This window comes from Mustela lutreola, chromosome 1 (genome assembly GCF_030435805.1).
Source record: "Mustela lutreola isolate mMusLut2 chromosome 1, mMusLut2.pri, whole genome shotgun sequence".
NCBI classification, from domain to species: domain Eukaryota; kingdom Metazoa; phylum Chordata; class Mammalia; order Carnivora; family Mustelidae; genus Mustela; species Mustela lutreola.
The window spans coordinates 48,667,963-48,811,809 of NC_081290.1; the positions used below are offsets into that span (position 1 = coordinate 48,667,963).

Genomic DNA, 143,847 nt, shown 5'->3' on the forward strand with positions numbered 1-143,847 from the left:
ACTTCAAGAAAACAAAACAAAACAAAACACCAAGGCAGAAGAGCTAGAACACCGGGCTAATAAGAATGCTTCTTCACGTGAATCAGGCAGACAGACCAGTGAAGTGCATGGCACTGTAGCAGTCTGACCGAGGAAGTTTAGAAACGATCCAAATCATTTCTGTTGACATCGGTATCACCAAAGAGAAAGGGGGTGTGCCGCCCAGTCTGTCCCGCGGAGTGCAACTGCCCTTCCTGTCCTTTGCCTATCTTCCTTTCTGGACTTGTTTCAGATCCCAGACATGTTAGAGGATGATGGGAGAACAGCTCTCTTTTGTGAAGACCCTGAGACATTTGTCTGAGTTTGCAGGTGGGGCAGCCATACCGAAGTGCCACCAGCTTGGTGGCTGAAAACAGAAGCGATTTATTCTCGCAGTTTTGGAAGAGCACTCAAAATGGAAGGCAAGAGAGTGGCTAAGGCCTTGGGGCGGGACGGTGCATGGCCAGGTGATGGCCATTCAGAAAGTGAGAGAAATACAGGAGATCAATGCCAAGCCTTCTTCCATTGTTGATGCCATCCATCCCTTTGGCATTCCTAGGCATCCTTCCAAATCAACACAGGCCCACTTCACTGAGTCTGCCTCCTCTCTGGGTATCTACTCTGTCTACACATACTACCAGTCTTGCCTTCTTTTATGCCCGAACCTCCAATGCATGTATCTCCAGAAAAGTACCTAACGTGTTGCTTTGGCCACAGTAAGCACTGAGTGGTGTTTTCCTTTCTTAGCTCCTAAAAATCGTACCACAACTTTAGGGATTTTCACTGCAAATCAAATCGGAACTGAGTTTTATTTATTTATTTATTTTTAAGGTTTTATTTATTTATTTATTTGACAGACACAGCAAGAGAGGGAACACAAGCAGGGAGAGTGAGAGAGGGAGAAGCAGGCTTCCTGCTGAGCAGGGAGCCCAATCCCAGAACCCTGGGATCATGACCTGAACTGAAGACAGACACTTAATGACCAAACCACCTGGGCACCCCTGAACGGAGTTTTTAGAGAAGACCAGGTTTACGTGCAAAGACACAGAGATGCAACAGAATCCTTTCAGAGAGCTCTCTTACTAATGCTAAATCGTAGGGAATAATGCATTTCCTGACATTTTCAGATTCCCAGACGAAACTTATACTATGATCAAGGGGAGAACAGGGGTGAGCAGTTTTATAAAGGCTCTTTTGTCCAATCCTTCTTCCAGACTGTATCTTTATTCGTGGGGCAAAGGGAAGGAATTCACTTAGAGCTCTTGGATGACACAGGTGTGTGTGCCCTGACTTTTGTCCAAGCCAAGTTTTATGGAAAATATACCTATTCTGTAAAAGGAAATCTGAAGGACTCCAGGGGGATAAAGGAAAGTCTGTGTATGCTTGTGTGTGTGAATGTGTGTGTGTGGCATGAAAGAAAGCCAGCGTGTGCAAGCTTAAATTCATGTATGCTGGAGAGAGGAGGGAGTGGTGGATCAAGTTAACGTAAGGAAATTTAATCCGCATTTGACTGCTTAGCCAAATATAGAAGTAGTACCTACAGGATGACATCATTATAGGGGAAGGTGGTTGTTTCTAAGTGCAACACTCTGGGCTTAGAGAAGGTCTCAGCACCTGCTTTAATCAATCTTACAACTATTTCTATGAAGATTTACACTCATAGAAGTTTGAGTAGTTTTCTCGAGTTCCTTCTTTTGCTTATAGTTTGGAATTTTTCCATGTTTTTGGATGCAAATAAATGCAGCTGTTTGCTCTATAAGAGCAAGGGAAAACATATATTTATGCTGCATTTGTAATAGAGAAAATGTTCAATTGAGACTGGATTTGGCTTCTTGCCTTATGTTTCAACTTTTCTTTTTAATAACATAAGATCCTTTATTCATGCAAATGATGCTATTGACTCATCAGCATGGTTAAGCAAAAGAACAGGGTCTGGGCATAAAAACAATGGAGTTTCAGTTCTGCTTCATCAGTAATGACCTTGCTGGATGGGGCAGGTTATATTTTCCAAAGATGGTCCCCAAATCTCATATCACGACATTTTGACAATGTGACCTTGACCCTGTCCCTTTGGGAGGAGGAGTCTGTGTCTCCTCCTCAATGATCCAAATGGGCTTGTGACCTGCCTGGAACCAATGGAATGTGGCGGAAGTGACTCCCGGGCCCCACTTCTGTGGCTGGGTCATAAAAGACAACACAGCCTCCCCTGCCTTCTTCCCAGAATGTGAACATCAGGCGCTGAGCTGCCAGGTGAGATGTTTGCCTCTCCTGAGGCAGCTATTCTGTGAGGAAGCTAAGCAGTATGGAGCAACCACTGATGGGCACTTGAGTCAAAAGTCCTGGTCTTTGCTGGGTGATGTATGGAGTTGCTGAGTTACTACACAGTATCCCTGAAATTAACATAACACCGCATGTTATCTACACTGGAATTAAAATAAAAACTTCAAGAAGTCCCAGTCTTGGAGAAAGACAAATACCATATGATTTCGCTCATATGTGGAATCTAAAGAACAAAACAAATGAATTATCAAACAAGCAGAAAATAGATTCAGACCTATAAATAAAGAGGACAAGCTGATGGTTGCCTGAGGGGAGGGGAGTAGACGCAGCATAAGGAGTAGAGCCAAGGATATGGTGATGCTGTTGTATGGTGACAGCAGCTACACTTTTGAGTGTCATGTAATATATGGAGAAGCTGAATCCCTATGTGTATACCTGAAACTAATGCAACATGGTGTGTTAACTACAGTCAAATAAAACAAAATTTTAACGGGCTGGTCTTTGAGTTCTTGTAGCCCAGGGTCCAGACACATAGTTGAAGAAGTCTTCAGATGATCCACACTCTCGTCATGAAGTTCCTCAAGACCTTGGAGGGTTTCCAGCTGAGGAACCAGTCAGGCCAGAGACCAGCTATCCGTGCCTTGCCCTCTCTGCCCTGCTGGCCGCCATGTGAAGGAGAAATTCAATTCTTTCTCGTTCAAGTCCCTGTATATTTGGCTGTCAATTACTCAAGCTCAGCTTTGAGCTTAATATATCCATCAAAGGCTCTTGGTACTTGTATGATAAATTCCCACTTCCAGAATGAGGCTAAGGCTCATGTCTTCCCTTCAGTCTGACCTCCTGACACTCTTCCCCACTGTCTGTGCTTAGGTTCAACAAGTCTTCATAAAGTTTCTTTGCTCACACACAGTTCTCTCTACCAGGACAGCTGTCCTTCTCAGCCAACCCTATTGCCCAGCTAACTCCAGGTCTTATGCTAAATGACATTTCACATGGTTTCCCTATTATGTACTCTTATAGTATTTATCTTTTACAGTACTTATTACCTTGGTGATGGCATAATCATTTGCATGACAATTTGGCATCAGCTTCACCACTACACTGTAGACCTTATGAGGACAAGGTCCATGTCCCTCATGTTTCCTGATCTATTCCCAGTACCCAAATCCTGCCTGGCATGTAATAGTTTACTCAAAGACTATTTGTTGAATTTTATCAAATGAACTTGTAAGATAGCTGACCAAAGTTTGCAGGTTAGGCTTGTGGCTGAAGAAGTAAGCAAAAGATGAACCTGCCCATATTGGTATCAACCTATGACCTTGGCTTCATAGTTATTACTCTCACAAATCAGCTGAGCTCACCCCACCAGGCTGCAGGAATCCTGAGTTTGGTCCCCATAGGCTATCTTAAGTGTCATCAGGGACACTTCTGATAATAGAATCTCTCTCTTTAAAAAATTGGTTTATAGATGAAAAAGTCCCAAGTATATAGGATGCTGAGTTTAGCAGAATCTGTATGTAAATTGGTATTTTGCTGGTGATCAATCTTGTGCTAAAAATGGAAAATCAATAAAAAAAAGAAAATCTAAGGGGAAAAATAAGTTGTAGACATTTTTGGTCCAATGAGTTTCCAAGTCCGAGGACACTGCATCTGAGACCAAGGTTACCGTCTGTTTCGAAGGAGTGTGCAAGAAAACTGGACAACCATTTCATATACACAGAATATGGCTGAAGCTCTCAGTGAGAGAAAAGTTCCAAAGACAATGCTTCCTCTCACTTCCTGGGAAAGGCCTTTTCAGTAGCTCCTTGAGACTGAGAAGAGATTCATCACACATGACCAGCGGTCCCGGGATCTCTTGAGCAGCAGAGTTCACAGAACTATTGAAGGTACAAAAGCGGAAACAGCAGTGAGCTTAAGGACATTGAAGTAGCATGAGAAAGAAGGAAAGTCAGTAAAAAACACCTCATCTGAGATCCTTCAACTGAATATTGAAATGGGTTGGCACAATAGAAAGACATGGATGGCACTGGGCAAGAGCCAGTGTCACCAAGTAGTGCCAATTCAAACCACTTCTGACTGAAGTACGGGGGGAAGACTTGGGAATGGTGAGGCATTAACGAGGGAACTAGTAATCCTATATACCGTGAACGTTCTCCAGATAATTTATGTAGATACCTAATTAACTTTGTTAGACAGAGATGAGGGAAGTCTCATTAAGAAAAATAGCTGTTAGAGTTGAACTGTGTCTCATCCCCCAAATCATATGTTGGATTCCTACTCATCAGTACCTCCAAATGTGACCTTATTTAGAAATAGGGTCATTGCAGATGTAGCCAGTTAAAACGAAGTCATACTGGAGCAGGTGGGCCCCTAATCAACCCAGTATGACTGGTGTCCTATTGAAAGGAGAAATTTGGACACAGGGACAGACACATATAGAAGGAAGACAATGTGAAGAGACACAGAAGTTGGTCATCTACAAGCCACAAAGAGAAGCCTGGGACAGATTGTTCACAGCTGATTTTGATTTCATACTTCTAGCCCCCACAGCTACGTTTCTGTCATTAAAGCCACCCAGTGTGCGGTCCTTTGGGACAGCAGCCCTAGCTAACTAATACTGTTGCGTAGCATAATAGAGTGCACAGAGTGCAGAGAAAGTTTAGTCCTGATCCACCCTTACTAGCATGGTCAATCATTGAAAGACTCTTTAATATGCTCAGTTTCCTCTCCACTCACATGTAGAGAATCAGGAATGATACTCTAAATATTTAACAACCCCTAAGGCACACTGCAGAGGCTGCCAATCCTACAGGCGCCCATAGGAGGTGACTTCAGATGCATTCATTCTTGAAGCCGCCTTCTAGTCTTGGACAACGAGATGAACACCAAGCACATAACCTTTTGAGGTACGTAACAGCAGCCCCGTCCACCACCAGGGCTCCATCCACTCCTTCAGCATTTGGTCAGCTCAGGCCAGGGAAACACATGGGGATGGGAGCCATTGTGGGGAAACCATGAGGCGAGCTCCCTGCTGGTGCCCACATGCGTCTCTCCTGGGCTGAGGTATTTGGTGAGAGAGCTATAAGGGTACGGGATTCATTCCAGGGGCACAGAGCATCTGCCATCTACCAACCTGCACGGAAATATTTTCCACTTTTTTTTTTTTTTAAGATTTTATTTATTTGATAGACAGGGATCACAAGTAGGCAGAGAAGCAGGCAGAGAGAGAGGGAGAAGCAGGCTCCCTGCTGAGCAGAAAGCCCGATGCGGGGCTCAATCCCAGGACCCTGAGATCATGACCTGAGCCAAAGGCAGAAGCTTTAACCCACTGAGCCACCCAGGCGCCCCTATTTTCCTCTTTCAACAACCAACGGGGTCTTCCTGGCTTTTACCTGCTGAATATGAGGTCTGGGATAATTACAGATACTACATGGTTCTGTGAAAATTAGGTGAGGTGAAATGTTTCACGTGCTTAGCAAAGTGCTGGCATATGGATAATGCTCGAAAAACCCTAGTTTACATTGGTATATTTTTTAAGTTGCATTCATGTATTGGGGGAGGAGGGGCAGGGGGAGAGGGAGACAGAATCTCAAGCAGATTCCCTGCTGAGTATGGGGCCCAACGCAGGGCTCAATCTTGTGACCCTGAGATCATGACGGGAGCCAAAATCAAGAGTTGTACACTTAACCCATGAAGCCACCCCGGCACCCCATGTTTACATCATTATTGAGTAAGATGGTACTTAAATAGAGCTAATGGAACATTTATTAAGCACCTGCTATGGGCTGTGTACCCTCTGGGTACTAGGGATCTGAAGATGAATATGGCCCAATCCCTGTCCTCAAGGAATGTATTTTTATTCTTTTCTACTTCCCTGATCTTCCTAATGAAAGGAGATTGAGTCTTTCAATATTTCAGTGCCTGTCACTATGGGTTCCACCTTCCTTTCCACACAGCATGTACTAATACCTCATCATTTGGGTATTTCTTTAAGGACTCCTCTATGCCATGGTTTGACTTGAGTGATTCCTGAACTGATAGCATCTAAAACAAAATGAAACAAAACATTTGTATTGAGGCCAGAACTCCATTGATTTTGTGTGCATTAAAATAAAAAGAAAAGGGACGCCTGGGTGGCTCAGTTGGTTGAGCGGCTACCTTCGGCTCGGGTCATGATCCCAGCATCCTGGGATCGAGTCCCACATCGGGCTCCTTGCTCGGCAGGGAGTCTGCTTCTCCCTCTGCCTCTGCCTGCCATTCTGTCTGCCTGTGTTCACGCTCTCTCTCTGACAAATAAATTTAAAAAATAAATAAATAAATAAAAAGCCTTTTAAAAAAAAAATAAAATAAAAAAAAATAAAAAAAAAATAAAAAGAAAAAAGTCAAGCTTGGTTAATATGTGCCCCGTGTTGCTTTTTTCAAAGAGGGCATCAATGGATCATGATAAAAATCAGAACTGCTGCTGTGGTCGAGGTGTTTCCAAAGATGGAATTCTTGGAATCCATCTGTCCCTATGTGCACATGGATGGCCCCATCCCATCCTTACCCAGGGCTGGCATCAAGGACCCTACCCTCTTGAAACTGGGCTGACTTGTGACTACTTTGACCAAAAGCTTGTAGTGGAAGTGATTCCATGCCAGTTCCAGGGCTGACCTTTTACAGGACTGGCAGCTTCCACTTTGCTGTGGTCTGAATGTTTGTGTCTCCTCAATGTTCACAATTTTACTCCCAAGCTGATGGTATTAGCAGGTGGGGCCTTTGGGAGGCGATTAGACCACAAATGCTCTGCTCTAGTGACTGGGATTGACATTCTTGTAAGAGACCCCAAAGACCCAACTCACCCCTTCCACTGTCTTAGATCATAGTGAGAAGATGGCCATCAAGGAACTGGCCCTCACCTGACACTGAATCTGTCTGCACCATGATCTTGGACTTCCCAGCTTCCAGAACTATGAGAAATAAATGTCTGTGGTTTTTAAGCTATTCAGTTTATGGGATTTTGTTATAGCCTTCTGAATGAACTAAGACACACTTCCTCTTCCTTGAAACACTTGCTCTTAAGAAGCTCCTTCTGGGAGCCATGTAGTAAAAATCCTGACATGGAGCGACAGGAGTAGGTGTTCTAATCACCGGCTTTAGCTGAGTTCCCAGCCGGCAGGCAGCACTGACTGCCAGCCTCAACTGCCAGCCATGTTAATGCGTTCTCTTGGACATCCCATCCAGCTGAGCCTTCAGAGAACCACAGGCCCAGTCTCTGTCTGGCCTCTACAGGGGAGACTCCACATGAGAACAACCCAGCTGAACCCAACGAACCCACAAAACCCCAGAAGATAATAAGTCAATGTTGGAGCCACTAGGTTTGGAGGGAGTTTGTTGCATAGCAATGGGTGACCAGAATTCTGCTCTTTGGGAACTTCAAATACTCTCAACTTCAAAGCACAGGAAAGAGGCCAATGCATGGGAACCAGAAGCTGGGCTCTGGCCACAGCTCTGTCCCTAACAGGCTCTGTGACCTTGGGCATGGTGCTTCATCACTTTGGGCCTCTGTTTCTTCCCTAAGGAGTCCAGATCTCCAGGATTCCTCATACTTCTAATTCTTTATGGTGCTGTAATCTTTCTTGGATGGCGGTTAACAGCACCTGCACTAACCATTTGTATAGAGCTCCACCCAAATGTAAAATTCTACTCAATTTCATAGAGCTGCAGACCCTCAAGGTCATCTGGCTCCACCAGCTCATGAGGTATAGACGAGGAGACACCAAATCATGGGGTTGTGAAGGTGCACCAGCTCCCATACTCACTGCTCCCTTTCTCAAGCTTTGTCCAACTATTACTTCCTTCACCTTGGAAAGGAGTCATTGCTTCTTTTTTCAAATGATCTGGGGTGTGGTGAGTAAACTCGCCAACTTATGTTTTCTGTGTTTTTGTGGTCTTTAATTCTGCCCTCTCACAGCTTTCTAATTGCACCTGATTTTTCTTTTTTTGTGCGTTTTTAATTTTTTTCAAAAGTTTTTTGTTTTGTTTTTACTTATTTTTATTATGGTAGGATATAGAGAACATAAAATTTGCTGTATTAACCATTTTTAAGTGTACCAAATGGATCTAGTTCTCATGATTCATTTCCAGTTCCTGGGAAGGGTGACTATGTGACAATGATATAAAGCCATAGAGGCCGATTCTGGAATATTTCTCCATGTTTCTGCAGTGTTCAGCTGCTTGGGGGAACTTGGCCACTAGACTAAGAGCCTCGAGGACAGAAGACAGTGTCTTGACCTGGTTATCAGAAGACTCTCCTAAGAGATCTTATATTGTCTTAAGATTGTTTTTCTGGGCACCTGGGTGGCTTAGATGGTTAAGCATCTGCCTTCCACTCAGTCAGTTAAGCATCTGGGTCCTGGGATCCAGTCCTGCATCTGGCTCCCTGCTTAGCGAGGAGTCTGCTTCTCTCTCGGCCTCTCACCCTACTCTCGTGCTCTCTCTCTCTTGCTCACTTTCTCTCTCTCTCTCAAGAAAACAAATAAATAAAATCTTTTTAAAAAAAGATTGTTTTTTCTGCCTCACAGGAACAAACAGGGTTCATCAATGGCAGCTGGTGTGTCACAGGTAGGCAAATGAGAGGCTTTTCCCCCAAAGCTAAGCTACTCAGTAGAACAGCAGGGACATGGTACACTCATAAATACCCTTGTTGACAGTCTCTCTTTCGAAATCGTGTTTATTTGCCAAGTTGTGTTTCTGCTAGAGAACAAAGAGAAATCTGCCCTTTGGTGACTGAATGAGGTCAAAGCATTGTAATCGGTGTCACCAAGGCCTGACAGTTTCTGCCCCTCAGATGTAATGAAAGTGAGCAGATCACTGCCATTCTTTGAAACATTTGCTCAAGTACACCCACTGACTGTGGCCCCGGGCTGCAGGCAAATGCCTCTTCGTCTGCCCCCTGCCGGGGGAGTCACAGCACCTCGACCTTTTGGACACTGAAAGGAATCACAGCTTTGGTGGAAAAGCAGGAACCAGTGGTGGTACCATTCACCTCTGCTGGGAATGAGGGGCAGTAAAACCCTTTGGGTAGACCTTGCATCCTGGGGTCTTGAATCTCTGGTCTCACTATGGTTGCAATTTTAAGAGGAAGGCTGGGCTCAAAGAAGCTATTCTCAGAACACCGTGAAGGGTTCACTTTGCAGTCACGGTCATGGACAGGCTGCTCCCAACAGGGAGAGGCACATCATTAGATAAATGTCGTGACCCCGCAGGAAGGGGGAAGATAAAAATCAACATCCAGGGTTCTGAAGGACAGCCTAATGGACAATAAATATTTTACCAGCTTCAGCCATTTATATGGAATGCCACCTTTTCACCCTATCAAATTGTTTTCTTTGTGTTTTCTTCCCTCCCCCAAGACCCATTACTTTTTCATAGCGCAGAAGGGAAAAAACAACACTGTTGTCACTTTGCTAGTGAATTCTGTACATACAGTAGTTTCTAGATAATGTTAGTTCTCTTCTTTTGGTGTTCCTTTTCACTAAAATAAGCCTGCCTGTCTCTACTGGGTAAAAACTGTCCCCCCCCCCCCCCCAATGAGAAAATTAGACCAGAGGACAATGTAGGTGATCCTATTTTAGACAATCATAAGATTTTTTTTTTTTTTTTTTAAATAACCCTGGCAGAGCGGCAGGGTCAGTCCCTCTCTTGGCCTGCAGGAGAGGCCAGTGGCCCCCAAGTCAGCCATTTCTATTTTCGGATCCCCAAGTCCAGAGAGCTAACCTCCCCTGTGCTGAGGGCCACGCAGCCAACCCGCTGGCAGATCAGGCCTGCAGCTTCTCCGCATTTACATTTCCATAAATTTACATCAAATTTGTGCTGAATCATATCCCCCCCACCCCCGCAGGAGAAATGAAATACATTATCAATAAGTACAACAAATCTGAATAATCAGAGCGACTTTCCCTGTCTCTTTACCATTTAACTCCTTCCTTGGGGCCCGGCCTAACACCATTTCCCAGACCAGCCAGGGCTGTTTTTCTCCCGCTCCCAGCCCTGCGCCTGTGCTTCCCCCGCCCCCCTCCACTCTTCTCTCCCCCACCTTCTTGATTTTCTAGCCTCTTCTCAGGTACCCCACCGGGCCCTGCCTCTAGCCTTGTCCTCCCTTTCCTTCCTTGCCTCTTCCAGTTCTAGGCCCTTTGCCGCTGACTTCTCGGTCCCCCTTCCCAGAGCCCTTCCATCGCAGGAGCGGCCCCTCTGCCTCGGCAGGTTCCCGCCTCCTGCCCCCGCCCCCCGCCCCGCGACGACCCAGCCAATCACGTCCAGGCCTGCGCCCCTCCAGGATGGCAATTGCGGGTCCCGGCCTGCCAGGCCATCATCAGCCCCATTCAGTCATTTGAGCACCTCAGCGGCGGTTCAGCGGGGAGTGGAACTTCCTTCCACCCCCTGCTGCCGGGCTGATTGGCAGCCAGCGGGGCTGGGGTAAGGAGGGGCCGCAGAGAGCAACTGATTGTTTGCTGCTGGGTAAGGAGGGCTTAGTGGCGGCAGAGAGAGGGCCCAGGAGTTCGGGAGGCAAACAGACAGAGGATGCTCTGGAGTCAGGAACCCCGAGCAGAATCGAGATCTGTCTGATGTCTGGCTGCCAGCCCTGGTAGGGAAATGATGGATGAAGTGCTTTGCAGAGCATCCCCAGGTAGGCGAAGAGAGAAGCCTTATCTTTTACAGAACTGAGGCCAGTGGCCCAGGGGACCTCGGGTCTCAGGGCTCTGTAGCAAGCCTGATTGCCATAGATGCTAGGACCTACAGTCCTCTGCAGTCCTCCACCCGCCCCCCTCCTCATTAAAATCAAGAACAAAGGAATGCACTTAGCAACCAGGTGACATGGGGGAGGGCTCCCAGCAGGATCTGTCTAAATGTCCCCAAGAATTGGGGACCTTGGCTTATATGGAGTTAATTTTTTTTAAATTTTATACACACACACACACACACACACACACATATAGGGTGCGTGTGTGTGTGTGTGTGTGTACACATAACGTACATCACTATGAACCATAGCATTATAGATCATTTTCTTCCCAGGCTCATCAGACTGGATTTCCTAATTCAGACAGGAGAAAGGTGACTGGGGGGAAAGGAGTGGTCATGGATATTGCCCCAGTTATGTAGTTCAGAGAAAAGCTGAGCCAAAAATCTCAACTAGAGATTTGCTCGGTTCCCTTTGAGGAGAACATTGACATTTTTGCTTGGGCCGCCAGAATCCGAATTGAAAATACTGTCTGGAGAAGTTGTATCAAAAGCTTTAGGGCTTTCCTGGGTGTCTGGGGCCTGCTGGGACTCGGCCAAAGTTATCTCTCAAGTCAGTGGAGATGTGGTGATGGGAGGGTACGTTTCCAACAAGTTCAAGTTGCCCTTTGGTTCCCAGTCTCCCCAGAGGTTTTTGTTTGGTTGGTTGGTTTGGTTTGGTTTTCATCAGTATCTATCTGCTGCTTCAATGTCTTAGATTAAGCTATTCTAGAGTTGCCACATCTAAAACCTTCTCAAACTTTTGAAAGTCAGACACATCACTCAAAAGCATCTAAGCACTTTCTTCTAACACTATAGGTACATATAAATAAATAAATAAACCTGGATCTGGGGCTATGAATCAATATGGAAAAACTGGGACCCTGGAGATTTTTCAGAGTGCTAAGAGGGTATGAAAATAGAGGCAAAAGCCAACATTTCAATACTTAGTGTCTGGGTGGCAAATTTAAGAAAAAGACTTAAGACACTCCTGATTTTCCATTGGTCCTGTGCAAATGGACTGTGGGTTGGAACACTTAGTGTACTGCTTTTATCAGATATAAGGACAGTTGGTGAGAAGTTTCAGTTTTTTTCTTTGATGAAAGTTCACTACAATATAATTAGCTTTGTTTTCGTCAGCTTGGGCTGCTGTTGATGAGGTATCTAGAGGCCTTCTGGTATAGGTGCCTAAAAGCTTAAACTGCATTTAATTATTATTATTACTCAATGTCAGGCTACATAAATGAAAAGAGATAAAAAAGAATCACTTGCAGCTCCATTGCCTCGGTTCATGATTAAATCTCATCTCACAAGCTAAGCAGCTTCAAGCTGGCACTCGGGGCATGGAAACCTCTAAGGAAAACCCCAGGCAACTACAGAGGCCATGTCAATGGAGTTAAAAGTCTCCCCACATGCTGGGGTGGGTAGAAGCTCGCTGCTCTTTGATTTTCCTGCTCAATTTTATTTTTAAATACCTCAATAACTGGTTGACTAACTGCAGGGAAGGAAAACACATAGGGGAAACAGAGTCATACAGAGGGCTGTCTTAAAGGTATGTGGTCTCTCAGGTGACGATTCCTGGGCTTGCAACTTCTTCTGGATTGTCCTGCCGCCTGAAATCACCAGGGAAGGCTCCAGAGCAGCAGCTGACCTGAAAGCCTCAGCTGCACATGGTAACAGGAAAGGAAGAGCTGCTTTTCTACCTGAATGCCAGCTGAGACGAGGCACAGACCAGGAGGCAGTGGAAGGCAGATGGACTGGGTTATGCCTGCTCTTCCTGCAGTGTAGATCTTCGACAGGTCAGATGAAACCAGATGGTTTGCCAGAGGGCAATATATGGGCAGACAATCCCTTGCTTTGTAGCATGAGGCGTTGATCAGGCTGTTAGGAACAAGTGTTTGACACTGAGTTAACCCTAGACATTCAACTCAGAAAATGAACCTTCTTTCCACCTCCTCAGATTAAAAAGAGAATGGATTAGGTGGCCCAGCATGGTCAGGAAATCAGAAGCCTTAGGATGCATTCTAGCCTTTTCTTTCTTTTCTTTCCATTTGCTAGAACATTACTTTGCAAAACCTCAATGGTAAAGCTTGCAGACCCTCCAGGACAGGGGCCAGGGTCTGCAATATTATTGAACATGTCCAGGAAGTATACAGTATTTGTATACAACAGGCACTGAATAACTGTGCTGCCTGGTTGACTGGTGGGCTCTCAGAGCCCCTGGCCTGCCAGAATCTGTTGTAGAATATTCTTTAGATGAAGGCCTGGAAGGTCACGATGCCAGGGGCTGTTGCTTGTTAATGGCTGCTGGGGACAGTTCTGACCAACCAGGCTCTTTCTCAGTAGCTTCACCATGCCGGTTATCTACTGATACATAGCAAACTACCCCAAACCGTAGTGGCTTCAAACATAGCAGCCATCACATTTAACTATGTGATCTGGGGTCTGCAAATTGGGCCAGGCTCAGCTGGGTGGTTCTTCTGCCAGTTCCTACTGGGCTCATGCATGAACATGTCATCTGTGGCAGCTGGGAGTCATTGGCGTCATTCTTGTATCTGTGGCAGTTGGCTGGTTGTTGGTCTTGAGTCTATTATCCAGGAAGCTATCCTGGGCTTGTTTGTATGGTAGGGCACACAGGTTCCCAAGAGCATAAGCAAGGATTAGCCCTCCTGCACATTTGTTAACACTGCGTTAGCTAAAGCTAGTTATGCGGCGGAGCCTAGAGTAGAGTCAAAGCTACAGACACAGGCTGGGGCACGGGCAAGGAATTATTAACATTTTACAGACGGTCTGCAGGCCGACAAAACAAGGCCAACAATAAAATGTGGTATGTCCTTCTCCCAGGTGTGGTACATCATGCTCATCCAAGATGCTGAAGAGATCCTCTGGGGCCAGATGTCCTAGCCGGGTCTCTGTTTCTCCATTTTTCAGATCTCTGTCTCCATATTGGATACATGAAGAGAACACCCATGTCACAGGGCTGATCAGGATCCAAAAGGGGCTAAAAATTATAAGTAAAGGCTGGCGATGATGCTCCCAGAAATGGGTCCATAGCCTCTTAACCTACCTGCTTATCCCCTCAGGTAGGGCTTCTGCAAGACTGGAAAGTCCACACTGGTGGTGGTCCATGAGAGTTTAGAAGACCTGGGAAAACCATCTTGAATATTAATGACTTATTTGTGAAGATTCCCTGCCCTCTGCAATTCTCTTCAGCCCTTCCTCTCAGGAGACTGTCTCTGGTTGAAGCCAGCCTGTTCCCTACACCTCTCCACAACACCCCCCCCCCCCGCTCCCCCCCCCCCCCCGCAAGAGTGCAGCATCCCACTCAGAGCTTTGGGTCCTATTTAGAATTCAGTATTGTTTTATTTTCAATTTTTTTCATTTGCTTTCTATTTATGACAGCTGATAATTTGAGAAATAAATATAAGTAAACATTAGGAACTTAAAAAAAATGTTAAATATATAACACGTGGTCCCTTCATTCCCATGACCATCAAATAATTGTACAGCTCCTACTATGCGCCAGGCCCCGCACCTGATGTTCCCTGGAGAACAAAGCCACTGACCTGCCCCAGTGGGGCTTACTCAGTGGTTCAGGGGCTGGCTGAATTTGGGGGCTTGGTTCTTGCAGTGGACACGCAGGTGCCTGTGGAGCCCACTTCCTGGCAGGGGACAGCAGGAATCCCTGAGCCAGTAGCGACCAGCATGCCGAGGCCCCCTCAGGTTCCTTCCCTGCGAGGCTGGACACAGGGGCGGGATGGCAGGCGTGGGGCCAGGGCCCGGGCGCAGGAGTCAGAGCACCCGCGTGGGGATCGGGGGGTGTCAGGGGCTGGGTCCCGCGTGGCAGTCGCGGATCCGGGAGCCGGAGGCCGGGAACCTGAAGGTCGGGCGGCGCGGGGAGCCCCGGGGCCCGGCGGACTGTGGCTGCGGCCCGGGAGGCCGCGGCTCCTCCTCCCCTTCCCGCGGAGGCGGACGTTGAGTCAATAGCGCGGGCGGCCGCAGGCGGCGGCGCGGCGGCTCGGAGGCGCCCGGCCCTCTCGGGGCCGCGCGGGGCTCGGGTCGGGGCGACGGCGGCGGCGCGGCGGGGGGAGGCGGAGGCGGTGGAGGAGGAGGCGGAGGCGGTGGAGGAGGAGGTGGAGGCGGAGGCGGAGGAGGGCGGCGTCCATGAAGCCGGCCCGCGCCTGCAGGAGGAGGCCATGAACGGCGACGGGACCGAGAGCGACTGGCAGGGGCTGGTGAGCGAGGTGAGGCCGAGGCGCCGGCCGGGGGGACAGGGCCGGCTCGAGCGGCCGCCCCGGCCCACAGCCCGCGCCCCCCAGGGTGGCCGAGCGGCGCGAGGACGCGCGGGGGACGCGCCGGCCCCCGCCAGGTGCGCCGTTCCTCCCGCGCTTCCCGGGCGAGCCGGGCGCCGCTTTGCTCCGCGCCATCTGGTGCCAGCTTCTGGGGAGGGGCCTTCCCACTCTCCCCCCACCGCACCGCGGCAGGGTTTGGCCCCGGATTGGAGAGCGAAGCGCGGGCATCCGGGAGGAGAGGCGCCAAGCCCCACCTGCTTGCCTGGTCACCACTGTTCTGGAGCCTTGCGATTGGACAGCCCGTGCCGAAGCGGAAAGGGGGTGAAGGGAGGGGGGGAATCTGGGCCCTGGGGTTCCACTTGGGCCAGGTGGAATTACCTGCAGTGGAGGTTCGGGTGGGGGAGTTCGGCATCCTCCGTAGCCTTCATGCGGTCACTTAGTCATTTCTGTCAACACGTGTGTACGGTGGGCCTACCCCGTGTAAGGCGAGAGCCCTTATCAAAGGCTGTGAAAGACAGGTGCGGAAGTCATTCGGGTCTGTGGAAGCAGAAACACCAGGTCCCCCCGCCCCCCACCGGCCTCACCCCCGCCGTCACAAACTCCCCTGGGGTCCACTTGTAGTCTAAGCTGTTCCCACTTGAGCCCACCTGAGTTTTTTGGCGTGCGAGAGGCTGTCCACAGACTCCTCTGGGTGAGAGTAAGGACTGATGTGTTCCTGTCACAGGCAGGTGGCTCTTCCTGACTCACCACCATATGTGACGGCAGTTAGCCACGTTACCAAGCCATGTTGAGCATCCCTCTGAAATTTTCCATTCTCTCCCTCCTGAGAACCACCCCCCTGCCCCAAGGCCAACCTGGGGTTTCTTGGACTTGACTCCTGTGCACACAATGTGGAGTGTAGTGATTTGCTCTCTTCCTTCCCCTTGCGGGATGTTGGAGGGAAACCTGGTAATGTTCTTCTCCTTTAGTCATTTTCTGGGGCTCCAGGTCAGTCTGATAACGGTACTTAATGTCCAGTGTGTGGGAAGCGTATTTCTGAAGAGGAACAAGATGTCATAAGTTCTCCCTGGTTTAGTTTGTTTACTCTTGGTCTGGTAGTTGAAAGCTCCTACCCAACTAGACAGCATTCTGATAGGTTGTTCTACCCGGGTCTCTATCTATCAGGCTTTATGTCAAGGGACAGATCCTCTAGAGGACTTTTCTCTTGGCCCTTCAGGAATCATACCCAGTAGTCAAGGATGCCAGAGGTGGTTCTTCATAGCAGTCCCAGTCCTGGGCGCTGAAATGGCAGCGGAATGTTCACCACTCCAACGGGTATTTATCAAATGTCTATTCGCAGCCAGATACATGGTGCTTGGGATCTGGTACAGAGAAGACTGACAACCTCTTCAGCCTTCCAGGAATTTCTGGAGCATATGTTGCAGTTAGGGAGAGTCACACAATAGACACAAAGAGTGCTAAGGAATGGATTGTAAAGGATGGAAAACCAAAGGAAGGAAATGCTTAATTGCATTCGAATGTGCCTCTCCATGGTGGGCTTACCTCCGCCTTGCACTGACCACAGTGTATTGCAGACTGGTGGTTCCTACCCACCCCTCAACCCAACGTGGGTTTTCCTTGGCTTTGTTCCAAGTGCCTACACACTGAGCTCCATACACAGCAGGTGCCTCCAGAATGCTTATGGAATAAATGAAAATCCTGAAATGGGTCTTTCAGGAGTTGCCTCGCCTGTCCCAGCTGCATTTCTTCAGGGTAAGGCCTTCTTGCCTTCCGGAGTCATTCATTAAAGACTTTAGAATGTGGAAGGCACACAGCAAGGAGGTATACTTGCTGCTTTCATGATAGCGAATGTCTATTTCTTGAGTCCCTCAACAATGTTAAGCATTTATATAGCCTCAATCTCATCATGGTATAGAGTAGGAATTACTTTGTATTTTACAGATAAGGAAACTGTGGCTCAGACAGGCTAAGGAGCTAGAGAATTTGAACCCTGGTTTGTCCGACTTTCTTGGGATCATTAGACTATACTTTGCATTTTTTTTTTTTAGGATATTATTTATTTATTGGACAGGGGGAGACACAGCAAGAGAGGGAACACAAGCAGAGGGAGAGGGAGAGGGAGATGCAGGCCTTCCACCAAGCAGGGAGCCCAATGCAGGGCTCGATCCCAGGACCCTGGGACCATGCCTTGAGCCAAAGGCAGACGCCCGACGACTGAGCCACCTAGACTGTACTTTGTATTTTAATCCCTGGCTCATCTGTCTACATTTTCAGCTAGACAATAGGTTTTCCAAGGAAGGGGATCATATTTTATTCAGCTTTGAGCATTTTTTTTTTTTTTCAGCTTTGAATCATCAGAGACTAAGTCAGTGTTTGTTAGAGTATGATCTACACATCACCTGCACCAGTCATTTAGGGAGCAAAAAGTACAAAGAGTCACTCTGCATTATTGGGAAAAATGCAAGTTTCAGAGTCTCTCCCCAAATCTATTGTGTACCGACCTCCTCACCATGGCTGCATCAAAGTCCTAACCCCTTAGTAGCTGTGAATGGAAACTTATTGGAGATAGGGCCTTTGCAGATATAATTGAGTTAAAGACTATGAGATGAGATCATTCTGGATTTAGGGTGGGCCCTAAATCTAATGGTGTCCTTATAAAAGAAAGTAAAGCTAGATTTCAGACACAGAGATACAAGGAAAAAGGTCATGGGAAGACAGACACACACGGAGGCCATATCAAGATGGAAGTAGAGATCGGAGTTGTACAGTGCAAATCCGGGAATGTCAAGGTTTGCCAGCCGCCTCCAGAACCTGGAAGAGGCACAGAACAGATTCTCCCTCGGAGCCTCCAGAAGGAATCAGTTCTGCTGACACCTTGACTGTGGACATCTGGTCTCCACAGCTGTGAGAGAATAAATTTCTGTTTTAAGCCACCCAGTTTGTGATAACTGGTTATGGCAGCCACAAGAAACCAATACACCCATGGCATGAAAATGCCCAGGAGTGTAGCCTCAAATCTGCTTTTCTCAGAAACTGAGCTACCCGGGAGATTCCCCTGCCCACTCAAGTTGTGCTGGCTGGCTGTGGACTGAGTCTGGCATGGAGAAGATATCTGATACTCAGCCAAGCAGGATTCAAGGAAGAGAGTGGTCAGTGGCCAGTGGTGTTTCACAGTGGTTTTGGAGCCCAGCCAAAGGAACTGGAGAAGATGTCACCAGACATCTGACCTGAGCTGAGTGGGCTTTTCAACAGCTCCCATTGGTTTTCTGCAGAAGACCTGGCCCATCATTACCCCTCCTGCCCAGAGCCCTGTGCTCGCTTTCAATCAGTTTACTTCCTCAGCTTGCTTGACTCTAGGAAGCAGTTTTCATTTAAAATGATCTTACAGAGATGAGTTTTATTTTCATATTTCTAGTACAACAAGCTGAAATTACAGTCTCCTCTCAGGCCCCGAAGTCAACACGGCCATGCATGTGAAAAAAAGCATGGCTTGTGTGCTGTATTGGAAATTAAATGTCTAGGGAGGAGGAAATGATGTTCTTTATGCCACCTGAGGTGATCTTTCAAAATCAGGGAGAAATCTTGAAATACAGCCATGCAGACAATCAATACCTTTCTATATCCAAAATAAAAATGCTAGCCACCTCTTAGCCTGGTGCCCTGTGATAAACCATGCTGAGTTCAGTGTCGCTATTTTCACTATTTGAGTGTTGGTTAATTAATTAGATAGCAATCAGTCTCATATTCCTTGAGTGCATTGTATGACCCTGGGCCTCTGCCCAGGTCAGAGAGATTGAATAGACATATAGTCTATTCAATTCTGTCTATAGTTGTCCTATGGTTAATGGCACAGCTGTGGGTCTCAGGAGTCGACCAAGATTGGGGGGTGAACCTTGGCTACCTCTTTCTGGGTGCAAATGTTCAAAAACCCAACCCAAAGTGGTTAAGCTCAGGGAATTTACTGGCTGATGTTGGGGGTTGAATTGTGCTCCCCCAAAATATCTGTTCCAATCCTAACCCCCACCTTACAGCTGCAAACGTAACCTCACTTCAAAATAGAATCTTTGAAGACATAATTGAGTTAAGGTGGGTTCCTAGTCCAATGACTAGTGTCCCTATGAGGAGAGGAAAATTTGGACATTTGGACACAGGGATGCACAGAGGGAAGACCATGTGAAGTTACAGAAAAAAGAAGGCCACGTGATGAGCTATACAGCTAACAGGAGGGCCCCCGATTGCTGGCAACCACCAGAAGCTAGGAAAAGGCAAGCAACAGTCGTCCCCTAGAGTGTTATTAGGGAATGTGTCTCTGTTGACACCTGAATCTTGGATTTCTAACCCCCAGGAGTATCAGAGAGTTCATTTCTGTTGTTTCAAGCCCCGCGGTTTATGGCAATTTGTCACAGCAACTCTAGCAAAACAATGCAGCTGGTCTGCTACTAATTCCAAAGCAGGGGTGGTTTGGGGCACAGCTGGATCCCCGACTTGCAAGGACACTTGGCTCTCCTTGCTGTTTGTCTTCAATCTCAACCTCCCATACTTTCAAGTTCAGAGGAGAAAACAGAAGCTCTTAGGTAGTACATTCCATAAAACCGCAGGAATCACTCCCTGGGAACTCAGATCACCGGCCTGCCCTGGAATGAAACTGCTCTGGATTGGAGTCCTGCCTCTTCCTTTCCCAGAGCTTGTATTTGCATCCTAGGGGGCTTGAGCAGGACTCTGCCCTTGGCAGGGGTGATGCGGTGGGGGGCACGCTTCTGGTGCCGGGCCACAGTCTCCTCTTTTCAGGCTAGTATCTAGTCAGAGGTCACCGTTGTGTCCCTCCTTGTCCCCCTCTCTGCTACTCGTGTCGATGTAGTGCTTAGTCACTGCTCTGAGCCTAGGGAACTTTGCTGTCTGGCCCAGGCTAGGGGCAAGGGGTTCCTATTCTGCCTGCCCCTAAATCACTCCTGAGCAGAGGGGAACTTGTGGAAACTATTGTGCAGTTGTCTGGGTAGATGTACCACACGACACTTGGCTGGGTATAAGACCCTTGGGATTATGTCCTACTTACTCAGAAGGAAGGGTAGATTCGTTAGGGTGAAGTCTAAGCCACTGTAACCAAGATACCTATCCTCAAAATAGATCGTTTTAAAGTAGGTACATAGGTCTCATTCATGTTACAGTGTGGTGGTCCATCTGGGGAGGGCGGATTCAAGAATCCAGATTTTGGGGCACCTTCTTACTCCAGTGGGTCCTGGGGGTGGTCCCCAACTGTATGTGTAGAACTGGTTGGTGCCATGTTTTTGCCCCAGCCCATGAGGATGGAGAAAAAGAGGGTAGGGGGTGTCCAGGGCTAGGGGTTTTTGTTTAATGAGGGATGACTTCTGTTCCCATCTCCTTGGTCTGAGCATAGTCACATGGTCTCCCCTCGCTGTGGGAGGTGTTCTACCGAATATAATCTTTTAACAGTATGTGCTTAAATTTGGGAGGGTTCTTCTTATCGCTACCTGAGGGTTTTTTTGTTTTTGTTTTTGTTTTCACAATTTGGAAGATTCAAAAGTGAGAAGGATACATAGGACATGAAAAATACAAACCATAAAAGGAAAAAAGGATAAATTTGACTTTATCAAAATTTAAAACTTCAGCTCTTTGAAAAGCTACACTAAGAAAATGAAAAGATAAGCCACAGACTGGGAGAAAATTTGCACAGAGCACATACCTCATATCTGGAATATACAAAGAACTTGCACAACTCAATAATAAGAAAACAAGCAACCTAATTTTTAAAATGGCAGAAAAGTCCAGTAGACACTGCCCTCAAGAGATCTGTATGGAAAACAAGCCCATGAACAGATATCCGTTATTACTGTTGCTAGAGAAGTAGAAGTTAAAAACTATGGTAAGATGCCCTGACACACTTATTAGAATTGAAAAACAAAACAAAACAAGAAAACAAATGAACCAAGTGCTAACGAGGTTGGAGAGCAGCCGGAAGCCCCATGCGTCAGTGGAGGAATAGGACATGAAAATCCTTTTGCAATTTCTCATCAAGTCAAACATGCACTTAACTCAGCAACCCAGCAGTCCTACTCTTAGGAGTTTATCCCAGAGAAAGGAAGACCTATGTCGACACCAAAACCTGCATGTGAATGTTTATAGCAGTTTTAATTTATAATTGCTGAGAATGGAAATAGTCTCCATGTCCTTGAACTGATGAGTCGGTAAATGGCTGCACCTGCGTGTGACGGAATCGTGCTCACCATTAAGATGGAACAGATCACTGGTCCATGCAAAAACATGAATGAATCTTTAAGACATTTGGTACACCTGAAGCTAATGTAACACTATGTGCCAACTATACTAAAAAAAAAAAAAAAAAAAAATTGGCAAGTGAAAGAAACCAAAGGCTCAAGCCAAGCGTACCTACTATAAGATTCCATTTATATGAAATTTCTGGGGAGGCACAGCTAAACAGGCAGGAAATAGATCAGTGGTTGCCAGAGCCCAGGAGTGGGGTGAGCAGATTGACTGCAGAGGAACATGAGGGAACCTTCTGGAGTGACGGACATATTCTATGCCTCAATCGAGCTGATGACTACATGAGTTGTGTGTGCTAAAATTCATAGAGCTGTATACCCAAAAGAGAGGAATCTTTCTCTGTGTGAATTATATTTCCATAAAAATAATTATTTTTAAAGGGAAGACTTGGGTAGTCAAGATCGCCATTGCTCCAGAGAGCCTCACTACTTACCTGTCCAGGTCCCCACCTCATTGGGATTCCATCAAGACGAGCCATGCTCCCCAACTCTGTCCGCTGGTTTTCACTCTGCTCTCCCAACCCAGGCTGATTGGGCAGAACTCCATGTGCATTCTTAGAGACTCCCTGATAACCAAGCTCTCCTCCTTATACTCTTGATTCTGTCCTTTCCTTAACTTTGGAGATCTTTCTAGTCTTTCGGGAGGTTTTAGGAGAGGAAGCTCCTGGGGACACTCTTCTATGCCCTGATGTCTTAAGGACCAAACTTTCAGTACTGAAAAGCCAATCACTCTGTTGCCTGTGTTTTGCTTGGTGCTCCTTTTCTGGGAACATCAAGGCAGAATGACTGGCTTCTTTAAAAGGGAGAGGAATATGTAGTGAGAAATGGGATAGGGGTTATAGGAAGTGGAGGCAAGGTGGGTAGATAGAACCTCAGTTAATATTTCAAGGTATTATTCATGTTAATAATATTATTACTAAATGAAAAAGCAGTACCCAATAGTGAGCACATATATAGACAGTTGGTAAGGCTTGAGCAGTAGTAAAAAAGCTTCTCAGAGGCAGTGGAACTTGAGCTGGGTCCCTCCCCTTTGGTTGAAGAGGGCATAGGTGACCACAACAGGAAGCAGGCATGAACCCTGGGCTGGTGGTTGACTTTTGAGGATATGCTTCTGGTAAAGGCTGAAACCAGTGGCTTGGGGTATAGCAGACATTAACTAAGCCTGGAATAGCCAGGGTGGACCAGATGGTGAACAACTACAAAAGCAAGACAGGGGGTGTGCTCTAATGTAGCTGGTAATAGAGAGGCACTGGGTGCTTTTTTAGCTGGATTACAAGTTGATGAAAATATTTGGAATAGATTTCTTTCCACTGAACTCAATGATCACAGAGCCTCTTACATCTATGAGGCACTATGCCAGGCACTGGGGATATTCAGGCAAATTTGTTAACTTTGTCAGGAACCAGGGAAAGACAAGATGAGAGGCCAGTAACCCAGTCTTTTCTGTCATCACCTACATTCCCAATTATTCCTTTTGCACTGAAGTCATACCATTAATCATACGGTTTCTAAATAACCGATAACTTGTCTATCTTCCCACGGAATCCAAAAGATCTTGAACTCCTTGAGAGTAGGAACCATGTGTTATTAATTTGTGGCCTTAGCTCTTTGCTCCATTATTTTGCCCTTTGTAGGTGTTAACTGTAGAATATATGAATTTGGATGTTTTGAATAAATAAAGTGATAAGGAGACATACCATCTATAGGAATAGAGGAAAAAGAATGGCTGTGAGGAAGATTTTTTTAAAAAGACCCTGATGGGATTTCATAGTCAGCTGTTTGGGAAGGTGAAATCAAAGGAGTCCGAGATGACCTAGAGAGTTGGTGAAGCTGGGTGTTGGGTGTGACGGAGGGGTGGGGGTGGCCCAGTCTGGAGAGAAGAGCTGAGTTCCATTTAGAACTCTGCATTGTTCTGAGTTTCCTGGGAGTACTTGAGCTCTTGCAAGGAAAGCTTCGTGCTTACTGGGAACATTTTGGATGAGCAGCTATCTTCCTAGTGGCAGGCTAATTTCAGAGTAAGTTTATTAAAATTAGCATGTGGGGGAAAGTGAGCACAACTGCTATTTTTAACTAATAGGATTCATGTTCTCTCCTGTGCAGGGAAATTCACATATGTGCTTCTAAAATTGACAATTTCTACTCTTATTATGTTAAAAAATTAATTTAGTGGCTTTCACATTGAATAAAAGACATTGGCTGAAGATTCGAAGAGGACTTTGCTAGTCCCTGAATGAAAGTGACCAGAGTGAATGACATTTCTCACTCACTGCCCGGTTTCCCGCTAGTGAAACCACACTGAGGCTTTGGGTGCCTCACGGCAAAGGACTTGGCTGAGTGGAGAGCCTGCATTTCTCTCTGCCCATAGGGTAATGTGGTACCAGTGGGATACCTGGTTCCCAAGGAACACAAACCTTTGTTTTTGTTTTTTGTTATTTTGAAGTCTTCCCATTTTCATTTTCTATGCAAATTTGCACCAAGTAGGCAACTCTGTTTCCATTTCCTTATGCTGTTTTATTGTAACAAACATTTATGTGCAGGTTATCAGATCTTCAAGCCAATCTACCCTCTATCAACTAGCCTATGTGACCTTAAAAAGAAAAGCACTTTTCACTAAGTCTTCTTACTCAGACGCCTTCTAGGCTCCCCATTCCCTGGTATTCAAAGGTGCCCTCAAAGTAGTCTTGACCTTTCTAACTTTATGTCTCGCTGCCCCCCTCAGCAGTTGGCTGCTCCACACACATTGATCTGTGATCCATTCTTACCTTTGCCTTATTCTCACATTCTGATCTCATCTGGGTGGACCTTCTACTTCTTCCCAGACCACAGCTTTTGCTAGTCCTTCCAGGTGGAACAGAAGCCACATCCCTCATAAAATCACCATGACCACCCAGGCTTGAAGGGAGCTCTTCAAGCTGTTGCCTTATGTAGCTCAGGTTCCACCCCACTCATCCTGCAAGAAAATGCTCCCAGAGGAAGGAAGGGACCTTCTCTGTGTGTGGATCTTAACTCCTACACCAGTTATGAGCTCCTAAGAGAAGGGACCATGTCCGCCTGTGTTAGGTAGGAGATAGGAATGTGTTTCACTCTATGACTCAAGAGGAGCAGAAACTGAGAGGGGATACTGAATAACACCCCAGAACCAACGTAGTTCTAGCCCATAGAAAAGACCTCTACTTGGATTTCACATCCTAACTTTTGGAAATTAACTCCTCCATATGCCTGCCCACCTATAGCTTTATTAAATGGCTGACACACAGGTAGAGTATTAGTGACATTGGATGGATCCATTCCTGCATTAGTCGGGTTGGTTGGCATGATGGAGGAGTAAAGGACAGCCTTTAAAATGGGACAGGGTACAGCAGCGGGAGGCCTTCAACACAGCAGACACAGATTGAGAACTACTCTGTGCAGGGCCTTGGACACCAGACCGTCGCTCTTGAGGGGTTTAAAGTCCAGTGGTGGTAGAGAATGGGGATAAGGCCACTACCCTGAGACATACATTTTGGTAAGTGCTCTGCTGGTCAAGGGGAAGTTAATTTAGCTTGGGGGATCGAGGAAGGTTCTTGTGCCTAGAAGGTTGGGCAGGATTTGAGCAAGTAGAAGTATAAAGGAAGGGTGTTCTAGGCAGAAGGAACAGAAATAACAGAGGTGCAGAGGTGGCAAAATGTAAGGCTTGTTTAGGAATTACCAGAGTCTGCTTTCTGGTTGACAACACATAGTGGGGCTTGGTGTGGTGGTTGTTACACAGACCTGAAATGCCCTGTTAGCGATAGAGAGAGTGCTAGGGTCCCGAGTATGGCCTTGACTCTTGAGGGGACTGATGGCACGATCGTACGCTTTGAGCAGGGGAGAAATTACCTGAATGCGTTGGGAAGGAAGGTACGTAAGTGGTACAGATAAGGATTGAGCTGGACACAGGAGCCCAGCTGTTCCTCTTCCTCTGTCCCCTTGCTTTCCTCACTCTCAGCCCACTTGTGTCTACCTTCTACCCCTTCTTTACTCCTGCAAATGCTCTTGCCAAGGCCATCCAGAACAAGCCTCCTGCTTGCCATACGCTGTGGTCTGTCTTCAGGCTTCAGCCTTTGTGGTCCTGACCTTGCAGTCTATGACACTCCACTCTTTTTTTCCCTCCATGCTGGGCATTCCTCCACAGGACTGTTGGACATGTCTCTGGGCACCTCACACTCCCTGTGCCCTAACCTCAATTCATCCTCCCCCTGCTCTCCGCCGTTCCTGGGTCTCTTCCCTTCTTCCATCCCATCTCAATTAATGACATCACTACAGAGTCTGTAGTTCTTCCTCCCAGCGGAACCCAATCTAATTATTAATGAAGGCCCCTACTTTCTGCTCAGGGACAAGTCTTTAATCCAGGCTCTGGGTCACCACTCCCACTGTCTCACCATGGCCCAGGTTCTTACCCACTCTCCCCAGAATATCTGCCACACCCTGCAAGATCTTTCTTCTATGTCCGGCTGTCCAGCTGGATTTGTCATTAGAAGCATGGAAAGGATTTACCATTCCTTTGCCTCAACTGATGGCCTCCCAAGGCCTTAGGAGTGAAAAACCAGGCCCTCCAGGGGCCCTACTCCCTCGTTATCTCCAGCAACTCCCCTTCGGCTTCCACTTCCCCCACTCTCCACAGAACTCCTGACAGATACCAGATCATTCCATGCCTTCAGGCACCTCTGGGCCTTTGCTTGTGTCCACAGTGACCTCCTACATGTACTTTGAGGCCCACATCAAATATCACATCCTACACTTGAGTTTCTTACCTCCCCTAGGCCTGGTGTATTTTACCTGGGAAGTGGAGAGTATATTTGACTTGGGACGATGGTGTGGGGGATTGTTGGCAGCGCAACAAGGCAAGGATTCCAAAGGACCGGGACCTTCGGAGAGGTGGGTGGCCAACAATATCTAGTACAGTTCCAGGCAGATGAGGCTCAGTAGGGACTCCGGAAAGGAAGGAAAGAAAGGAAGAAGGGAGGGAACAAAGAGAAGGAAGGGGGAAGGAAGCACAGCTCATGCTACTATTTCTGATATTCTCTTTGAAGCCAGCCCTGCTCATCTGCAGCTGGGCCCCCCTTCCAGCCTCTCCCCTCTGCCTGATCATGGCCCTGAAGACGCTGAGAGAGAGCGTCACGTGGCCTCAGCCCATGGCCGGTGTCCTGCCAGCTGCTGGGCTCAGGCTGCAGTGGGTAACCTAAGTCATCAAGCCCCACCGAATCTCCTGACTTCTCCAAGACCTCAATTCCTCTGGACTTCCTACCGTGAGGATATTATCTGCCTATTATCTATCTTGTATCCCTCACCTAAGATGGGGATAAAGTGAGGTGTGAGATACGTGAAAGTGTGTTTGGAAGTCCTCAGCATCTCTGGTGGAGGTGGTGGTCCAGTCCTTGTGGGGCTTTGGGAAAACCTTTTGCAGGGCTTCGGAGATGCTACTGCCAGGAGAGGCCATGTGTCAGCTGCTGGTTGTTAGCACTATGCTGCTGAAGATTCGTGTCGATGGGGTACAGACCCCATAACCCGGGCGGTATTAGAGGTGGCAAGGAGGGAACTCCTTCTTTCTAGCCAGTTCCAGTTTGCTTTTTAATGTGCTGCAGTCTGATGAGTGCCATTGGGGCCAGTCTGTCACCTTTTCTCTGAGGGTCTCCAGCTTTGCCGGACCTCCTGGCGCACGTACAGGTTACTCAGTCCCTCCTGGACACCTTCCATTTCCCTGGCCTCTTCCGCACACTCCTCCCTCGCCCTCCGACCTTGCATCCGCCCTACTCTCCCCGAGTCCAGCCTCCTGCTCGCACGCCTCTCTGGTCTTCAGAGCCATCTGCTGCCCACACTCTCCTCCCCTCGTTTGATTGGGGCGGAAGAAGCCTGTTAGTGAGCGGACTTCAGTGCTCAGGCAGTGACTCACAAAGAAGGAGCAGTAGCCCCCTCCCTGGCGGAGGTGTGCCCTCGTCAGCCTTCCTGCCTCCTGCACCCCCTTCTGCCTTTTGACCCTCTCCCCTCTGCCTGGTCGAGCGCCTGGAAGCGACTGGGCTTCTGGCCTTTCTTGCTCGAAAGTCTCTGGAGCTCCTGCTGGCTCTCCCTTGGACTTCGACTCCCCTTACCTTCACAAAGCAGATGTTCCCGCCGTATCTTGTTTCTCCTTTTCACGTGTCCTGTGCTCCTGCTCCATGGAGCCACGCTGGGTCTCTGCCAGGAGCCTGTGTTTCCACACACCTGCTGTTTGTTCAGGCTGGGCCCTTGAGCAGGAGCTCTGGTTCTCTTGCTTCTTCCCACTCCTCTCCTGAGGCTCAGTGGTAACGACCTTCACCTCCAACCAGAAGGTCTTCAGCCGTCTGTGGCCCCCTCGTATCCAGGTGCCCCTCTGTGACCCTGGCCGCCCTAGGTGGGAATGATTTACGTATGTGCCTTGTCTCCGGCCTGGAGTTTCTCAGAGCAGGAATGGGTGGATGCAGATTTGAATCTGCCTTTATACCCGGCGCGATGTCCTGCTCGCAGCAGACAAATCTGAAAGAGATGCCAAGCCTCTCTGGCTCTCCGGGAATACCTGAATCGAAAAAATCCGGAATTTGAAACAAGGACATTCATTTTTGGTTTGTCAGAGCAACATTCCCACTTGTTTCTTCCCCCAAAGCCCCCTTTTACCTGTCTGATCTCACAGACCTTCTGACTTCCAAAATACAGATTGTGATCTTTTAAAGGGAGTAAGTCAAATCGCCTTTTAATAAGCTCCAAGGGATTTATGAATTCACTACAAGTAATTTCCTCCCTCCCCTCTCCCTCTCAGCCACCCCTTCTTTCTCTTCTTTTCTCCCAAACTGAAATTTTATTGTATCAGATATATTGCTTGAAAGAGTCAGGCGGAAGCTGCCGGTGGGAAATCATTTGGTTCTGAAGAGCTACTTTCCGTAATGGGCTCTGACCTGTATTTGAGCGCATCTGAACACTCACCAGTGTCCGTCTCTGCTCGGGCTAGATGTGAATATCGCTGCAAGGTTGTTGGCTCCCACAGGTGGCTTTCATGCAAAGAAGTTACACAACTTCCCTGGTCCCTGCAGTCATCTTCTCATCACGAGAAATAATTAGTAAAAAGAGTACCTTGGGGTGCCTGGGTGGCTCCGTGGGTTAAAGCCTCTGCCTTTGGCTCAGGTCATGATCCCGGGGTCCTGGGATTGAGCCCCACGTCAGGATCTCTGCTCAGCAGGGAGTCTGCTTCTCCCTCTCTCTCTGCCTGCCTCTCTGCCTACTTGTGATCTCTGTCTGTCAAATAAATAAATTAAATCTTTAAAAAAAAAAAAAAAAGAATACCTTACATCTCTCTGCCTTCCACTGATATTTAACAGGGTGAACACAGCCTCAGGCACTTTGCTAAAAGTTGGGGCTAGAAGGCAACCGGAGTTTTCACCTTCCTCTCCACTCCCTTATCCTCGTAATCACCTTCTCAGTTAGAATGAGCAGGGGGTAGTGTCCTTTTATAAATGAAGAAATGGAAATGCAGAGCCCTGGCTGATTGTCGCTCAGCAAGAAACGAGTGTGTGGAGACATGCCTGTTCACTTCAAGTCAGAGGTTTTTCCCACCCAAAGGCTTGGATTCACGGGGTCTGGGTCCAGATCCCTACCCAGACATCAGTAGAGGCCGGAAGTTGAGCCAAAGCAGTGTCAGGGATACCTGCAGACGTGACCAAAACTGAAGGACAGTCGGGATATCACCTCTGCTATGGAGGCTGAAGGCAGGTGCGCCAGGCAACCTAGTCTTGTCTGAGCAGAGGCTCAGGGCAGTGTGAGAATCTAATAGTGTCAAGGGGCCATTCTCCCCATCCCCCACCCTCGTCCTGTCTACCTGACCCATCACAGAGAGTTCCTCAGGCAGCTCTGGGGGCCTTACCCTCGCCGGCTGGAGTCTGGGAGTGAAGAAGGAAAGGCTGGTGGGGAAGAAAAGTGAGCGGCTGCAGGTGTCACGGAGAGATGATTAAACTTTGGGTCAGGATGGATTTAAGTGTCCGAGTCGGTTGACACACTCCCCAAATTTGGAAAATATAGGTGTGTTTAAAAGGAAATCACTATAATTCCAGTACCCAGAGCTGATTGCTGTTAACATTGTGGTGTATAATCTCTCAGGCATTTTTTCATGCCCGTCTTTCCTTCCTCCTTCCTTCCTTTCTCTCCTCCCTCCCTGCCTTCCTTCTTTCCTGAAAGAGTTTGCTTATTTTAGAGAGAGAGAGAGAGTATGTGTGTGAGCAGCAGGAGAGAGAGACTCTCAAGTGGACTCCACACTGAGCACCAAGTCCAACATGGGGCTCCATCTCAGGACACTGAGATCATGACCTGAGCCAAAACCAAGAGTCAGATGCTTCCCTGAACGAGCCATCCAGTTGCCCTCCATGTCTTTATTTCTAAAAATGAGTTTATATCATAGGCTGCTTTATTTTATTTTATTTTTTCATTTGTGTTGAGGCAACACCCATACAGTGAGTGCACACAGTGAATGCTCGATGTCTTTTGGCGTGTGCATGCACCTGTGTAACCACCACCCACGTCAAGATGTAGAACATTCCAGCTCCCCAGAAGGCTCTGTATGCCTTTCCCAGTCAACTCAATGTCCCCGCACCCCCATAACCATTATTTTGAGTTCTGTCACTGGATGCTATTTTTATAACTTGTTCTTTTTCCTACTCAGCAATAAGTAGTGCCTAGTGTCCATGTCCCTCACTCACAGCATCATCAACACAATCTCTATGGCGGTGTGGGGTTCCACTGTATTGACAAACCACATGCTTGCTGGATTTGAAGCTATGTTGTAGAATTTCTGGCTGCATTGTTTCCCATTATCAGAATGCTCAGATGTCTGACATCAGGGTTCTCTCAAGATCTTGAACAGGCTGCAGGGACAGTGACTTGGAGATTTGCCTATGGTTTTTTGCAAGGCCAGTTTGTGCTCACTTAGTTTCTTTGAATATGCATGAGTTATGCTGAATGTCCTAATAACCAACCCTGTGCATCGGCAAGGACATCTCACGTCCTACCATGTGGCGTGCAAACACCCGTACAGGAGAGCAATTTCAAGGGGTTCCTTCATCCCATCCCTCAACTTCTTAAAAATTAGTTTTAAGAGAGGGGAGGAATTCATTGGACAAAATTTAAGCACCTGGGTTTAGAGAGAGGCTCTTTTCCGATTACAAGATTGCTCGGTGAGTGAGGAAAACAGCTGTTTTGATTACTGGGAACAGGCATGAGGATTCATGAGAGAAATGCCATGCTTCCCCCAGAGACAGTCTCCTGCCCAGTGCCGGCCAGCTCCGTTCTGATCATGTAGGCATTCACAGTGCACATTTGGAGACATCCCTGGCTCTCACCCTTTCTTGGTTTGGCTTTCGATTATTTTACTATCACTGTTATTAGGAACACCACCATGATCCCTACTACTCCCTCAGTATCATTATTATGACCAACAGCAGTAAAGTTATTTGTACATGGTTTCCATTTATTAAGCCCTGGTCATGTGCCAGGCAGATAAGGTTTGGTCTAGGAACATGTTGGAAGGAAAAAGGACACAGGTATTCAGCACTATTTAATATATTATCACTTACTATGCTTCATTTATTCCCTCCAACCACCTTGAGAGGCTGCTAGAATTACCATTTCACTTGCTGTGGTCAGTATGGCTAAGAGTTGATGAGGGAGCCTAAGAGAATATGCTGGTAATGCCAGATCTGGGATCTGAACCCAGGTTCTTTTCACCCCAAAATCTGTGTTTTCCCTACTTGACCACAGCATCACCAAATGAGTGAATGAGAGAGTGACCAAACAGAGTTGCTACAGTGTGGTGCTGGTATAGTTTAAATTATCGAGCTGAAAGGGAAGTGTCCTTTAATTTAAACTCATTCAAACCTTGGTGTCATGCTTTTATGCTTTTGTGTCATAGATATCCAGTGACACTGGCCAGTGGTGACACAGGGCTCTATTGTGAACTCAGTTACGTATCTTCCATTAAAAGGTGCCACATTTCCTCGGTATCCATTGTTTGGCCATGTTGGCATATTTTTGGGGATTAATTTTAAGGTAATACCAGAAACAGTGGTGGTTTGGATAAAATAGAGTTATCTGTATTTTTCCCTCAAGGACAGTGAATTTAAAGGAAGACCATCTAGGGCTGATAAGGTGGCTTATAATTTGTCTGGGACCCAGGCACCTTCTGTTTCTCTCATCCACTATTCCAAGAGCAGAGCTTTCTATTCTGGGACCAGTATTTTGCAGGAAGAAGAAGACATGAAGAAGAGTGGGCTCCTTCCTTTAAGGAAACTTCCCAGCAGTCTCCCAGGACACTTCTGCTTCCCTCTCATTGACCAATACTTTTACATGGATGTAGGGGATCCTAGTAATACCTACCTCATAGGGCCTCACTGGGAATGTGCGTCAAGTGCCCAGCATGGACCTGGCATGCAATGAGGGGTGCAGGAGGGTCTGCCATCAGTGTGTCTGATGCACACATGGTCATATGTGAGATCGAGGCCCATCAGGCTTGCTAGGTCTTACTCAACAACTTGTTTTGACTACTCTGGTCTTTGCACACTCACACACAGTACAGACAGCAACAGTCCTCATGATAGCCATGAACATGATGCTTGTGGATCATGAGGATGGTGATGATAAAGATAACTTCTCACTAAGTGCCAGCTATATGCCAGTTACTGGACTAAATGCCTTGTTCATTCATTATCTCCTTTCACCCACAAACCCTATGAAGTAGAGACTCTCATGGTCCCCATCTACAAATAAGGCATCTTTGGCTCAGCAAGACATAGATTAACTTGCTTGAGGTCATTCAGCTAGAACTGGCAGGACAGAGACTGGAATTCAGGAAAGTCTGACCCCTCTTCCTCCAAGCTCAGGGTTTTACTTGGGATATCCACTGCCATCCATCATGTCGTTTTAGGTCTCTCTGCCTCTGAAATTTCATCTCCTTTTAGAATGGTCTCCTGGCCATATATTTAGTTGGTCCTTTTGATGCTACTGTCTGTAGCAATCCCGATTATCACTAAATTTCCTTACTGAAAGAGAAATGCCCAAACCTTGACACTACCTGCATCAGTGATGTCTTCTCCGAAGGAATTCCTTTTAACTGTCAGGTCTTGTGTCTGTACTTGCAGAAGACTGAACTGGAACAACCCATTTCATTGCCATTTAAATGGTTTTCTGATGACCCGTGATGGTGGTGGACAAATGGCCTGTCAAGGGAAATGAGAAAATCATCCCCAATATTGGCTCATGGCTTGTTGGTGATGTGGGGCCAATGAGGATTTTGCCCTCTCCCTGAAAGCCACAATAAATTCAGATCATCCATAGGAGCCCTTTGCTGGCATAATCGACCCATCGGCACCATTACCAGCCAGAGAAACAGACGTGGACAGAGCCCTCACCTTAAGCGTTTATAGTATAGTCTGTTCTCTGAAAGCTACTGTGATTTGAATCACTGGGATTGCACACCCTCCCATGTTCCAGAATGCCTCTCCACCCAGCTTTCTGCTGTGGGGTTGAGTTCTAAAACAATGGTTCTTGTTGAGGGAAATTTCCCACTCGTCAGTGCTGCCCAGAGGTGGTCACAACAAGTGCAGGAGCAAGGGAGCTGTGCTCAGAAGAAGGTGAGCTAGCGCAGAGAGAGGGCGGCACTGGCTCCCAGCCGCAGGCTTCAGCTGCGGACGCCTTCATCCTGTTGGCAGAAATGTGGGCCCAAGTGGCCCCTTGAACGATGACTCCATGGTTCTCACACAGAGAGAACCGCGGGGGGAGCCGTGATGATCACGACTGGTTGGCATCTTGGCAGATGGTGGTAAGAGCTCTATTTACTTAGATAATTAAAATGGTGATGGATTTGCATGTCTGATGTCAAGATCTCTAGTCTGCAGATGACTGCCTTTTGGGGCACACAGGGATGGAACCCCTCCTTGCTTTGGAGTATCTGCACCTGACTCAAGTGTCAGAGGGATGGGAGCCGGGGAATATTCCCACAAATGCTCCGTCTTGAGTTGAATCTCCATCTTGAGCACTCTGACCCTCTAATGGAGCTATTCATCCCAGCAGGGAGATGACATTTTTCAGAAAGGCAAGGTCTGCTGACAGACTTAGGAATAAAGGTTGTTTTCTTTCTTTGAATAGGACTGATGTAGTTCTTTGGATTATTGTGATTATGAGAAAGATTGGTCCCTTTAGAATTTATTGAGTGCTTTTTAATTTTTATTTTTTTTAATATTTTATTTATTTTGAGAGACAGAGCATGTGTGCATGCGTGCATGGGGGTTGGGGGGAGGGACAGGCGCAGAGGGAGAGGGAGAGAAGCAGGCTCCACATCCAGCACAGAGCCTGACGCAGGGCTCAATCTCATGACCCTGAGATCATGATCTGAGCCGAAATAAGTGTTGGATGCTTAACCGAATGAGCCACCCATGTCCCTCAAGTGCTTTTCCACATGCATTGTTTTATAGACTCTGTATGATTCTTCTCTGAGGGAGGCACGGGGCACTGTGGCAGGAAGGGCAGGAAGGGCGTGGGACAGCCTAGGTTTAAACCCCACCATTGCCACTTACAAGTTGTGTGACCTTTTTTTAATCTCCCAGAGCCTTGGCTTCTTCATCCGTAGAAGGGAATAATGTCTGCATTTTGGGGTTGTGATAAGGATGAATGATGTATATATGTGAAATGCTAAATCACCTTTGGGCACAGAGTAGACCCCAAGATGTTGATGGTCAGTCACACAGCATTTATAAAAGAGAAAACCGAAGCCCAGAGCAGGGTGAGTGGCTTCTCATGGCCATTCGTTGGTGATGGCCATGAGAGCCACATCATTTCACTCTAAATCCCAGATGCCATGTTGTTCTATTCATGGTCCCTTTGTCTTGGTGCCTTCCAAATTCCCTTTTGTTAAAGGATCGTCCTGGACTTGGTTGTAGTCCTCCTTGAGCCTCATCTATAAAGTGGAGGGCCTGCTAGAGGTCTCTTCTGCCTTCTGGTATTTGGGGGCAGATCTGAGAAGTTAGGAGCAGGTGGATATACAGCGGTCGGTGGGGCTCATCCATAGTAGGATTTTTAGGGTTTTGGGTTGTTTTTAATGATTTCTTTTTGAGCCCAGGGGAAGATGAACTGCAACAATGTTATAACTTTTAAAGACAGTTTGACCAAAATGTTGTCCATGGTTTGCTGGCTTCTTATTGCTACCCAGCCCACAAGAAAAGCTTTCTGCAGTTGAATTATTATCCTTTAGTGAAGTGACAAGTGGATCTAGCATCACATTCCACATGTGACCGTCATATGTTATAATGTGTTATTGCATATGTGAGCATTAGTGTATCCCGGGCCCCTGGCAACCTGGGTGGAAAAGGGAGAGCCTCAGATGCATGGGGAATTTCAGCCCCCCATCCCGAACACCAGATCTCTGAAATGAACCAGAATTGCACACCCTGTCGTCAGCATTGCGGCCGGAGGCAAGGTCACATCAGCCCAGCACTGCAGACAGCACAAACTCACTCTAGGCAAGCAATGATTTTTAAAAATGTATGCTGTCTTCAGCAAATGAGAGGGATTTCCTCCACCATTTATGGTCAACTAGGAGGAAAGCCAGTCGTTTTTCCTCGCATTTCCTCCTCATCTCTATAGGCCTGCAAAGAACAGGAGCACACGCAGACAGCATAGAGACTGAGAAGGTGGGGAGAGGGAGGAAGGGAGAAATAACAGGGTGAAGGATTGAAATAGATATCCAGGCAAACCTTCGTTATTCCTAACTTCAGTTAACCAAGACTGTCAGTGAATTTCACATACCCCCCAGCTACTATAGTTCACATTATAAACTCTTCCAATTACCTGAAATCTCACTTAACTTAAATTTCAGCACATCCCCTGGGGCACTCGAATAATCAAAGTTTGCCTGTCGAAAGTAATACCTAAGAGGGGAAACTGCCACGGTGACTCCGAGAAAGATAGATCATAAAAAAAAAAAAAAAAAAAAAAAAAAAAAAAAAAAAAAGTCATCTTAGAGAATGGCATTAGAATCATTAAATTACCAACCTGAAATTGCTGAAATGTTATCTAAAAATTACAAACAGAGATTTAGAACAGGGCTGTGGAAATGCTCGGGAGCTACATATTTGAGACTGGGGTACACGGTCACGTCCAGCGAAGGCGGCTCGCACTGGTGCTGGCGAGTCAGCGGGGCCCGGTCAGGGTGCCTGCAGGCTGCAGGACCCCAGTGACGTGGCCATCTGTGCGGGCTTGGCCTCACTTGGCCTCTTACCCCATAGATGCCCAAACTTGGCCTGGCAAGGTTCAGGGTATCTCCAAGCAATAGTCCTCAGTGCCTATCCAGAGAATGAAGGTGGCAAAGGAAGTTTATGCCCTTGTGATCTGGGGAAGTGCTCATTTTAAGTGATAAAAATGAGGTGACATGCAAATGCCATTTTGCTAATTCTATAGGAGCCATCTTGTGACCTCTCCATACATACCAAGTTTTTGCAAACAGACGACTTTTTCTAATTGATGCTGAAATGGAGTTGAGAGTTTTAGGCTTAACAATAAATAATAATTGATGAGCTTACTAACATATTACAAACATATATTTATATATGTGTCTGTCTGTGTGTTTGTAAATATATATTTCAGCTTACTAGGAACCAAAATTCATTTTTTTCTCAAATACTTACTGAGCACTCTCGGTCAGGAGCTTGGCTCTGGAGATGCAAAGGTGAATGAGTTGGACCTTGGCTGCAGGGAGATCTCAGTCTGTGACGAAGCAGACAGGTGGGCAGGTGGTTGTGATGCTCTAATTAAGGTGTACCCAGAATGTCACATGGCTCTGAGGAGCCAGGAAGAGTCAGAGGTGGACAGCAGCCAGGAATCGAAAGGCTCTTGTTTCTCAGTCTCCTTAACAGAGGTTTTTTTAAAGATGAGTGAATGGCAAGACCTGACTTGTGGTTTTCAAAGGGACTGGTACCTGCTCTAGACAGGTAGGAGACAAGGGGGCCATCGTGACATTCCCAGCCAGACGTCACAAGGCAGGGCAAAACAGGGGTTCCGGGAATGGTGGGAATGGCTTATCGGAAGGGGAAGTTATGTCATTTGTTGAGTACTGTTTACCTGAAGCTGCAAATTGGATGAGAAAGGAGGTATCCTGGGAGGAGGTTGGAAGATAGGGTAGGAAGAGGGTGTGACAGAGTACAGGGGGGCCAGGGGAGGAAATACCTCTAAGAAAAGAGTGAGTCTGTGAATTGAGAAGTTTCTAAATTATTCCTGAACACGAACCCTTCAGCCACATACGTTTATCATCAGGCGGCAAAGCCTTTGGGGATTGGCGGGTATGTCCTTGCAGCAGCTAATGAGAACTAGCCTGATTCCATCAGTAAGAATCGCCAAGGCCCATGAGTCACTGTTTGAGGGTGAGAGTCCCGTGGTGGGGAGGACCCCTTCCTGACATCCCGGCTACCTTCATCCCTCTCCGCATTTATCTGTTCATAAAGCCATCTAAATAGTAATGTAGTATGTCAGATAGACATTTAATTATTATGATCTTCCTTGTAGCAAATTATGATTTGCTTTATTGCAGATAACAGTAAACGGGTAGATAAAAGCCACTCGGTGAAAATTATGGGTCTGGGTTCTTCAGATGATCATCACGAAGCTATCTTCATGGTGCTTGTGCGTGGGCATGAATTAACGTCGACAAATGACTTGTGAATTGTGCCTTTAAAAATATAATTGAAATGCAATTCAAAAGAAATCTATATTTGAGAGGATAATAAAAATATTTCATGATATCTAATATACATGCCGAAAACTGGGCATATTTTACCAAGTTTATTCCGTTCACGTTTCACCGATTACCCGGTGTAGTTGGTGTGTGGTTTTTCTTTCCCATTGGGTAGGTGTTTACCCCACTGCAACCTGGAAACTTCACCACTGTATGTGTGTTTCTGGGTATGATCAGTAAAGACTCAGGGGTCCATTAAAATAAAAGGAATTGTTATTAAATGCCCACTCTTTCTTTTTCTGTCTTTATTCACAAATCACCAGAAGGGGAGGGAGGACCTTAGCAAAGCTGAGAAATAAGCTCACTAGAATAGATCCACCCAGATGAATGGGGTGAACATTCATTGTTCTCTTCTTTCCACCTGCACCCCGCTTTAGAGGGTATTACCACTGGATGTAATCTGCAGAGAGAGCACAGGGTGACAGTCCAGGTGTCCTGGTCTCCCCCAGGGGAAGGCTGGCACTCGATCTGCTTTGGATGCCTGGAGAACCCCTTGAAGAGAGAAAAAGGCTGAAATGTAACAGAGTTCTCCCCGATTGATTGGTGGCCTCTGATCTGATCTTTCCTGCACGGGTACCTCATCTTGCCTTCAGCCTCCAGAGTCACCTTGCCGCCTCCCTGTGTCCCGCTAATTCTATGTGTGCCAGAGTCTTCCCAGGACATGCCTACGTGAGAGGATCAGTTACTGTTGCTTAACGACCAAGGATCCTGATTGACCAATGCAGAGAACAGTCTGGGTGTGCTACTCATTCCTTTAGTAATGAAGGATAAGCGGACCTTGTTGAGCTGCGGTTCCTCATCTCTAGAATGGGACTAATTGCACAACCTATTCCATAGATAGCTGTAGGATTGAATATAATGTTTCAAGTTGAGCATTTAGTACAATTTGGAAAGTAACAATATTCGCTGAGTAGAGGCTGCTACACTTCCTGTGGTAATGAAATAAAGGCCCACTTCTCCTTAGTATTACTCCTAACAGTGCCTGGGACGTAGAAGACATTCCAAAAATACGAATTTGTTTTCTCCTTCCTCTTTACTGAAAACAAAGCCAAACCTGCCTTTCCTTGGGTAGGGAAGAGAGCAAATATCGCCAGCCCCTAAACCACACTCAAACTTACCAGGCAGAATTACCCCCTGACTAGGGAGCAAAAATGGAAGCCTAAGGAGAATCAAGAGTGTATCCCTTGGCCCCACCCAAGTGACCAGAAAGTGGGGGCATTTTCCTGTGGCTTGTCCCCCTGGGCTCAGCCCTTGGACAGGGGGTTGGGTTGCCATGCAGCCATTTGCCCGTCGATAGGATTCTGATACCAGCTGCTGAGGCTGAGGCCAGACCCATGCTTGTTTCTTGTTGCCTGGGCAGCACCTCCCTAACAGAATTGCGTTAGACAAGGTGATAACAGAATCCATATTAAGAAACAGCAAAGTCAGTATGTTCTTTGTAGGCTTGACAGATCAGATCAAACGGCAGGATCCAGAGGTATGTCTGCAAAGCAAGTCCCTGTCCCCAGCTGCCTTCCCCTCCCCCTGGGAGCTCAGCAACCAATTTTACCCAAGCAGTAGAGTCAAAGATAATTTACGCCACATGATGTCAGGACCCAGTTGTCTTCCTCAAAGGATTCTTAATGTCACTCCCCTATTCAGAGCCCCTCAGGGCTCCTGCTTGCTGGAAGAATAAAATCTGAACTCTCCAGCACGACTTCCAGGCCCTTTCTGACCTGACCACCCATCTGTCTCTCTTTCCAGCTTTATCTGATGCAGGCGTCCTTCCCACCCCGATGCCAGAGACAGCCCAGCGTGTCTTCCCATGTGTCACCTTTGTGCTTTGCTCTGGCCGTTTCCCTGCCGGGAATATTATTTTCCCATCACCGCTACCTGTCACAACTTCATCTCCTCCCCAACAAAACGAACCCCTCCACCTGTCCTTTGGGATCCCTTCCAAATGTCCACATCTTCCTCCAATTCTTCGAGCCCCTTCTTTGCCGAGCTGTGATCCTCTCCTTGTGCTTAAGAAGAGTAGAGAGTATCAGTACACATACGGCACTTCCTATTTTAAGTGTGTTATACATACTAATTGCTTTAATTCTCACACGAGCCCTATGAAGAGACTATGATTATACCCATTTAACAGAAAAACTGAGGCATAGAGGGGCTGAGTAATTGATCACGTAACCAGTGAGTGGTCAAGCCAAGATCCAAATGCAGGCATTGCACTCCTTCTGGCTGGAGGTAAGGCAGCTGATCAGATCTCACAGTCCGACCTGATCTGTCAACCATCATTCAAACTGTCTTTCCCTGTGTTTCTGGGAGCTCCATGTGTACCTCTCTATAGCATTTAGCATGCTATAGTTAGTAATGATTGATGAATGATGGTCAGGTCACATTATCATCTATTATTATCTCTTGTGTTATATTAATAATTTTTATTGCTATAAAAAAGGACCAGGCACCGTTCTAAGTTTATAGGCATTCATGTCTTGCTAGGGATGTGTACCTTGATTGGGGAGGTGGAGAGAAATGCACCGGACTGAGAGGAACCCTCAGCTTGGGTTTGACTCTGGGTCCCACTAGTCAACCCTGTGTAAGCCAGTGTATCATGCTGAGTCCCAGCTTCCTCATCTGTGCAATTAGAGGCCTGCCTTAGAGGATTCCTGAGGTCTTTACCACTTGTAAGTCTCAAGTCCCCTTGAGACTCTGTCAGAAGGGGACAAAACTACATGTGTCCCAGGATGTCAGGGTAAGATAAATGTATGCCATTGTCTCATTCATTATATGTATGTATTGAGCCCCAGGTAGGTACCCTGCATTGTTTTTAGTGCCAGGCATCTGGAGAGAGAGAGGTTGAAAATAAACCAACAGTGAGTTGTATAACTCAAGGTCAAGTAACAAGTACAATGAAGGAAAGTAATACACTATGAAAAGATTGAGATTCTGAGTGGTGACAGACAGGGACAAGCTTCCTGAGAAGGAGACATTACAACAGATATCTGAAGGAAAACTGGGAACGGGCTATGCAGAATGGGCCAAGTAGAAGAAACAGCAATGCAAAGGCCCTGAGGTTGGAGTGGGCTCGATGTGGTCATAGACCAAGCTGCCCCTCATATGTTCCAATGGAGGCGTCAAGTTAGAGATGAGAGTGAGTACATAGGAGAGTCTGAGCTGGTGACACCAATTTAGGTAGGATGATGGAAAAGCCATCATAATGAACAAAAACCCTGGCTGAGGTAGGAGGAGGATTTGGGTTAGCCAAGAAAAGAGACCCCGGGGCCTGAATCACAACCAGTATAACTGTGTGCAAGTGCCCTTTGAAAAACTAAGTGTCTCATGCCTGTGATTCACTTGGTGTTGAGCTCTGTGTGGTCATCAGCACGCAGGCAGCCAGAACTCTTCGGGATGGAGTTGGCTGACACCTGAGCAGATGGCTGGGTGTCCTCTTACGCCTCAGCCCTTCCCCAGGGAATGTGTTTGAAAAGGCCCCAGGAGAGCTGCCTGTCTTCCAAACGGGGCCTCAACATACTGTGCGTAAAATGCGCTGCTCAGTGTACAGTGATCTCTGAGTGTCTTGTTCTGAATGTGTTTAGACCCGAGAATGGTAATATGTGGACCTGCTACTCAATGTAATTGGTACCAATATCGAATACTAAAAGAGCCTGGGATTTGTAATTGAGAGTCGTGATTTGAGGGAGGAACACCTGAGTGGCTCAGTTGGATAAGTGTCTGCTTTCAGCTCTGGTCATGATCCCAGGATCCTGGGACCAAGCCTCACATCGGGCTCCCCGCAAAGCGGGGAGTCGGTGCCTCCCTCTCCCTCTGCCTGCACAAGTGCTCGTGCTCTCTCTCTCTCTCAAATAAACAAATAAAATCTTTTAAAAAAATGAGTCCTGGTTCGAGCTGACAGTAGTTAGTTAGGTATGTGACTCTGGGAAAGATAATCTCAGCTACTTTGTCAAATGGGAGAAACAGGGTTTTTTTAAATTTTTATTTTTTTTTTAGATTTTATTTATTATTGGACAGAGAGAGATCACAAGGAGGCAGAGAGACAGGCAGAGAGAGAGGAGGAAGCAGGCTCCCCGCTGAGCAGATGCGGGGCTCGATCCCAGCACCCGGGGATCATGACCTGAGCCGAAGGCAGAGGCCCAACCCACTGAGCCACCCAGGCGTCCCTGGGAGAAACAGTTTTTGTCCCACTTGTCATATAGTGTGGACCATCCAACGAGGGAGTGTCTGCAAAAGTGTTTTGTTTGCTTTAAATGTGAGAAGAATAATACTTCTAATTTTGAAAAAGCATTAAAGTCAAATTTTGCACAGCATCTTCCTTTTGGAGCTCAGTGAGGTAGGCAGGGCAGGTCTGAACTAATCAGGGTTGTGCCTTCATCCCAAAGCCCTAATTATCTGCATTACATAATGGCCCCCATCTCTCAAAACTCACCAAGCACTGAGTCCTCCATGTAGGTTTCCTCCCCTGCCCGTGAACCCACCCCCTCATTCCCACTCTTGTCTCCCTTGGGGAGCTTCATTCCGTATTTGTCCAGTGAATGAGTAAATACATGGAGTAGCTTCCTACAGAATAGTAGAGAACAGGTCTATAGATGACGGTCCACAATAAGTGTGTGACAATACATAGGGTTGTGTGTGTTTATTCCTACACCCATGTTCTAAAAGAGAAGTCTGGTGAAACTGCATGGGTGCTATCTTCTGTTCTATGCTGCATTTTTTTTTTTTTTAAAGAAAATGAGGGGTTGCAAGTGGATTGATCTCGGTACCCAGATGAAGGTGTCATGACCCACGACTTGGAAAACACTCTGAGAAAATATCCAGTAGCCAGGAACATTGTTCTTTGCGGTTTTGGGCAAGTCGTGTGGGTTATCTGTGAGCTTTATTTGCGTTTATGAGCGTTATTAGCATTCGATGTTAATTTGAAAGAAAAAAAAAATGGGCTATGGGAATAGACCCACAGCATTACAGCAGCTTGAAGGTTTACTGCATGTGATGTACTTTTAGTTTTTCCTGGTCTACACAAGGAAGTCAAAATCTAATAAACGCTTAGGTTTGGGACAATTCCTGTTTGAGAAAGATGGGGTGTTAATCACACCCTTGTCATCGAGACTACCTAGGGATTGGTGAAGGAGACTTTCAAGTAAAAGTCAGGTTCCCTACCCAAAATCCTTGGGCCCCAAAGTCGTTTCAGAAGCAGGAGTTATTGGAATCTGAGAGGAATTGCCATAAGCACACAAAATATTATGTATTGGCCCCAGCAGACTCTAGGGTGGTGGCTTAGTCAATAATCAAAAAGATTCATTTGTCTTCAGCAAATATCTAAAGATTCACAGTTAATGGCATAAAGACTATAAACGCCCTCACATCACTGAGGTCACTAATGGGATGTGAACACGTTTTCAGTCTTCAGAACACTGGGGAGATTCAGAAAAACCCTTAAGGGATTGTGGAAATAAGGTTTGTTATCCAGGTATCATGTTTTTCATTTTCAAAATCAACAGGACCATTTATCCCTTCGGGGGAAACGGTGTTTGGCTCTGTGCCTCACACAAAGAAGGCACCTAGAAAATATTTATTGAATGGGTGGCTGAGACCAGCTACAGCTTACAGAAGACTGTTCTATCCTGGCTGCTTTGGAGGAAATAGTCCTCTGGTTCTTTTCTGACGCCCTGTAGTTTATCCCATTTCTTATAAGTGGATAGTAACCTTATCGCTTCCATTTGGCTCCCTCTCAAGGAGCACAGGGGAGAGATGCTTGTAGAGTCCTTTTGTTTTTTCCCATCTTCCTTCAGGCTTCATCTGAGGAAAGGAGAGGCAGGCCCCCGAGAAGTGGAGGGGAGTGGGTGAAGAGATAAAGATTTCACTCATTTGTTCCAGGTCTAAGAACTAGCCAAACCCAAAACCGCCCTTCCATAGCTCCCTCGTGCTGGGAGTACCAACTCAATGTAGGAAGAAACTCCATAAATATTCTGGTGTTTTTCGTTCCTTCCTTTCTTTTTCACGGAATGCTTAGTTTTTAAAAAGGCACTGGGGCTTCTAGGGGTTGGCTTTACAGAGATCTGGGTTCAAATTCTGACTCTGTTTGCCCCTCAGCACATTACATAAGCCCTTCCACACTATACATGAGGAGGTCAGAGTGACTTCACGGTGTTGCTGTGAGGATTGAAGGCACCCACACACGGAGAGCATCTGTCACAGAAACTGGGTTTTTGGTTCACAGTGATGGATCTTCATCTTTGTGGTGGTTCAACAGAAGCACAGACCAGGGGCAAATATCCTCTTCACCGGTCTCCCTATGCTCGTTCTCTGATTCGACTCCATGAGTTGGGATGGGCTAAGTTAGGCCCTGGTAACAAACACCTTTCCAAATCTCCATACCTTAACACCACAGAATTTTACTTCTAGATCATGTCAGGGTCTTTGTGGACCCCACGGACTCTCCAGGGCAAGTCATCTGCTATATTGACACCACAGTCAAGACCATTTCGTCCTCAGGGCCGTACCTGGTTCCACACCCGTTGCAACCGGTGAGGAGAAGGATCGGTGATTCTCACCTAGACTCTCAAATGCTTTCACCCTGGGACAACCTCATGTCCCTGAGAGGCCCATTTTATGGGATAAAGCAAGTTACATGGCTCTACCTTACTCCAAAGCACAGGAAGGGACAGTCCTGCGATGGGCCTGGAAGGAAAGGAGAGCTAGAAATATTAGAGAGAAATGCTCATGTTAACCGCACAGGCATTAGCCTTTTCTCGTTCTGTTGTAAATGGTTATTGCAGTCACAGCCTCCGCCCAGCACCCACAGCAGCTAGTGGGCATCTGATAACCCCTGCTATATAGAGATTCTGAAACTGCCACAGTCACGGGTGATCTTTGGAAACCACTGAGCCAGCTTTGTCCTAGATAAGGCAGAGGAAGCAATTTCTGGGCGCTTGAAGAGAGTCCTACCTCTTGGACGGGAGCCCCATCCCTCCCCACCCCCACGTTTTCCTGGACACCCTTTACCCCCAATGATATTGGATAATGGGGGTAAAATCATGGGTTCCACAAGTTTCAGGGCACCCTGGTTGGCCCTCTCCTCTTCCAGGCGGGGTGTGTGTGTTCTGTTCTGTGGTTCTACCAGGGCCCCCACAGTTCATGATTAGTTCTAGGCGAGACCCACTTCCAGACGGAGAACTCCTGGCCCTGCCTGCTGATTCTCTGTTGTCCACTTCCTCCATCCTCTACACTTAGCCCGGCCTCCTTTAGGAGCTGAAGTGTCTCAAGCACAGTAACTTGGTTGGTCCAACTTCCTGTTTAGGTTTTGGTCCCGCCCAAGGCTACACTTGCCCATTGTTCAGAAGCTGCCAACAAAGAGGCTCTTCAGGACCTTTTCCTCCCCTTCCAGATTTTTCGTTGTTTTGCTTCCAATTGGAGGGCTAGGAAATGGGTCATTTTAACAGCATCCACCACAGGGACCAAACTATAACCATTTTAGAACGAGTGTGAGAAATTCCTTCCCATTTCCCAATATCGCTTCTCCGCCCCCCCCCCCCCCGCCCCCGAGTTTTCTGTTGTTACTTTGATGACAGACATAAGCTCTCTGGCCGGGTGCAGGAAACAGAGCCCTTGCTTGTACTTTGGTCCCCCTCTGGTCTCCAAAAAATGGCACAGAACGGTTCTGAGACCGTGCCTCGCCCTTGGACCCGCAGGCCACTGCTGGCCTCTCGAACTATTGCAGTTAGGGTTCTAACTCTGGACACAGTATGAAGCAGGAGGCCTCTAGAGCCTGGGTTTTCAAAGTGTAGCCGGAGTGAGATTCCCCGTGTCGTGGGCTAACGATGCAGATTCCTGAGCCTGAGCCGGTACCAGAGATTCCGACTCCGTGGCTCTGAGCTGGGGCCAGGGATCCGCAGTTTCACCAGCACCCACGGCCTGCGGTGGGGCGGGGGGACACAGCACAGTGTTCTCTAGCCTTCTTCCTTCTTGATTCTGCCACACCAGGGTTGGGGGACTCCGGGGAAGCCGTCCCGTCTTCGGGGCAGCACCACTTTGAGCTGCTTCAGAAATGAGGCTCCAGCCTGAGATTTGTTCTCGTGATAAAAATAAACGGCATGGAGGGCAGTTGTTGCTGTTTGCTGCTCTAGACGGGAGTCAGCAGAAGAAAGGGATAAACGCTGTCGAGCAGCAGCTTCCGAAAGACCACCCTTTTGCTGCTGTGGCTCTAGGTTCTGTATGGAATGTGTTGCTTTCTGACCCTTTGGGGCAGGTATAATGGTCCTGTTTTTCGTTCCTTGAAGGAACTCGAGCTACAGGGATGCCCCTCAGCAACTCCCAGGTCACTGTCTTCACAGAGGCCTCTGTGCCTGTTTCCTGCCGGGTACTCTGGACTCAAGGGAAGGGAGTCCTATTACAGCCCTTCACGGCTTCCAAGGCCCTGTCTGAACCAGGCCTTGGGAGAGAAACTGCTGCGCTCTTGGATCCTAATAGACAGCAGTTCAAGGTCAGGGAACCTGAATTTCCACTTTGCCAATAAGAGGTGGCCCTCACCACTTCCCGAGACCGATGTTACGGCTAATCTTGCCTACAGCACCTCACAGTGTCTCCACGCAATTGGAATATTCTTCCCCGAAGGTGGAAGACAGTGTCTGTGGGGTCTCAGAGTTGAATCTGATCAAGTGAAGGGACAAAGGTGGCCGTTTTTGTGCCATCAATACTAACAGCCCTGACAACCGAGGCTTGCTGATCCAGGGCAAAGAACCAAAGGTGCAAGGGCAGATCTGTTAAATTGTGTGTAAACAGGATTTTTTCCCTGTGAAATCTCAATACCTCCCTTAGGACGTTGCAGTTTAGGTTTTGAGCCACTCTCCTCTGATATTTACTCATTGGGGATTTTACTCCTGAGAAATCACAGTGGCAACAGAACCATTTTGCCTCCACGAAGACGATGTCAAAGTCTTAAAAATCCAGGACGTTTTAAGGCAGGATTCCAACCTCATTACTGCCAGGAATAAGATTCACCCAAGGTGGAAGTGTCCTCTCTTAGAACTCAAATCCGTCTCAGAATGGTTTTTCTTTCCCCTTTGTTTTGAAGCTAAGCAATTACTTTTTTTTAGGAAAAAAAAAAAAATTGTGCTAATGCACAAAACTCTCTTTTTCCCCTTTCATTTATTTGAAATTGAACTTAACAAAGTCAGTTCCAAGCAAGCACTATATATGAGTAATGCTTTTTGTCCATAAAAGAGCATTGACTCCAATGGTATGGGAGCACTGATTCTCTCTCTGCTTTGTGCGAGCGTCCGTAATGACAAAGTGCTCATGTCAGGGTGTATAATGAAACTATAAATTGTTTTCATGAATGCTCTGGATTTGGTCTTTTACGGGGCAAATTCAAAAGGTATTTAATGCCACATTTCACATACGTGAATAACGCCAGGCCGTGCAGTATATCCAATGAAAGTCAAGAGTCCCAGTCAGGCTCACACTAACCCGTGTGGTGGCTGATTATCAGGTGAGGGTGGTTCATGGTCAGGGTGGGGATGGGCTGATGGAGAGAAGGAGGGATGAAGAAATCCTGTCCCCCTGAGGAAGAGTTCCAGCTAGGTACACCCAACCGGGGTACCGGGGGTAATTGAAGTGTGGCTAAAATACTTAGCTCATTTGGTGCCTGGGTGGTAGGTGCCTGCATTGGAGTTATAGAAGTTGTACACATCTTGGTGGAGTTAGTAAACAGACATTCTCAGGTAAGAAAATGTCTGCTGGGGTGAATGGACAAGGGAAATCTTCTGCAGTGATTTATAGTTCAATTAAGTTATTTCTAATAGCACTTTTTGTATTTACTTATTATAGTAGAGCCATATGGGTTTCTTCTAGAAAATTTAGAAGACACAGAAAAGCACAAAGAATAAAATTATAAAAAAACACGTGGCCAAGAGTTGTTACTAATATTTTTACAAAATTTGTATTGAATTATCTTTCTGTGTCTATCATTTCATTGAATTTTAATAAAATTTTATATAATCTTACCTAAATATATTTTTTAAAACAAAATTTGGGTCCAACTATCTATCTATGTCATTGTTAAAAATTTGCTTTTTTACTTATATGTTGGCTAAAGTATTTTATCTGTTTATCCCAGTTTGCTAAAGTTAATGAACATCCAGGGTTTTGGTTCTGTCGTGAGGGGTGTAGGTCAGGTACCATGGCAGTCTGCATATTGTATACCTACTGCATACATCATTTACTGACTGACATTTCTGGGTATATGTCCTCTAAAAACAAAAAACTCCACAAAACAAAACCAACCGTGCAGGAAGCATGAAACAGGGGGTGTGTTAAACGGAGGTCTATTGACGTTTTTGACCAGCTGGTTGGATTTCTTTTTGTTTTTGTTTTTTTTTTTGCAGTACCTGGTGTGTAAAAGAAAGCTGGAGAGTAAAAAGGAAGCCCTGCTGATCCTCTCCAAGGAGCTAGACACATGCCAGCAAGAAAGGGACCAGTACAAACTCATGGCCAATCAGCTTCGGGAGCGCCATCAGTCCCTGAAGAAGAAGTACCGGGAGCTGATTGTACGTGTTACGTCACGGCGATGTTCTCGTGCCCTCTTTAAGATAGAAAGTGGGTTACGCTGGAATTAAAATTTTAAAAGAAAAAAAAAAGTGACGATTTTAACACACCAGTTCTTTAAAAAAAAAAAAAAAAAGTGGGGGGAGGCTCACATTCAAACAGTTCCAACATGGAAAAATGAAGAAGTGAAAGTTGTCACCCCTGTTTCCGCCACAACCCAGCCCCAGTCGCTAGCAGGCGTTGTGTGCTTCCGGACTGCCTCCTCTGGCATCTATGAAAACTCATACAAATGTATTTGTACCTGCCTCCTTCTTAGTTTAATCGTATGGGCCTTTTCATTGTTTTTTTTTGTTTTTTTTTTTTTTATCATTTTTATCACTTTTTGTTGTTTCTTTTTCTTTTTACCTTTCTTTTCTTCTTTTCTTTTTTTTAAGTAATCTCTACACTCAGGGTAATTGGGACTAGAACTCACCACGTGGAGATCAAAAGTTGCTTGCTCTACCCACTGAGCCAGCCAAGCACCCCTGTTTAAAGAGGATTCTTATTACAAATCTGCACCAATCCAAAAGCAGCTAGCCACATGTGATTATTTAAATTCCATTTCAAATTAATTAGAATTCAGTGAAATTGAAAACGCCGTTCTTCAGTCTCGGCACATTTCATGGGCCCAATCCCTGCCGGATACCATGTGGGACTATGTGGATGTAGAAGAGTTCCATGATGGCCACTGTGTGGGGACGGTGAGATACTGAGCGTTTCCATCATTGCAGAGTTCTGCTCATCCCCACTGTGTAAACATAGTCCCAGAACTTGCTTTTCACTCAGTCCTTTGGTCATTTCTCTAGGCCATACCAACAAATTTAACTCCTTTTTAAAAATAGTTGCATAGTAAGATTTCCATAATTTCTTTTACCTTTCCCTTATGCTGGGCATTTAGAGTCACTCTGGGTTTTTTTTTATGTGGCAAGATTGTTAAGGCTGCAGATTATACTGAGATGGAGGGTACCGATGGTAGAGAACTAGATGCATTCCACTTTTTTTTCCTCACAACGTTACGATCTCTGTTTTTGAGTGCTGACCTGATGGCTCACATTTAGCCATCTAAGCTGGGGTCATTGAACTCTCCTGAAGCAGAAATAGAATAGGAAGTTTCTACATGATGTTGACTTATATTCAGGCAGCATGGGAGAAAAGAGTACTGGTTTACTGAGCATTTATGTGTCACCTGAGTTCTTTTTATTTCCCGGTGGCACCAAAGGGGTGGGGGAGGGGAAAATGAATCCTTTAAGACAGAGAGTCTGAGAAGGTTGCAAGTTCTCAGTTAATTCTCTTTTTCTCTTTTATCTTGACCATATCCTATCCCCTCTTCCCTACCGTATCCCCACCCCCAACTTGTTCTGCCCATGGAGAAAACTCAAGCATGTGTGCATCCACTATTATTCCTTTAGATCTAACATTTAAAAGAGGGATTGGACTCAAACCAAATGAAATACTATCTCAGTTTTGGCTCTGCTCAAAGATAAATCCAGTTTTTCATGTATTTACTTGGTTCATATGGTTTTAGAAAGTATCTAGGTTTGGTCCTAATTGGAACTGATTTCCTAGAGGTTTTTCCAAAATAACTGGTTCAGTTTATACTTAATTTTTAAAAAAGCATATGTGAGGGATGCCTGGGTGGCTTAGTTGGTTAAGCATCTGCCTTCAGCTCGGGTCATGATTTCAGGGTTCTGGGATCGAGCCCCATGTTGGGTTCCCAGCTCAGTGGGGAGCCTACTTCTCCCTCTTCTCCCTGCTCATGCTCTTTCTCTCAGTATTTCTCTCCCTCAAATTAAAAAAAAAAAAATCTTAAAAAAATATATTTGAATTTGGTTCAGCACACTATTGATTGCAGGGGGAAGGAGTGGGAGGGTCTGAATTTAGTTTGGAGTTTTGTTCAGTTCCCTGAATCTAAGCACACTTTTTCTTTTTTTTTTCTTTTCTTTTTTTTTTTTTTTTTAAGTAAAGTGTAACATTTCTTTCTTTGTAGGATGGAGATCCGTCACTTCCCCCTGAAAAGAGGAAACAGGTAAGCCTTATTCCTGAAGTTTGGTAACTCTTGGATTGTTCATACAGATGCCTTACAATGACTGGGGTGTGAGGGGTGTCAGGGAATCCAGAATGTATAGAGAACTTCTCTTAACTTCCCAGAATCCTTTTGTGTTACAGAGTGGGGAACAGGTAGTAGAGAAATGCTCGCTGAGAAGAGGGATTGGCGGTTGTGGGAGTGATGGTGTGGAAGGAAACCCAGTGAGGTCTAACAAGGGGAAAGAGGGCATACCAGTTGACAGCATTCCCTTTCTTGTTGGGAATCCTGTCAGGAGCCATGAGTTGAGAGCTCAGGGCTGTCACTCTTTAGCATACTGTTCATGGATGGATTCTGTTCTCCCATTCAGCCTCTACCATTTCAGGCTTTTAAAACCATCTTACCTCGTGCTCCCTTCGGCAACACTTATACTAAAACCATCTTACCAGCAAAACTCATATGTTCTTTTCTACTAAATGATAGCCCACATCATTTATAGGTGAATCCATTTTCCCCCCACAGATTTCAGATACTTAATTTGTTCATTGAACAAATCTTATGTATTTGTAGATCTGTTTCTGAACTTCCTGTTTTGTTCCATGGAGCTTCCTGTGTAGTCCTGGTGTTGTACCACATTATTCTATGGGTTTTGGCTTTGTAATACTTGTGACATCTGTTTGGGATAGTCTCTTTCCCTTTGCTCTTGCTATTCATGTGTTTCCTATTTGTTACTTTTTCCAGATAAAACTTACATTTTATCAAGCCTTCCTCTCATTCCACCAAAACAAATGAACCAACCTATTGGTATTTTGATTGGGGCTTTGTTAAGTTTTTAGATTAATTTGGGGACAGTTAAGATTTCTATAACATTATGTCCAGGAATATCATAAATCATATTTCCTTTAATCCAGTTGCATTCATACATACATACATATTTATGTTGTTGTTTTCCAAAGGTATCTCTGTCAGACCTTCCCTCAACTTGATAATTGTTCTCTACTGACATGCCCTGAAATACAGCTTTTTATGGGGTTGAAGCGAGCCCAGATGATGGTGATGTTAATGCTATGTGTTCCACGTTATGGAGAAGCCTCTGCCTCAGAGCAGGTCTTCAAAACTAGAAAATGAAGATACAGGAATTGCTTTGTTTCTTCATAGCTGTAATGGTTAACTCAACATCCTGTTTTTGTTCATTGACTATATACTTGACATCACATGTAAACTTGTTGGGTCCATTTCCTTGAGATTTTTGATGCTGAGTAAATAGTATGCCACAAACACACACACACACACACACACACACACACACACAGGACTTTCAACCTTAAACAGCAACACAACTCCTTCCTTCAGTTACCCCTTTGGTTATTTAGTACTACTCTTTCCTATACTCTCTTTCTATTTTATTTGATTGTTTTTTACCACTCCAGGTTTGATCTGAAGTCAGATTTTGCTATAGAGCTGATTTTTTTCAACAAAATTACAAGAGTTTAATTTTATCATGAATGTCTAAAAGTTGTCCTTAATCTGGAATTACTAGATGTTTTTGTGGCTTTTGGTGGCTAGGAACAGTCATCCTTGTTGAAATTTTCAAGTTTGTTAGTATTCATGAAGGAGTTTTACAGTTTAAGTGAATTCACGTCCCATGACTTTATAATAAAAAATTTACATTGACCAAGGAGAATCTGAAGAATTCTAGTGAGTCTGTCAAGCTGCATTCATATAGCTCTGAAAAAGCAAGTACTCTGTCCTCAGCGACGGCTTTTTAGATTCGAGTATAGCATTCAATTTCTGTTCCTTTGGGATTTGTACAGTGGTGTGATTTTGGCACTATATCCTTCCTGCCTGGTTTGGAACCTCTGACTTGCTGCATGAGATAGGATGGGTTGGGGTGCCGGCAACCGAAATTCTGAAGTGTTTAAACAATAAAGGTATCAATGACTTTGCAAAATCAGAAGTTCAAAGGTAGAACATCCTACTTCTCCATTATGTGTACTTCTCTCCACTGTGCCACACTTAGCAAATAAAACACAGGATCCCTAGGGGGTGCCGGGGTGGGGGCAGAGTCAGTCAGGCATCTAACTCAAGAGTCGACTCTTGATCAGGTCATGATCTCAAGCCAGGAGATGGAGGCTGGTTTTTGGCTCCATGCTGAGTCCCTGCCCTTATGAGCATGCACAGGCCCTCTGGCTCTCTCAAATAAATAAATAAATCTTAAAAAAAAAAAAAAATACAGGACAGTTGGGAAATTCGGGTTTCAGATAGACAACTAAAATGTTTTTAGGATAAAAGTATGGCCCTTGGGCTACCTGGGTGGCTCAGTTAGTTAAACATCTGCCTTTTGATCTCAGCTCAGGTCATGATCTCAGGGTCCTGAGTTCAAGCCCCGTGTTAGGCTCTACATGGGACATGGGGTCTACTTAAGAAAAAGAAAAGAAAAGAAAAAGAAAAAGTATGACCCATGCAATATTTGGGACAAATGTATGCCAACACATTATTCATTATTTATAATTCAAGTTGAATAGGGCATCCAGTATTTTATCTGACCACTCTACCACTGTGCCAATTTCAACACCAGCTTTCTCTTGAAGAGATAGAGAACTCTTGAATTTTCTCTTAGAGATAGAGAACTCTTGAATTTTCTCTTTCTTCCTCTTTACTTAGAATAAAGAACTTCACCTTTTTCTAAGGCTAGTTCCCCTAAGCATGAGAGGCAAAACCCCCAGCCATGGAACGGAAGTGCTTTTCTCCATTCTAATTGGGTTAGTGTAGGACATGCTCCCATTCCTGGTCTACTGACATTTACCAGGAGAGTGCCATGTGTTCACTGGCTTTGATTAATCACCGAGGATAGAAGAGCTGCTAGGAAGCCAGCAGTGACACTGTAAATAACTGTGTGGCCTTGGGAAGTGTCTGAGTTTTAGCAGTCTCATCCATAAAATGGGGATAAATATGGTACCTACCACATAGTGGTGCCAGCAGAGTCCTCCCCATGGTGCCTGGCAAAGGGTGAACACCAATAAATATTTTTCATCCTTTCCTTCTCCACCTAATCCCCCTTAAATTTTTTTTTTTTTTTAATCAGTGATATAAGAGTGTGTTGAATCTGCCCACCATGGCCCTTGTCAGGACCATTTTGTTTCCATTTGGCAGGTTAAAGTAGCTGGGGTCCAAGAGGGGTTTCCTGGCTCATAGGACTTCAGAGGGTTATTTGAGCAGAGAGCAGGGAGGCAGAAATGCAGCCGGGGCTTTGGCTACCCCAGCTCCCTCTTCTGCGCTCAGCAGCCACTGTTTCTTTCTGTGAACCTGCTTTCTCTGTAGAATGGGAAATGTGACTCCACATCTTTGATCTCTAGAAAAAAGTTGCTCCTCAGTCCCAAGCGAGAGCTCCTCTAGGCCAGGCTCAAGCCAGGGGCCCATCTCAGGGTTGGCCAGGCACAGCCAAGCGTTCTATAGACACAAGAAGGCTTCTACTGTTGTCATGTTAAGGGGTGCTGGGTAGGCAGACATAACTGTCTGCTCCACACGCCTTCTTCACACGACCTTGGAATGACCAAGAGTAATGATGGCAGCCAACCTTTTGGAGTGCCCTCTCTAGCCATGTACAGACCCTGTGCTCGGCATTGTGCTATGGATGAGCTCATTTAGTTCTCACCCAGCCATGTGAGGTGGGTGCTCTCATTAGTGTCGCCATCTGACAGATGAGGAAATTGAAGCATATGGCGGTCAAGGAAATTACCGCAGGGAAATGACGTAATTCATTGGTGTTGGAGCCAGAGTATGAACCCCTGCCGTCCACTCAGAGCTCGTGCTCTTAGCCACATTGACTCAATACCTATTTATGGAGCATCTCATGGGGGTCTTGTGCTAATTTAGACAGTGGGGACACAGGTCTGAGAAAAGTCAGATCCAAATCCCCGAGCTTCTGGAACTTGCATTGTAGTTAGGGTGACCACACCTTTGTTTCCCCAGGAACATCTCCATTTTATCCTGGCATAATTTGTATTAGGGCTCCTTTTCACTCTCCAGAGCCTGTTGGTTTAGAAGATAAATAATATAATTACTTTAATTCTAGTAGAGATACTATGAACAAACAATAAACAAAATAATTAAAATAAATCAGATGTAATGGACATTGATGTTATGGAGAGAGAAATACAAATTCTCTCCCAAAGCAAGGAAGAGAATTCTGCCTTAGTGATGGAAGAGATGTCTTGATAAATAGTGGGGAGAAATAGTTCCAGGATTTGAACATATAATGAATTTTATCCATTCAAAATATGTTTTTAAAATTTTATTTACTTTTAGTTAATTTATAGAAACATGTGACTGGTTTTTCGGCAGTGAGTGTTAAGATGCCTTCTTTCTTAGCTCGGTGTGGAGACAAAAATGCACCAGTAAGTATTTCAGTCCTGGTTGCAACGAGACTTTGTATTTAGCCAGAGCAGACAGCTTTGACACACATGTGACAGGACTGGAAGGGAGAGACAAAATTATTTTCTTCACTTTTTCGTCTAGCAGGAACGGGGTAAAAGCATGCACTCTGACCTGGTGTCTCCTTTATTAATTTACATGTTTATCATGAAGGCAAGACAGTGGATAAAATATTTACTCCTCCAGCTGAAAAGCAGGTGCACTTACTTAGGCAGAAAGCACTGAAACAAGAGCCAGCTGTCATGTTAACAGATGGGACATGGAGGTCCAAAGATGCACATATTAGAAAAGGAGATGCCACATAGAGCCATTTCATTGCCCATCAGCCTTGTTTCTTAATTGGGAACGTGGAATTTCTGTGGTCTCTACTTCAGTCTGCCTGTTCGTGTCTGCACTCAGAGGAAGGGAGTGCTATGATCATTGTTATGGGCAGGATGTCTGTGTCTCCCAACATTCATATATTCAAACTATGCTCCCCCAGTGTGATGGTATTAGAAGGTCGGGCCTCTGAAAGGTATTAGAATGAGAAGAGGTCATTGAAGTGGAGCTGACACGAGCGGGATTAGTGCTCTTCCAGAAGTCATGAGAAAGCTCGCTTTCTCTGCTCTGCTCTCCGCCCCTGGAGACGGGGCCCAAGAAGTCACAACCGAAGAGGTCCTCACTAGAGTCTGACCACACTGGCTCCCTGGTCACAGACTGTCAGCCTGGAGAACTCTGAATAATAGTCTTCTGGGGTTTATAAGCCCCCCAGACTATGGTATTTTGTCATAGCACCTTGAGCTGAACACAAATGTAGTTGAAGGTTCTTCTCAAATGTAGGTAGAAACAATACCACATCTTTAGCCTCGGTAGTGCTTTGTGCTTTTCTGAGACCATATATGCATGCATGTATGTATGTGACCTCCCAACTGTTTCCCAATGTCACACTGGCAAGTTAGGTCTTACACAAAGTCGCAAGGCAGCGTCGCAGCTCACAGCAGGCCGAAAGAACCCAGGTTTGGCATCTGATCCTACCGATGTGAATTTCACCATTTCACCTGCTGGTGGGTGATCTCTAGCAAGGTGCCTACCCTTTCTTAGGTTCACATTCCTCCTATGTGAATGTAACCATGAGACGCATTCATAAAGCTCCTCTGAGGAACTGGTATGATAGTGTTCATCACGCTCCTTGCCTGGGGCTTGCTAAGTGCTCAATGAATGTTGTCTGGTTTCTGTTTTTCCCCTGACTTGCCCAAGGTCACACAGCCAGTTCATGGAGCAGAACTAAAATCCAGATCTGCTAACTTGTAGTTCCTTGTTCTCGTTCAGGTTTTTTGTTCTATATTCGACTCTTAGACTGAGTGGGGAGGAAGCCTAGTCAACATTTAACTTAACCCATTTTGGAAGCCAGAGTTGAAGTGCTTTGATGTGCTTAGAAGTGGTGGAAAGCCAGAAACAGCTAGGAATCTGTACCTGGTAAAGCCAGTGTTCTTTCTCATGGCAACTAACGGTCTGGTCATAAATATCTTCTTGCCTCTTTTGTCTCCTCCTCAGAGGACAGACCAGAACTTTCATGATTATGGTTCTAGAAATATTGTCGAGGCTTTCTTTTAGAACCTAGGATCTCTTTGAAAACAACTCAATTTCCAATGGCAAATCATGCGTTAAGGAAACTGTGAAGAAATCGTGACAACAGCAATGCACTAATAACTTCTCCTGGGATATTGAAATGAAAACGTCTTCTTGATACTCTAGGCAGAACTATACACAGAGCACTTCTTTCCACTGCAGAGAGAGATCACTACAAGATCTCAAACAACCCTGTCAGTATTTTTCTTTTATTAAACAAGCAGTTCCTCCAAAGGAGACAAAGGAAATTTGAATTATCTTGGGTTAATCTTCTTAGAAGATGGGATTTTTTGGGGTCATGGCAGCACATTCTCCCCATTCCAACTCCTCCTTGAATAAACAATCAAACGCATCTTTGTCTTCTCCCGTTTTGATTTCAAGCCGACATATCATGGGAGGTATTCCTCCAGGTTTAAGAGGGAGACTTTGCTTTCTTCCCTTAAAGAGTGACGGCTTATTTAGATGGTGTCATGCGCCAGAGTGAAAGCCCGGAGAAAACAGAGCATGGGTTGGCCCTTTGTGGAATGGGAAGGAGCCTTGTACTTTTCAGTACGAAAGTCTTTTTGGTTACTCTTATTTTCGTCCCCTGGGGACTGCAAATCAGAGCAGCTCTGTGTCTCTTGGATTTGATGCTCACAACCTAAAACTTCCTTCAAAGATCTCAAGCGCTTTGAGATGTTTCTTTTCACGACTCTTTGAACAGTGCAACTTTCCTGTTCCACCAGGGAAATTGGGAAGAAAACCAGGCCCAGCTTGCCGGAGCCCTCCCGAATGAAGTGACTGTAATTTCATTCTGAGTACTAGAGGGAGAGTCTTGCTATCAGCTCTGTGGATCTTTGCAGGGAGTTTGGGAGGAAGGTGAGAGTGCCCCCCACCCCCACCCCCAATTTATAGATAGGGATGTTTAGGCTCGAGAAATCTAGAGAAATTGATAGTAGGCCAATGCAGAATCATAATGGCCAAGATGAAGCAAACATTCATGTCCACAGCAACCTTCCAAACCTTTGGGTGTGTGTTTGCCTATTGGCCTGGAAATGCATTCATTCGCAAGCACGTGTGTTGAGGTTATGAGGTGGGAGGAGTCTGCCAAGGGCTCCTTGCACAGCCAAAACATATGTATGGCAGGAGCTCTGGGTGGTTGTTTCTGTGTAAATAGGAAAACTGTCACTGTAGCAGAGGTCATCACTTTGGCAGTCGCTATGAATAGGGAGCCCTTGCTCAGCAAAGCAAGTCTCCGTCTATTACTATTTTTTTTTTTTAAAGATTTTTTTATTTATTTATTTGAGAGAGAGACAGTGAGAGAGAACATGAGCGAGGAGAAGGTCAGAGGGAGAAGCAGACTCCCCATGGAGCTGGGAGCCTGATGTGGGACTCGATCCCGGGACTCCAGGATCATGACCTGAGCCGAAGGCAGTCGTCCAACCAACTGAGCCACCCAGGCGCCCTCCGTCTATTACTATTAACACAGGACTCACTATAGACCAAAGCAGCAGAGTCAAAATTGCAATTAAATTTGCTATCAATCATACTGCTCAAGCATACTTGATGTTTCATCAGGCACTTTTTAAAACATATCCTTGTTTAATCTAGTACTCTGCCCTCTCAAAAGTTTGGCTTTAAGGAGTCCACAGCATCAAACTTCTTTTAAAAAAAGACTTTATTTATTTATTTATTTCAGAGAGAGAGAGAGAGAGCACATGTGTATGATACCCTGAGTGCGAGAGAGAGAGAGAGAGAGTACAAGCGGTGGGAAGGGGCAGAGGAAGAGGGAGAAACAGACTCCCTGCTCTAGATCCCAGGACTCTGGGATCAAGCCTGAGCTAAAGGCAGATGCTTAACCACATGAGCCACTCAGGTGCTCCAACACAGCATCAAACTTTTTAACACCTCATGCAACAGCTTGGTTTCTGAGTCTGGTCTCTGTTTCTTTCCCCCTCACCCTCTCTTTTCCTTACTGTTCTCGAGGAAGTGCATAGGTCATGGTTTTACCTGTCTCTCTGGCTCTTACTTAACTTTTTTCCCTCCCACTTTTGATAAGTACTTTTATGTCAGCAATTTGATAAGTACTTTTATGTCACTACTTTTATGTCACCAGGACTTTCTGGTGTACATCATTTTTACATTGTGATGGAGACTAAGTTTTCCATGGCTAGGTTCCTGCAGTGATATGTGTCTAATAAATTACAGAGATTCAGGATGACATGGGGGATTGCCCCTGGAATATTGCCCCTGATGCCTAGTCACTGGTCTGAATTATTTAAGGACTCAGGTGGAAATAGGTGGCCCACCCCTTTTTCTGCTCTTGCCAGTGTCTGGGCTAGTGCAAGGATGGATGATTAATCTTAAACTTTTCATTACTTTCTTTTATTTTGTGTGGGTTTTTTTTTTTTTTCACTCTATACTCTTAGGTTCAGTACATGGGGGCCTGCGAATTTAACTAACAAAAGACAGAAGGGAGAGTATATAATTTTATGGCTATTTTATATGTATGGGAGTTCACAGAAGAAGTGAAACTCAAAGAAGTGGTTGGCTCAGGGGCTTATATACCATTTTAATAAAAGAAAGGGCATTTGGGCTTCAGGGGATGATCAGCTATGGGAAAGTGACTAGAAAATGTATAGGAAGTTAATGGGAGCTAAGGGTTATTTTAGTAAGTCTTGTATAATGCAGATCTTGGGGTGCCCCGAGTGGCTCTCTGGTTATGGGCTGCTTGCTTCTTTCTGGTACGAAAGAGGTTGGGACAGCTTCACAAAGGGAAATTTATGCCCTGCTTTTAGGTAGAAATGGGGAGAAGGGAAGGGAACTCTTTGTATCTGTTGATTCGCAGTTGCCTTCAACTCAAAATATCCTCATGGCAAAGTGGAATATTTTGGAGTGGCATACTCTGATCCCCTTCATATCCATCTTTACTTTTCCTACTTCAGGGAGAAAAATGGTATATAGTGGATCCTTTTCTCCCCATCTGAAGGATTCAGGGTGTTTTTTTTTTTTTTTTTTTTTTATAACTAGTGTCCTGAAATCCCTTCCTTGTGAGCCAGTGTTGATTACTTGATCATTGGAAACAAGGGTCCTTACCTGTGATTGTCATTGCCAAATGTGATTATATCATTGATTTTTTAAAATCTCCCTGCCATCAATTCTTATAAGTTTAAACAGTGTGTTGCATCTAGAGTGTAAACTGTTCTGACATATTTTATGGCACTTGTAGGGGAATCAAAACCCAGTGGTTGAGGCAAGAGCTGGAGCCTAGGATGCAGTGGGACTGGAAGAAAGCTGGATGAACGGCTCCCTTGGCCCATGTGGCTCTCTGTCTTTGTGAGAATGTCTGCCCCCCAGAAGACGAAAGGTTGGGGTGAGATCACACTGCTCTCACACCTTCCAGATCTTTGCCCCCACAATAACCATCAGGATTTGTGGTCTTCATCTCTATGCAGAGAGAATTGCCGTGAGAGTCCTGGTGCCCACACCACGGGCTGGCCTTGGCAGTGCATCTCTGTAGACATCACTGGGTAACTGGGAGTTGACTTGTTCCTCAACGAAGGGGTGTCTGAATCCTTTTGGCCTCGAATGTCCCAGAGACGTTCCCATCCAATCCCGCTAGTCTCTCTTCCCGATCACGATGTTCATGAACTTGCAGCTAGAAAGAGTCACTACAGTGTACAGGTCCTACAACAGATGCTACTGTATTCATTCCCCTGTTATCAGAGCTAAAATGTCAACCTTTCCTGTGGGCCCTGGCTAGATCTGAATATTTAAAAGAGCTTTTAAACCTTTTTATGATTTGCTATTTATGCTAGCTCCTGCCTCAGAGATCTAGAGGAAACGATCTCTCAGTTTGGTTTTCCTTCCTTTCAAAAGCCTTCCCAGGGTTAGGCGGTCTGCCACTTTTTCTTTGACATTTCCTTTACATAGTGTGGCTATTGCCAACTGATGGTCACAGAGTCCTTCTCAATAACACAGAGACAAAACGCCCTGCGTAGCTGATAAATTATAAGCAGACCCACGTGTTAACTTGATGGATTGCTAGAGTGAGCCTGTGTGAGTCATGGGTGTTATTTTTGGTCAAAAGAATCGTGTGAACTTTTCTCCTCTATTTCGAGTGCTTTGAAATGGACTACTTTTCTTTCTTTTCTTTTCTTTTCTTTTTTTTTCCTCTTTAAGGTATATGTCAAGGAATTAGGTACCCTATCAGAGCAGTCATTTTCCAGTTCCCGAAGTTATTGTTTTGGAGTTGAGGAGGTGGAAGGACTGAAAAGACTGAATAGAAATGAAATGTGTGTTGACAAGTCACCCAACCTGGGAAATGTGAAATTACAGCTGAGCGCTTTGAAGCGGGGTGCCTCCCCCACCGTACCGAACAGCGGGGTCGGTTTCAAAGCGCGAGTAGATTTACTCAAACCCAGCATGGAGGCTCTGCGCTCCTAATGGACCACCATTCTGTGGCTACTATGGAAATGCCTGGCTTTATTTTGGTAGAATTCTGTTCAGCCGGCTGCAGAGTAAATAATGGTCAGCAGTCACATCACTGGCCCCACAAATCCTTCTTTCCAGAAGCAGCCTTGTCCTCTGCTTCCCATAGCACTGGAACCTGTGATGTGAATACCAGGTGCCCGCCCTGTGCTAATAGCTAAATAACCTGGCAGCTCTCCAAGCTCAAGGCTTTTCAAAGTGAGGACCCAGGACCATGCCGGGAGCCAGGCAGCTCGCTTCTGGCCCGTGATAAACACAGAAATTGAGGAAGTGTTCAGAAACTTCTGTGGCGATTTGACAGCATGATTTTATGTCTGTTGACTCTACCAAACACTTGGGGGTTTTACCCTGATGCTATTTAAATTCATTTTTAAAGATGTTATTTATTTACTGAGAAAGAAAAAAAACAGAGGAGAGTAAGAGGGAGAAGCAGACTCCTCACTGAGCAGGGAGCCCAATATGGACTCGATTCCAGGACCCTGAGATCATAACCCGAGCCAAAGGCAGATGCTAAACTGACTAAGCCACCCAGGCACCCAAATTTATTTTTCTAGTGATTGATTTTTATTGTATTTTACAAAAGTTCTGCTCTGTGCCTGGTTGGAAATAGAGGACTAGCCCTTCTCCATGGTTGGATCGGGTTGTACTGGTTTAGCTACAACCTGAGGTTGGTGACGGAACATCAGTGCCTTCCCACTACCTGTAGAGCTCAAGCCACTGTTGATTCAAAGAAGAAAGACTAGGGCACCTGGGCAGTTCAGTCAGTTAAGTGTCTGCCTGTGGCTCAGGTCATGATCCCAGGGTTCTGGGATCCAGCTTGCCTTTGGCTATTACACTCAGCAGGAAGCCTGCTTCTCCCTCTCTCTCTCTTCCCCTGATCCTGCTCTCTCTCTCTGTCACTCACTCTTTCTCTCAAATAAATAAACGCAATCTTAAAAAGAAAAGAAAAGAAAAGGTTAAGGACATTGCAGATATGGGGGGGGGGCGTGGGCATGTCTTTTATTAAGTTTCCACGGGTACTCTTTTTCAAATTTAATTTTAATGCCAGTACAGTTTACATGCAATGTTATACTAGTTTCTGGTGGATAATAGAGATTCCACAACTCTATATACATTACTCAGCGCTTGTCCTGATACGTGTCCTCTTGATCCCCTTCGCTGTCACTCTTACAAGCATTTGTTCCTGAGTGTCCCTTCTGCTGGTTAGGAAGAGGCAGGCGCCGTGAAGGTGAATTTTGCTGTGTCTCCTGCAGAGGGGGTGCTGAGACGCTGCTTCCCCGCTTCTCCGTGGGACCAGTCCCTCCAGTCTGTGAGGGAGGGATTATGCTAGCTGAGCTCATGTCTGGGAAATGTTCTGCGGTTCCGTGGAAGGAAAGCAGAGGCAGCGCACTTGTGCTACCATGTGCTAAGGGACGAGAGAGGCAGATAGAGGGGAGAAACCAGGAAAGGGAAGTCAAGAGCTAAATCATCACGGCACTCTGGTCCCTGGGGTCGGCCTGTCCTTGTGGCCTTGAACTGTTCTCCAACGGGAAATCGGGAATCAGAATCCTGTGATGTGTTAGGAGTGAGGGAAGCAGGGTGCTTTTTCCCTTATCGGGAACTTTCCCCACTCCCATCCACAAGGCTCATGCCAGCTCTCTCTGCTTTTTTAAATCTTTTTTTAAATGTGGTCCTTTCCTTGGGCACACTTTATTCCCTTTGCCCACTTTGTTTTTCTCATCATTCAAGCACTAGGTCATTCTGTATTTTATGGCAACATAATGTAGCTAATGTAATATCATGTATTCAGATGGGAGTGTACAAGGGCAAGGCATTCTGTCTGTCCTGCTCAGTGCTGTATATCCAGAGACTAAAACACATGGTAGGTGCTCAATAAATATTTGTTGTCTAAGCAAATGGTTGAATAAGGAGCAGTAAAAGAGCAGGGTCACAAAGGAGCTAATTGTGTCCGAGGAGGCATTCGGCAGTGTCTACCCAGCCGTTCACTGAGTGGTTGAGTTGGGGCTACTGGAAGGACACAGTCAGGAGGAGCTAACCCTTCAACCAGCACCTACCATATACCAAGCACTGTGGGAGTTGTCCTGTGTTCATTATTCAATTTAGGTATCACATGGTCACATGAGATATGGGTGGTCAACTGCATTTTCAGATGGGGAGACTCAAGAGGTTGAGTACTTCACCCACGGTCACCCAGCCCTATAAGTGGCAGAACTGGGAGCCAGCTTAATTGATCTGATTTCTAAAAACTTCCAGAAATAGTCATTTGGTCACAGTGTCTCTTGTTTTTTGCTTTTTTAAGTATAAGATGGGAATTAATTTTCTGCATCCTTCACCACATTTTATCTGATAAGAATGGAAAACTGAGAAAATCAGAATACAGCTATTCTAAAATATGAACCTCGCACATACAAGGTTGAAAATTAGATCGCATTGTTGAGGAATACAGGGCTTGGTTAAATCGAGCCGGTGGGGATGAGTCAGGTTTCCACGCAAGACTCTGGCTTCAGTGTTGGTACATACTGTTAATATTCCATATTCTTCCCTAGGCTGAGACCACAATCTCCAGACTCAACATATTGTCCCTTGTTTAGAAAATATTTATGGAGCATCTACTAGGTGCTTGGGGTAGATCATAGAGAGAACAAAATTCCTTGCCCTTCATGGAACTTCTATTTTTGTAGAGAGAGAGAGATAGGAAATAAGTGATAAGCAGTAGTCCACGAAATAAATCATATGATATCTTAAAAGATGGCATGGGCTACAAAGGAAAAAAATAGCATAGGGGAAGGGGCTTAGAAGATCAGGGTGGAGGCAAGTAGGTTGCTGTGTTAGATTGAGTGTTAGATCGAGTTGGTGTTAGATTGGGTGGTCCAGTTAGGCCCTGTTGAGACTGTGGCTTCTGCACAAAATCTTGAAGAGGTGAAAGGGAGAGGGAAGCTAAGAGGTGTTCTGGTGGGAGAGCAGTCCCATGAGAGAGTATAGAGCAACTGCACCAGGATGGGAGCATGCCTGGTATGCTTGGACAACAGCAAGGAAGTAAACTTGGCAGGTGCCCAGCCAGAGTAGGGAAGAACCTGAAGGTAGGGACAACCTGAGTCCCTAGTAGATGGGACATGGGAGATGACAGAGTGCAGAGTCAGGGATGAGCCAAACCAAGGATTAACATTTTTATCTTTCCGCCTTCATTCCTTTTTTAGAAGCTGACATTGAGTATTCCCAAAAGTATTAGCATTATTTTTTTTTAATGTCGGCTCCACACCCAATGTGGGGTTTGAACTCATGACCCTGAGATCAAGAGTCGAAAGTACCGACCGAGCCAGCCAGGAGCACCCCCAAAAGTATTAGCATTAAGGTGCTTGGAGATTTGGCCACTACACTTACAGTAGTCCCCTAATGCCTCTGCATTTGGGTTTCTTCAGCTGTAATATGAAGAGACTCTTCACAATAATCTTAAAAATCCCCCTTCCAGCTATTTCTGAATGATTCCCCACAGGCCATATTCTCATTGCTTGCTTGCTTCTGTCCCTCCTTCCTTCCTTCATTTATTCATCATGAGTTTTTAAAACATTTGCTGAAACACAAGCCCTTCCTGAAGCAACAGACATGGATGCCAGGGAAAGGGGGAACAGCATCTCTGCCTTTCCATCACTTGCAATCTTCTCGCTGAGGTTAGAGGAGAGGGCAACAAGGCAAGAACCAGAGCAAGCAGCAGATAGCAAAAAGGGGAACAGTGCAGCACAAAAAGCAGTCACGTGACCACCATTTCCAAGCTCAGGGTACCTGCGGAAGGGGTGGGGGCATGATTAAGAGGTGCTCCCATGCTCTGGGAAAGGGGGCAGTGATGATGTGAGGTGGAGCTGGCTCAAGGTGGGGAGGCTGGTGCATAGAGAGTGGGCCATATGGGCCAGAGGGATCTGGGTCTGAGCAGGAGGCACAGCCTATGGATGGGATGATGTCATGAACCCAGGTCAGGCAGGTGAACGGTCCTGGTACCACGGGACCAGAAGAAGGGAATAAGGAGGTGAGCAACCCAGCTGGGACTGTTGGATTACCTCCAGACCCTGATTTCTGAAGTGATTGCTCATTCCTCGTCCCCTCCCTGGCAAACTCATCTCGTGATCAAAATTCTGGGCATTGAGGCAGCAAAGAAAAGCTCACTAAACCAGTTCTATCTGAAGGGGAAGAAAACTATCTAAACAAGGAAATGAAGCTTTCTCCTGTATTGTTGGCTCAAGTTTATAATTGAACTCTACATCCATTTGCAAGATTTTTAGCGCAGAGCCCTTAACATTTTTTCTCTAAAAAGTCGAATATGACTGACCCCTCTGTTCCTTGTCCTTGTGCCCTTCTGGAAACAAAGGAGATCCCTGTGCTGAGGTTCACAGCCAGTGCTGTTTGCCCTCACCATGCAGTTGTCATGGTGTGATGTGTACACTTGCGATCATGGATGCATTTATCTAATGGGCTTTGCATGGCTCCACTTGGCCGGGGCGCCGGCCTCAGCAAGCCAACAAAGCCCCACATTGATCCGCTCCCATGTTTCTGATTGTATTCCATAATATGTTGACATTTCCAGGCTAATCTTGCACAACTACTGCGAGATTCTCAGGACCGAAATAAACATCTGGGAGAAGAAATTAAAGAACTTCAGCAAAGGCTTGCAGAAGTTCAGGGCGACAATAAGGTACTGTGAATATTTAAAGGGAAAAGCTCCACCGTGTAATTGTGTACTTAGAGGTTTATGGGGAACACATCAGAAAAACGTAATGCTGCATTTGCTGAGAAATTTTTTATAGATTTTTACATTTGCAGTGAAAAGTCACAGTTTAGCATTTCTTATCTTTATGACATCCCTTTTGTGTGTGCGCGCATGCGTATGTGTGTACTTCTGGGTTGCTCCAAAATATTGCCACAACCCACTGTGGAAGTTTCATTATATTCAGCTTGGTGGTGAATAACATTGCGGTTGAGGGCAAAATAAAACCCAAAATGCTATGCTTTCCCCCTTCTCTACAAATAATGGATTTGTGGCTCAGATGATTTGGAATTATTCGCATTCAGTTTTGAATTTTAAGTAGTCATCCTACTAATTATGTTCACATAACCAATTTATTTTATTGCTAAATTTGGCAATTTGTATGGAACATTGCTCAAAATCCACTGCGTGGTATTAATCAAACTCCCCTGTTGGCAACGTTAATTATAAAATATGAACTCATAAACTCCAAACTAAATGTGTGCTCTCTCTCTCTCCCAGCTGAATCTGTGAACAAAAGTACAATTGAGAAAAGGAAGAAAAACTATCAAAGTTTTAATTCTGTATGCCCCCCTGACCAGAAAAAATTTCTATGTTGCCACAAGAGATCCATTTCCAACTCCTCGCCAGAGGCAGCTTTCCTCACAGAGATGGCCACTGGAGTTCAGCTCAAATAAACTCCATGGCAGGGAGGAGGTCCTTTCTTGGGAAATGTCTTTTAAATGTTACCAAATTTTCTTGATAAATGATGGTGATGTTCACTGTTTCTGGGAGTTCTTGGTTCGTGGAAGGCGCCATTTTGAAAGATGCTGGCTCTTTAAAAAATGCACGCAAGAGTCTGTGTTATGCAGAGAAGTCTTCCATGATCAAAGATCAGAGAGGATTTTCTGCTGCTAGTTTGAGAGGCTCAGTCTGAGGACCAACTGGGAGGTCTTCCTGCTTAGCCTCTTCTCCACTTAATCAGCCTTTACATTTTTTTTTAACCCCTTGGATTTACATATATTTGGAAAAAATTAGGCTTGACTATTTCAGGTCATGAAGTAGGCGGTGGGAGAGAATGCCTGAGAAGGGTTTTAATTAACACTGGACAAGCTAATCAGGGCTCTGGTGTGGTTTTATGCACCATTACAAGGATTTAAGTTCTGTAACCTAGGTGTTTGGCTCATAATTAAAGGCCAGACCTTCATAGTCGTTCCTCAAGGTTTTCTAGAGAATGAAATGAGATGCGTGTAGTAGTTTCCCTTAAACCCGTAAAAATACTACAGGAATTTTGGAGACATAATAAATCCACAAAATATTAGAACATTTTGAAAAGATGTGATTTTTGGATTCATGGTTCTTGATTGACTGATTTTATTTCCTTATCTCTTTTTTTCCCCCTTAAATGAGCTATCCACCTCCCCAACTTTCCAAAATATACTTCTGCCTCATCTTTTGGTCACTTTTAATTTTGGCACCTTTTAGACATGGGAATCGACATTTGCAACTGGTGTTTCAAGGAAAGAAAGGGAGGGCGTGTGTGTATATGAGCATGTGTGTATGCATGTGTGAGTGTGTGCAGGACTAAGTGTGTGTGTGTGTGTGTGTATGCACGTGTCACACTAAGCACAGGTCTGGGACTCCTTGGGTGTTGGCACAGTCTGAACTTCTTGATTTGTTTGCGCTCTGGGTCTTTATTCCAGTAGCTGGACACATTTATCAAACTTTGTTTTCTTGCCCAAGGTTTAGAATTTAGTAACTCATATTCATGGTCTGTGAAGTAATTCGCCTGCCAAAAGGTACAGGGAAGATGCTATAATGTTCAGCAGGCCCCATATCTCAGTATCCAGCCTCCCCTCCTCAAAAAAAGACCAACTGCCATGAGCCCCAGAGAATCCATTTATTCTCATTTGCATCTACAGTTATAGGGCTGATTTATTTTCAGATCCCTGTGAGTCATAGCCACCCTCCCCCCCACCCCCACCCCCGGTTGTCAACATTAGGGCCAGATGACTCATTCCATAATGACACCAGGCATCTTGGGAAACGCAGAGGCCCCTGTTCCTTGGTATGTGGTGAAGAATGGGTTAATCCTTCATTTGTTCTTTTGTTGTTGTTGTTTAATTCGTTAAGTCACTTGCTGTTCCAACCTTTCTGTCACCTTCCAAATCCAGTTCAACCTCCTTGCTGTTCTGGGTAGGCCCTCCAGTATCTGGCCCCTTAACTGATTTCTCCAGCCATGTCTGTTGCCACTAGTCACCTCGTGCTTCAGTGCAACAGCACTAATTTCAGCCCCTTTGCTGAACTTTATTGTCCTATGCCTCAGGGCCTTTGCACCTGCTACTGGTGCTGTTTGGGGCACTCTTTCCCTTTACCTCCTTCTCCAACTCTGGTTCATCTTTCCAGTCTTAGGTCAAATGTAGCCTTCTTCAACTCTTAGGGGCAGGTCCTGTGCATGCCCACAGTGCTCTGTTCTTTCCCTTCTGCTTATGCACGTGTATGGCACACTCGCCCCAAGAGTAAGCTCTTTGCAGGCAGAATTCCTGACTGGGCTTTATTGCTGGGAATTAGCACTCTTAGTTCCTGGTACATGCACATTACTTAGTAAATCTTAATTGAAGAAATGAAATGGAATAAATGAGTGAATGAATAAACGGAGAGAATGAAGGGAAGGAAAAGAAGAGCCAAAGGTTCAAGAAAGAGGAAGAGGAGAACAAAAAGAACAAAGAATATAAGAAAATAAGCAGATTGAGAAAATAAGTTGTGGTTGTCACCGGTAACTCCATTCACAGGCCAAGAAGTAGTTTTAAAATTTGGAGAAATGAGCTAGAAAAGCAATCTTTCATCTAAGAAAAAATAAAACCAAAGCAAACCCCAGGTGTGAGACCTTGGGAAGCCCTTGTGGAGAGAGCAGAGTGTCTGAGGCTGAGCCTTGGTGGACTCAGGGTGAAAGTCCTGCCCATAGGCTGCCTCAAGCCTGTGAAATTCAAGAACACTTAGTATCTGATGTTATTGGACTGCGCCTCCCCCAACCCATACCATTCCAAACAGAAGGGCCGATGGCATCATTTTATGAGCGACTGTTAAAGCAGAAGATTTTTATCTCCAAGTTGCCATTTTAACTGATGACCCTTATCCATATTTTGGGAAGCCCAGATTCTAGATGTTAAGTACATTTAAGAAACAAGGTGATAGGAAATTACTTGCCTTGGATATTTTAAGGTAGACTAATTTTTCCATTTGTTCAGCTAGAGCCTCGTAACCCTACGTGCCATAAAGCATTTTCAAACAGCCTCTTGAAAGATTTGTTGCCACCCTGGCTTACAAGCAGCTTAGCCCTCCCATGGGGTTGGGGGGTGGGGGGTTCTGGGATAGGGTTGGGGGGGTCCCATGATCAAACACCACCTGCCATCTCTCTGAACTGTGCCCAAGAATTTCTCGGAGCTCCTGGGTGGACACAAGCTAGAAGAGAGGCATGAGGAGGGAAACTTATCAGACACCCTCCGTTTCCTTGATAATTATGGTTCTGAAAGGTTAATGAGGAAATAGGAGGCATGTGGGGGAAGGGAGGACTCATATCTCCACAAATCACGTGGAGAGAAGCTTTTCATGGGTGGTAGATTGCCCTGGGCTCTCAGGGTGTCAGTCTGTGCAGAATAAGGACCAATTATGTGGAAAGACCCAGACAATGCTGGGCCCTCAAGTCTGAAAAAGAGCCCAGTAGAAGAAATGCAGCTTTCCTTCCTACCCTAGAGGACTGCCTGCTCCTTTTCTGGGCATTAAAAGAGTGGATTTAGGGCAGGAAGACCAGGAGGAAGAAGGGGTTTTCTGAGAATTGAAGGATTAGTAAGAGTCACCAGCAAACCCAGCAGAGCACATTTGGGTCAGATAGCCAGAGGTGAGCTGGTAGACCAGCTCTTAGAAAGAAGAAGGCTAGCTGATAGTGCTTTATTGATTTATAACAAATCATGAGGCCACCAGCATGAAAGCACTGAGCAGTGAGTTGGGAAGATTGGCACTCCCGGAGAGACCAGCTCCAGCCTTGCCAATGTCAAGTGGTGTAGAGAAATATAGTCTAAGAAGTCCAACTTCGGAAATTGTTCGACCCAGATTTATAGCTCTGCCAGTGGTTGTTTTATGGCCTTGAGCAAGTCAGTTTTCTCTCCAGGCCTTAGCTTCCTCATCTGGAAAATGGGAGCAATCATATCTCACATTGAATTGTTGACAGGTTTTATCATTTATTCATCCACACATATATGGGGACTTGCTACATACTGCTTAATGTTCTCGGAGATGTGGATATACTAAGATATAAGAAAGACAATGTACCCATTCTCACAGAACTTATATTCTAGTTGGGGAGAGATACAGTAAGAAAATAAAATATACAAGATCATGAGATAGAGGTTAGTGCTGGGAAGAAAAGAAAGTAGGACAAGGAGAATTAATGATTGGGCGTGTGTGTGCAGTACTCAGTGTTTGTAAAGGGTGTAGCATAGTGCCTGGAACCCAGGAACTGTTCCACTAAGGGTAAATGTTGCTGGTATCTTAGCATGACCTGGGGCCAGATTGGCTTAGAATTCTCTTGTGCAAGTGTTCTACTAGGAAGCTCAGGTCTTCCTTCCTATTGATCAAGTATTTCCAGTGAACTGGGTACATGCCTCGCAGTAGAGACAGAAATTGTGGTGAGATGCCTCGCCTCTGGATTCCCCCAAACTCAGCACTCCTTATAACCACCCCAGACTTTGCCAGCACCAAGCATGCTTCCTTTGGTGCAGAGCTCCTGGAAGCTTCCTTGCATTTTGTGTGCCCCTTGTAAAATAGGCACCTAACAGAGCATGCCAGGAACAGGAACACATGTTTCCAGTGAGACAGCCAGAACTCGGTTTTCTTGTCCACTTGCTTTTGTTTTTTCTTCATGTGACAGCTTATGGCACTTTATTGCAGAAGAACAATAACGCAATGCAAGGTATTCAAAAGCAAGGATGTTCGGGTGGACAGCATCTCCTAGCAGTGTCCCGCATCCGAATTTCCTGGGCCCCTACTGGCCAATTGAAATGTAGCTCTTTGTAATATTGCATAAAAACAGGGTTTTGCCCTTAATAATGAGCTTTATGTTACACCAGCTGATGGCCTTTAAGCTCCTCTGTTTTATGTGGCGTTGGCACCATAAAACGATAGGGCCCTTCTGTGAACATACCTCTATTGACGTGGGACTTTTGGATGGATTCAGAGAGCAAACCAATTAAGTCAAAGCCACGAGCCAATAAAGACAGACCAAGGAGTATGCAGGTGACTAATTAAAGTATATTTTGTTTTTTTAAAAAAAGAAAAGAGTGCTCAGCCGTGGCTGTTTGTAATGGTCCGGAATGAGTTATCAGAAAGCTCTTTGTAAACCGTTCATCTTTATGCTTCAGAGGAACAGAGACATGTCCCAGTCTGTAGGAAACCCAAATGAAGAGAGCACTCTAATGAAAAGCTCTTACCTTGGGGCATTATAGAAATTAATTACAAAGAATTGAAATGAGTGATAAGGGCCCTTCGCTGGCTCCAGCCCCTCATATCTTGCTCTAACTGGGATCTTTTTTTTTTTTTTAAAGATTTTATTTATTTATTTGACAGAGAGAAATCACAAGTAGGCAGAGAGGCAGGCAGAGAGAGAGGAGGAAGCAGGCTCCCTGCTGAGCAGAGAGCCCGATGCAGGACTCGATCCCAGGACCCTGAGATCATGACCTGAGCCGAAGGCAGAGGCTTAACCACTGAGCCACCCAGGCGCCCTCTAACTGGGATCTTGACTATGAACTATAGACAATGCTCAGATCGTTCAGCAAGCAGTCAGAGAAGATCAGTATTCCCTAAGGTTTTACTGTCAGATGAATTAGACACATTAGGTCTCAGAGACCGTACTGGAGCCCACCTCAGGGGAGTGCGTAGCTCAGGTGGTCCATGAGACCAGGCATTGTAACTTACTTCTTATTTTTTAGTTTTTTTCAAGTATTGTTTACTCTCTTTTTTTAATTTAAAATCAATGTCATTAACATACATTGTATTACTAGTTTCAAGCATAGAGTTTAGTGAGTCCTAGAGAACTGGTTCTGAGAGATAGTGGCCCAAGATTCCTTCTACAGCATGTCACATCCAGATCATGCTCAAGAGCAAGGACATTGAAGCACCCTATGACTGCTCAGTGGGGCTCTATAAAGACTGTGGCTCTGAGGCTGACGTGTACTGAACTGGCTGACGGTAATTCGGGGGCTTCCTAACTGTGTGCTCGTGGGCCACTGCTTGAATTTTCTTTGTTACAGTTGTTCTCCTCTTTGGCACAGTGGAGATAACAGTAGTACTTGCCTTATAGTGCACGGCTCAGTGGAAATCATCTCAACAGAGCTGTACTGAGGCCCCAACTATATGCTCTACAGAGGGGGAAATAAAGGGAGTCCCTGCTTTCATGGGGCTTCCATTCTAGTAGGGATAGATGAACAGTAATCAACTAAACAGATATATTCTATTTCATAGATTCTGAGATGAAGGCCTTCACATTTGAACATCTCTGACATATAATCAGTGGTATTGTGTTGTTACAATGGACAATTTTTATTCCTTTTAGACGTACATAAAGATGGGTCTTAAAGTTGATGGAGTTTTTTTGTTTAAGAATTTATTTATTTTAGAGAGAGCTAGAGAGCATGAGCAGGGGGAGGAGCAGAGGGAGAGGGAGAGAGAGAATCCCAAGCAGACTCTGTACTAAGCTCAGGGCCCAAGGTGGGGCTCAATCCCGTGACCCCAAGATCATGACCTGAGCCAAAATCAAGAGTCAGACACTCAACAGACTGAGCCAGTCAGGCACCCCTGGAGTTTTATATTTGATGAGATACAGTATGACATGTCAGAGGATATTTGATGCTAAGTGAAAACATGACTTAGAGTACTATGGGGTGCAACCAGGGCAGAAGGGGAACACTATTTATATTAGGTGGTCAGGGAAGGCATATCTGCTCACAGGCCCTTTGCTGAGAAGCTTGAAGAGTGGGAGGTGGGAGGTGGTCAGGTAACCAAGGGATAAGGTGCACAGCCCTGAGACTGGGACAAGCTTGGGACGATAAAGGCATGGCAGGGAGGCCAGTGTACCTTTTATGAGAATTAAATATGAAAAGTTATGTTGCATAAAGCACTTGACACAGAACACACTCCCCTGGGTGAATGCTGTGCGGTCGCTGTCGTAGTTGTGGAGAGAGGTGATGGAACATGAATTCCACAACCCTGTATTGCCAGGGTGGACCTCCCACCCCTGCCATTTGCCAGGTTTATGGTGCGGGCAGGTTGCTTTACCTCATCAGAGAATGGAGATACAATAGTACGTCACAGGGTACCTTGTTGGCCTTCTCTGGATTCATGTCTGTAAGCACTGAAGCCAGGGCTTGGGGTGTGGGAAGAGCCACCTGTGTTCCCTGTAAGCAATAAGAGATGGCAACCTTCAGAGAGGGGGCACTGTGACTCACTGAACTCAGTGTGGACTCAGGGCAAGAGCCTTGGCTTCAGTGCCTGCTTCAGTCTCTCTGTGGGGTGGGAGGGTCTTTCCTGTAGAGGACATGACAGTGTCTGCTTCCTGGAATCATGGGAAGCATCAAATGAGAGCCCTCCTATGTTTAAAAAGTATTTAAGGGCCCCTCCAGTTAGCTAGACACCACTGTGGGTACCAGATGTTCCAGAGCACTTGATAAGGGAGCTTCCAGCTATGGTGGAGCTGTTGGTGGGGATGGCATGAGAGGTGAATGAGATCATTTCTGGTAGGTATGATGAAGATAGTAGAGTTGGGTGGTCTGAGCGGGAGCCACTTCAGGGTGAATGGCTCTCATGATGGTATCCAGAGAAGACTTCACAGGAGAGGTGATATTGGATCTGAGACCTGAAGACAGAAAGGAAGTGGGTTCTGGATAGACCAAGAGAATGTGCAAAGATCCAGGAGCAGGCACAAGTATTTATGTTTGAGGCATTGAAAGGAAGCCAGACAGGCTAGAGAACAGAAAAAAGGCAAGTGGCTGGAGATGGAGTCAGGAGGCTTGTGGGGAGCAGCTCATGTCCTCATGTTGTGCCTCATCAACCCAACTAAAAACTCTGGCATTTCCAATGCAGTGAAAAGCCACTGAAGATATGATGTGTCAGAAAAGCTTCTAGCACATTGTTTGACTCAAGTTGGGTGCTGGTTAACCAGGAGACATTGATATACACACTAATGAGAGTATGTGATGATCTCCAGAGCCTTGGGAGGAAGACAATGAAAACAACTGTGGTTTTTTTTTTGTTTGTTTGTTTTGGTTGTTTTAGTGACAAATTCTTTTGTTTAAAGCTAGAACTGGATTGACCTATAGATCCAGGAATTTGGACTCTGGTGACACAATAGAGTTGCAAACTGGAGCCTTTTTAAGCAATTATGTCCAATTTTATCAAGGGTATTTCAAAAAGGTCAGAGGGCAGTTGGAGAGCATATGGAGAAAACCAATAGGAAAAGTCAAGATAGGCAGGGCCTTGCTTATTAAGATGGCAGGCATGGCACTATGCCAGCTGAATGTCTAGTAAATGCCTTTTGATGCTGACCTCCCCCTAGGTGAGCTATTAGCAGCAGAACACAGAACTGGGGGGAAGGGAGGGCTAGCATCCACTTCCTATTAGTAATCCTTTCATCTGATCTTCCCCATAACCTGACAAATAGAGTCTCTGCCTAAGAACAGTAACCATACCAACTGTAACTGGGGATTGCACTTCTAAAGCTCTTTGGACTTACATCAATAGTCATCATTGCATTGTAGCTGCACTTTATGAGGATAGAGATACTCTCCTCTGAGAGCTGGCATTGTGCAGTGCACAGGATGGGCAGCCATACAGAGCTATCTTGTCTACAAAATAGCTTTTATCCTTATTACAAACTGAAGGTATCCCCCTGAAATTCTTATGTTGAAACCTAACCCCCACTGGGGTGGTATCCAGAGGTGGGGCCTTAGAGAGGTGAACAGCTCAGCCTTCATGAATGGGATTAATGCCCTCATGGAAGAGACCTCAGAGAGAGCTCTTAGGCCTCTCTGCCAAGTGCAGATACAGCAAGAGGATGGTTTCTGTGAAGGATGAAGCAGGCACTCAGCAGAGACGAAATCCGCCAGTGGCTTGAGCATGAGTTTCCTTGCCCTCAGAACTATGAGAAATGCATTCTTGTTGATCAGAAGCCACCCAGTCTATTATGTCCTGTTATAGCAGCCCAAACAGACCAAAGCAGGAGTTGGTCCTAAGAAGTGAGATGCTGCTAGAACAAGTAACAAATGTGGAAGTGGATTTGGAACTGGATAATGGGTAGGGCTGGGAGAGTTTGAAGTGTGTGCTAGATAAAGCCTACATCAAGGGCAATTTTGGCAAGGGCTCGGGAAGAACAGAGAAGAATGCCTACGTCTTCTTGGAGAATATTAAAGTAATCCTGAAGAGGATGTTGGTAGAGATATGGACAGTGAAGGCCATGGATGGGGTCTCGTAAATAACTAGGAACATGTTGGAAACTAGTTGGGGGGGGCCTTCCTTGTTATGTGATAGTCAAGAACTCAAGAACTTGGCTGAATTGTGTTTGAGTCCATTGTTTTATGGAGGGTAGAACTTGTGAACAATGATATTTGGTATTCAGCTGAGGAGATCTCTACGGAGAGTATTGGAGACATGGCTTGGTTTCTTCTGATTGCTTATAGAATACAATAGAGAAATGACTTGAAGATGGAGTTTTAAGCAAAACCCAGAATGAAAGATTTGGAAATCCTCAGCCTATCTGTATTGTAGAACAAATGGGACCACCAAGGGATGGCCAGGTGACCATTTGATAAAGAGATAAGCGCTGGCCAGCCAGCTCAGACACGACCCAGGGGTTTTTCTTAAAAACAATGAAAGAATGAATATGAAGACAAATCAGAGGCCACCCAATCATCTTGGTGTGCATGAGCCTGGGGTCCCAGCAGCCTGGTTCCAAAGGATGGGGTCACCCAGACCTGCACGGCCAGCAGAGAGCCCTATGAGGTTGTATTACCAAGTCAAGGGGGTGAGGTTGTCATCCCTGGTGGGTCCAAAGGCAGAACAACAAGCCAGAGAGAATGATTCTGGAGCCTAAAGGTTTAACATTGTTCTGTTCAGTTTTGGACTTACCTAGGACCCATCACCGCTTTCTTCATCTTTTTTTTTTTTTTAATTAATTTATTTATTTTCAGAAAAAACAGTATTCATTATTTTTTCACCACACCCAGTGCTCCATGCAATCCGTGCCCTCTATCATACCCACCATCTGGTACCCTGACCTCCTACCCCCCTGCCACTTCAAACCCCTCAGATTGTTTTTCAGAGTCCATAGTCTCTCATGATTCACCTCCCCTTCCAATTTACCCCAACTCCCTTCTCCTCTCTAACACCCCTTGTCCTCCATGATATTTGTTATGCTCCACAAATAAGTGAACCCATATGATAATTGACTCTCTCTGCTTGACTTATTTCACTCAACATAATCTCTTCCAGTCCCGTCCATGTTGCTACAAAAGTTGGGTATTCATCCTTTCTGATGGAGGCATAATATTCCATAGTGTGTATGGACCACATCTTCCTTACCCATTCGTCCGTTGAAGGGCATCTTGGTTCTTTCCATAGTTTGGCGACCATGGCCATTGCTGCTATAAACATTGGGGTACAGATGGCCCTTCTTTTCATGACATCTGTATCTTTGGGGTAAATACCCAGGAGTGCAATTGCAGGGTCATAGGGAAGCTCTATTTTTAATTTCTTGAGGAATCTCCACACTGTTCTCCAAAGAGGCTGCACCAACTTGCATTCCCACCAACAGTGTAAGAGGTCACCCCTTTCTTCTTATCTGTTTATCCTTCTTGGAATGGGAATGTCCTCTGCCTGTCCTGCCTTTGTATTGTGGGAGAACACAGCTCGTCCAGTTTCACAGGCTCATGGCCAGAGGGGTTTGCAGCAGGATCAATCATGACTGGAATCTCACCCATATCTGATTTAGGTGCTATTTCAATGAGGCTTTGGACTTCAGAGTCAATGCTGGTATGAGTTAAGACTTCTGGGGCTGTCGAGATGGAATGAGTATATTATGTATGTGAGAAGAACATGAATTTCAGGGGGCCAGGGGCGGAGTGTTAGAGACTGAATATTTGTGTCCCCCCACAAATTTGTATGTTGGGATCCTAACCTCCCATGGGATGCTAGCAGGAAGTGGGGCTTTTGTGCAGTGATTGGGTCAATAGGAGGCGCTCTCATGAATGAGACAGGTGTCCTTACAAAAGAGGCCTCCACCTCTCAGTCACATCCTCCACCACATGAGGACACAGCAAGAAGGCGGCCATCTCTGAAGCAGGAAGCAGACACCACGTCTGCCAGCACCTCGATTTTAGCACTTCTAGCCTCTAGAATGGTGAGAAATAAACGCTTGTTGTTTAGAAGCCACTGAATCTGTGGCAATCTGCTTCAGCAGCCTGGACGGATTAACACAGTCCCCATTTTCAGAAAAACAATGACACCCAGGGCCCAGCGAGGTTAGATGACTTGCCAAGGTGGCACAATGAGGATAAGCAGCACTGGGATCTGAACACAGGTAACACCTGCGAATACAGCCGTTCCTGCCCCTGCCTACCTGTCACCATCAACAGGGGCAGACGGGTCCAGGCAAGTGAAGACCAGATGAGGAGAGGATGTGGAGAGCTGAGGGGTGAAGGCTGAGAAGAGGTCTTGGAAAGGAATGAGTCATTCCGACGGGGGTCCCCCAAGGAGGACCAGAGTTTGAACAGGGCCTCCACAGAGAAGTTGGACTCCATCCACGGGATGGGGGAGGGGAACCCAAGAGCCATTTTGCCACATGGTTTTGTGGCCGTATTCCTCAGCCACCTCCCAGCTGCAGCTGCTCCTCAGCCATAAGCTGACAACTCACACCCATAATTCATTCATAAACGTTTATTTCCATCTAAATCAGCAAATGAATACATCTATTGGTGGCGTGCATGAGCCTTATGGGGCAATGATCTGCTTCTCTGGCTGGCACAGGGAGGTTGGCCACGGAGGTTTGATGGCCCCGTTTGGGGGAATTAAGTGGCCTGAGCAGTTGCTTCATGACCATTTCCAAGGTGGGACGATAGCCTCATTGCCTGCAGTGTATGGATAAGGTTGGCTCCAGTCTGCTGCTTTCAGCTTGGAAGAAAGACTGGACCTCCCCGGGGGGGGGGGGGGCGCGTAGGTATGGGGACACTCACATGGAGGAAGACGGTGATGGCAGTCATAACAAGAATCGTAATAGCAGCTGACAGTGCACACATTCTGTGTTCCAGGGGCTGTGCTAAGTATTGCAGAAAAATCCCACCATCTCTTAGGATTATATCCTAAAGTCAGCACGTGTCTAGCCCTGGTTCCCCTGATGGTCCCTTAAATTGTCCATAAAGTTCAGGGCATGTGGCATTTAGGTTCCCGAACCGGGCAGTAGGGATAAATATGAACAACGTGCTTGTGTCTGAATGTATTAGCAGCCACCCTCCCACACCCCTCTGTCTGGGACCCTGAAAGCAGGGGTGCATAGCGGCACAACTGAAAACATTGTCCTCACTCATCCTCTCTTCTCCATCGCTCTCTTCCTGCCAAGCACGATCTTTGAACGCCTGACTTAAATGCTCACTTAAACCACCTGCACTCATTCTCACTCATTCTCAGTTCATGCTTATAGCACCTGCTTGCCCCCTTCAACTCCCCCCCCACCCCTGCAGAAGCTATACTGTTACTGCTTCAGTGGAAGATACAGCAGCTCGGGGAAGGTCAGGCCTGTGTATAGTTGTACAGGTAGCAGACTGTGGACCCAGACCCCAGACCCCAACCAAGACAGATTCCAGGGCCTGCAGGGGCTGCTGCCCTGGAAGTCAGGAGAACTCTTCCCGCTGCATCCCTACCGCAACCCCCTCCTTGGGCCCCTTCAGCTGGTTGCACTTGAGTTTCAGACCAACTAATGATCCAGCTATTACGAGTGTGGGCCTCACTTTTAAAAATAAATGTTTCAACCAGTCCAGCCCTGCAATTTAATAGGCAATATTGTATGCATATTAAACACCAAATGATTGTTAACATATTTATTGAAGCATAACAGGCATCGGGCATATAAAAGATGACTCTCTTATATGGCTGTCAGACCTCAATAAACATGTTTAATAATTAATTGGCGTTAAGCAAACATAATTGTGTGATTCTAAATTAGGTGTTCAGTGAAGCATTCTGTGCATGGAAAACCACAGCAGTGTTTTATTACTTCAAGATCAGGCTGTCAATCTGGCTTTTCACATATCAGGAGAAGTGCCCCCCGTTCCACGCTGTGTCAAAGGCCTCCTGTAGCCTCACGCCAAAAAAAGCATGAGCCCTCTCGTTCCTAGACCCTTTGATCTGAGAAACGTTTCTCATTTGGTTAGCTGTTTGTCTATCTGCATATCCACTTGGGTTCCGAAAGTTCTGAGCCAAGAAATTGTCTGATGCAGAAGATGGTTTCACATCCCAGCAGTTGGTTGAATTAACCAGTTCTGCTATAAACGCCATCTCCCCCCAGTACAGGTGATTCACATCATTCGCGATAGCTCTGCTCTCTAAATTCTCTGCAAACAGCAAATTAACAAATACCGAAGATTGCTCCTAGGGGAAATGTAAGACTAGGTTCCTCTGAGCCTCTGGTCAGAATTTTTTTTTTAATCAGTTCACAGAGAACTTTGAACTCAAGGCCCATAGCGCTCTAAGTCACATTTGACACGTATTCTCCGTCTCACAACCTCACAACCTAGAACACAAGACATCACTTCAGCACTGTGCATTTTAAACAGCAGAACACCAACAAAAAGCAAAAAGGCATGAACAAACAGGACAATGACCAGACCATGAAAGGAGCACCTGTTTGCAGTACGAGGACTGAAACAAGAAGGTAGACCATTGCTTTGTTCTACCTCAGGTGGAAACACTCCTGTCGGAGGAATCATGTTCTTTGCAACTCTGTTGATAGCAGCACATGTCTGGCCATGATGCAAAAATGCCACGAATGTTGATTTTGAGATTGCAAATAGATATGCAGGTAGGTAAATTCACACCTGCAGGACCCTTGAGTTATGAGGATCAGCTGTAATCAGGTTCCATGGAGCACAGCTGTCTACATCCCTAAGTATCCTATGTCCTCTGCTGGCCTTTTGTACAAGCTGCCCAGAAAATTGTCTGCTCAGTATCAGTGCTGCTTTAGCACATAGTAGGTGCACAATAAATATTGGTCACATTCAGTCAAGTGGTTTTCAGTAAAGGACCCAAAGTAGTTGTCGTTTGAAAGTAGATGTCCGTTGCTTCTGTTTACACCATTGTTTTCCTTGGTGACTGCTGGTATTTATTGTCTCTATCTAGTTAATATTCAACTTTGGCTTTTAATTTTCTTTCACCTGCCCCTAAATCCTTTAGAGACTTGAGGATCCATTTTCTTTGCTGGCCACGAACACCTTAAGATTCATGCTAGGTGAGGAAAAGCATGCCCCAAGCGGACTTCACTGGCTGGGTCATAAAAATCTGTCTCCAGGTTTTTCGTCTACGAAGCCCATCCACACACACCCTACAGGGAGGTGGGGAGTCAAGCTTACAACCTTTTCAGAAGAAGCATCAGGAAGCAGGGCCATAACTTGAAAAAGTCAGTCTCATGGCCATGATGTTGGCACTGAGCTAGACACTTAAGGACAGTTCTGGCCCCATCAGATCTTCCGGGGATCACTGTTTCCATTATGACCCTACCCGAAGGTTTGGAATTGCACATGGAGCTAGGCGCCAGAGTCTGGAGCAACTCTAGGTCTGCAGGGATCCTTTGGAAAATTACATTTTAGAACCTGGAATTTTATCTGTAGGCATTTAAAAACCTATAAATGAAAGTCTGTTATGAAAGTCATGTGTGCTTATTTGACAAGTTAGAACATAGAGTACAGAACAGAGAACATACATATCTCACCATCACCAAAACACACACATTTAAAAATTTGGGTGTAGGTAGGGGCACCTAGATGGCTCAGTGGGTTAAAAGCCTCTGCCTTGGCTCAGGTCATGATCCCAGAGTCTTGGGATCGAGCCCCGCATCAGGCTCTCTGCTCAGCAGGGAGCCTGCTTCCCCCTCTCTCTCTGCCTGTCTCTCTGCCTACTTGTGATCTCTGTCCGTCAAATAAATAAACAAAATCTTTTTTAAAAAATTAGAGTGTATTGGGCCACTTTTTCTTTTGTGCACAGGTTCTTTGTATGACTTCAATTTTACTACAAATGAAAGTTAGTCTTCTGCTTTTTGTTCCCCGCTTAGCATGCTGTCATAAGCATGTTCTGTGTTATTACACAGTTCATCACCCTTATTTCCAACAGCTGCAAACTAGCCCATTGATTGATTGCACTGCATTTTGCTAGCCGTCCTGTGCTCATTAGATGTTTGTTCTCATTCTTTTGCTCTTTCTGAAAATGAGAGTACAATCCACTTTTTCTTTTTTCCTAAAGCTGGTGCATGTCTGGGATTGCTGTTAGCCCAGGTTGTCAGAAACAAGGTTACGGGATCATTGGTTGGGACATTTTTAAGGCCCTTGATGACATAGCCTCATTGCTAAGATGTGGGAACAACAAGCCTATCTTACTAGATGCTTCCAAAAATTATGTTATCATTTTGTTGTCTTTGCTGACTGTAGAAGAGACCCAGAGTTTTTTCTTTACTGTGCCAGAGCTACAAAGGACCTCCACCTTCAAACGCCCAGGCCAGTGTTCCCGTTAGACTTACACTGTGTGTGCATGGATATAGGGGTATATGCATGTGTGTGCAAACTACAATATATATTTAACTTATTCTTTAATTCATGATATTGCCATGACATTTCTTTGTCTCATGCCTTTCCTCAGTATTTCTTGAAAAGTCATACCTTCCAAAACTTTTTGCTGAATATGCTCAGGTTTTGGTTTGGATCTATTCATTTTAACACACACACACACACATTTTGTCTCTCTCTCTCTCTCTTCCTTTTTTTACTAATGGAAAATATAGCTCTTGAGGATGACAATTGCCAAACAGAGGCTCGGAGACGAAGAAATTGGCGTGCGGCATTTTGCAGCCCATGAGCGTGAAGACTTGGTTCAGCAGCTGGAGAGAGCTAAGGAACAGGTTATTGCTAACATCTGTTAAGAGTGGGGGATATATTTGTACCGTTGGACTGTGTCCGGTTTCTCAGAGAGGGCAAGGTGCCTGGGATGCCAGCCAGAGGCGCAAGGAGGGTGTGAGTTGAATGCTTTGACATTCTCCCTGCTCTGTAAGTTCCTGATCTGCCTCTTGTGGTCCTTGCTTCCAGAAGGTCTGTTCCCCTAGTTTGGGGTGCCATTGGTCTGAACACAAGAAACATCTTCCCTTTCCCCCATTCAGGATAGACAGTAAAGGAACAAGACATGACAAATGGGCCTTAATTTGCAAATTTACCCAAGTGTTGAGTGATACTTTTTAGACAAAATCTCAATGGGTACAGAGCCCTAGTTAGGGGACAGGAAAGAGAGCCTAGACTTCATTTCCCTCCTCTCGTAGGTGGGATGAATATGCCCTGTCAGAGTCAATCAGCAAAGCAGAAGCCTACATCTCTGGCCCTAAAATGATGTCTGAAGAACATCTTAAGTAAGGACACTTCCTTGGTTTCAGATAGAGTCTCTGGAGCATGACCTGCAGGCCTCGGTGGACGAGCTTCAGGACGTTAAAGAAGAACGGTCTTCCTACCAGGACAAAGTGGAGAGGCTCAACCAGGAGCTAAACCACATCCTGGGTGGGCACGAGAACCGCATCATTGACGTGGATGCCCTCTGTATGGAGAACAGGCAAGTGGCTGGGCCCGGGCATGCACTCAGGCAGGACACCAGCCGTGCAGTCTCGCAGCCCAAGTTACAGCTGCCTTGCAATGAAAGGAAAGTCCCATCGCCAAAATGGTGATAGTAATGCCACGTATCAGCTTCGAAAGTCAGAAAAGCACCACACCCCTATACACTTGCCTCCCCGACCCCTGTCTCCTTCCCCCACTCCTCCCCGCCTCCCAGCTGGGCAAGAAGGGTAGGGAGCCAGTGAAAGCTGCTTGGTATTGATATCAAGGAGAGGGGAAAGAATAAGAAAATAAATTGAGAAATTCCCTTAGCTCTTTCTTTTCCCCGAGGCAAATTTCAGAGTGTGTGTGTGTGTGCGTGTGTGTGCGTGTGTGTGCGCGTGTGTCTAATTTAATGTTATGTCTGGTGTCGCCTCTTCCTGCCTGCCTTCCCAGTGGAATCATCTTAATGAGAATTATGTGAAAACTGTGTTGATATCCCTTAGGGGTTCTCTGCAGAAGGCTGTTCTAAAGTAGGGTTTCTGTGATTTGGGCATATTTGACCTTGATTACATCCATTTAAGAAGAGGTCACCAAGATGCACTTTTCTTCTCCTCTTTTGGTGGTGAGAAGGCATTGTGTGTGCACAATAGCTCTGGAGGCGGGTTGTTTTCTTTTTTTCTTCTCCTACTTGCCTATATGTTTTTTATTTTGTGCCCAGACACTTCCTAGTTGCATGTTATCTCTCCTAGGTACCTTCAAGAGCGATTAAAGCAACTCCACGAAGAGGTCAACCTCTTGAAATCAAACATCGCCAAGTATAAGGTAGAGAATTGTGATGATGCTGGTCATGACTCACGATTGTACATCTAAATGCCATTCTGTGTTAATTCCCTTTTATGTGCCAAAGACATGTGAGTGCTCACCTGCCCTCCCAGATAAAGTAAGAGCTTTCACTGAGGTAACCAGGAAGAATGAAGCCCCAAACAACAAACACAACAAAAATAGCCTTTGCAAGAGCATTTTCGTTGCTGTCACCTAGGCAGGGCGCATGGAGCCTGCCCAGATCTGGACGTGGCCATTTCACTGCCTCAGTCCGCATAGAATTAGGTTTCTTATCAGCACCTCTAGAAAATGTTCAATCATCAGACACTGCTTGTCTCATAATCATCCATAAGAAAATGGTTTCCGAGCGACAAGAAGAAACCAAGATTGGGGAATCACAATCTGAGCGAGAACGTTCACGTCACACTGAAAGGACAGAATGTTTAAATTCTCCCACTGTTGTTTAGACTCATCCCAGCTCCATTAGTCTGATAATATCTATTTCTGCAGATGTTCGTTGTGAGCGTTATAATTAGAAACATCTCCTGGGTTTCTCTGCTTTGAAAATAGATTGATTTCTCTTCCTAAGGGTAGAGCTTTATAGCAGTCTAGATGCTTGGGAGAGCCGTCTCGTATTCCTGGCTTCTGACGTTAGCCTTTCTTCCCTGAAGTCTCTATGCTGTTCTCCCTTTTCCGTGAGGTTGGGGGCCACACTTTACACCAGTCTATATATACACACACACAGCCAAAGAAGAATGCAGCTTTTAAAGTTGTATAATTAATACATACATTTAAAAAATGTGTGTCTGCATTCATTTAACAGCCTTTATTTGGTTCTTCAATGTGCCAAGCACTGCTACACAGCGCATATCAATTGTAGTGCAAGGGTCTGTGATAGGAATGGCACTTTGGTCGGCACCTGTGTGCCTCCTTATCTTGTGTCTGTGGCAGACGTCATTCATTATTTGTGGCTTTTTCCAGTCCAGCCACGAAAGTCTTCCAAAGACCAACAGCGATCTTTTGGCATCAGCAGATAAAAGTAAACCTGTTCTCCATCTCATATCTATTCAGAAGGGGTTTCCGTAACTAGTGACTTCACATATTAGATGGAGTGCTTGCTTTCAGATATGATTTAATTTAATGAATACGCATTGAGTGCCTTTTATATAGAGGAAAAGGTAATTGCTGTCATTCTGCTGGGCACCAATTTTAAAAAACAAAACAAAACAAAACAAAACTCTCTACCAGGTCCATAAATTTCATAACCTCTTTGGCAGGGTCTCAGAATTTTAAAAGTTGGGTCAGCATTTGGGGTTTGCCAAGGGGTCTTGTGTGTCTGATGGGAGCATGCATCTACTCTAAGTAGGTATTTTGCCTTTTTTCTTTCTTTCTTTTCTTCTTTTTTTTTTTTTTTTTTTTGGCTTTTTTGATAGAGATTTGTATTTTCTCCCAATGCTGCTTTAGAACGCTCTCGAAAGACGGAAAAACTCCAAAGGCCAGAGTAAATCTAGCAGCAGTGCGCTGACTGGAGTCCTATCTGCAAAGCAAGGTAGGGTTTGTTCTCTGGAGGGTCAGAACCACAGAATGCCAGAGCTCGGGGTCCGCGTCTCCGTTTGTGGTGGGGGAACGAAAATGGTTCTTAGAACAGCCCTTCCCAAACCTCCATCTGCATCAGCATTGGCTGGAGGCCTTGTTTGAAAACACAGATTACTGCCCCAACCCTGTCCCAACACACACACAGAGTTTTTGACTTAGTAGGTACAGTGAGGCTTCAGAGAATGCACATTTCTAGAAAGTTCCCAGGTGTTGCTGATGCCGGTTCTGGGATCCTGCTTTGAGAACCACTGCATTAGACGTTTTTCTAACAACGGGACCCCCTTCACATCTGGTCCCCTAGCCTGTGCTCTTCCTTTAAGAACATTTTCCCTCCTTCAAGCACCAGTTTAACATCCATGGGTCCATGTTCCAACCTTACCGAGTTTCTCCTTTTTCTGGCCTCTGTGACCAGAATAGAAAAGTCTCACAGCTGCTGAAATCATTTTATCACAGAACATGTGCCTTTTTCAAAGAAGCTTTTATTGATTGCAATTCTGTTCCTCCTCCTTGTCGATTCTGATGAAAAATAATGATCTTCCAGGAACAGTCCAGGGGAATAAATAGCAGAGAGCTTACTTCTGACACTTAATATTTGGGAACTCAGTTCTCAGCGTAAGCCTCAGGTTGAACATGGGCGACTGGCCCAGTTTTGGATTGTCGGCCACACAGACCAGTGACGATCATACAGGAGTCTTAATCAGAGCTGGGGTGGCTAGGGGGAAAAAAAAAAAGTGCTGAATCTTCAGCCGGCCTAATAACCAAAGCACTTTTCTAAGCAACTTCTGTTTTTCCACTCAACTAAAAAAAAGACATCCTAGAATTATTTTTAAACTCAAAACCTCAGTACTCCCCAGTAATGTGAAGTAACCATGTGAGTTCAGCTCTGGATACCCTGGATAGCCAAACATCTTTTCTTTTTTTTTTTTTTTTAAGATTTTATTTATTTATTTGACAGAGAGAGATCACAAGTAGGCAGAGAGGCAGGCAGAGAGAGAGGAGGAAGCAGGCTCCCTGCTGAGCAGAGAGCCCGCCGATGCGGGACTCGATCCCAGGACCCTGAGATCATGACCTGAGCCGAAGGCAGCGGCTTAACCCACTGAGCCACCCAGGTGCCCAGCCAAATGTCTTTGAATGGTGAGACGATCCAGTCCCATCACTGATGTGGGGAATGCCAGCCACATTCAAACATCACCCCCTAAGCCTGCCAGAGCAGGACAACCCTCTGGCAACTTATTTTGACAAAGCTTGAACTCATCCCCTTTGAGCAGCAAGAAATAATTATCAACATCTGAAAACATACTGCTTGAGGCAAGTTCTTCCTACATTAGTTATGAGAAAAAAAAAATAGAAAGTAGCATAAATGTCCAGCAGGAATTAAATAACTTATATCTACATATGGGCTCCCAAACTGCCTTTATGTTTTATGTTTTAGGAGATATTGATGATGAGGAGTTGGGTTAACTGAAAAAAAGAAGAGCTTTTTCTCATTTCAAGAAAAATGTATGAATCTGTGTATCTATGTATAGGCATATAGAAAAGGATGTTCAGAGATGTAGTGAGAGATTTATTTTTTTCTGTCTGATAGGAGTACAGGCTGTGTCTTTTTTATGGTAACTCATGGTTTCTAAAAAGATGCAGACACAAAATATATTTTATATTTTAAATAATGCCCCATAGGATCTTGCCGCCCACCGAACATAGCACACTGTAGGAAACTCTGCCACAAAGCAAGGAGCTCAGGACAAGGGTCATTGCCATTTGCATGGCTGTGTGACCTTCAGCTGATGTTTTTAATCCACCAGCACCTTGCTTTCCCATCCATAAAATGGGGATAAATAATACTTCCCAGGTGGGTTTTATTTTATCTTTTTTTTTTTTTTTAAATTTTGGGCCTCAAATGAGTTAGTATAAAGCATTTTGAAAGGGTGAGATGCTGGACAAATGCAAAAGATTATTATCCCTTTAAGAAATGGGTGATAAAAGTCCACGAGAACTTCCTTGTTTCTGCTCAACCCTCACACTAAATTTTATTTTGTTTTAAAAATAAACGAAAACACCTGAAGCGGATTCTTCAATACTTCATCATAGCATTTAGAAGCCAGGAGCTTAACCCAGCTTCATTGTCCAGGAAGATCGGACATAGGTTTACATTGCCGTGTTCCAGAAGGACTTAAGACTGAGTTGTAAACTTTGTATCCCACCCAGTTCAGGATCTGTTATCCGAAGATCACGGGTGCAGTCTTCCAGCCACTCCACAGTCCATTTCTGATCTGAAATCTCTGGCCACAGCCCTGCTAGAGACAATCCATGAGAAAAATATGGTCATCCAGCACCAGAGGCAGACCAACAAGTAGGTGACTGGATCCTTGGGTGGGGGTGGGTGGGAGAGATGTGGGATGCTGGCCACCAGTGGGGGATGGCAGCCAGGTGGGATAGCAGGCCTTTGGGGGAGGGGAGGGGAGCACTCGAGTCTGGAAGGTCACCTCCTAAACTAGAATGCTGTGTCCACACTGTGACAGCATCTCAGCCATCTGCCAGAGTGGGGGAGGGAGAGAATACTACCAGCCATTACAGACTGAACACTTACTCAGAGCCACTCACTGAGGAATGCAGATGATATGGGCAGTACGATCTCCCGGGTGACTCACCTTACCTCTCCTGCGGGTCTCCTTCAGGGAGGGTGCCTCCTCGGTGCCATCGTAACTTACAGCATGACACTGGGGGGTTCTGACCAGCAGGAAGGCCAAGCATCAATTTTCATAGGCAACTGGGCCTAGAAGGGAGTGTCATGTCACTCTTCCAGAGAAACAGAGAAAGTGGTGGGATGGAGCAATTAAAATAGAGTGTCTTCCCTTTTTATTTATTTATTTATTTATTTAAGATTTATTTATTTGACAGAGACAGAGATCACAAGTAGGCAGAGAGGCAGCCAGAGAGAGAGGAGGAAGCAGTCTCCCGCTGAGCAGAGAGCCTGATGCGGGGTTCGATCCCAGGACCCTGGGATCATGACCTGAGCTGAAGGCAGAGGCTTAATCCACTGAGCCACCCAGGCGCCCCTTCCCTGATTCTTATAAACATAACGACTCAAGTTAGTAACCATTAGAGACACACGCAAATTGGAGGTGTTCAAAGAATGGTGAACAACAATAAGTTAAAGCAACAGACACCATGAACAGGACTGGCTCTGAGGACAAGCGACCATGCTTGGAAGGGCCCTGCCCTTGGTTCGGAACTCCATGGTTGCCATCTTGAGGTTCTTAATCATTCTTGAACAAGGAGGCCTGCCTTTCCATTTTGCGGTGGGCCCCAGAATTATGTAGCTGGTCCTGCTTATGAAACCCACACGTAGCCCCAAAATGAAGCCGTGCAAGAAGTGAGCAGGCTCTGAAACGCTGCGGCTTCCAGCAAGGAGGGGAGGGGTGAGGGAAGTAGGGTCCTGGCGAGGGGGGGGGGCACGGGGAGAGAGGCAACTGGAACATGATTGAGAGTATTGTAAAAACAAGATAGAAAAAAAGAGAAGCCGGGAGTGAAGGGAAGATCGCGCAGGAGATTAAGATATATATAAAAGAAGGCAGGGAGCAGTGGAGGGAGTCTGGGCAATCTCAGAGGGATGACAAGGGTAATTTATTGACAGAAGAAGTTTTTAAAATTCTTTTAAAAGAAATCTTAACCAAGGAATGACAGTCAGGTGCTAAAATGCAGAGATGTCTCGGGGGAGGGAGAAGAAATGGAAATCTCCCCAGAATAGGTACGAGGTCTATTTTATCCAGACAGAATCCCCTGCAGCCGATAGTGTTCTGCATGAGCCTTCTTTGTCCTCACTGACTCCCTATAAAGCCCCCACTGGGGCTCTTTCAAACCTTCTCAGGTCTTCTAAACCCTAGTCTGTTCTCAGCAGGTAACCTCAACTGCTCTTTTACTGAAAAAAATAGATGCGCTTTCCCAGGAACCCCAAGACTTACCCTTCCCTGGAACCAGTGCCTTCCACCCTCTCCCTCCTGGCTCTGGGAAACACACCCACCCACCATCCTGTTGGTCCATACCATCTTCCCTCCTCTGGGCTTGGCTCCCCTGTGAGCAACTCATCCCACCTCGTCCACTCCTGCCCCCAACCCCTGGCTTCTGCCTCTTTACCCAGACACCACACAGAGCTCCCTGAACCCCCATAGTCTTTCCCCAGCGCTGCAGCTCCCCCTGAATTTCACTCACCCAGCATCTTTGTGAACAAGAAGGCTGCCTTTACTTCTTCAATAGCACCCCCTCTAACTGTGGTCCTGGGAGCACCCATGTCAGAATTACTCAGAGGCACTGGCTCTGAAATGCAGATTCTGAGCGGTTTTCTGGAGGGAACGTCAGGTTTCTGGATCTGAGCCAGCCCCAGGAAAGAAAGACCACCTCAGCTTCAACACCTCCTGAGATCTCTTTCCAGATGTTCCATAGCCATCTCCCTTTGAGGGTCTCCAGTACCCCCAAACCCCACTTTCGGAGTCTGTTTCTTTTCGGAGTTCTCTGCATCCCAGTTCGCAACTTGCACTCATCTCCTTGGATTCCTCTGACTTTCTCCTATTCCCCTCCATTCCCTGCATGCCCCTTGCTTCAACCCCAGGTCTCCACCAGGCCTTCTGCTCTCCTTACCCCACCTGGGGGCTTCATCTCCCCCACCCCCTGCATGATTGCTTCTCACTTTCTGCAGGCACTTCCCAGAACTCTTGTACTCACCTCACCACCCACAGCAGGACCCATATTTCCAATAATAGGTTCTCATTTTCCCCCATATCCCTTCAGCTATTCACGTTCAAGGAGTCTAGACTCTGGGCCACCCACTCCTTAGTATGTTTTAAAACCCTTGAAAATGCTTGCACCCTTTGACCCACATGGTCTGCATCTAGGAATTTATCCTAAAGAAAAAAATCAGTATGATGTCCTCAGGGTCACATAAATGGATTCATTTATAACAGGGCAGAAAACAGAAACAACACAAATGTTTTTGTTTATATTTTATTTTATTTTGAGAGGGGGAGAGTGCATGAGTACAGACGGAAAGAATCACAAGCAGACTCCATGCTGAGCACAGAGCCTGACTCAGGCCATGGTTTCACAAACCTGAGATCATGACGTGAGCGGAAATCGAGAGTCAGATGCTTAACCAACTGAGCCACCCAGGTGCCCCCCGCCAATGTTTTTAAGTTGGAGACTGGTTAAGATTATAGTAACTCCAGGCACCCCTGGCTGGCTCAGTCGTTCAGGGTCTGCCTTCAGCTCATGCCATGATCTCAGCCCTGCGACGGGCTCCCTGCTCAGAGGGGAGTCTGCTTTTCCTTCTTCTCCCCTCCCCCAACACTTGCGTTTCCTCTCTCGTGTGCGTGCGCTCTCTCTGTGTCAAATAAATAAAATCTTTTAAAAAAAGATTATAGTAAATCCATAAGATAGACTATCATGCAGCCATTTAAAGCATGATTTGAAGAATATTTAATGGGCTCTGCCCACCTTCGTGATACTCACGGTCAATACACCTCCACATTATGCAGGTTGAAGCTGTCTAATTAGAATAGAATCGCTGTGCCCTCCCAGTAAGGAGGACAGTGCTGGGCCCACTGCATGTCCTTATACTTATTTAATGAATGGATGATGGACTCATCTTCTAATCCTTTTTCTTGTTCCCTTGATACTCTTTACGGTTTTCCTGGACTCTGTATATATGTCAGGTGCTTGTCCTCGGCCTTCGGTCTACATGCTCTCCCTACCCCCTCAGCTTTGGTCCCACCCCACTATCCCCTGTCCCTTGGGAACACCCTCCCATTGATCCTCCAACCTCAGACCCCAGACCCTCCTCCGCCACCAAGCTCCGCCCTCTCTCAACCCCACGCCCCCAGCTACAGTTCTGATGATGTCACAAGCCCCCATTAAAAAGCTGGATTTTTCTTTTCGTGTTTGTTTCAAGTTTTTATTTAAATCCTAATTAGTTAACATATAGTGTAATATGGGCTTCAGGAAATAGCAGAACTGTTAAAGCTAAATCCTGGGGCCTGCTGAACTCAGGAACCCCAGACTGTCAACCTGGCGCTCCCGCCTCTCAGGACACATTGATTTCCTAGCACCTGCCCTGTCTTAACCCTACCGTGACCAGCCCGCCCCAGGCTCCGTGGGCGCTCATCCTCTGTTGAGAAACAGATTTGCTCATTTTGACAGATTTAATTTTGTTTTTTGTTTGTTTGTTTTTGTTTTTTTCAGATTTAATTTTGTTTTAATGTACCTTGTCATTTGTAACTATTATTCAATAATTCTGTACCATCTCATGGTTCAAATTTTAAAGGTTAAACAACAATGTGTCTCTAAACTACCACCATCTCTCAGCCCCCAATTCCCCTTCCTGGAAGGAACCATACTGTTCCTTATTTCTTATGTATCCCTTTCCAAGGATGCATATGGAAATAAACATATAACACATTTCTACAGACACATATAAATACTCATATATACTTGTACAAATATAGTCTTTTCTCTCTTCTTTCCTTTCTTTCTTTCTTTCATTCTTTCTTCTTACAAATGATAGCTAGTATTCACCCAAAAAGTGGTTTTTTCCACTGTTCTTCACCTTGATTCCCCCCCCCCCACCATAACAGTAGATCTTAAAGATTGCTTCATATCCATACATAAAGTACCTAATGTGCCATTTTTAAAACTTAGAAGGTCTTTGGTTTCATACTTTCAGCAAATGTTTTATTTGGGGCCATGTAAAAAAAAAAAACCTAATTATACAATAAACAAAGTGGGGGCTAGGAATAAAATCTGAATTTGGTCTGCTGCTGTGATCCCCCTTTTGTAACTAAAATAATATAATTTTGTGTTGGTGGAGCATTCTAAGTGAGAATAAAGGTATTGTGTTTCTGTAAGCCTGTGCTCCCCCTACTGGCTTTCCACTGCCTGTCACTCAACCCGCCTTGAGAAGGCCCAATGGGAGCCATCTTGAAGAACGAATGGATCCACACAGGACTTTATTTTTTGAGAGGATTTTCAATTAATGGGCATTTTGCTTGAGGTACTCATTGCCAAAGAGTTGGCAATTGTCTGACTATTGCTAAAGAAGGGATGAGCATCCTGTGATTTATCAACAGGTAGCAAAGCAGTAACAGAAGAGGCAGGTGTTTAAATCATGTTTTACCGAACACCCCGTTTAGTTTTCCAGTCAATACTTTGCTGGTGATGGTGGTGGATACATGAAGATAGTGACCTTTCACTCTCCTTCCTGCCATCCTAATACTGTTTATTGCTCTCTCCCACTCTGGCCAAGGGTAAATGGCTCGGAAGTTCAAGACACTGAGAGCAGCTTGAGCTGTCATGGATCAGAGCAGAGAGTCAAAAGAAGGCCACACAGAGTTGGAAGGGAGGACAGGACTCACATCTTGAGGACTGGGCTCTCCCCAAGGACCCTCAGGGAGTTCTGCTCCCATGTTGTCTGGGGAACAGGAACAGACACACAGTGATGGCCAACTCCCGAGTTGGTTCTGTCTTTGCCAATCCCCTATCATGTTGTTACTATCAGAAACTACTACTGAAAATCTGTCTGGAGGCCTGACATCTTGAGGATTTTCCTAGACTGCTAGGTAGACATATGCTGAAATCCCTCCTAAAACAAACCATAGCTAAATAAAAAACCTTATTTTAAAATCTCTCCCCTCCCACAAAAAAAAATAAATAAATAAATAAATAAATTTTCCTCTCTCAAACCTGTTTATGCCTCAAGCTACTGCCCTAGCTGTCTCTTTCAATTCCCTGCTAAACTACTTGAAGGGTCATCTGTATTCCCTGCTTCTGGTTGCCCCAAGTCTGTTTCTCCCAACCCTGTCACTTGGATTCTGGGTTTCACCCCTATCCACTGTCCTGAAACATCTCTCTCAAGGGTCAGGCACATCTACTAGGTTGACTTTTTCATCTAATGTGACCACTTTCCAGAATAAAACAGTACTGACATCCCACCTGGGTCTCTCACACCCCTTGGCTTCCTGGCCCCATGTGGCCTGGCTCTCCTCTTCCCTGTCCAGCTATGCCTTTCTAATCCTTTTTTTCCTTAGACAGGGATATTCTAGGGTCCTGTTCTTCTGACTTCTCACCCTCTGCTGGTGAGCAGATCTACTCCCCAGCCTCCATGCCCATCTCTGCGTTCCCAGACTTTTCTTCTATCACGTGACTGACTGTCTCCATGGATATCCCATAGGCACCTCAAATTCTTCACCTACCTCAGTATTCTTACTCCATTCGGCTGACTTCCCACATCGCCCCCTAGGCTTGTTGGAGGCCACCACTATCACTGACTTGGACGTCACCCTTCTGACTGGCCTTCCTGCTTCTTCTACTCATACTGATACCAGTCATTCTCCACTCTACCTCAAGAATACTTTCCCTAAACATCACCGTGCTGCACCTCTGCTTCAGAACTTCCAATATCTCACTTTTGTTGGTGACATAGAAAAGTCTCACCCTTCTCAATAGGGCAACAAGTTCATTCATGATCTGAGTCCTTCAAAACCGCTCTGGATTCAGCCCTCATTTACTTCACTTCTACTCTGTGCCTCACTTCCGCTCTGAAGTACTTGCATGCTTTCAGGCCCACGTTTTGATTCCGGACCCTCCACTTAGCAGCTGCGTCACCCTGGGCAGGTTAGTTGACCTTTCTGAATCTCTGTTCCCTCATCCACAAACGAAGCATATTAAAAGCTCCCTCTTCAATTGTTGCAAGGGGTAAGGGAGATACTATCTGTGTGGTGCTTAGAGTAATGCCTGCTAGAGAACAGGTGATTGGGAGATATTATTCAAACCTTTGACAGGCTCTGTGTGTGTGTGTGTGTGTGTCTGTGTGTGTGTAACCACATCTGTTTCCAACCAGACTTTTAGTCCCTCAAATACTCAAATACAGGGATACAGGCTGTTTCTCTTCATTATCCCCTATAGCCTCAACAATTGTGTGCTGAATTGGTCAAATTGAATTCAGTGGACCCTGTTCTTGTGTTTACTGCCTCCCTCGATGCCTGCTGCCCTCTCTCGCTGGGCTGCACCACCCCACGTTCCATGGACCACTGGCTATATTTGTTCAGCGTGAAACCCATCGGGAAGACTTTTTTTATCCTTTGAGGACTCTTGGGCCCGGTGATACAAGCCAGCCCAGCTGCATCCACATTTCAATTATGAAAAGTTTTTAAAGAGGTCAACTTGCTCCAGACACAAGCATGCTTGTGTTACAGGACCACTGTGAGGTGTTGATGAAGAGCATGTATTGTGGCAACAAACGGAGTTGCAGGTTCAAAGTCCTGCTTGTGGCTCTGGTCAAATTAACTAATTTCCATGCCTCTGTTTCCCAATGGGAGGAGTAGAGTGGGGTGGATGAGTGCACTGGGGGTTGGCAACAGACACAGCTTGGAGATAAACTGTATACCCTTGGGCAGGTTGCTTAACCTCTGTGTTCCTTATGGTCCACATCTGTGAAAGGGTAATAATACAACATACACCGCAGGGTTTTTGTCAGGTCAGATGAGATCATGTATGCTCAGTAGCTGCTCAGCATGGGCTCTGACTCAGAGCCAGGACTCAAGAAAGATTAGTTTCACTGTTCATGGTAACGGTAGTGTGGTTGCTAGTGTTCTGGGTAATGTTATTGCTACTATCACTACTAGCACAATTCCCATTGGGTCCATTTTACTACCTCCTGCTCTGTATCAGATGCTTGTGTCGGGCCAAAGAGAACAGGCACTGCTGACAAACAGGCAGGGTCCCTCAAAGTAGGGGGAACCAGCAAATTCACCTCAGTCCATTTCTGGGAGACAGAGCTCTGTTATCCATGGACATCAGGGGGGAAAAAAAAACGCAACCAAATGTCTCTTTACCACGCCTTCAAAGGTTGCTCTGATGGCATCCTTCAGCACACACAGAAGAGTTAAGCCTTATCTTTTGTTTCCAAGAGGCCTCGCTCACAGGTGATCTGATCTCGTTAAGAGACAGCCATCAACTTGAACTCTGCTGTGATTGCATCTCAAACCCATCAGCTGGTGAAAAGGGAGCTCGGATCAGAAGGTCTGAGCAAAATATTGAAAGTGAGATTACGAAGAATGGTTTATTGAAGGGTCAGGGACGTGAAAGCAGAATAGACCCAACAAATAAGGTGAAAATTGAAAGTAATTGATAAAGACTATGCAGAATTTAAGACTTAAGGAAAAGAAGAAAAGCTCCAAGTACCTAGGTGAAGAAAACCACAGATAGTAACATGAGAGTTTTCTGGGAGCTCAAAGGGAATATTAATTAAAATGCTGCGAGTCAATTCAGGTAAAATAGGATGAATCCAAAACCATATATATATATGTGTGTGTAGATATATACATATTCATGCCTCTGTATGTATGTGGGCGTGTGCAGCTATCTCCAGGATATAAAGAGAGGTAGGAGAACAATTCTAGCATTCTGATTTCTCCTGCTTGAAAGGAATTGAAACTTTGCTATTAAGGTGATTTCCGCATCATTTTAACAATGGCAGCACCAAGAAAATCCCCCAAATAATATAAAGACTGGGTTTTCAATTTCTAGGCCAATGGAAAGTGATTCAAGTTTGAGATGACTCTAAAATCATTTCCCAACTATGTTTAATTTTGTGTAAAGTAGAAAAGGGGAAACACACGCCCACATTTATGTTTTTCCATGCATTTAGACTAAGTTTGACTCCCCAGTAAATAGTATAATCTTTTCAGATACACGTTCCAGAAATTATATGTCCCAGTGCATCAGAATGGTCACCTTGGAAAGCAATATAATTCTTCAGGTGATTCTGCAATTGCTGGAAGTTCTTTTGAAAAGCCTATTTCTTCATTCTGTCCGTAGATAATTACAAGCCAGGAAAAAAGGAAAGCATTTTCTTTAATCAAATATGTTTATTGAACACCTACCCTCAACTGGGCATTTGGCTTGGTATCAAGGATATGGTCTCAGACATAGATTAGGTTGAGGAAGGCAGATCTTATTTTATTGACTCAAAGCAACTTTACTACACGTGTTCACCCGTCTTACTGGTTAGACTTCATGGTTGCCAGAACTCAGATCCACCCTCAAAGAATCAGGTATGATACCACTAAGGGTATTCAAAATGAATTATAATCTTTAGCAATGAGCAATTCCCAAACAAAAATTGTGTAAGACGTTTGGGCAACAATGGAATAATTGTTTAGCTTCCCCACTTTTGTGGGAGAGGACTCACTTGAATGGCAACATTTAGTATTTTTTTCATAATTCACTTTATATTTTCATATGTATGTTCAACAGAGTTTGTGTATAATGTATTACATATTTTACACATATATTCTTTGCACATGCATACACACTGTGTTTTCTGCATACACTTTGAATCTCAAAACATTTTCTGTCAGGGCACTCTAGAGCTGATGAGGCTCCAAGAGCTGATGAGATGTTCATTAATTTTGTCTGTTGTCATTTTCTCCTGTTTTCCAGAATCCTAGGGAATCGGGTGGCTGAACTGGAGAAAAAATTAAGAACTCTGGAAGTTTCTGGTTTGTGGAGTCTTCCAGGTAAGCAGATCTTCATGAAAGTTATTTTCCTTTTTTAAAAAAGGCAGCCTTTACCTAATTTGCAAAGAAGATTCTAGTTTTTAAATATCTTTTTATTTGAAGATCATTGTTGAAAAATCTACAAGTGCTTTAAACACAGAAGCCATCAATTTTGAGGGAATCAGAGGAACTCATATAAATATTCAAGTTCCCATCTGTGGAACTCTGAAGTTTTGCTAGCCTAAATTCAGAAATTGTCATTGTGTGTGTCTGTGTATACTTTATTTTTCACCTTTGTGAATATAGTAAATTGTTTAATTTTTTTTTACCCCTAGGTATCTTATAAGGATTTGTTCATTTTAATTATCATCCCTAAAAATGAGTAGAAGAATATACAAAGATTTGTTCAATTTACTCCTCAATCCTAAAAATGAATATAAGAACTGACAAAAATTTGTTCTATTTAATTACCATTCCTAAAAGAATGAATGAATCATACCTAAAAATAAATACACTGAGAAAAATTTGTTCTATTTAATTATCATTCCTGAGAATGAATATAAAAATGAGTATAAGAACCTTCTTCTCCTCTCTTCCCCTATCCCATTTTATGCAACTTGAAAATCAAAATTTCCTTGGGAGATTTTTTTTCCCCGCAATTGTACACATTGCAAGGAAACTCTGATGTTTCACTTTAATTAGCTATATTTATCCTGTTTGTCTTGGTAAAATAACCCCTCTGTGAGACCCCCATCAGCTATTCCCCTTTTCTTTTTCTCCAGAAACTTGTATTTATCATTTTTCCACCCCCTCCTTTTTCCCTGGAAGCAACATTGTACATATATTTTTAGTTACTTAACCTTTCTGCACAAACCAGCCTTCTCTACCCTTGAATTGTATCGGTTGCTGCCCCGTAATGTTCGAGAAATGAAAATTGCCACAGGGACGTGGACAACAACCGGTTCCTGTAATGTAATCTGAAGAGGCAACCTTAGGTTGCCTGCAAGAGCTTTTCATAAATTGGAAGTTTTAGCAGATTCCTTGAACTTGATGTCAAAAGACCTAACAGAACTAATTAGTGGCAAGTGCCATTCTGGGGATTTGAATGATCCATTTTGCACAAGAACCTTTTGATGCCGTTTAAACCTTATCTTCTTTGAAGGCCTTTCTTTGGCTGCATTGAATTTCAACACAGTCAGGCAAATTTATCGTTTATTTGTGCAGTCAGATTGCTATTTCTGGGCACGGACTGGAGTTTTGATTTTTTTTTTTCCCTCCAAATGACTTAGTGAAATTTCACGATGTTTTATTTCTACAATTTATGTAAAAAAGATGGAAGTTGAGTCAGTCGAAGGATGCTGAGAATTTTCTGTCTCTGGTGTTATTTGTTCCGGGATGGAATGGCTATTATGCATTAACAATTCTTTCTTTCCTCCTTTTTGCTGCCTGAAGGCCTGAGCTACAATGTTTCAGTAGGATTCGGGAGTATGTTCTATTTCAAATATCTGTGTTTGTGGCTAATATCAGCAGTGCATTAATATCATCCCTGCATGTAAATAAATAGAAATGCATTCTCTATGTATCATTGCACTTTTCTGATTAGAACAGTCCATTGAAATGGAGAATTCAATTAGTACCAAGTAAATATTCAATGGTAAAATGAGCTTTGAGGGACCCGGCTAAATGGATTTTATGACCATGTTCTAGTATCTGGCCTCCTTGCAGACACAGAGTGGGAGTACAGGACAAGGGTGGTACAGATCTGGGACAGCTGATGTAAAGGAAAAAGCATTGCTTTGCTGCTATTGTGAAGGTTTCTCAACGGGACACTGCCTTGTGATCATTTTTAAACTACGGTGAGAAATACTAAGGGAAGGGCCCCTTGCAGTATCAGTCCAATCAGCCACTTCCACACACTCATTGTTTTGTGGACTCCATTTTATCTACCAAAGAGTGGGGCAAGGGTCAGTGTGTTCTCTTCCTACTCTCTCCCTCCCTCCCCTTCCTCCTCCTCCACCTCCCCTTCCGCCTCCTCCACCTCCCCTTCCGCCTCCTCCACCTCCCCTTCCGCCTCCTCCACCTCCCCTTCCTCCTCCTCCACCTCCCCTTCCTCCTCGTCCTTTCTTCTTCTCCATCTCTTTCTCTTTCTCTTCCACATTTTTCCTCTTCCTCTTCCTCTCCCCAGGTAGAAGCCTTGTCAGCGTTTCAGCCACCTGGCAGGGACTGAGTCCCAGTAGTTTCAGAGAGTTGTTAGCTCACTCTTATTTACTAGCATCTGAAAGGATCGGTATCTTCTTCAATAAATCAGTCCATCAATGTGTTGATACATTTTCGAGCATCGACTTTGTGAATTCATTTCTGTATCAGGCATTCTAGTCACGCCCTCTCCAAGAATCCATAGTCCCTTCAGGGAAGCAAGATGCATACACATCTAGTAGTGAGAAGAAAGTACAGAATGATACATAATTAAGTGCTGAGTGATAAAGGTGTTGGGGTGTAAATGGAGAAGGTGAAGAGTCATCAAACATCAGACCTGCAGGGAGAGTTGAGAGCAAAGAGTTCAAGTATGGTAAATACTTGGTGGTGTATATTATGAAACACCCATTCCCACGCCAGTGGCAGACATTACTAATCCATCCCATGGCTCTTGCATGCTGCCTTCACATGTGGCCCTCAGAACAGACGTCCACACTGGCTGTCCAGGAAGCTTCGGCCTGGTTAGAGTTGATGTGTGAGAGAAAAAATTCCCCCCTCCCTGATCTAGTCCAATCCCCTCATTTCAGATGGAAAAAAACAAAGGTTTAGGAAATGGGAGGATACCAAAAGGATGAGAGGTAGATATTAGAACTCAGGTGTTTTCCCACCTGTGCTGGGGATCCATAGTTCAGAGAAGAGAGGAATTGGGCAGGGGTGGGGGAGGGATAGATCAGTTGGGAACTGGAGAAGAAGGATTCAGAAGCCAAAACAGTCTCCTCTGACACTCCAAAGGGCAGTGGTGAATTCTACCTTACTCTGAGACAGAACTGCTATTGGACTTTGAGCATGCAATGAGTATTCTTTGAGTCTTTTTTCCCCCTCCCTCCTCACTCTCTCAGCCAACGAATATGTAGTTCTTGATGTTGTTCAATAGAGTTGGGGAAAATTTGTGATCTTGCTGGGAAGTAGGCAAGTCTGACAAATGCCACAGTCTGCGTGGAGAAATCATCTGGAGAGCAGAGCATATTCCATACTGTTTCATCGGTTCCCAAGAGGTGGGAAGGCATGGGGCTCCTTTGAGAAAGGTTGGGTGGGTGGGGGGCAACTGACGTGGTCTCCCGGGAGGAAATGACGTCCCCTCCACACATCGGCCTCAGTCCCCGAGCCCTTTGCCAGCCTTTGTAGGGAGAGTGGTGCCTGGGCGCTCCAAGGGGAGGTTTCCTGGATGTGCTCCTGCTCTAAAAAGAAACACTGAAAGCCAGAAAAAAAAAAAAAAAAAAAAAAAAAAAAAAAACCTGGCAAGTGCCGAACCTGGCTCTTTTAGTTTTTCATTTTAATTCTCTCTTCTCCACTAGAAGCATCAGCCTGAGGAGGAAAATGTGCATTTTGAAAGTAGTTGGTACATTTGGGAGAAGGGGAGGAGGGATGCTGTGTCCCAGGGAATCAGGAAAGTTTCCAGACACTCATGTGCCCCACAAGCAAGGGGCCTGCCTGTGTGGCTTTCTGCCTGGCTGCCGGCTGCTGCTTGACTCTTTGTGAGTCAGCTCACCCCACGCCACCTCCTCCAGGGCGAGGCATCAGAATGAAACTGCAAGACAGCCGACTATCAGATTAGAGCTCACATTCATCAGCATAGATGGAATCCAGACTTAGAAACAATAGGACAGGCTTCCAAGGAGGCCTTTGAATCTTTCAACACACACTTTGCAAGAATGACCAAATCTTGCCATTTTATCTTTGGATTCAGGTTAGATATCTCTAGGCAGGAATTTCAGGAAGTGTTCGGCTGCTCCCCGACCTCCACCTCGATTGGCCAAGGACAAGTCATGACTCCGGCTTCTTTCACTATTGCTTGGAGGTTTCATGTTGCTCCAGCATTTTTGTGGAGCTATTATGGGACAGATGGTGCTCTGTGGCTGGAAGGGCTAGAGAATTTCTTGTGACCGGAGGGGCTAAGGGCCTCCCTCAGACCTCCTTAGTCCCTTGCCTGAGGCCAGCTCCCTGCTCTTCCTGTAATTCTGATTCTTCAGCCACGAGGCCACAAGGGACTTGGAAGGCTGGTTGGGACACAGAGGGGCAGAGTGTGCCTCTTCATGCAAGAACAACCAGTCTACCTGCTAGAGAAAGATGGCTCAAAAAATGCAGTCTCTCCTGACTTGAGGACAGTAGCTGTTGCCTTGGTCAAGAAAAACAAAGGAAGTCTACGAAGAGGTGTCTGTTCTGCGTTCATAGGAACCATTAGTCCCTCAGAGCATTTCCAGATTGTATCTTCACAGTACAGAGGAAGACCCAATTGTGTTTCTTTCTTTCTGAGACCCTCTTAACAATATCCCAACATGTAGATGGACAGTTCTTTTTGGGACACTCCTCCAGACTATGACTCTGAAGACTTGGGGGTTTTTTCCCACATGAGACAATAGTCATGCTGGTGGCAAGCTTTCAGATTGGCTCCTTTCAGATGCCTGTTCTTTGGGGATGACCCTTAGCAGAACTCAGAGTGCTGTTGCTGCTAACAACATAGTCCATCTGCCAGAGGCATCCCCGAGCACCTGTGCCCAACATGACATCATGAGCCCCAAGAATCCATCACCCATGTATTCAGATCCTTACCAGCTATTTATTAAGCACCTACTCTATGCCAAACTCTCTCCCACAGTCTTGGAATTGAAGCTCCCTAATAGGAAGATGGTATTGTGAACAAACCAAGGGCTCAGAGGTATAGTCCAAGGTTTACCTGGTTCTCTAAAGGTGGGAACGTCTTTACAGAAATACCATTCTGTGTCCACTGAACCTGAAACCAAGTAAAACCACAGAGCTTTGGGGGCCCCTGATCTGAGCCCTAGAGAGATTAGAGGCTTGGCTTTAGAAAAGCTCTTTCTCAAAGTTAGATGGCTAAGGCTAGAGCATAGGCTAGGCCCACAGCCCTGGGGTTTTCATTTTGGGCACTGCAGTTCCCACCGAAGGAATTCCAAAGTCTCATAGACAGAAGTCTGGGGTCAAATCCTGCTTTTTGTGCTCTCCTGACCACTGGACAGACTCCCTTTATGTCCACATATTTTGTGTCCAATTGTCTGTGTTCACGATGCTGACGTTTCAGAGCTACACTTCCTGCTCCAGATTTCTGGAACTTTCCATGGCCTCCACAATAGAGCTGTAATGTTCTTCTTTCCCTCAGCCTCTCCATCCATTGGGGGAGTTCATACAAATAGATACAATGGTTTGGTTGGTATGGGACTATATGTTCTAAGTGCAAGTTTAGCTGTGACAATTTGGGGGACCTGGTACTACCCACCTTATGACTCAGTCCAAATGACCACATTGAATTAAATCAAAGGTAGCATATATGGCAGTGCTGTCTACACCATAAGATAATACTTTCAGTATAGGACATTTATTGAGCACTGGTGAAATGCTTAAGGGCTTTACATGAATCAGTTCATTTCACCACCACCTCCCAGTGAGGTGGGTGCTGTCCTTCTTCCTCATCTTACCGATGACGGCTCTGAGGCTGAGTGACTTGCCTGAGGTCAGCCAGCTAACAAGGGATGGAGTCCAGGACACAGACCCCATAGTGTGGCTCCAAAGCCCACACTCCTCAGCCCTCTCCTGTGGTTATGACTGTTACAGTCTCACCCAGATCAAAGCCATTTGGTTTTTGCCCAGGACACCAGGCTGCTCCTTCATGGTGGCATTTGTGGGTGCCTTTGTCCTGAACAGACTCACAGACTGGCCCTGGACCTCACTGCCTGGTCCTCACACTATAGAAGGGACGGGCTGGCCATTGCCCTTCCACAGTGTTACCTGTGATTAAAGAAAGTGCCTTTGTCACCCAATAGCCTGTCCATTGTGTGGGGTGAACATAACCACAACTCCTCTAGTGACATAATATGTCCGTTTTCCCCTTTTCCATGACAGGGGGCAAGGACACCATACTATTCAGTGACCCTGCTCTCCCCACCATACAGAGATCAAGATCCCCACTGCTGAAGTTCATCGAGCAGCCCACTGAGAACAAAGCAAATTCCGAGGACGGTAAGCACACCTTGATTTCTCTGTCTGTCTCTGCCTGACCTGTGCCTGGCACAGAGCCAGGGCTCAATGGATATTCATTCTTCCCCTCCCGGTAGCTTCTGGGACACTATGGGGTCATCCCTTGCATTTCGTCTTGTTGCTTATATGGATTTGTGTTGTTTGGAGCTTCCAGGTGAAGAACGCAGTGACACAGTGACACAGAGGTTAAGAGAAAGGGCTCAGGATTTGAGAAGCTCAAGCTTATAGTCCACCCCCATATTGTGTTTGCTCTGAGAATTTGGACTAGTAACTTCTGCCTTTCCCATTACCTATAAACTGGCGAGATGATGGTGCTAACCTTGGGGAGATCACGGCACACTGCTGGGCACGGGGAAGTGGTCTGGGAGTCAGCTGAAAAGAGAATAAAAGCTTCTCTGCCAGCACACTTTCTGGAGACAGAGTGTTTTGAAGGAGTTCAGAGGCCCGTTTAGGGTGCCAGAGGAACCCACAAGTGTGAGAGGCAACTGTCTTCCCATGCAACAGTCTTGTTTCCCCAACTAAACTATCCCTCCCATATTTCTAAGTTTTGTCTTCTTTTTCTACCCTCAATGTGATTGCCAGCTTCCAATATGACCCCAAATGATCCCCACTTCCTGGTATTCCTACCCTTATAGATTCCTCTCCACATCATAACAGGTTTCATCTATGTGACTAATAGAATACAGCACAGGTGACAGTATATGGCTTCCTAGGATAGGTCAGAAAAGATACATGGGGTCTTTCTTGCTCTCTCTGTCTTGGGTCATTCTCTCTGGAGAAAGCTGGCCAGCCTCCACATCTTGAGGATACCTAAGAGGTCCCACATGTTGTTCATGCAGTTTGGAACGGAGGCCTTCTAGCCTTCAGCTATTTGGGTGCACCATCTTGGAAGCAGATTCTCCAGCCCCAGTCAAGCCTACAGATGGCAGCAGCCCTGGTTAACATCTGATGACAGTTCCATGAGTGACCACTAGTGAGAACCGCCCAGATAAAGTGCTCCCAGGCTCCTGAGTCTCCAGCTGCTAAGTTTTGGGACAATTTGTGGCACATCAGTACGTAACTAATATACCCAGCATGCATGTACCAAAGTTCTTTCCTTGGTTTCCATATTTTCTCTCCATCTTCTCTTGCTCTGAGTCACACCTGCAACCATCACCTCTATGAAAATATTCTTGAAATATTTTCCCCCCACTGGCTACCATCTGCAGAGCTACAGTCCCTGATTTCCCAAAGTGCAAACTTTACCACCTAAACATTCTGTGGACTTCTCAAGTATGACATCACCATCTCTATATGCCTCCTCCCTTTTTGGTCACTCTCTCAGCTACCCAGCTACATCTGGACTCAACCTTGATCACTGTCAGCTTTCCTTCCCCATCCATATCTGGGCTGTAGCCACTCTTTCTTCAGAGTTTCTCACACCTCCAATCCTACCACCTCTGGCTTTGGTTCAGCCCTCTTTACTTCCTCAGCACGGCTTCTGTCCCAGTTTCCCTGTCTTCTAGACTCCCCCTACTTCATTCTCATCTTCCCCTTGCTGCTGTAGTATAAAGCTTCTGGAGCACTGCTGTCCAACATGTGTGTACCTAAGCAGAAATTTCTAATGGCTCCCAACTGTTTTCCACTTAAAATCACAACACTGCTACCCTATCTTTCTAACCTGATGATTATCTGACCTAACAACTTGCTTGTATCAGACTGTGCTAACTAGTTGAATCAGTTGCTACCATCGTGTAACAAACCACCCCAAAACTTAGAACTGAAACAACTACTATGTATTATTTATCATGAGTCCTGGGATCCAATGAGCAGTTCTGCAGATCTGAGGTGGGCTCAGCAAGGCTTGCTCGTGCATCTGTACAGCTGTGCTTTGAAATTTGTCTCAATCCTTCACACTAGTACATAGAACGGTAAGAATAGGACAGGTCTGGGATTTCCACAGAGAGGATCCCCACGCATATGCAGGGAGAATTCTTGAGAGCACCTGACTCTGGTGGGTTTCACACTGGCCAGAAGGCAAGGCTGGGTCTTTCCAGCCAGCAGCATGGGGCTCTTTGCGAACCGGGCCTGTGACATGCTGTGCCTCCCCCCAACACGCATGGCTGGCACATGCATTGGCTGATGGCCATCCCGTGCCAGCATCCAGTGTCTACGTGGAGACCTGAAGCCCTCTGTCTTCTCTGGGCTTATTTAGCCCCTGGGTGGACCCGGGGCCCCCTAAGCTGAAATGGAACATAAGCTGGGCTTGATTTTCACGAGGGTAGCATAAGTAATGGCCTGATTCAAAATGATAGCTTCCAGAGTTCCATCATTAGCTCTCATTGTTCCAACCCCATCCTTCGCCAGTGCGGGTGGGAACAAGGAAGCATTTGTGGAGCGGCTGGCAGCGGCTGGGATGGTCTCATCACCACCGCCGGGTCTCTGATTAATTCCGACTGAAAGAAGCTCACACTTGGAAGGACAAAGCCCATCAGAGATCGGTTAACAAAAGAAGACGAATGTCCCCTTTGGGCCAAAGTGGGAGGGTGACACATTTTTAGGACACTAACAGTCTTTCTACAAAAAGCTACTTTTTCTTCATCTTTTCGAGAAAATATTTCTGCTTTCTGTACTATTTGTGTCATAATGTGTTTGTATCGGCTGATTGCCTCATCATTATTGATATGTTTTGTTATTATTACATATTAATGATACTAATTGTGTTTGTAAAACAGCACAGAATAATCACTATTATCTTCTAATAATATTTTCCCATGCTGAGCTCAAAATCCTTCTTTTCTGGGAATGGCAGTGCTCTGGGTCTGCTCAAAGGAGAACACACACTCTCGCGGCTCAAGAGTTAACATTCCGGAATCATAGAGTTAAAGGAAAAGTTTTCCCCCAGTAAGTAGCAGAGGCCCTAGCAGATCAACAGTCGTGACATTTTCAGCCCCTTGTCTTTGTCTCCTGATAATGACTTGAGTATACTTTTTAGATACCTTTTGGATAACCAGAGGAGAGGTTTGGTAAATCTTGAGGTTGACCCATAATCTAATCCCACATGGAGCCCGGCCCCTGTATCTTCATGTTTCCCAGGCTCCAAAAATCCAGACTTTCTCAGAAAAAAATAAATGCCCGATAGGGCCAAACAATAGAACTACAGCCTTGCCCATCCCCCACTTGCTGCGGTGTTTTGACCTCTAAGGATAGCAGCAGTGTTGCTCCCCGCCTGCTTCCTCCAAAAAAGGTTGCAAAGTTCTCCCTGGTAATCTCAGAGGTTTGCCATTTTAAAAAAGATTCATGTGTTTGGACACGAGCAGAATGTCATCTAAAGAAATGGCACAAGGCAAAGTACCAGCGACCAAAAGGCCCCAGTGTAATTTAGACCACCCTCACTTAGATGTAAATTAAGGTAGAGAAGATTAACCTGACCCTCGGTAAAAACACCGCAAATGGTTTAGGGGTTAGGTTGTTACAGGTAAGGTTAATTATTTTTTCAGGGGCACCAGAATATACTATTAAGTGTCCTGGAAGAAGTAATTTCATAAGAGTAATTTCCAGAAGGAGTTTATTCATCTCACGTTGGTGAAAAATTTAACTGCAGAAAGGACCATAATTTACTCCTTTTGAATAAAGCTTCTTACCCTGTGCTGGAAACTGGCTCATTTTGACTCAGTGTTTCTCATATCCCCTGTACAACTACCATAAAAATTTTCTTTTGTTAGTATGAAACTGATGTAATTGCTTCGCTGAGCTACCTCAGATGTTGCTCTTTGTGTGAGTTAGAAATCTTTTTTTTTTCCCCAGAAGTGCCCTTTTAAGAACTTTTAGGGTAGCCACCTGAGGACAGCCTAGAATGAATTCAAGGATTGCTTTCATTTCTTGATGCATGGGATTTACATATATGTACTAATAGACTCATTTGTTCATGTATTCATATATATGTCCATAGATCCAAGCATTTAATAAGCTATTTATTGACTCCCCTTATAGAATATTGGTGAAGTTTATCAGGTAAGATTTCATTCTTCAGGTGACTTTTATAAGCTAATTATACATAAGTAACAACTTAAGGGTAAAAAAAGTTCAAAGAAAGGACAAAGTTCCCTTTTGAGTCTAGACACAGCTTTGCGGAGATTAGGGCACTGTGGAGATTACTTTTTGTCTGGATTTCATGGAACAGGCTTTGTAGTGGAGATGGAGGTCAAGATGACTATTGACATTGGCCTTCTGGATATGGACAGAAACCATAGCCATGGCAGCATCGTTGACCTCATAAGCAAAGGCTCAGAGGACAGGGCTGGAATGCCACAAAGGGTTAGGTGTAGGGATACGAGGGCAAGGGTTGGGATGTCAGGTGGATAGGCAGATGGAGGTTGAGTCATTGAAGGTCTTGAATGTCAGACCAAGCACTCGGGTTATATCCCAAGACCATAGCAGCCTTTGAAGGGTTTATAGCTGGGGAAAGGCACAGTCAGATTTGTGTTAAAGCTCACAGTGCTTCTTACAACTCAGGTGCTTCTTTTAACAAGTTAAAAGGTAGGCCCTGAACCAGTAGTTGAGGGGCAGGGCCCGAGATCCAACACGTCTAACAGGCTCCCAGTCAATGGTGCCACCAATCTCCACAGATCCCACCTTGAGTAGCAAAACTTGAGGCACGGTCCCTCTCCAGGCCATCTGATTAGAGACTAAAAGCAAAGAAACCTGTTAGGTATGAACGTACATTATCCTGTCCAGACCGATCCAAATAGTTGTTTTCTCAAAAATCCAGGCTGACTTCATCCACTCGTTTATATATTCATGAATTTCATTGCAAACACAAGTCATGGCCTCATTTTCAGGTACAGTACTTCCTGAGATCAGTGAGTTCTTAGGACGGTAATACATAGCCATCCGTATCGACATACAGGTTTTAGAAAGGATGAGGTAGATTTGGTCAAACTTCAGTCCCTGGGACTTTGTCTGTGGACATCAGAAAGGCAAAAGAGAAAGAAAATATTTTTGGTTTTTTGGTTTTTTTTTAAATGTGGGAGGCAGATTTGTATGGGAGAAACTGGAGGTGCGGAGCCTGGGGTATGGGGACAGTGGTCAAGGTTGAGTCGGGCCCCCCCATGATTACAGTGTGCCAAGACATCCACCACTCGTCTACCACTATCTCTTCCTGCATCCCTTCATCTCAGTCTCATTTCAGACTTCTGGTGCGTCTAAGCTCACTAACGTTTCATTTTTTCATTTTATCCATTTTCATCTTTCATTTTATTTTTTTATTTGAGAGGGAGAGAAGGAGCAGGGGGAGGGCCAAAAGGAGAGGGAGAGGGAGACTGGACTCTCCACTGAGCAGGGAGCCAGATGTGGGGCTTGATCCCAGGACTCCAGGATCATGACCTGAGCTGAAGGCAGACGTTTAGCTAACTGAGCCACCCAGGCACCCCCATATACTATTCTTATTAACAAATACCTTTATGCACCATCTCACAGTTAAAATGGAACACATATAGAGTAATATTGTTTCATGTCATAGAAATTCTGAGCTGCATTTTAATTCAAACTTTTTAGATCTTTCGACTTTTTAGGCTGCATGTAGTTAGATGTATGCACTTTTGAATACCCAGTCTTTCTAAATGTTATAAATAATCCTTAAAAATTCATATAACTCTTATAAATAGTCACCACATAGCTATTGCCTGCCAGGATGTGGGTTTATGAACTATCAGGAGTGGTTTGCACTTGCTCTCCGAATGCTTGCTTGCTTCATTGGCTGAGGCGATGGCAAGTCAAATCCAGCTGAAATTTTGGGGAAATGTACCTAGTGATTTATATAGGGAAGCCTTAGAAATCAAGCCATGACTACAGAGTGTCTGCCTTGGGAAAGGAGAAGAAGAGGCAGATACAAGGAACTATGAGTGTTTTAATCAGCTGAAGCTTCTATAACAAAATACTATCAGGAAAGTGCCTCAAACGATAAATATTTATTTCTCACAGTTCTAGAAGCTAGGATGTCCAAGATCAAGGTGCTGGCAGGTTCAGAGGAACCTCTTTCTGACGCAGACAACTGCTTTCTTTCTGTGTCCTCAGTGGCAGAGACAGAGACAGACAGACAGAGGGCGGGGGGGGGAAGAGTGGGGGAGAGAACAAGAACTCTGGTGTCTCTTCCTCCTCTTAAAGGGCACTAATCCCATCATCATAGGGCCTTCACCCTCATGGCCGCATTTAAACTGAATCATCTCCCAAAGGCCCCACCACCTAATATCATCACATTGAAAATTAGGGCTTTCACACATGAATCGATCCACACATGGATGAGGAGAGGATACATTCGGTTCAACAGTATTGAGCGATATAAGTGATACTTGGCGGTTGATGGGTAAGAAGTACACCAATGTAGGTGGCTTCAAGGTATGATGTGGCAGGCATCAGGACAGCTAGAGATTTGGGGAGAGGGGAATTCCAGATCATTCAGGTAGAGGAATCCAGCTGGCAGCTAGAAACCTGGTTGTGTGTATCCAACAGAAAGGGGTCAGAGCCATGGATATAGAATGGAAAGCGGTACTCATGGTCCAGAATTAAGGTCATGAGTTGGCCAGTGAGTGAAAGTGAATGAAGACAAGGGAAATGCATGGCACATAGTTGGGGGTGGCAATCAGAGGGGCTAGAAGGAGATTTGAGATGGATAAAGGAAACTAGAAGGCATGCAGAGTAGGCTGATAATGGCCCCAGAGATTTCAGATACTAATTCCTGGAACCTGTAAATGTTAGCTTCTGTGGGCAAAAAGATCTGCAGGTGTGATTGATTTACCCACTCTGAGATGGAGGGAGTATTCTGGATTATCCAGGTGGAAGCACATGTTTCCTTGTAAGAGGGAGGCACACATGCATGACCACACATGCAGACATGGGGGGACACTGTTTCAAGCCAGGGAGTGTCAGTAGCCACCAGAAGCTATAAGAGGCAGGGAACAGATCTTCTCCTAGAGCTTCCAAGGGCAAGTGACTTCAGTTCTGGCCCGGGAAAGATATAAGAGAATAAATGTGTGTTCTTTTAAGATATGGAATTTGTGGTAATTTGTTACAGCAGCTATGAGAAACTAATACAGGATACTCACTGAACTGGGCTGGAGGCAAAATAGAAGAATACAACATTTTGGAAACCAAAGGGAGAGACAGCTTGAGAGGAGAATGTGGTCATCAGAAACCTGCTACAGAGTGGCAGGAGAGGACTGAAGAAGAGTGCTGGAGGGGGTGACAGCAGCTTGCTTGCTGATAGAGAGGATACAAAGCAGGCTGAAGGATCTGAGCTGTGAGTCAGCACTGGGAAGGGGAAGCAGTGGATATAGGCTCCTAGGTCTACAGTTCAGTGCAGAAAAGGAAAGTCAAGATGGTAATTGGTAAAAAAAAAAAAAAAAAAATCTTGAAGATTGCATATCTTATCTTTTTAAACTAGTAATACAAACACATGTGTAAAATGTAATTGATGCAGAAGGGGCACCTGTGTGGCTTAATCCTTTACACATCCAACTCTTGATCTCAGGTCCTGAAATCAGGGTCTTGAGTTCAAGTCCCGTGTTGGGCTCCATGCTGGCCATGGAGCCTACTTTAAAAAATAAGTAAATGAAAAGAAAAGAAAATGTAAATGACACAGAAAGGCATAAAATTAAATTTAAAGCCTTCCTCCATCCTTGTTTTCTGCTCTGACCCTCAGCTTGCTCCCTAGAGGAAAATTGTAAGTGTTAATGTATGCCTCCAAAAACTCTTTACAGTATATACAGAATCCCCTGTCAATGGACACTCAGATTCTTTCCAGGTTTCTGCTATTAAAAACAAAACAAAACAAAACAAAACAAAACAAAACAAAAAAAAAAAAAAAAAAAACGATGTCATGGGGCACCTGGGTGGCTCACTCAGTTAAGCATCCGACTCTTGGTTTTGGCTCCAGTCATGATCTTATGGGTCTTGAGATCAAGCCCTATGTTGGGCTCATGTTCAGTGGGGAGTCGGCTTGAACTTTTCCTGTGCACTTCCCTCCACTCACACGGTCTCTCTCTCTCTCTCTCAAATAAATAAATAAATAACCTTTTTAAAAGGCAATGTCATTGTGAGCCTCTAGGTGCATACATCTTGAAGTATTTGGGCTAATATCCATACGTTGATTACTAATCATGAAAATACTGAATCAAAGGGTAAATGTATTTAAGATTGGGGTAGATATTTCCTAAATGCCCTGTCAAAGAGTTTTTCTCATTTTTATTCTCTTCGGTAATGTATGATTGCATCTGTTAACCCCACATTTTCAGTAACACTGAGCTTTATCAAACCTTTTCATTTTGGCCAGTCTGGTAGATGAAAAATTGTATCTCTTTGCAGTAGATATCTTTAGAGTGAGCTCATCGTTTCTCATGTTTGCCAACCATTTGTATGTCCTTGTAAATTACCTGTTTCCATTCCATACTTAAATATTTGTTGAATGCTGTGGCACATTCAAATGAACCCACTTTACAGACAGTAACATGGACCAATCTCATATACACAAAGTGATACAGACACAGACCAGCACTTCCAGTACGATTCTGGTATGCCAACGCCAAAGACCAGGCAAAACTCATCTCTGGTGTCTGAAGTAGGCTAGTGGGCACTCTTGGCAGAAAAGTGACTAGGAAGGGGTTCAGGGGAGTAGATAGACCGGGAAGTGTCCGTAGTGGTTTGTTATTTTGCTTCTTGTCCTGGCTGCTGGTTCCATGGGTGTGTCCACGGTGTGAAATTCAGTGAGTTGTAGACATAACAGTCAGCACACTTTTATGTACATTAGACTCCCAACAAAAGAAAAAAAGGAAAGTGAGGAACTTTTTATAAACATTTTTGAATGCTTAGAATGTGCCAAGCACTGTGTACAAGTCAGGCGAGGCCCCCGCTTACATAGTAGATAGAATAAGATCAACGTGTCCAATGCTGAGCACTGAGCCCAGCACAGAAAAGCACCTAAAAAGAATTGGCTGGTATGATTCAGTTTAAGAGGGAGAAACCACAGGTGCCTGCAGAGACCGAAAGCTAGCATAGTATGGACAGAAGGACACACAGACATGAGAGAACCATAGGACATGAGGCTGCGGGCTGAAGCAGGAGCAGATTGGGTAGGACCTTGTCAGAGACCCGAGTGAAAGGAGTTAAAATTTATCCTAGAAGCAGCTAGGCTCCGGCGAAAGGTTCTAAGCAGAAAAATGCATGGTCAGGACAGGTCAACTTCTTCTAATTGTCCTGAGTTCTCCCTCAGCTTGCCCAAGTCCCAGCTGTCAGGTTGAAGCTGTCTACATGTATCTGAAGCCAGTCAGATCACGGTGGGACTCTATCCTGGTCCCGGTTTCCCCGGCCCCTGGCCTCTGAAACCAGCCCTGTGAGGCTCTTCCATACATGTCACCATTCTCTGGCCTGAGAGCTAAGAAAATCTTGACTTTAGGGAACCTCAGAGTCTGTGGTCGAATGAACACAGCCAGGTGCTGAGAGGTTGCTCCCCAGGCATGTGTCCATCGTACAGAGCCTCCGCGGCTTAGGTCTGGAAGGGACATCAGAGACTCCTGTCCCTTAATTTGTGTCTGAGGTAAGGAGGCCAGACGTGTTCTCCTGATCACAATGAGTAGGTAGGAAAATAGGGCTAGGCGCCAATTCTCAGGACCCCATTCTTTCCCATCCCCCAGCAGTCGAGCTCAAAAATGTCTGCTGTTCAGAGAAGAGGTCTGGGTAGAACAATTCAGTTAAGAGGGGTGGGGAGCTTAAGCTTCTTTTGCTTATACCATTTTACTAACACTGAGGAGACACCAGCAGTATTCATCGAAGAATGAGGAGCTGTTGGAGAATGAGTGGGAGGTTGGGGATACTAAATGCCTCCCACATTGATCTTCTCTTTCCCACCAGGAAGGCCGCCAGCACCTCTTTTCATGACTAAAGATCCCAGGTCTTTCCTGAGCTGCAGAATCTACAGAACTTTTGTCCTCAATTTAGATGCTTAAGGGGCACGAAGAAGCACAGTTAGAGCGGGAAGCAGGAGATAACCAGGCTCCCAGAAGGGATGGGTGATGTCCATCACCATGGGCTCCCTTTCCCTCCGTGAATGACACTGCAGTCGCCAGAGTGGCTGCTTTCTTTACTAACGTGGGTCCCTTCAGCAGCAGTTTCTGTCTCCAAGCCCCTGTGACGTGCGCCTGAGGTTGGGAAGAGAGAGGAAGGAGGGCTGACTCCCCACCAGATGTCTGATGCTGTCCTGGGTCTGTTTCAGGGGAGGCCCAGAGGCCAGAACGAGATGAAAGCCGGGCCGCTACTGAGGCATGGATCGCACCGGAGGATGCTGGAAGGCCGGCCGGCCGCTCCCCAGCTACTCAGAGCCATGGGAACCAGTGCAACCCCTTTCATCCTTCATCACCCCGGGGAGCATCTGAGGAAGAAGGCATAAACAGGCTTGGAGGGGAAAGAATGAAACTGACAGAAGCAGAACCGGAAGGGGTCAGAAGAGCAAGTCTCGGGGAGACTCAGAGGCACGAGCCAGGGACAGCCCCACCGGGCCTGGCCTCCAAGGGGGAAGTCCCCACATCTTGCCAGGGCTCCTTTGAGTCCAGCCAGGCCGCAGCCGAAGCCTCCAGCCCGGAGGACAGCAAAGAGACCCCAGAGGGTGGCGGCATGAGGAGCGCAGTGAAAACCTGAAGAGGAAAGAGACCCGTGTGGTGACACGTCTACAGTGCAGGGGGCGGTAAAGAATTAAGCGTCCGAGCAGCTCTCAGAAGCTGCTTTCTCCTCACACACTTCCAAGTCTGCAAGTGAGAAGAGACACAGGTCCTTTGGCACACTGTGAATATCCTGATGATGCCAGCCCAGTTTGATTTATTAAATGCGCGTCCTCAAGCTTCTCGGTGTCATCTCTTTCTGCCGGAGACGCGCTGCTGTGAACACGGCCGGGCACAGAATTGTGTCAGCCATATGGCTGGTTTTCAGCATCCGTCTTTCTGTCAGCATTTGTTTTATTAGAGATAAGACATTTTTGGATTAGCGTTTAATGTTGTCGATCAAAATTATGGGGAGAGCATGAAACGGATGGGGCTTTTAATCAGGTCCCCCATCTTTGTAATGGTTAGGCCGCTGGAGAGAAAGGTGGCATTGAGCATAATGGGTCCAGAGGGCCCGCAGCTCCGCTCCATCATGTTAGGGCCCCGGAGGACCTCCCAGCGTGGGTGTTCTTGGCACCCTGCCCACGGCCCTGTCTGTCATGCCACCAACTGGCAGGTGGAGAAGGGCTTAAGCGGGCTCAGAAGGTTGGGTTTCCGGTTTGAAATCCACGGCCTCTGTGGAGACCCGTTTGCGGACTGCTTGAGCTGAGTTTTCCAGCCTGTAATTCCGAAGGATTAATCGACCTGGAGTGGTGGGAGGGAGGAGAGGGAAGGAAGGGGACTCCAGTGGTATTTTGATTTTTTTCATTTCTGAGATAAGAGCCAGAGCCTGGGAGCGCTGGTTCTCTGCATTCAACCTGTGCTGCCTATGGGGTTTCTGTGGCCATGGGGGGTGGGGACAAGATAAGCACTTGGGGCAGGAAACTCATCCAGTTTCCTGTGCCACGTGAAACCTTCACTCCTCCTGCAGTGGGTTAAGGCTGCCTCCCTGGGCTGCCAGGTACCGGATCTTGAGACACAGAGCACGCGGCCCGATAGTGGAAAGAGGGAGGGAAACAAAATAACTTCATTACAGCTTGTTTCGGGGGACTGTGGAACCAAGGACCAAGGTTAGGAAGGGAGGGGATGTCGACCTTCCTTGGTTCTTTCCTGAGGGATAAAATTAGCTCTTCTGGATGGCATCTAGAGCTGCAGAAAACGGAAGACTCGTCAAACAATAGGCCTTTCTTTGAGCAAGACTCAGTTCATTACCCCAGAAAGACCTGATACCATATCCCAGAGCTCAAAACACCCTTGAGAACCAGAATCACTCCTACAGGAGGCATTCCTGAGGGAAAGGAGAGGCTCCCAAGGTGGGAAAATGGCAAATTTATCCGAAATATCAGATGTGTAGAGCAGATGCACACTCCCAGGTGTGAACCCTGTGAACCTGCCCACCCGGAAACTTCCCTGCCACATTTCATCTTTGCCCTTGCTCTGCTGGTGGAAATTTTGCACTCTCTCACCCTGAGAGAGAGTGAAGTGTAGGCAAGAAGGTCCAGCTTGGGGGCGGGTGGGCCTCCAGCTGCTTGCTTCCCACTCAACAGACGTCACCCCCATAGTGGAAGAGGGGCATGCCGGGGTCAGTGCTCTGTTGCTCCCGGACCCAGGAGCTGCGATCTGGACACACCATTAGCCCCCAAAGCCCCATTCATCCCTCTGTGCTTCAGCCTCTCCCGGCTCCCCACCCCCGCCCCCTCGACTTCCTCTCCAAGGAGGCGGCTTCTGCAGCTGCAGAGTTCGCACAAGCCAGCAGGCACGGAAATAATTTTCCTGCGGCACCAGGCCTTAACTATCTGCAAATGTTCAGCGCTACTGCATAGCCTGCCAGAGCCACCAAAGGAAATCACAGCCAGATTTAATACAATAATAATAAAAAGAAAAAAAATCTCTCCCCACGGAAGCGGTGGTTTTGAGGCGCAGTCGGCCAGGTGCACGTCTTTAGGGCCCATTCCATCACCTTTGGGAAAGCAGCACTTATAATAAACTCCACCACATTCCATCACGGGCAGGGAAACTACTGTGAGTCCCAGTGAGTGTGCAGTTCAGGCTAGGGAGATCAGATGGAATGAAAACCCAAACTGTGCATGCAGTCTACCTCGGGAGGTTTTCTGTTATTAGATGGAATTGGGGCCAATGAGTTGATCCTGTCACATGAGTAACCTTGACAATGCCCCATACACACACATGACACTGTCCCACCCCTGCCGTTCCAGCCCAGCGCGGTTCCTCTGTTCCACAGACATTAAAGGGAGTTTCAGCAGTTACTTATGGCTGGCTTTTGTCTTTTTGAGAGTCCTCATGAAAGTGCACAGCATTCTCTCCCCTGTTGCACCAGCTAGCCTTGCATCAGTCTCAGCACGCTCAGCTACATTTCACACTTTAAGAGATTTAAACGATAGGAAAATGAATTATATTACATAACAAGAACTTCAGAAGTAGGGTATTCTGGGGCCGGTTTACTCAAGAAGTCATCAGGGATCTGGGTTTCCATCTTTCTCCTCTGCCTACCTCAGGGTCAGCTACTCCCTCAAGCTGCTAAGATAGCTGCCACAGCTCCAACATCAGTCACCTATTCTCACATTTGTGTCCAAAGGCAAGAAGGAAGTTTCTCCCCACCTGTGTCCATGCATGTGTGTACATGTGCACAAGTAAGAGTAAGAAACCTAGTTCTTGTCGCATGTCAGTGGTCAGAATTATCACATGCTTATGTCTAAACCAAACCCTGACGAGGGAGACGGAATTCCAGAAAAGGGTTTAGGCTCCTCACATGTGAACTGGGGAGGGCCTGTCCCTGGGCATGCAGACTCTAAAACGGTGAACAGCAAAACAAAATCGAGCAGTACAGGAATGTTGAGAATAGATTTAAATAGGCCAACAGCAGCATTGTCTCTGAACCCTACCTCTGATTTTGTTTCATTTTCTTCCCTTGAAAAGGCAGACTATTGAGCTACTCGTGAGTTTGGGGCTGGGGGGCGGGGCCGTGGTTGTTTGTTAAGAAGAATGCGATCTCATCTCGGCTCTTCCCTGGCTGCTTGATCATCTGTTCTGTTTTGTAGCTGGGACGTTCCCACCTTTGTTTGCCTCTTCAAGTGTGTCTGTCCTTCCATTATTTTTCCAGCTCGGTTGCCAGCAGAATGCAGAGCAGTCTGGATAAATGAAACAGAGCTGACAGTCTCTTAATGAAAGCTCGTTTGCACATACTGCATTTCTGGTGACCGCTCTGTACCTGGGAGCCTTTAGGTGTGGATTTTTACATATGAGCATGTGTCGTTCTTTTAATTAAGGTCTCTGGAAATGGATTGGCTTTTTTAAACCAGGCATCTCTCATCCCTAACTCCTCTTTCCATGCCACCTCTGCCCACCTTCCTCTCCCCCTCCCTCGTCTTCCTCACCTCACACAGCTGTTCCAGAAGCCTCTCTAGCTAGGAGGCTCCTGGGGGCATTCAGCTCAATCCCAGCTGAAGCTTCCAACCACGCCGGGATCTTCAACTAAACACATTTTCCCGTCATTGTGACTCTTGTGCCCTCAATCCCCAACACCCACCAAGACAGGGGATTCTAAAAAAGCTTTCCAGCGTCAGTCATTCACGTGTTGGGATAAATCTTTGGATGTGTTAGTCCCATGGGAGCATTTGCACTTACCATGTGACCTAAGAGGGTCAATCTCTTCTTTAATGAATTTCAAGGACCAGTTACCTGCTCATTGGTGTTACCTTCCTTGTTTCTTTAATATTACAGCATGCCTTCTCCCCTCTTGGTTTTCTGCTCCTCCAAATAATGGGGCCTCTCCTGCCCCCATCGCTTTGCTGCAGCCTTTTGGATGGCTTGGTATTCCACTTCTCTTTGAAAAATTCCTCGCTCGGGGCACCTGGGTGGCTCAGTCGGTGAAACATCTGCCTTTGGCTCAGGTCATGACACTGGGGTCCTGGGGCCTAGGATTAAGCACCATGTTGGTCTCCCTGCTCAGTGGGGGTCTGCTGCTCCCACTCCCTCTGCCTGTGCGCACTCTCTCTCTCTCAAACAAATAAACACAATCTTTAAAAAAACAAAGAAGAGTCCTCTCTTTGAGTACCTTCTCTGTCTGCCCTTTGCTCTCATGGAAGCAATGGAATGGGAAGGCTTCCAAATGGAAGCCTCCATTTGGAAAAACCTCCCTCCTTAATAAATACTTAGGGTACCAAGACCAGGCTCAGTCAGGATGTCAAGAAGCCAAAAGTTTCCCCTTAATTCATTATTTTAATATATTCTTTTTTTTCCACATGTCTTTCTGAACAGAGAAAAAAATTTGAAAATCAGAGATGCAATAGAGAGCTGAGTAGTGAATCTAATTAGGAATGAGAAGCAGAAAAAATAAGAAGGACCTGTCTCTCGATATTATGATGCTCACAAAAACAAAACAAAACAAGTTGATACAGCATGAAGGCAATTTAAAATGATAGATACAGATGCACGACCTTACATTTCAGATCACCTCTTGACTGAGAGGGATTTTATTTTAAATAGGGAAAGTTTGTAAATACTGACAAGTTTGACTTTCTGGAATCTATGCGAGCCCTGGAATATATTTTGGATCTTGGCCAAGGCTAGTGATAGCCTATTAAATTTAAAACAATTGGCTTTTAAAAAAATGCAAACCAGCTGCTATCTTGTAGTTTAATTTAAAGAAAGAAGTAACTTCTATTCATTTGCAGACCTTGTGTTATTGGTTTCTACGATCATCATGTAGTATAACTATATATTTTTTTGTTACCTGAAATAAACATGTGGTAATTTTCCTGGTAAAGATGATTATCTTTATTATTTGCACCATTTTCTCTCTCCTCCCTTGCTGCAGGCCAATGATACAGGCTGAGCGTTCCTCCTAGCGCATTCTAACAACTTATCAGTTGCAATCTGTCACCTAAAATTATTAGATCATATGGCAGTCGTGAAAATTATGGAGAATGTAAAGATTTTATGCATTCAGTCAAAAATGCCAGATCTAAAATCAGTTGGTTTATTTCCTGCAATCTTTCAAGTTGACCAAAGCACTCACTGATTTGCTCTATTTTCTTACGTTTTTAGTATTTCTGTATATATACGCACTGAAAAGCCACTCGGAAAAAATTCACTGCAATTCTGAGAAAAAGCTTATCCTAAACATCTAAAGATAGCATTTCTAATTATTGTCTACATTGTGTTTAAACTGTGCAAACTTGAGCATTATTCTCACTTTACCAGCTGTGTCTAGGTAGAGTCATTACATCAAACGCTTCTAATTTTACAAAAAGAAATCAAAACAAGTGTGTGTTTAAGTCTCAGTGACAAATGCAAACCCTGTGAGTCAAACAGGCAAACTGATTAGCAAGCTGGCTGGGAAGTCAAAACAGCGAATATAAGGAGATTAACAAAACAGATCTGTAAGATGAGAGGAGTAAAAATAGCCTCCAGGGGCCAAGTGGGGTCCAGTGGGCGGGTTTGGTGGCACACATCAGGTTCTGTGCCCCAAACCAGATGCCTGCTTCCACTGCTCACCATCTTCCTTCCTCTCAGAACAACCCCGCCCCCCATGACCACCCCCTGGGGTCAAAGTTCATCGCAGCCAGTCTCTTCACCGATGCCAAAACTTTCTTAGAAACCTAAGTGAAAGCAACCTTTCCTTTACTTGAATCCTTCTAGTTGCAGGACCCTCATTACCTTATAAGGTAGTCTAATCCATTCGTAGGTTAACTATTTTTCTGCCGTTAGCCATTGTTATTAGGTGGACATGTACTAGATACTTAGGTCTTCATGCTATGCTATATACTCGTCACAAATAACACTTGATTTCATCCTCAAAACAATATGATGATCTTATTTTATAGATGAGAAAACCCAAGCCCAGAGAGGTGGAGTGACTTACTTAGGTCCCACAGCGTCTGTGGCAGAGGTGGGGTTCCAAACAGTCCTTTGTACCTGAGCCTGAGCTGTCAACCACCCTGCTGAATGCATTCCTTTGCCTTTACAGTGAACTGTAATTGACCCTTCTACTATTTCCTTTCTTTGTTTCTTGTCTCTGAAGTCCCACAAAATAGTTTATCAATCCAATTCCCCTTGATGGACAGAAAGGAAATTAAATGGGTCTGCTAGGGGCGCCTGGGTGGCTCAGTGTGTTAAGCCTCTGCTTTCAGCTCAGGTCATGGTATCACGGTCCTGGGATCAAGCCCCACATCAGGCTCTCTGCTCAGCGGGGAGCCTGCTTCTCCCTCTCTCTCTGCCTGCCTCTCTGCCTACTTGTGATCTCTGTCTCTGTCAAATAAATATATAAAATTTTAAAAAAATTTTTTAAATAATATAAATAAATGGGTCTGCTAGGGTGTCTCTTTAGTCTTGGGGGGGCAAAGATAGTGAAAAGGGAAACTAAGAACGGAAGGTGCTATGATATGAAAGTTTGTATCCCCTGTCCCCACCCCACCCCCCCGCCAAGATTCATACATTGGAAACCTAATCCACAAAAATGATGGTAACAGGCGGTGACACCTTTAGGAGGTCCCAAAGTCGTGACAGGGGGAGCCTTATAGAACAGGCTCCAGAGGGATCTCTAATCCCTTCCTCCTCCAAGTCAGGACACAGTGAATGTCCATGGTTGTGAACCCCAGAGAGAGCCCTCATCCGACTACGCTGATGCTGATCTTGGACTTCCAATCTCTGGAGCTGTGAGAAACAAATCTCTGTTGTCTATAGGCTACTCCATCTGTGATATTTTGTGATAGCCCAAATGGACTACGACAGAAGGTTAGCTAGCACCAGCCTCCTTCTAAAAATAAGTCCAAACCTCCCTTGATCCTGAATTAACCTATAATCGCAGCAGCAGGATTGAAGATGGGGTGTTGGGCATCCATCCATGGGGTGTTTATGGCTCCACTGAGAGTCCTATGTGATTCCTGCCCTGTTTTCACAACTTTTAATTGTGGGGACAGGCATGCACATCTGGTGAGATCAGGATATTTAGAGACTCCATTTGCTAGTTCCCTTTTAAGGCTGATCTGCACAGTTCTGGCTAATATTTCAAACCAGTGAGAACCAGTTGGTGGAGCAAAGCCACCAGGCAAAAACCTTGCTCTCTGGTTGTCACTTGGGTTCAAGGAAAGATTTTTAAATAACAAGTTAGTCCTAGTAAGAAGCAAAAATAACCACTGGGGATGGGTTTCTGGCTAAGGTTCCATTTGACTCACGGCCTTAAGAGTCTGGGAGAAACGGAAGCTGCCTGTAACAGGGAGAAAATGCTACAGCTACAGAGTGAGTCGGCCCAAGAGGTGAGTGTTTTTATTTAATCAGTGAAGGTGTTTAGGGGCACCTGGTGGCTCGGTCAGTTAAGCAACGGACTCTTGATTTCAGCTCAGGTCATGATCTCTGGGACCTGGGATTGAGTCCCACATCAGGCTCCATGATCAATGTGGAGTCTGTTTGGGATTCTCTCTCTGTTTCTTCCTCTGCCCCTCCCCTACCCAAGCACACACTCTCTCTAAAACAAATAAAATCTTTTAAAAAATAAAATAAACAAAGGTAGATAACACTTTCTGTTCTAGTCTGTGTATAGACTATAATTTTCAAAAAGAGAGGCTGAACATCCAAGTCAAAGCCTACCATTGGGCTCCATGGTTCTTGAAGTCAAGAGGAAGAACGTTGTCCTTGTCTAGGTCATGGAGAAGGCCAGCAACTTCGACAGCAATGCCAACCTCCCTGTAAACTGCCCACTGGACTGCTTCACTGGCCCTTTCCCCACCATCTGGGAAATGGACCTCGGGCTGCCCTTAGAGGCACATGCTGGGAGACGCCAGGCCCAGTGAGGTGGCATGAACTGTGTGCCAGGTTGGTGGCTCCAGCCTGGGAATCTCCAGGAAGCTTGCTGCAAATAGATGTCCATCTTTTCCTTTGGATTCCAGCCCAGGAAGCTGTCATTTTTCCCCCCTCTCACGTTCCTGAGAGATCCTGGTGCCCTCCATCCTTGGAGCCCCACGGAAGGGCATGGCAACCAGTGACTGAATACCAGGGCCAGCAGACTTGGAGAGAGGAGGATAAGGAGAAATCCTGAACGGATTTGGGAAATATCTTTGCTATTTCCAAAAAGTAGCTAAGCCTGGGAACAGAGCCTCAGACAAACAAAATAAGTAACCAAGGCCCCGGTGCAAGTCTGAATTGCTGAATTTTAATGGGAACACAAAGATTGCCAAACAGCCCCAAAGGAGCAACTCTCTGCGGGGTGGCAGTGGGCGAGCGACAGACAGCTGAGAGGACACCAGGCAGGGGTGCCTAACCACAGGCTCATTCGCTGGCATGGTGCACGACAGGCGGCGAGGCGGGCATGGGGGGCTGGATAACCCCAGGAGGGGTCTCGGAGCTCCTAGAAGGAATCGACGGGGTGCAAAGAGCTAAGTCCTCGCGGCAAAGAGGGATTTCAGGGCTCCTGGAATGAGAGTAGTGGTGTCAGAGTGGGAAGGAACCTCGGAGTGGGGGGAGGGTGCTGTCTGGGAGGGTAGATGGGGTATTTCAATACCTCCACGGGCCCTCAGAGCTCAAGATGAGTGGTCTCAGAGGGCGGGGGCTGCCTCCTGGAGGCAGAGGGGTGTCTCCGCATACGTGGTTGGAGGTGTCGGGGTGGAGGAGATTTTCCGGGAGACCTCCGCCATGGCAGCCCTGGGACTCGGCCCGTGGGTGTCTCTGGGAGCAGAGGGAGAGACTCGCGGCAGGCAGGGGACAGGTCTGGGGCGCGCACGGAGGGGAAGGGCGTCGGGGGACACGGGGGGCGATCCCTGTGACCCCGGCAGGTGAAGGGGCGCTCTCAGGCGGTCTTGCACTCGCTCTCCCGCCGCCGCTTCTTGCGCTCCGCGTGCTCCTGCGCTAGGCGCGCCCAGGGCAGCGGCCCGCTCAAGCCCACTACGCAGCAGGCGAGCCGGCGGCCCGCGTTGCCGTTCTCCACGCTGGCCGGGTTGCCGCCGCGGCCCAGATCGTCCTCGCCCGCGTGCACCACCACGGCGCGGCCCACGATGGAGTGCGGGCCGGCGAGCGAGGCGGCGAGGTTGCCGCGGTACTTGAAGAGGCGGCCGTCGCGCACCGCGAAGTTGCCGAAGTCGCCCGGGTGCTGCGGATGCGGCACGGCCAGCGGGTTGTAGTGCGCGCCGGTGGACTCGCAGCCCTGGCTCAGGTCCCCGAACTGGTGCACGTGGATGGCTCGGCTGGAGCTGTTGGCCTCGGCCGGAAAGCCCTCCAGGTCGAAGTAGGCCTCAAGCCGGGCGCCGGGCGCCAGCTGCCGGAAGAGCACGAGGCCGCTCACCCGTGGCTGCGCGGTGTCCAGCGTGGCCGACGGCTCCACCCGGCAGGTGGCGTGGAGCACGGCGTCCTGGCCGTCGGCCGCCGCCTGTCGCTGCGTCAGCTCCTGCCAGATGGCCGTCACTTTCTCGTGCATGTCGCGGATCTGCGCCGCCGTGCTGGAGCCGGGCTCCTCCGGGTCCACGGCAGGCCAGGCGCGCGAGGCGGGGGCCGCCAGGAGCAGGTAGGCACACAGCAGCAACGGGGCCAGCATGGCCAGAGTCGGTGACCTGTGGGCACCCCCAACGGTGGGGCAGAGCGAGCCTTAGTTGCTGGCACCGGGGAGCCCTCTGGACTCTTGACCCCAGGGGCTTCTTTGCCCAGTGGGCATTCCTGCCTTAGCTCCTGCCTCTCGGGCCCTGCCGCGCTCCAGGACCTAGGTTAAGTGCTGGGGTTGTAAAAATGGGTTTGACACAGTCTCGGGCAACTCGTAGCCATCTTTTTGAGCCACAAGTGTGATCATAGTCCCTTCCATCCCTGACTCCATCACATGGATTGAGTCTTGGGGCAATCGGGGGAGCACCTCGGGTCGGGTGAGGGTGGCCCTTCCAGACCTCTTGCCTCCCCTGATCACCCCACCGCATCCCCTGCCACTCTGGCCAAACAACAACCTTCCTTAACACACCTACTGAGACTAGCTGCCCTGCCTTCTTGGTCTTTGCACCAGCGATGCCCTCTCTCTGAATTGCCCTATCCTCTCTTTGGTGCGCACAGTAGACTTGAAGACAGAAGCTGAGTTTTACTCATCATCCCCAGCACCTGGGCCCGCACCTGGTTGTAGGACACCTTTAATATGTGATTGTTGAATGAGGAATTCATGGAGGGACAGACATGTCATCAGATCATTGTAACGCCCTCCCTGTGACTGAAGATGGAAGAGTCTTGTGCTAGGAAAGGACAGAGGAATGAGTACCCACACTGCCGTGCAAACTCCCAGAAGGCTTCCCAGAGGAGATGACATTTGAACTTGGTCTCATAAAGCAAGCAGTCTTTGAGCTGAGCCAGGTTGGAAGCCCACTTCAGGCAGGAGGCACAATGTGACATGTTCACAGCCTGTGAAAGGGCATGGTTTGTTTAAGGGGTTGGGGGAAGTTTTGTGTGGCTAGAACATGGTGTGTGCAGCCAGGGAGGAGGGAATTTAGAGCTGACCCTCAGGGGCTGAGGGTCTAGGTTTGCTGTGCTAAGTAAGGACTGTGGATATTGGGCTGGGCTGGGGGGGCAGGAGGAGTGGTCTAGAGCCGGTGGAAATTTTAAAGCAGAGGGCAATGAGATAGTTTTCAGTTCATTAACCTGGATGGGGAAAGGTTATGGGCTGGTCTTTGGGGTTGGAGGTAACAGGGAAGATGGAGTGGGAACAGCCTAGCAAGAGATGGAGACACAGAGAAGGAAAAACAGAGACAGCTGGAGGGAGATGAGTTGCCTGGTTGCCTCAGGGCAAAGCGGACCTAATGAGCGCCTTCACCAAGGTGGAGGCAGCAAAGATGGAGGGGCATGGATTTGGGAGACATCTTGAATAGCACTTACAGGAGGGATGGAGAGGGAGCGGGAACAGCCATGATGATGGGGTTCCCAGCAGGGAAGACGGGGCGGATGCCTGCTGGTAGGAGGCCCTGAGAAGTTGGGAGAGAGGCTGAGCCCCACCTGAGCCCGCTGAGGATGAGAGGCTGGTCAGTGCCCAGGTCGGGTATCTTTTTGGTAGCCGTTTGGAAATATGTGTCTGGCACTTGCGACAGGCAGTGTCCCTGTGAGAGGTTTTCAATGTTGACTGCACATTGGATTCTGGCTCTAAAAGTCACATGCCCAGGCCTCACCCAAGAGATTCTGATTCGGTGGGCATGGATTACTGGTTTTTTAAAGCTCCATCAAAGACTCGAGGACTCAGCCAGGGTTTTGGAGTCAGACACAGACTCAGATCCCAATCCCAGTGTGTGCTTATCACCATATTGTGGGGAAGTGACTGACTCTGTCTCAGCTCCCCAATGCCACCAAGGATCATGGTGAAGATTCGGTGAGATGTTATATGGCAGGTTGTCTTCATAGTTTTAAGTCTGTCCTCATGGACCAGTGCTCTCTCCACAGAACTGGTTTGCAGGTTGGCCGTGATTTCAAAGGCACATGACACTTGAAAAGCAAACTCCAGGGCTGGGTGTTTATTCCTTCTGTAACCATTACAGAAAGGCAATATCTAGTATGAGGATGAAAAGAATGGGTTCTGGGCTCACTGTGAGTGTAGAGCAGCAGAGAAACTGCTGGACTGAAAGCTAATTGAGCTCCGCCTCTCTTCTGAGCCTCAGTGTTTTTATCTACGAATAGGGATAATAATACAGACCTTCAAGACTTGCCATGAGGTTTCAGAGAGACAGTGTGAAGGGCTAACATTTATCAAACACACCTACAGGCGCTGTTAAAAGCACTTGGTCTCTATCGAGTTACAGAAGCCTTCCCTGAGCCCTGTGGGGTAGGCATTACTCTTATCCGCCTTCCAAAGAGCAGGAAACTGAGGCACGGAGAAGAAAGCCTCTTGCCCAAAGTTACGGCGTCAATAAGCAGCTGACGGCAAGATTTAGAAGTGTGTGGCCCAAGCACACTGAACAGCTGAAGGCACACAGCACAGAGCCCGGTTAGGTAGGAAGTTCCCGGTATCTGGCAGCCCTTAGCGACCGGAGGGAAATGTGGATAGAAGTTTCAGGATGATCTGCTGAGAGATGCTACTGAGGCCATGAGAGGAGGAGGTGCCCAGGAAAGGCTCCAAGAAGGAGGAGCAGGAAAGGTAGGAGAAGTCCAGAAGGGTATGTCAAGGGCACCACCGCCTCAGACAGGGCCTGGTATGGGTTTCCCCACTAGAGCCCCAGGGAGCAGGTCCCGCAGTGGGGAACCAACCCAGGCCTCAGCCTCGAGCTCTCCAGCATCATCATCGCCTTGCCCACCCCTGCCAGCAGTCCTGCCCCTCAGAGGGCTCTGCCAGTTGGAAAATTCTTCCTTAAAAACAGAGCAAAACCAGATTGTTTGGGGTGTGTCAATGAAACTTTCTATTTTGAGAATGCTTGGGTAATACTTAACGTCCGAAAGAGATCCTTTTCTCTTTAAAGAAAAAAAATTCTTCGGCAACACTAGGTGAGCCCGGACACTGTGGTTCTAAACCTTGACTTCTACCCGCCCCCTGCAAAGCCAGTCCGCGGCAGGCTCACCCATCTCACACATGCACACTGTCCCCCTGAGATTGAGCTGTGAAAGACCATGTGGTTTGGGCGGGGGCGGGGGGTCTGTGTGCCTGGTCTGGAAGAGAAGACAGCAAGGAAGCCACAAAGGCTGTGCCCCCTTCCTGGGTCGGGATCTCGGAAGACGGTGGCCTTTCCAACATTCCAGTTCCTTATTCCTAGAAGGCGCCCTGGAGATGAGTCTGAGCCAGCCAGGCCCTCCCACCCGTGCCTCCCCCAGTAAGTGGCTGGGACCTAGTGGCTGGGCCCTAGTGGCTGGGCCCTAGTGGGTCCAGGCACCGGAGGCATGCAAGAGAGAGAGGCGGCCTTCTTCCCTCCAGGTTTCTCTTTTTTAACCCTAAAGTCTGTGGGGACAGGCCATCGCAGGTGCAAAGGACAACAGCTCCTTTCTCTCCCAAGCTCTCCTCCCTCACCCCTTCCTCTGCCTCCCCACTCGTCCCTTTCAGAGCAGCCAGGTTCTGTCCTTCAATGTCATCCTCTCAAAAAGATGATCAAGCGCTTTTCCAAGCAGAGGCCAGATGCCCCGCCCCAGTTCCAAGCTCATAAAAAGCACCCTCGGAGAAGAAGGAAAGGAACTTCAACCAGGCACCCACCTTTCCAGCTCTTCCAAGAGAGCTCGCCTTCCGAGAAGTAGGGAGCAGCACCCAGTTTTCACAGGAATGCAGGCAGACTCCTGAGGCCGGGCTGCTTGTGGGTGTGCAGGGAAGCCAGCCCACGGGAGTGGTCACGGCCAGGAAGGCCAGCCATTGGGCTGACTGAGGGAGGGTCAGGAGGCCCTGTCCCCGGGTGTGGAATGGCCTGGCCCCCTCCTCCTCTGACTCCACCCTCCTCTGTCTCCACCTCCACCCTCCCCATGCCTGGGTTCCCCCGCCAAGTTTTCCTTCTTGTGACTTCACTGGTTTGTGCAGACGTAGCCAGTGACCTTCAGCACACAGCTGGGAAATAAGAAGTCGGCAGAAAAGAGCCTTTTTGGAGAGGTATACAATGGCCTCTTTCTTGCTCTCCCCTGATTTCCTCTGCTGTTGACTTATGTTTGCCGGATGCTACTAGGAAGGAAATGGGCCCCTTGCAAATATGGATGGTGTTTTGTCCCGGCGCCCTGGTGCCAGCCCTTTGAGAGGTGGGTGGGCTGCTGGGTGGTGGTCACATGGGCTAGGCTGCCCAGGCCCAGCCGTGTCCCTTCCTAACTGTGCTCCTGCTCCCGCGGGGGCCTCCCCTTCATCGTCTGTAAAATGGGGGATTTGATGCTGACCCGGCGGTCGGCACACAGTCATGCTCGTACCGCATCACCATCACTCTCGTGGTCATTTTATCATTGAAGTTATAGAGGAGTCTTCTAAGAGTGTGTGGCCCAGGGGACCGTGAGCCTTGTCCACCCCTGCTGGCCTGCTGGCCTCTGTTGCCACGGTCTTCCCTCCATCACGGCAGCCCTTTCCCCAAATAGAAGCTTTTCTCTCCCAGAGGAGCCCACAGGGGAGAAGGCTGCTTGTCTGCCTGCCTGTCTGCCTGACTGTCTTCCTTCAGCAAGTGGGCTGTGGGCGCTCACTCCAGGCCGGGTACCCAGAGCTGCATGAGCCCCTACTGTCTGGGGCTTCAGACCCCAGGAGGGAATGGTGATGTCAACAGATCCATCAGGCGCAGAGTAGGGAGTGCAACTGAGGAGGGTGGGGGTGTGGGGGAGGGGGGCCCCTAGAGACCCAAACACTAGTCTTGGCAGCAGGAAGGCTTGTTCAAAATCTAGACTTCTAGGCTCCACCCCAGGCTGACTGAATCCACTGCCAGTTTCCTAGAACTGTTTCTTCTTCTTCTTTTTTTATTTTTTTTAAATTGGTCATTCTGGTGTGCAATCAGCTTTGGGAACATCTATTCCCGCTTCCTTTGGCAACAGCACCTCGGTTTTCTGCTTGGAAGCCAGGGCTCATTCTGTGCAGGAGGTATTGACTCCATACCTCTCTCCAGACGTGGGCGTGTGACTAATCAAAACATTGCCTTGGTTCCAGGATAATTCAAAGCCAACAAGATGCATTGACACTTTTCCCGGAACTGCTAGAAAGACTAGAGTTATTGCCGCCCCCTTGACCCACTAAGGGAGGATTTGTCTGAGGAGAGAGCCAATGTGGAGGGAAGCAGAATAAAAGTTGAATGAAATTTGGACCTAATGGCAGAATATGAGGCCCTGGATCTAGCCACACCTGAAGCTCTGTTTTTATGATGTCAGTCAGTGTATTCTCCTTTTGCTTAAGTTGTCTGGGTTGGGCTTTCGAACTTGCCACTGAACACTTTGCAAAACGCCTTCTCATATAGCATTTCATTTAATGCTTCTATTAATGCTGTGGGTTGAGTATGGATTTGTCCACTCGGTAGGTAAGGAAATGAGGTTCAGAAAGACTAAGTAATGGGCCCAAGCTGGCAGAGCTGGAAAATGGCAAAGTCAAGATCTACACTCAAGACTCCAATTTCTAAGCCTGCCTCCTTAATCATTAGACTTTACAACCTCCGGGCCTATGAGATGAAGGGAAGGAACAACAGGCAAGCCCACACCCCACAGCTCTCCCCCAACATCAGTGACTGCCGCACCGCGAGCTGCTGAACCACTGACCTCTCTTTCTTTTCGCGTCTGTTAATGTATAATACAACAAAAGCCCCAAGTCAGGCTTGTAAAGGCAGCAGCAGTATTCGGAGATGCGCTCAGAAGTACTCCCATCTGTGAGAAGAGATCTCTGCCAGAGAACTTTGAACTTCTTTCATACAGGGATCGCCGTTGTAGTTTCCCTTTCATTGTGTTCAGAAAACCCATCGAATAAAATTCCACCTGGAAACAGAATGGTTCCCACGAAGGGGAAATTCCTGAAAGCAATAATTAGGGTTTCAAGGTTGTCTCCTAAAAAGACCAAATTCTGTGTGATGACAGTTTACCCAACGCAAGTACTTTCGACACACCTGAGAAAACGTCCAAGTGTGTCTTTCTGCCTGAGGTCGGCCCAAAAACCCCAAGGGGAGCAGAAGTGGAGTCTGGGAACTATGTGCTTCAAGCTCGAATCTTGGATTTTTGTCCAAATACCTCTGGGTGATACAGGGGAAAAGGAGGTCCTTGCTAGTGAGGTGGGCAGGGAGAAAAGAAGCATCGTTCTTATTAATAGTGATAAAATCATAATATCTAGCATTTATGAAAGTGCCTCTTGTGTCAGGCACTTGTTAAGCAATTTGCCTGCAACTTTTCTTTTTTAAGATTTTATTTATTTTTTTGTTTGAGAGGGAGCGAGAGAGAGAGCACAAGAGCAGAGGGGAGGGAGAAGCAGACCCCCTTCTCCCCACTGAGCAGGGAGCCCGATATGGGGCTCAATCCCAGGGTGCTGGGATCATGACCTGAGCTGAAGGCAGATGCTTCACCGACTGAGCCACCCAGGAGCCTGCACTTTTCATTTTATTAAGAGCACAGCTCCCCCAGTGAAGAGGAGAGATGGTATTCTGTGTCCCAGTGCCACGTTCTGGCCGGCTTCCTTCTCTCTGTGAACGTGGCACCCTTCTGCTCAATTGTCAGGTTAGTGCGTGTGGATCAGAAAGTAATGAAGGCCAGCCAGAACCAGGAACTTCTCAACTCATTACACTTGGCTGGCCGTGTGAGGAGCACAACCAGTGAGAGGGCATGAAAGGAGTGCCTTTTCCAGCCAGAAGCTTAGCTTGTGCAAAGTTCTCTCAAGCAAACTCCAGAGTGGAACCCCTCTGGGCTAAGTTTTTCGTGGACTCTGACCCGGCCTCCAGTCCCTCCTCCTGCCTGTACCTGTGAGAGGAAACTCAAGTCATTCCTGCATTGCCCTGTGAGAACAAGATAGCAGTGTGAATAACTAAAAAGCCTATCCAATGGAGTGCCGGCTTCCTCAAAATAATCACACAGTATATTTCTCTTGGGAAAAGAGAAGCATTTCCAGCTGACTTTCGAGTCATATTTATTTGAAAATATTTGCCAAGCCCAGGGGCCCCCTGGGTGGCTCTCAGTCTGTTAAGCGTCTGAATCTTGATTTCGGCTCAGGTCATGATCTCAAGTTCATGGGATCGAGCCCCACACTCTACCCAAGTCTGCTTGAGATTCACTCTTCCTCTGCCCCTCCACCCCCCACACTCTCTCTCTCCCACGATAAATAAATACATAAAATCTTTAAGAAATAAATAAAAATATTTGTCGAGCCCAGCAGCCACAACTACCCCTCCCTCTCCTTGCTACCTCCCACTATAGATGCTGGAAGGCCAGACACTTGCTTTCCCAGGATCCCTTTCAGTTAGCAATCGTCCTGCAACCCATTTATCACCAGTGAGATGTATAACTAGATGTGGCTTTAGGGAAAGAGTTTATGTTCATTTTTAAAAAGACAGAAGGGTTTGGTGCTACTTCTTTCTCCTTTCTCCTGCCTTGAATGTGGGTTTGACGTTTAACAATGTGACTGCTACCTTTGGACTATACGTTGGCAAGAATGAGAACAAAAGCCAACATGCCCAGGGTAGAGGAGGGGAAGAATCTAGTTCCTCATAAGCCTCACTGAAAAAAGTACTAAAGAAACGAAAAGAAAAACTGAATGGAAAACTGTGCCTCATTGAGCACCTGACCCAACCCCAGCAAAGCCCTGGCCTTCTTGTAGAGGAGAAAAGAAACCCCAGTATGTTTCACTGTTAGTGGGTTTCTGTTACTTGCAATGGAATTCATGCCCAACAGTAGAATCATGTGTCTGACACTTCAGTGGGCACCATGACTATGAGGTTGTAGAAATCCTAGCTTTACTTCAAGCAGCAGATAAGTCTATTTGGGGAGAACAATATATGAGAGACCCTAGCAACCTCCCTGTGTCACTCCCATATTTTATAGATAATGAAACAGACCCACAGGAGTTAACTGACTTGTCCCAGTGTCACACCCATTAGGTGTAGAGGAAAGATTCATGCCCAGATGGCTGAGTTTTCTGACTGCCAACCTTCTACCTCATCAGTTCTGAGACTCCATCGACCATCTCTTCACTTTCCTCACACTACCCTCTCACACACACCCTGCAGCTCACCATGAAGAGGCAATAGTCTCCCCACTCAGGTGGCATTGGGCCCAGGCCCTTTCCTGCACTCCCACAGAATTACCAAACTCACAGAAAAGTTGGGCAGAAAAATTCCAAGGAGCTTGTGCAAAATGCTTAAATATCGCAACATGTAAAAAATAAAATCTAGAGGAAAGGTGTTCGAATATTCTCTACTCCTAAGATTATGGAAAATTGTTTTTGGAAGGATCTATAGAGAAAAGAGAGGTTCTCTGACTCAGCCTTTTTTTAAAAAAGAAATTAGAAGGTCTAAATGCTAACAGGCTATTCAGAAAGCCTCAGGTTCAAGGCCCGGGAAAGAAAATAGGGAAGCAGCAGTGTGATTCACTCAGAAAATGAACCCAATATGGTTCTGGCCCTTCTTCAGTGATGATCTCACGTGGAGTGGGTTGGAACTCCCATCACAGTTTCCACATTGGCATCACCCACCAGGGCCATTCATGGGGGCAGCAGCATCTGGAAGATTGGAGCAGTTAGAGCAGTTAATAAATTGAATTAATTTTGGAACAATCTAATAAAGCAATGAGCCTTCTCATAGTACTTCTGGGCCCTGACCCAGCTGTGCAGGACACCATCTTGCCCTTTCTGGAGAGAACAGGAGAAATAAGATTGGGTTTTATGACATTCTCCTCACAGTGGAGAGGTAATAGAATCTGCTGGCAGCTCTGTCCAGGGACTAACATGGAACTTTCTGAGTGTTTCCCTCAACTTTTGTCCATTTTGGTGAAAGAGGCTTTTCACACTGGTCTTTCTCCACAAAACTTACATCAAAAAGCAGGAATTTATCTCTCATTGACCTATTTCCCTCAAAAGTCAAGGTAAAAGAGATGTGATCTAACTGCTGGTTCAACTATTTTACTGTACTTATGGAGACATGTTTTAATAATTAGAGCCTTGTTCCAGTTGGGTTTTATCAACCAGAATAAAGTTATCCTTTCATTTATAGGCATATATTCACTATAGAAACACTAGTACAGACCTGGAATTTCATTTACAGTTGAGAGTATCCATTTGTAAAAGAAAATGGCTGTGTGTAGCCTGAAACCAGCGTCCCTTTTTTTTTTTTTTTTAATTCTAATCCTCAAAGTTAGATCATCTCAAACAAAACTTGAATATTTACAACAGGGATTGAAAACTCCAATGCCTTTGTGGGCCAGACAGGTTATATAATGAATAAAATGGGCCAGGTATATGTCTTCTCATTTTTGTCTTCAAACACACAGCCTTCTTATCTCCATTGTGTCTTCATGTTGTAGTAGAGATATTTATCTGAAGAAATATTTGCATCTCATTGAAAAATGGCAAGTCAGCCCCAGGGCCTGGGCACAGCGAGAGAAGTGAGGATCGCAACCCCCAGGAGAGAACGTGCCGAGTCTATAGAGGGTAGCAGCTGCACCACCATGTGTTGCCATGTGTGAATGCAGCTCTGTTATCACCAGATCTTCCATTTCTCAAGAGAGGCCAGGGATTCAACTTTCCATGTGATTGCTCTCATTTTTTAAAAAGCAGTTCGGTAGTGTTATTTGCTGCCTATAGGAGATACATAGCAACAATAAAGACACAGATAGACTGACAGTAAAAGGATACAAAAAAGATATACCATGTGAGCAGGAAGCATAAAATGAGCATGATTATATTAATATCAGAAAGAGTAGATGTCAAGACAAAGACTGTTGCCATAGACCATCACAGAAATCAGTTCTTGACAATAAAAGGCACATTTATCAGGAAGCCAGTAATCCTCATGTTTATATACCTATTAAGAACTTTAGAATACATTTAACAAAAACTTATAAAGCTAAAGAGAGAAATAAACCTATGTCATAGTTGAATATTTTTAATATACCCTCTTATTAAATGATAGAAGAAATAGTATATGCATTATACGAACATTATCAACCAACATGACTGAAAATATATTTTGTCAACAGTTGAGAATAAATGTTCAAGTTTACATGAAGTGTTCATATCCTAGTGTATCTTGTTTTTGTTAAATTTTAAAAAGGTTAAAGCTTTAGACTATGTTACCTGGTTGCAACGAAGTAAAAATAGAACTCCACAACAATGAGAGATCTAAAAAATCCCCAAATATATGGAAATTAACTGATGCACACTAAATAATCCATGAGTCAAAGACAAAGCCGTAAGAGAAATTAGAATATTCTGGGCAAGTCATAATGGAAACAACATATCAAAATTTGTGGGATGCAGCCAAAGCAGTGTTTAGAGGAAAATATATAACTTTCAATGCCTATGTTATAAAGATACTAAGATTTAAATGTTATGAAGCTATAAAACTAACAGCAATTTAAACTCAATGTATGTAAAAGGAAAGAAATAATAAAGGACATAAATCAATGAAATTGAGAACAGATAAACATTACAGAAAGTTTAAAAAGCCAAAAGTAGGTTCTTTAAAATAATTATAAAGTTGACAAAGCTCTAGCAAGAATAATTAGAGAGCTCTGAATTACCAATAAGAGAAATGAAAAAGGTCATATCACTTCATATAGCTATCAAAAGGAAAAGTAAATATTTTGAAAAAATTTATAGTTATAAGTGCAATAACAGATAAAAGGGAAAAAATCTTGAAAAACATAACAGTAAAATTGACATAAAAGAAATAGGCTAAATGGCTCTATATATTTAATGTAATTTTTTTGTAATTTAAAAAAATTTTTAATGTAATTTTTTTTTTATAATTTAAAAAATTCTTTCCACAAAAAATGTGTAGCCCAGATGGCTTCACTGGTAAATTCTACCAAACAGCAACTATTTAAGAGAGAAGTTATACCAAACTTACACAAACTCATGCAGAAAATAGAGGAGAAAATTCTTCTCAATTTATTTTATGAGGCTAGCATAACCCTGGAACCAAAATCTTGACAGATCAATATCCCTCACCAACACAGAGAAAAGTTTCTCGACAAAATAATAGCAAAAGAAAATATATATGGAGGGGCACCTGGGTGGCTCAGCCGGTTAAGCGTCTGCGCCTTCAGCCCAGGTCATGATCCCAAGGTCCTGGAATCAAGCCTCACATCAGACTCCCTCTTCAGTGGGGAATCTTCTTCTCCCCTTCCTTCTGCCCCCTCCCCTGCTCATGCTGTCTTCTGCTCTCTCTCTCAAATAAATAAATAAAATCTTTAAAAACAAATGTTTGCTCTTCAAATGACACCTTTATGAAACTGAAAAAGATAAATCACAGACTGGGAAAAAATATTCCTAATACGTATCTATCAAAAGATTTGTATCCAGAATATATAAAGAACTCTTACAACAGCATGAGAAGACAGATAGTCCAAATTTAAAAACAGATCAAAGATTTTTTTAAAGATTTTTATTTATTTATTTGACAGAGATCACAAGTAGGCAGGGTGGGGGGGAGGGGAAGCAGACTCCCTGCTGAGCAGAGAGCCTCATGTGGGGCTGGATCCAAGGACCCTGAGATCATGACCTGAGCTGAAGGCAGAGGCTTAACCCACTGAGCCACGTAGGTGCCCTAAAAATCGATCAAAGATTTTAACCACTGCTTCACAAAAGAAGTTACACAAATGGTCAATAAGCATCGTTTATTGGTTATCAGGAGAATGCAACACAAAATCACTATTGAACATCACTCTCTATCAGTCTACTTGCTAAAAATACAAAGACTGACAATGTAAATGTTGGTGGGATCATGGATTAACTAGAACTCTCATACATTTTGGTGGGGCTATAAAATGGTACAACTGCTTTGGAAAACTGATTAGAAGTTTCACATATGGTCACATATGCATTTAACATGTGATCTGATCATTTTATTCCTAGATATTTATTCAAGGGAAGTGAAAATGTATGTCCATACAAAGACTTTAGAGCTTTAATCATAACAGTTCCACTAGAAACATCGAAGATGTTCATCAGCAGGTGAATAGATCATTTGTGTTGTATTTCCACGAATGAACACTATTCAGAAATAAGAAATAAACTACCGGTACATACAACAACATGAATGGATCTCAGAATATTTAACCCTGAGTGAAAGAAGCTAGACACGAAATAGTGCATACTGTATGATTCCATTCACATGAAGTCCCAGACCAGATCAACTACTCTACTATCATAAAAGTCAGAACTGTGGCTTCCTAGAATGAGGTGAAGGGGCATTGTATGTGGGTGTGTGTTAGAATTACTGTAAAGGGACATGAGAAGTCTCTCTCGGGTGATGAAGTGTTCTACATATTAAATATAGGATTCTTACATGAGGGCTTACATTTGCCAAAGATGCATTTTATTGCCTATAAATTATACTTCGATAAACTTGAGAGGCAGAGACATTTATAAATGTTAGCAGAATGACAAGGTTGGCAAATGTCGGGCGGATCTCATTGGTGTGATACTAACCTCAAGTTCAGGATCTTTCCAGGCAGTCATCTAAACGGAACTTTGCATTGTATGTTGCTGGCCTTAAGATGCAGTCTTGGTGAGTTTGAGATCTAATGAGCCAGCATTCTAGAATAAAAAGAGAAGTCTTCGTTACAGGGATGGTTGTCTTATTGAGGTATTAAAATAACTGAGACCATGGCAGGACACACTCTTCCTGAGACATCAGGAGAGATGAGAGCACTGCTCCTGACTTGGGGCTAACTAAGTTGGCACCTCCTGCCAGCATTTACCACTCTGAACCTTGGGGTCCTCGTATGTAAGAACAGGGACAGGAATTGGGTGAGGATTAAATGAGATATGTACGTGAAAGTAATCAGCAACATATGTGGCACATGGTAATCATCCATTATGCAATTTTATTACTTGTTTTTAAGGATACTTCATTTTATACACTGAATTAGGAAATACACAAAGGTGTTAGGGTGGGCTTAGGGAGACAGTTGTGAATAAAAAAATTAATTTTTTAATATAATCACGGGTGACTGTTTCTCTCCTCTTTAAGACTCAAGAGAGTCTGGCCCTTTTTGTTTCTGTATATTAGCTAGATCTTCTTACATTGAAGAAATGCAACTCACATCAGCTTCAGCAAATGAGCTTTTTTATTTGTTCCTATAACTAGAAAATCCAGGATCTTATATTCCGGTAGCTCTACAACTCCTAGAAATTCCAACAAAATCTCAGGCTGAGTCTCATAGAACCTATCTGGACCACATTTGGACATCTGAGCCAGCTACTGAGGATGGAATACGAGACTCTGTCCTAACCCACTCCATTAGACAGGAGTTGGGTCAGCACACTAGAACTCCTGAGGACGGAGGGAAAGATAGTTCCCCAAGGAAAATGCAAGTGTCTCCCTGTTCCATCCTAGCTCCATACCTCTGACAGGTGGTTCCTGGTCCTACAAATTGCTCTCCCCTGGGCATGCCACATCCAACACCATGGAAGTTTCTGCATAAGCAGATTAGTGTTCTGGGGAGAAACCAACTCTTGTGACGCCTGCATATTGTGGGATCCTGTCACTTGGTTTTTACGTCTATTCCCAGGGTGACACTGTTTCTTGAAATTCCTAAGAACATTAGCTCCACACTAACAAATAGACTATTTCAAGATGCAGCCATGATTTTGTTTTGCTATTAAACACACACTGGAATCTTCTTCCCATTTAAACAGAGTTTGGGTTTCCTTCAGCACCGCCCTTCTGTATAGTGGAGGTGGCTCAGTTGGGAAGAAGAGAAGGGAGGAACTGTCTCTTGTTTTGTTTGTTTTCAAATATTCCATTTTTACAAGTAGACTGTTTGGTCCCTTAGGAAACATTAATTGCTTCCTGTTATGAGACCAGTGAAATAGGATGAATGAATTAGACCATTCAGTTGGAAGCCATAAATGTTAGCTGAATGGACAAGAAAACAAGCTCTCCTTTTTCAAGTCGCAGCCAGAAAGTGCTCACCCCAGTGTTGGCAGTAGGCTGGTAGAATCAATGGCATCCTTTTGTACTTTGGAGCTTTCCATATTTTTGCAAAGCACTTATACAACCTGTGCGTAGTCCCGCTTTGGGTTCCCTGTGATTATCCATCCCCGCTTTTCCTTTCCTTTTGTTCAGGTATCCAGCTCTACCCAACAGGACCCAGGGGCTCACCAAGGAAAGTTTCTGATTCATCTAGTTTAATGAGCACATGGGGTTCCCCAAGGATAGCCAAGTAGAAAGATGGAATAACCTGGGTCCCTGAGGCTGTGATGGTTCTGCAGCTGTGTCTTTTTTACCTCTGGGCTTGCATTCTGTGATTTGTTACCTAAGTCCATGCAAGCCCGGGGTTTCTTTTATATGTAGCCCAAACTAGTACAGCGTCCCCTGTGAGAAACTGGCCTTTATTCAGACAGTGTTCAATAAAGAATGCTTTTTCCCTTCCCTGCTCTGGGCACCAAAACTCAGACAGCAGTTTTCAACTAGATCAACCCAAGAGGAACTGACAGGAGTGCCTTTGGCTGCAAATAACAGAAAATATGATAAAAAGTTGTTGCAGCACTTAGATATTTGTTGGTCACTTAGAACCAAAGGTCCACAGCTGGCAGAGTGATTCTCTTAGACCACGTGGTCCAGAGCCTTCCTTTCTTTCTTTTCCAGCATCATCAGCATGTAGACTTCTGACCTCATGCTCTTGCCTCATTGGCTGCTCTTTGGCTTTTACCCATCTAGATGTGACATCTTAAGCAGGAAGAAGAACGTAGGGGAGTAGCAGCACCATATGTCCCAGATTTCAGTCTATGTCTCATGGTCACAGGAGTTCCCTTGATGCATAAGAATTTGGCAGAGCAAGTGTTCTTAGCTGAACCTATTGCTACTGTAACAAAATCGGATTTTCCTTACTAAGAAGGAAGGGAGAATGTTTATTAGGTAGGCAGCTAGCAGTGTCTGCCACATGAGTTCAGGTTCATCATTAGCCCTTTCAGAAACTAAGGAAGTTCTTTAATTTAGAATTTTATAAAGAAAGCAAGAACGTTGGACGAGAAGGACTAAGCTTGTTCCATGGAATTTCCTGCTTACAGTCAAATTTAAGCATGAATAAAAAGGCCCCCAGCTAGAAACTCGAGCTCCTTCTCCCAATTTCTAACCCTTGGCAGATGGGGCTGTCACTCAGCTGGTTAGCTGAGCCTCAGTTGCTCTGGGCCTGGCAAAAGTTTCTCTGGGGTCAGAATGCTTGAAACCTCACTTCCCCCAAATTCCACTGGTCAAAGCAATCCAGGGCCAAACTCAAATTAGATGGAAGGGTGTGTATAAACATATGAGAGGAGTTTTAATGCTCAGAATTCCACACGGATGAGAGGAGAAGGCACCGAACAAATCACTTGCCTAGCTCCCGACTTGACTGGCAGTCAGTACCCAGGCCCTCCCTACACCAGATTTATTTAGGAGATAATCCTCACGTAGGAGGCCCGGGTGGTAAAACAGGGTTGTGTGCAATTTGGGAGTCTGGCTCAGAGTCAGAGAGAGTCAATAATACTCTTATTTCCACTCCACAGTTCCACATATGTGTTTAATAATTCATTCCTTGGAAGGGAGATGAGGTCTGCTTTTATGCATTGGAAGAGAAGGTAGAGATATGGTCTCGTTCTGCTTTGGCCAAGGCCGACTTCATGACCACCTGTAAGAGAACCTTATTTAAGCAAAACGTGTTGATTATTTTTAGCATAACTTAAGCCCCGGGAGACTAATGAGGTGTTAACAGTGTGTGTTAATTATGTGATTTTTGTAGTCTTCATTAAAGTTAAGATCCTCCATCCTATTTGCCACCTGAAATCCCAGAGGAGCTCCATTAGTCTTCTGACCCTGGCATCTTTTCATTCCCCGCAGCTTGCACAATCACGTAAACATATTTTGCTTCCCCTGTGGAGAATCAGATGAGCGCAGCTCGCTTGCTCACAAGACCTCGGATACCCTCGCTTCAATCCCTATCCATTCTTCATCTCCGTCATTAGTTGTTGGATCTTACAGGAAGCTCATGGTGTAGGAAGCTAGCGACATTAGCTCATTTTTGATCATCTAAAACGGACTGTCCTTCAACTCTTCAACTCCCAGAAAACTGCCAGAGAAGCCGAAAACCCAGGAAAGGAGAAACACAAAAATCAGCTTTCATTGCTTTTCATGGCATTTTAATTAACCAAGGAATTGTGTTGCATACACATGACTCTGATTATTTTAAACTCCCGCAATATTTGCTATACCTCTGTCCTGAGTGACGATACAGCCCACCCGGAATAACCCTTTCTCAGGAAGAGATAATCGCCTATCCCAGACTCATTTGAAGTGGCAATCAGCATCCTGTTCATGCCTCTGTCTGCAACGCTGATGCTCTAGAGAAACTTTATTTGGCAATGGTGTTAGGGGCCTTATTACAAGTCCAGGAGGTAATGGAGTTCAGGATTTCAGCTGAGGGCGTCTTAATGATGGCCTCATCAGGGTGTATGAAGTTGTAATGAAAATAGCAGGTGAACCTGGCTGGCAAATAGCACATTATGGGTCTTCCTAGTAATTAGAGTTGTCTAAAAATGGAAGGGGTTGTCACGCGAGATGGTGAGCTCCCCATCAAAAAAGCAGAGATGTCAAAGCGAGAGTCCCTTGCTAAAGTGTGGGGGGAGGAGGTTAAGACTTGATCCTCTTTTGGGCCCCTTCCAACATGCATGCACATTCTCTGTTCTAAGCCCACACAGAGCAGGAGTCTTGAGTTTGGGCATTTGCAAGTTGAGTTCCATGGTGGGGTGTGATCAAGTGAAAAGTCAGGCAGACCTGGGCTCCCATCTCTGCTCTGACTCTTGCTGGTGCTATGTGACTGTATGCACTTTGCTTAAGCCTCTATGCCCTGTAACATGAAAATGGAAATATATTTCTTCTTGTAACATGAAAATGGAAGTATATTTGTGTTACAAATAATACATTTAAAATACAAGGTCCCAGGGAAGCACTCAATAAATCTCAGCTCTAGTTACTTTTGGAAGTCTACTTCATTTACTCTTTTATCCACTCTCTACTTCAACAATACAGTCTTGATTTGTAAAAGTGGAAGAAATGGAAGGCTCATAAAGATAGCAGAGAAGGACCATGCTGGTAGCTGGACTAGTTGAACAAAGAAGGCTGAGCACATCTTCATGGCAAGTCACCAGGTAGAGTCTCCTGAGCGGAAAGAATTCTGCAGCACCGCGCTCTTCCTGGGAAAGAATATGAACCATGCCAAGTGCCTGTCATGTACTATTTTATCTTAAGTCTCTATACGACTGCCATATCAATTCTGAAAGGTAGGTCTGATCATCCTCATTTTATAGAGGAGAAAAGTGAGGCTCAAAGGGATCATGTGACTAACCCAAAGACATATGCCCATTTCTCAGGTCCACCTCACCCACTCTATTACCATGTCTCCCGAGCATTCCACTGTGTCCTCCATTCACAGGGCAAAGTAAATCAAGATGCCCAATTGCCCTCTGGAAAAGATACTCCCACCTGATAGAGTATAGTAGATTTCATCCCAGTGGGTACCTAGAAAGCTAGTGGTTCAAGAATTGAGCTAGAGGCTTAGTTTGTAGATTCTGAGTTAACTGGGATCTGCCACTAACTCATTCTTTACCTATTTATCTTGCACTTTGTAGAAGGTATGCTCATATCTATTACACTTTCATAGCCCCTCTTGGCCACATGGTTCAACATTTTAAAGTATAAAAAGGCATCCATGGTAGTCACCCTTGTGCCCTGTCTCCCAGGTACCCATTCTCTGCAGGGACAATTAGTTTACCAGTTTCTATGGGTAGTCTCCTAGAGGTTTTCTTTTTATTTTCCCCCAAATTGAAGTGAAATTCACATATAGTCATTTTAATGTGCACAGTTCAATGGTCTTCAGTGTACTCTCTCTAGTTTCTAAATTTTTCATCAACCCAGAAATAAAGACCAAAACAATCACCCAGTAAATAACAATTATTCCCCCATTCCCCCCAACCCCATCCCTCGGTGACCACTAATCTGCTCTCCATCTCTATGGATTTGCCTATTCTGGATACACCATATAAAAAGAACCACACACTATGTGACCTTTTTTGTTGGGCTTTTGTACATAGCATAATGTTGTCGAGGTTCCTACCAGTGTTGGCATGTACCAGTTCTTTCTTCTTTTTTATGGCTGGATAACATTCTGTTGTGCATATGGGCCACGATTGATTCATTCATCCACTGATGGACACTTAGGTTGTTTTCACCCACTGACTTTTACGATTAATGCTGCTATAAACATTTGTGTACAAGTTTCTGTGTGGACATATGTTTTCATTTCTCTTGGGTATATATCTAGGAGTAGGATTGCTGGGCCATACAGTAATTCTATACTGAAATATTGAAGAATTAGAGGTTTTTAACATGGAATTTCCCCTGTTTTTACCCAGTAGCTGGCATAAAAGGCACATTGTGCTACACCTTGCTTTATGCACTTGACAGTACATTTTGGAGATCCTTTCAGTAATATGGTAATAAATGTTCAAAACCAGCTCCCTCAGGGGTAAGGAGTGCCTTGAGGGGTAGCATGTACAGATTTCCATGGCATAACTGCCACCATGGCCAATTTCAAGCTCTGTGAGGTCACTGACTACAGAGTTAGAAACACATGCTAATAATCTGCCCTCAAGGGCTGGTCCAAGCTACCTCCAGCACACATGCTCATTCCATATCAGAGTGTGAAATAACTGGCTCATTCCCTTTTATGACTGCATAGCATGTCATTTTTGGATGCACTATAATTTTTTAACCAGTCCCTTGTGGTAGACTTTTAGGTTGTTTCTAGTCTTTCACTTTCACAAACCAGATTTTAATGGATAGCCTGTGTGCCTGTCATTTTGCTCAAGTGCAAATACAGCAGCAGACATGGTTCCATGAATTCATGAGAATCACTATGGAAGAAAATCTCAAAAGGCAATTTATTCCTTCATTGGACAGTTATGGTGTCAGGAAGAATTCTATGCAAAGAAACCATCTGGTTTTGCCCCAGTTTCCTTGTAAGTAAAATGGATGCAAATTAACTATCCACTTGCCAGCATCAAAGAATTAATATAAAATGCTGAAGTGAAATTGAAAAGCATGCTTTTCTTCCTAAAGACAGGAATTTGTGTAAACACGATGTAATGTGGTTCACACTTCGTGATCTCAGGAGCTCTCACAAGTAGGTTGGTAAGGGGAAAAAAATAAATAAATAAAAACCATTCCTGAGGCATCGTGATCCTGCTCTGGAGTCTTGCCCCAGAAATATCCAATCAGATAGTTAAGAATAGTTTACAAGAAGAACTTTAGCCCAGTGCTTACTTGGATTTGTTGACCAAGGAACTAGAAGGCCATGTTTCTCAAGCATGATTACACTTTTGAATCATCTGGGAAGCTTTTAAAATCCTGATGCCCAGGCTACAGCCCAAATGAATCAAATCAGGCTGTGTACAATTAGGGACACAGGCATCTATGTTTCTTAAAGCTCCCTTGGTGATTCCACTGTTCAGCCAAGACTGTGAAAAGAATATAGAGGGGGAATCAAATTAGGGAAACACATTGGTATTAGGATTCTCCAGAGAAGAAACAAGGGAATGCATAAACACATAGAAAGAGATTTATTTTAAGGAATTGGCTCATGTGGTTATTGAGGTGGCAAGTTGAAAATCTGTGCAATGGGCCCGCAGGCTGGAAACCAGGGAAGAGCAGATGCTGCAGTTCAAGTCCAAAGGCCACCTGCTGATGAATTCCCTCTTGTTTGGAAGTGAGTGTTTTGTCCTAGTCAGGCCTTCACCTGACTGCAGGAGGCCCACCTACATCAGGGAAGGCAACTTGCTGTACTCAAGGTCTACTGGTTTAAACGTTAATCTCGTCTAGAAACACTCTCACAGAAATATCCAGAATAATGTTTGACCCCATGCCTGGCCACGGTGGCCCAGCGACGCTGACCTGTATGATGAGCCATTCATGTTACATACATGTATGTACATAAATACATTGTTACAACAACAATGTAACAGTTGTTTGGGGTGACTCCAACACGACCCCTTGAGGATGCAGAGACAGTTCAGTGGTGGCTTGAAGGTGTGTTTCTCTGGTTTGATTACAGATTCTCATTGAAATTCCTTGATTGCTCCTCCAAAAGAAACCGTTTCCTTGTCATTTGTAAGCCCTACCCCAATTTTAAAAAATTATTAAAATTTTAAAATTATTAAAAATTATGAAAAGATAAAGTGTTTTCTGCCATTATCTTGGAATTGGATGTTTTTATTAGAAGACTATCGGCCCTTTTTGTCAGCAGGAATGAGTGTTGTTAATTGTGCAAGGAGACTCACTAGAGAAGATATAAAAAGGTTGATCTTAAGCCAGGAATATATTCCTTTAAGAAAATCTGATTCCTTCTGCTCTCTCAGAAAAACCCCAGCATCAAAACCCAGAAATAAAAGAGATTAGTGTCGAGAGTTCTATCAGTCTCCACGGGAAGGAATCCGTGGTTTATTGGGAAATTCATGGGCAACCTAATTATTCCTTCTCTCCTTTATAAAAAGCATGTTAATGCCTTTCCATGTCACCATCAGTAGAGCTTATATTCTTCCATAGTGACTGGGGGTTTAATCTGGAATCCAGTTTTTCTAAATAGCTAACCATCAGGTAGTATGAAAATCCCAAGTTGTTAGTTTTCAAGTAATAGAGGAGCAATTGGAGGCCTTTGGCTCAGCAGCAGTCTCAGCCCTGTGCTTCCAGCTAGCCTTGTACCTTTGACTCTTGTTTAGGCTCCCATTTCAGAGTGCACAATGGAGATATTCAGCCTCCTGAAGAGGTCCAGACTGTGAGGACAAAGCAGGGAGGTCTGAGGACTCCCTCTGCGTCTCTCACAGTGGCCCTATATGATGCTCTGATTCCCAAGGACTTGGATTCTGTCCCGAGCCACTTTTAACCTGTGGAACCAGCTGACTGTTAAAGCCAGGGACTTCTGTGAGTCAACAGGAAACTGAGTCAGCCTCATTGATTAGGAGTAGGAGGGTGTGGGTTGAATGTGTCGGGACCTTGAGTGGGTTTTTGTGGTCATGGAAATAGTTTCATTTTGCCAGCTACGAATCAACTAGCATTCATGCAGGCCCAGAAGCAGAAAAGCTACAGTTAAAAATAAGTCAACCTTTTATTTTTAGGGAAGACAGAGCACAGCCCAAAAATGGGAACTGGAGCATGTGGACCTGCTTCACTTTGAAAACTCAAGGGGAAGGGGCA

At 45.6% G+C, this 143,847-nt stretch overlaps 2 protein-coding genes across 4 annotated transcripts; one reads left to right on the forward strand and one right to left on the reverse strand.

Moving 5' to 3' along the window:
• Positions 1-14,955: 14,955 nt before the first annotated feature.
• On the forward strand, positions 14,956-113,237 carry CCDC149 (coiled-coil domain containing 149). Of its 2 annotated transcripts, XM_059164508.1 has the most exons (13): positions 14,956-15,302; positions 47,822-47,983; positions 50,008-50,046; positions 65,132-65,239; positions 81,375-81,491; positions 82,014-82,186; positions 82,917-82,989; positions 84,454-84,538; positions 86,791-86,935; positions 96,073-96,149; positions 97,581-97,613; positions 102,240-102,356; positions 112,618-113,237. In XM_059164508.1, the coding sequence occupies exons 1-13, from the start codon at positions 15,255-15,257 to the stop codon at positions 113,037-113,039; spliced, it is 1,599 nt and encodes a 532-aa protein (XP_059020491.1). In that variant the 5' UTR covers positions 14,956-15,254; the 3' UTR covers positions 113,040-113,237. The 2 variants fall into 2 exon arrangements, with proteins under 2 accessions (XP_059020491.1, XP_059020497.1); XM_059164514.1 differs by lacking the exon at positions 97,581-97,613 and having other exon boundaries at positions 14,957-15,302.
• A 7,949-nt stretch (positions 113,238-121,186) lies between these two features.
• Positions 121,187-126,335, reverse strand: SOD3 (superoxide dismutase 3). 2 transcript variants are annotated; one of them, XR_009351191.1, is made up of 3 exons: positions 126,180-126,335; positions 121,557-122,598; positions 121,187-121,466 (listed from the first exon to the last, which is right to left on the reverse strand). XR_009351191.1 is itself a non-coding variant. In XM_059164524.1 (2 exons), the coding sequence occupies exon 2, from the start codon at positions 122,580-122,582 to the stop codon at positions 121,842-121,844; it is 741 nt and encodes a 246-aa protein (XP_059020507.1). In that variant the 5' UTR covers positions 122,583-122,598; positions 126,180-126,335; the 3' UTR covers positions 121,187-121,841. The 2 variants fall into 2 exon arrangements, 1 of the variants encoding a protein (XP_059020507.1); XM_059164524.1 differs by having other exon boundaries at positions 121,187-122,598.
• Between the last annotated feature and the right edge of the window lie 17,512 nt (positions 126,336-143,847).

Coding starts and splice junctions, on each gene's coding strand:
- CCDC149 (XM_059164508.1), top strand. CDS start 15,255: ATGAACGGCGACGGGACCGAGAGCGACTGGCAGGGGCTGGTGAGCGAG. Junction 81,492..82,013: donor TGGAGAGAGCTAAGGAACAG/GTTATTGCTAAC, acceptor CCTTGGTTTCAG/ATAGAGTCTCTGGAGCATGA. Junction 97,614..102,239: donor TGTTTCAGTAGGATTCGGGA/GTATGTTCTATT, acceptor TTTCCATGACAG/GGGGCAAGGACACCATACTA.
- SOD3 (XM_059164524.1), bottom strand. CDS start 122,582: ATGCTGGCCCCGTTGCTGCTGTGTGCCTACCTGCTCCTGGCGGCCCCC.